At 36.9% G+C, this 144,179-nt stretch overlaps 1 protein-coding gene across 1 annotated transcript; it reads right to left on the bottom strand.

Annotated features, from left to right (window-relative positions):
- Positions 1-41,762: 41,762 nt before the first annotated feature.
- Positions 41,763-93,415, bottom strand: AHR (aryl hydrocarbon receptor). The gene is made up of 11 exons (XM_044246146.1): positions 92,774-93,415; positions 82,814-83,001; positions 65,289-65,392; positions 62,350-62,439; positions 59,726-59,849; positions 58,887-59,017; positions 57,283-57,485; positions 56,455-56,564; positions 55,671-55,812; positions 46,860-48,102; positions 41,763-44,269 (listed from the first exon to the last, which is right to left on the bottom strand). The coding sequence occupies exons 1-11, from the start codon at positions 92,836-92,838 to the stop codon at positions 44,123-44,125; spliced, it is 2,547 nt and encodes an 848-aa protein (XP_044102081.1). The 5' UTR covers positions 92,839-93,415; the 3' UTR covers positions 41,763-44,122.
- Positions 93,416-144,179: the final 50,764 nt, after the last annotated feature.

The following is a 144,179-nucleotide window of genomic DNA, read 5'->3' as shown; positions in this document are numbered from 1 at the left end:
AAATGTGTGGACTAATATTTGCAGATTAAAGCAGCCCATTTGGAGACAGTTAAATTCATCCTCTGTTTTGCCACTAACAGAGATGTATAAAACCAACAAGAGGACAGTTGACAGTGGGAAGGTCTTCAGTTCAATGGGTGTCATCATGAAGGCCCCAGAACAATAGTGAGGCTTACTGATGATCACTTTCCCTCAATGCTGGCTTGATACAAACATGCACATGAAATATTTGTAGTAAGTCCATTTTTACATTAAAAATAGCACCAGCAAGGATTTTTAAACAACAATACTCAGAGATTGGCAAGGGTGTAATAAATGAACACTTTCTTCTATCATTAGCAGGAATGTTGATTGGTTGCATATTTCTGTAGCATAATCTAACACATATTGCCAGAGGCTTTAGAACAACCATACTCTTTAATATAACCGTCCTACTTCTAGGAATTTTCCCTAAGGAAATAATGCCGGATGTGCCCACCAGTGTAGCTATCCAGATGCTTATCACTGAATGACAGAGTGAAAAATTGGATAAGACCAAAATGTCCTGCAACTTCAGAATGACTAAAAATAATTTATGACATGCATATACCTAGAAACACATGGCTACTGGATATAACCATCACATAATAATCCGGGAAAACACTTTCGGACATACAAAAATGTTCAGGGTATGGTTGGTCCCAGTGAACACACAACAAATTCTTTCCTGAAAAACAAAAATGTGCCTGACACTGATTATAGGCTCCAAAGGTAACAGCTGACAGAAAAGTGTGGAGAAATGTAATACAACCACAAATTTGGGGCTACTGTTAACCACTATGGAGAAGGTAGAACAGGGTGATGTGATCGAGACTGGAAGGCTGGGGAAGGGCTACTTTGTCTAGACCAGTGACGGGGGAGGCCTTGCTATGGAGGGGACATTTGAATAGAAACTTGAATGGGACAGGCTCACGTCTACTTGGGGAAGAACATTCTAAGCAGAAAAAAACCAGCAGTGCAAAGGCTGTGGGACAGAATGAACTTCTGTCACCTAGAAACACATGTTTCAGAAGGTTAACTAATAATGTTTCTTTCCTACTGGTGGGTTACAGATTTGTTTTTATTTTATTGTCTTTACTTACCTGTAACATTATTTGTCTATGATTAACATGGATTAATTTTTAATAAGTAATAAAAGGTAACATAATAAAATACCACTTTCATCTTTGTGTATTAGGTGGCAGTTTTCCAACATGACTACTTACAGTAACAAAGGGAAGGTTGATCTGAAAAACAAGTAGGACAGGATTTGTCAACTGTATGATTAAAACAGACAATTTTATAGATCATTCTTATCTTGGCCTGCTGTTTTCTTCGGGAAGTAATTCATTTAACCAAGGTAAGATATTCTATGGAAGCCTAACGATAATTTAAAGTTGCACATTTACTGAAGAAACTAAATCTAGACCCTTCTAATGGCCTGGCAGAGATGGGGGCAAATTTATTTTGGCTCGAAGTTAGGGTAAATGAAAAGCATCCCACTTACCTAGCATTAAAATCAAAGAGAAGTGGGGGCAACAGTCCTTCACACATGACTTCTAAAAACACGAATCTGCATTTAGAAGCGGACATGCTACATGTGATACATACAGCACCAGCTGCCAGGAAGGGAAAAGAGGACATCTGCTTTCTATTGATTGTGCAGGGGAGCAACTCACTGAATCATCACATTTCTTCCTAGTGAAATAAGTACTTTGGTCTTTGGTCCATTTTCTGATAAGAAGAGGTTAATAAATAATCCAGGGGAAGATATACATTTGAAATCACAATATAGAGTTACTCTCAGTTTCTTTTTATTTAAATCAATTTGACTTAACCTCCAAACACTGGTTGTTTGCTGTGGTAGCAGAGAGAATTGTGATTAGAACCACACAGCTGGTTAATTTACTAAAGATGCAGAAGGTCTATGGACAAAGAAGCTATTTCTTTGCAAATAATGTAAAGTCAACAATTGCAAACTTTTTTTGGCAAAAGAAAGAAGAGGCCTTGACCTCTACAGGGCAAATTTTTATGAGCAGTTTTACCCCAAATTAAACTGAAGTGTGTGTGGGATTCAGATTAAGTATACCTTTGGGGATAAGGAAGAAGGAGAGATGGCTGTTTTGAGGGAAGATGGGGGTGTGTGTGGGGGGGGGGGAATCGCTTACTGCAAATTTTCCTTTAGTTTGGCTCTGCCTAAGGGATTTTTAGGATTTATCTGATCCTCTGAAGTTATATCAGACTTTACCTTTTAATGAAAAGCAGGATAGACTTAGTCATAAGGGGCTCACTTAGAAGGAACTTTAAAATTGAAGGGTTGTAAGAACATTTATATTAAACATGTCCACTGAGTTTTCTTTAGATGCATCTGCTGTTTAAAGTGTTTTGACTTCTCTGAACATATTATGAGTTTACAGTTTAAAGCAGTTGATTAAACCTGTGTACTTTTTTCTGTAACACCAAAGACCTGCCAAAGTCTTGGTAGGACAGTAATAAAGAAAACTGTTAGCTTGGATTACATGTAAATCAAGTTAATAAAAAAAAATACATCAGACTAACATCTTGCATGATAGAAGAGACAAACTATTAACTATGATTTTGAAGTACCAAAAATGATCATCGCTGTTAATTTATTATAAAGGGGAAAAGGTTTGCCCTTCAGAGGGCATGATAAAAATACAGTTTTCTTCGAGGAGTGGAAATTTCATAAATCATAGCATCATTAAACAAGTTGCTGATTTGGTTTTAATTTTACAAAGGCTGCCAGGGAAAAGTCACTATTCAAAAAACAACTTTAAGTTATTTATTCAAAAAACTTAAAAGAATTAATCAAAACAGTTGGAAAACATGAACAAAATAAAGTAGTAAATGGAATAAATTAAACATGTAATGTGGGTTTATTATTGTAGATTCTGCCTTGCATGTGAAATTGCTGATGAATTGGTGATTATTGTTTGTATCCAGTAAAACAGACAATCCTGTGGGTGATTTTTGGTTGTTCCCCTCCTCCCCCCCAACTGAAAACCTTCCATCAGTGACTTCACTCAGCAGAGCAGCTCTGGACAGCTGTAGCCTGCATGGAAGGACTGACCACATCTTTTGATGGTCTAGCTGTACTAAAACATATAGACAACATTCTTTTAAGTAAATTAATAAATACACAGAATATGTCTGTGAGCAGGCTCACTTTCTAAATCTCAAGAGTGGAAAGCCCCCTTCAGGACAACCTGAAGTTGTGCGTTACTGACATATTGTTGCAGCAGTTACAAAGGTCTCTTTTTAGGCTTGTCTTAAAATTGAAGTATTTTAAACACACATGCTAAATTGGTTTTTCCTTTAAAGACTCTGAATATGATAAGATGGTCTGCCCCTTGCAAAGTTGTTCGGGCCTTCCTGGGGAGGCGGTACAGTGATATTTTTTTCTTTCAATTGGAACATGATTGACATGGTGTTAAGTCTCCGGTATACAACTTTGATTCAATATTTGTTTTTTGTTTTGTTTTTAAGATTTTATTTATTTATTTGAGAGAGAGTCGGTGAGATAGAGCATGAGAGGGTAGAAGGTCCGAGGGGGAAGTAGACTCCCCATGGAGCTGGGAGCTCAATACGGGACTCAATCCTGGGACTCCAGGATCATGACCTGAGCCAAAAGCAGTTGCTTAACTGACTGAGCCACCCAGGCGCCCATTGATTCAGTATTTGCATATATCGTGAGATGATCACAGTAAGTCTATTTAACATAGTTACGCATAGTTACATAGTTACAATCTTTTTCTTATAAAGAGGACTTTTAAGAACATGTTTAAAGACACAGAAGAGAATCTCAAACTCAAACAAGATACATTTATTTCAAAAGTTGATAAAGTTCAAATACACAATTTTAAACTACAAGTTGTCAACGTATTTTTGGAACCTTTCAATAAAATGAGAAACTATACACTCCTTTTTTAGAACTGTCTTAATGTGTCCTCTTCAGATTTATTAAGGAACAAAGGGAAAATGTAGATAAAATCATTACAATATAAATAAAAGCAGTGAAGTGTATTAGTAAAATCAAGACAAACTATTCTGACATCTAGAATACTGTGACAAAAACATTGATAGGTAACTTGCAGTATGTCTCTAAATTCTAAAAGGCACTGAATGACTCAGGATGCATTTGGGCTGTGGAGAGCTCTCCTGTCCCTGGGAACACTCACGTGCCATCTGTGCCTTGTGACTTCAGAACTGCATTAAGAGCCATGATATCAATGTCAAACAGTGACCCAAATAATAGTAAAGTATAGTTTGTTCTCTATTCATAAAACTACAGCAGCAACAAAAATACTTAAATCTAAGTTCTGGTGTTAACTTCCTGTACCTCATTGGATCCTTCAGTGCATTTCCTGGGGGGAGGGGTGTAGAACAGTGCTTGTCTAATGCTCTTAAGGTATTTCTGTGCCGTAAAATTCGAAGATCTAAGATCAGATCATTCTAACTCTTGAGTCTGTGACTGACTCATTAGGATCTGATTCAAATAATGCTAATAAATTCATCTGGTTGATACCGTGTCTGTGAATAATGATCAACTCTGCCTTAATTTGAATACTTAACATTAACCATTAATATTAATCCTTTCATCTCTAGGAAAGAAAACTAAAATGTTTGGCTATTTTGTATGTAGTTTGCCTAAACCCTTCACTTTTCTCCCCATGTTTAAAATGTTTGGGGGTATATGTACTAACTTATAATTAATGACATTATTAAGAGAAATACACTGCCCATGGAATATTAGCATGTTGAATGCAGCATTGGAAGAAGGTGTTTTGGGAGAAATCTTAGGATTTATCATAAAACCTCTAAACTAAGAGGTACATGATTCAAAAAGAGCAAAACACAGTTCGACAAGCTGCCCAGTGGTTCTCAGAACACTTGGGTCCTTGGTGTCACCACATGGTTGGAGCTGAGGGACTGGTACTCATCCAGTTGAACTTTGTGATTGAACTTAATATGGTTAAATATTGCTAAATAACAGTTAATAATGATAAAGTATGGTTTATTGTATTTCCACTGATTTCCTTTTTGGTTGGTCATGTTAATCATTAAGATAGGAAGTGGTGGATATAGATAGGGATTAGAGAATATATGTGCTCATGTTTGGTAGAGAGACTATGAGAGAGCTTCAGTATTTGGTATCCTTGGGTAACTTTGTTTCAAATTACCTTTTTCAACTTGACAGTTGGTATTACATAGTCTTGTAGGTGCCTATTCCTGGTCTAAATTCCATGATCTTTTAAACCTTAAACGTTATACATTTCTATAGTTGTAACTTTATTGACTTAATGGCCATTAGATAGAATCTTTAGCTTTAAAGGCTTTTCATTTAAGTAAAGTTTCATTGTGAGTCCACTTGAATGCACGGTCCTGTCACCAAGACCAGTTCTCCCACTCGCCCACAGAACTTCTGTTCTGTGAGAGTCCTAGAAAGACTTGGGTGACATGCCGCTACATGTAATGTTTGGTTGTGAAAGAATGAGAATTTTAATTCTTGACATTTAGCAGTTTTCATTCCTAAATGAAAACTTCATTAGTCCATGTTCAAAACCTCATTCAGTTAGTGTTAAATCTACTTGCTAGTTGAAGGAGATCCATTATTTTATGAAGAGAATCCCCTACGTGGAGCATTACTTATTTTATGATTTGAGGCACAATGATCAAGAAATTGAAAGAGAGCCATGACAAGAAAGAATGTTCTCTACCAAGGCTGTTTCGTTACAATATTATTTTCCTTTGGCAAAAATCTAAAGTAGTCCCAGGAATTTAAAAAAAAAAAAAAAAAACCAGCAAATACCAGCTGAAAAACACCTTCTGAACTATATGGCAAATAGAAAAAAATATATAAAAACTGAAGTTACATCAATTCTAGAAATGGCAACCAAGAGAAAGGTATTGCCACATGCTTGCAAGAACAATGCCATGAGGGGGAGAGAAGGAAATGACATTCCATGGGAAAACCCAGGTACATCCACACACACGTAGACATCTATACCCACAAATGCATGATAACCTATTCATGTTCCTCAACATGGGCATGTATTTACATATTTCTGAATGTTCTCATTGCCAAAAATAGCTGTATATTTTATATGGGCCTATTCATTTAGCTATTTTTCTATTTCAACAATTTATACAAGACTCTTCATTGCATCTAAAACTTACAGACTGAAGCTCTAGAACACAGATCACTCGCAGTTAATAGGCCTCATGGACTTGTTTCTACCAGTTGAGTTGTGTCTTGGCTGAGGTTGATTTTATTTGTCCTAAACCTGTAATTATAAATGTTACAAACAAAATCAACATAATAAGGAAGACATTTCCTGGACATATAAAAATTTGGTTAAAACTTTTAAAGTGCTCAGGGGTCTGGGTGGCTTAGTCAGTTAAGAGTCTGCCTTCAGGGACGCCTGGGTGGCTCAGCTGGTTAAGCGGCTGCCTTTGGTTCAGGTCATGATCCCAGAGTCCTGGGATCGAGTCCCACATAGGGCTCCCTGCTGAGTAGGGAGCCTGCTTCTCCCTGTGCCTCTGCCTGCCTCTCTATCTGCCTGTACTCACTCTCTCTGACAAATAAATAAATAAAATCTTAAAAAACAAACAAACAAACAGAAAAGTCTGCCTTCTGCTCAGGTCATGAACCTGGGGTCCTAGGATCAAGCTGCATGGGTGGCAGCCTCCTTGCTCAGTGGAGAGTCTGCTTGTCCCTCTTCCTCTGGCCTCCTGCTCATGTGCTCTAACTTGTTCTCTCTGGCTAGCTCTCTCCCTCTTTCTCTCTCTCTCTCAAATAAATAAACAAAAGCTTAAAAAAAAAGCACCTTTTAAAATGCTTTAAGAAAGGGAGTCATTAAAAAAATACTCTAGGGGCACCTGGGTGGCTCAGTTGGTTAGGCGTCGGACTCTTGGCTCAGGTTTTTGCCTCAGGTTATGGTCTTAGGCTTTTAGGATTGGGCCAGGGCAGGGTAAGGGGGCTCTGTGCTCAGTGCAGATTCTGCTTGTCCTTCTCTCTCTGCCACTCCCCCTACTCGCACTCTGTCTCTCTCAGATAAATAAGATCTTTAAAAAAGATAATTTTTAAAAATTAAAAAAATAAATAAAAAAGATAATTAAAGGGGCCTCTGGGTGGCCTAGTGGGTTAAGCCTCTGCCTTCGGCTCAGATCATGATCTCAGGGTCCTGGGATCAAGCCCTGCATCGGGCTCTCTGCTCAGCAGGGAGCCTGCTTCCTCCTCTCTCTCTGCCTGCCTCTCTGCCTGCTTGTGATCTCTCTCTGTCAAATAAATAAATAAAATCTTTTTAAAAATAATTAAAAAATACTTGAGAGTGGGCAAGCGAGTTGTTAGTAATCAGGGAGGAAAACAGTAACATTTCTAGAGAGATTCTGCACTCTGCTTTCTTTTTAGGTGTCTCCAAGTTCTCATTCCATTTAAAAATGGGTCTAGGGGTGCCTGGGGGGCTCAGTCGATTAAGCCTCTAACTGTTGGTTTCCATTCAGGTCATGATCTCAGGGTTCTGAGATCAAGCTCTGCGTTGGGCTCCGTGCTTGGCGAGGAGTCTGCTTAAGACTCGCTTTACCCCTCCCACTTCCCTGCTTTCTTTCTCTCAAATAAATAAATTTTTAAAAAGTATGATGTGATAGATGTAATTCCCTTTTTGAGAAAGTGCATTTCTATGTCTAAAGACAAGGGCTTGGCTCCATACCAAAAGATCAATTAAAAGATGCAATGTATAAAAAAAAAATGCAACGTATATGTTTTATATTTTAAAAAAAGCCCAAGATATATATATATACACATCAGGTTTCCATGACTTCTTGAATTTTACTGCATTTTTCAGTTAAGCAATTAACCTATTAGTCTGACTCTCATCATAGAAAAGTGCTTCTAACATAATTAACTTAATCTGGTTTCACTGCACAAAGCACTTGAGTCAAAAACAGATGTTGTAGAAATATGTAAAATGTTATATGTGTAAAATGTACATGGATGTTAGGTAAAAGTATAAAGTCAAAGCTCAGATCTCAAGGAAGGGAAAAAAGTGAGGCAACCATAAAGCCAGTTTTATTTAGTTCTGAGATACGGGTCACATTAGTTTCCTAACTACTAAAGCAAAGAGAGAAATTGACAGCAAGATTCATAGTATCCAAACTAAAGTAAAGGAAAAATGGAAGCAGACTAGTTGCTCAGGCAAAGCACAGCTTTTTCTGGTATGGAGAAAAGTCTGATGAACAGTAGGTCAAACTGACACGGCTGTTTGGATACTGCAGTACAGCTGAAATAAATTCATTTATACAGGGCTCGAAAAACCCAAAAGAACTTTATACATGGCATCATTTCAGTGTAAATTTCCAAGATCAATTTCTACCAATAGCAGCTCATTCTGGAGCCCTTAAACATGACCAGGAACAGTGCATGGCTTGTGTGGATTATCTTTTTCTTCACAGCAATCAGAGGGCAGATGGTATCACTAATGCCATTTTGAAGACAAAAGTTGGAGCCCTAGAGACCAACGTTGTAGGACTAGCAAGCAGAAGGCCTGCACCAGGATGCCAGATTCCCTCTCAGCATAAAACTGTAATTGACTTTATCAAATATTTTTAGTCTATACCACTGACTCTAGCCCTTGGACAACTGCCCTGAGCTGCTTTTGCTTGCAATGGTAACCAAGCCTGATGGCATATAGAATCACCTGAGTGGTTTTTAAAAATACTTTTTTGGCTTCACCCCTAGACATCCTGATTTCAGGTTGTCTGGGGGAGGCACTTGGCATCAAGTGTGGTTTAGGATCACTCTAAGTTGAGGACCTATGGTGATGAACCAAACACTTCTTTATTCTTAGCGATAAATGACACTTGGCAAAATAAGTGTCCTTACCCTCCTCTTCTGGGCTATTTTGGAAGGATGTGACCTAATCCTCCTCTCTTCAATCCCCCTCCCCTGCCACCAAAATATAGAAGAGTGAGTGAGCTAATACAAGGGAAGTTTCAGTCTTAGGTCTCCTTTTTCGTAGGCATTGCTAATATCTAGGAGTGGCAGTCTTAGAACCCGCTTTACCAGGCTTGCCTGCACGGGGGAGGACCCATGGGGAGGGACAGAGGGAGGGCAAAAACTACTTGCTACAAAGTATTCATCACAGCCTTTCTCTCTCTCCTCCCCACCCCACATCTCAGTCTTGTCTTTAGATACCCAGGGATTGAGCTCACTAAGGAATGACCTGTTCAGCGGCTGCTTAGCCTGCCCAGATTTTTGGCAGCGCTCTTTAGATCGATAAACTTGTAAGACCTCACTTTTCCAGCTTGATGGCATTAGTCACAATTCCCGGGTAACATAAAGTTTCCTTCACCGTTCTGTTACATTAATTGTTAGCCAACCATAAAGAGTCTTCTGGTAGTCTGCTGCTATGTAACAAGCCTAATGAAAGATTCAAAATTAAAAATAAGATAAAAGGTGGCTAATCCTTTCCCCAAGTGTGTTTATCAGGGGCCAATTTCATGTGTCATAAATGTTGAGCCATCCTAGTACCTCTCAAAAGTGAGTCAACTTCGAAAACTGTTGGTTGCTTCTAAAGGTTGGGGAGTACATTTATTGTATAAAGAAATCAAGGAAGGGGGGAAATGAAAAAAAATTAGTAAGATCAAAAACTGGAAAATGAAAATAATTTTAATACTTTTTTGAGCACAAAGAACTCTTAAATAGATTTGGCCTTATCAACCTCGATGCTCTTTTTTATATGCTGCAGTGATGCCCAGATATGTTACAAAAATAAAGATAAATTGTGGAGAAGTGCCTGAGTCAGTATCTGGCACATGGTAGGTGTACAAGAAATATTAGCTGTGTGTGAATGGAGGCGGTGGCAGCTGTGGGGCGGCAGACGGTACATGGTGGGAGGCGATGGATGCCATCCCCAGTGCAGAGCTCAGAGAGACGGGCGGTCCCTCTTTGTCCAGTAGAGGAGAAGGGGGGGGGGAAAGGGCCCCTCTGTTCTGGCTCTGTGCCAGGGCCTCAAGCTATTAATATTAGCTACCATAAATAACATGGGTTGACACTGACGTGCTTCTAGGCCATCACGTTTTAATAATGTTAGAGAATCTAGGAACATGAAATGAGTTTTTAAGTACTTAATATGTGTTTTACCTCAGAGGTCTTTTAACATTGAGAAAGCAAATCTCCTAATAAGTGGTCACTTTCATAAACCATTGCTGAGCATTCGCCAAAAGGCAAATACCTGATAAATTGCCCTGTCTCTGCCATGCACTTTCTCCTTCCATTTTGTCCAGAGGGTATTAGTAAGAACATTTTTCGCTAATATTGCAGTGAGAAAGCCTCTCTCAAAATCACGTGGAGCATATGGTAAGCTGACCTACTCTCACTGAAAGCAAATACAAACTGCTCTGGAATTTAGCTGGCTAGATGGCTAAGAAGCTCAGAGCGAGGGTTGGGGAATTTATCCTGAAGTGATGCTTGTGCATGCGCACTTGACACACGACTGAAGATGCTTCACAACCCAGTGGCGTGGTCCCTGCTGTGGGCACCTGGTGGAGCCTCCCCATAACTCTCATCTCCCCTTTTCTAAGTTGGTACTGGTGACAGTGGGGAAAACTACTGATTTCTTTCCACACCTCAGCACAGCAGCAAAGACTCAGATAAGGAATCTGAGATTGTACTTAACTGAGGTTTGTGCCATTGAAAAATGGAACACCTTAAATCACCATTTGAGCAGAAGGAATTGTGCCTAATTGTAGTAATGGTCTTCATAACCTAAAGTCAGTGTGTGACCCCAAAATACAGAAGAGTTCCAAGACTCCTTTCCCATCTAAAATTATGTAACTCTATGTTTCAAGTTAGTTGTCTTTTCCAACATGGAATTACTAGTTTTTTAGGCAGTAGTTTTCACCTGGGGGGTGGTTTTGCCTCCTAGGGGACATTTACCAATATCTGAAGACATTTATGGTGGTCACAACTGGTGGTACGCTGCCACAGACATCCAGTGGGTTGCCATGGACCGATTAAGTGTGTCCTGTCAGGATTCATATGTTCACATACCTTACTCATTTGCATTTGATTGATGGTGCTTGGAGATAAGTCCTTTAGGAGGTAATTACGTCATGAAACTCCTATAATGGAATAGGAAGAGAAACAGAGTTAGCTCTTACTCTCTTTCTGTCATGTGATGTTACAATGAGAAGACAGTAGTCTCTAAGCCAGGAAGAGGACCTTTACCAAAAGCGCAACCTTGTTGGCACCCTGATCATGGTCTTCTGGCCTCCTGAACGGTGAGAAATAAATGTGTAGTGTTTAAGCCATCCAGGCTACAATACTAAATACCTTATCCAAGACATGACTAGAGCCGAGAGATGTTGCCAAACATCCTACAATGCATAAAACATCTCCCCACAACAAATGACGTGTCCCAGAATGTCAACAGTGCCGAGGTTGAGAAACCCATGAATGAATGCCGGTCGGAGAGAATGTCGTGGTTCAGGGAAGGGAACTTGTTACAAGAGAAAGCCAGCACTTGTATTTCCTGGGAGCATTTTGCCAGCTGCCTTGCTGCAGTTTTGCAATGTTGATTTTTGACTCAAGAGGAAGCAAAACTCAGACGAGTGGGAGATGCAGATGTGAACTGCCTTAATTATGAGAACGCTCCTCTGCCAAGGACACACGGGAGTCCAGTTCGTGCATTTACACAGAGAGAAGACATTTAAACGATCTATCTTCTTAGTTTTACTTTTTTTCTTAAAGGAGCACTTTACAAGAAATTTCATTCACCTTAACCATAGCCAAAGAATTCTCTAATGGGAGCTCTTTAGCATATCAGGAAAGACTAATTCTCGATGGAAAGTATTGCATACTTTTCTGCTAGAGGCTCCCTTTCACACACACCAGGCCAGGGTGTTGCCTGTAAACACCTGATACTGAGAAGTGTAGGCCAGCAACGTGGGTGCTGCCTGGGAGCTTGTTATAAATGCAGAATCTCGGTCCCAGCCCAGACCTACTGAATCAGACTCTGCATTGTGACGAGGTCTAGGAGTAGGGAGTTATTGCTGTGCATGTTAAAGATCAAGAAGCACGGCCAGGCCATCTTCATTGTATGCTAATGAAGCCCTAATTTTTGTGACTGTGAGTAAAGTGGATTTTACTCTTACGGACTTAGGTGGGCATTTGTTTATGACTGGTTATCTTGTATTAGGCCAGTTGGTTTACCTTTTAAGCTTCAGTGTTCTCATTTGTAAGAAGAAAGAGGGAGGAGGAGAGAATGAGAATCTGTAAGTTCTTTTCCACTTCTGACATTGTAGGAAACGTACATTCTCCAGTGAAAACACAATTTATAATGGAGTTGTCCTGGTGAATGTAAGCTTGAGAAAAAGAGAGCTTCTAGCCATAAATGCACTGTTAATTAATAGTCACTAAATTCTTATGCAAATAGTCTACCTCCAACCTTGAAACTGAGCTTACCTAAGGGGGGTGTGCCTCTTGGTTGGCACTAGGCCGACTCTTCATCGATTCTTTGCCTCCTTGGTTGCATGAACACTGTGGATAAATTAACCGATTCCCAAATACCACCCTTATCTGTACAAGCCGGCTCTGGGGCTCTCTTGCAATGCTTACTTGACCCTCATCCCCCCGACTTGAGTTCCAAAGCAGAAGTAGCCCACCTTCCTTCATCTAGCCAGTGTCATTTGAAAACGGAAAGGCTGGGTACAGGTGTAGAAAGATCTATTGGCACAACTTGAAAAATGAAAAATTTCCGCAGTTCAGCCTCATTTCAGAGCTATCTCTGAAGAGTAATTTGGGGAGATGGTATTTTGCTTTCTTGCATGCACAGTTCAGGCAAGATCACAGCCGTGAGCCAAATCATGGACACACCACATCTCTATTCCTGTGGTGTGCTGTGCGTGGGGGGCCCTTAAAGTTAGTTTTTCTCTGGAAAAGAGGAATTACTGAAAGCAGAAAAATTTATCTTTACTATAAACCAGTTCATACCAAAAAAAACCCCCGGAAGTTCATTGTGAAAGCAGAAAAATTTATCTTTACTATAAACCAGTTCATACCAAAAAAACCCCCGGAAGTTCATTGTGCTGGTAGCGAGGTACAAGCTGCACTGTGATTTGGAGATGGAGGTAATGTCCCATTTCTTCACTTCCCAGATCAAATGAGAACTGGGCTTGGCTGCCACCACTAGATGAGTTCCAATCAAGTATTATTTCCTGTCCCCAGATCGTTGAAGAATGCAGAGGGCTTGTGTCTTGCTTCTGTGGCAGGTGGTGAGGTGGGAGATGCAGGCTGGCATCTGGGTTGGTGCCAACAGCAGCCTTGGAGCTGATGCTCATGCTGGGTTCTGTTCACACACATTCTGGCTGGCCCCGCAGCCTGGATGCATCCAGCTTTCTCCAAGAAGGAGAACATTTATCTTTCATTCCTTACTAATGTGGCTCAGTAGTAGTCTCATCATGCCCCTCTGTGAGCAGGGCACATGCAGAAAAGACAAATGGAGGTTAAGTTCCCGGTAGGGCCATCTGCTCTCTTAGAATATTGATTTCAGACTACTCTCCCACAGGTGAGCAGAGAAACAGCTGTTCTTCTGAGTCAACCAGGGAATTTAGAAAACATAGATCCATCCCCGGGGGAGAAAATCTGTATTTTTTTCCAAAGTTCTGTGAGTGTTTCAGGTGCTCAGCTTGGCTTGGAAATCCCTAAAGGAGGAAGAAAGCTTGAATCAGGGAACCCAACTATCCAACTATTAGGCTCTGTACTTACTATCCCTATAAATCCAGGCAAATAATTCTCCATCTCTGAGGCTGTTTTTGTTTTATTTTTTTGTTGTTGTTTTTACATATTTTAAAAATATGTACCATGTGCTGTGGAGGAAAAAAAAATACATCTCAGTCTGTCTTCTATCATAATGGTAAAAATTACAAAGAATAGTTATTAGTGCTTGATTCATTTTTAAACACTGCAGTAGGATTTGCGCTGCTACAATCTTTGAGAGCAGTTTGGCAATTATCTTTCAATATTTTAAGTCTACATATCCTCTGATGCTGTTATTTCAATACTAAGAATTTATCAAACAGTAATATCTCCAAAAGCATACAGAAATGTACACATAAAGATGATTATTTCCACATTGTCAGTAAAATAGGAAAAATTACAAACCTAAATTCCCACTAATAGGGGACAGATTGGATAATTTGTGGCATATGCATACAATAAATCACTACCCAAATTCCTAGAAAGGAAAAATTGAATTATATGTACAATCATGCAGTTGACAACGCGTTAAGTGAAAATGCTTCACACACACACACACGTGCAATACATGGAAATGGTTGCTTATGAATACAAAGACTTCTATCTTAGAAGAGTGGTTGGAGGAGATGATACTTTTACTTTGTGTTTTATGCATTCCTGTGTCCTGAACGTTTTGCAATAGCAGGTAAAACTTTTACAAACATGATTAATGTTTGGCCTTTGTTGGGCATATGTTTTGTAAGCTAAAGCAAATGATGAAGATGAACAATTTTGATTATATTCCTAATCCTACTGTTTTATTGTTATGTGTAATTCACTGCATCACAGTGTCTCTTTTCGGTCTCTATATGAATAATTTTCTCCCTTTGAACTCACTCTCTCTGTCAGGTGATCTGTTCTAGCCAGGATAGACAGAGCAAAGATCTCTTTACTAATTTCATGGGGGTAGCTGGAAAAGAGACAGATACAGGATTAGGTTGGACCTCCCACACAATTCTACCGTTTAATTCCATTTTCTGGGCCATATCCAACAGTGCGCCTTTCTGAAATGCTCTTCCTTCTATTAATGGTTTTAAGGGCAATTTCCCACCCACCCCCCAACTCCCAGAGGGCATTTGACTTTAACTGGAGGAATCTTTGGCTGTCCTATTTGGAGGTGGGGGGGGTTGTTATTGGCCTCTCTGAGGGAGAGGTCAGGGATGCCTCTAAGCATCTCACTGCACAGACCAGCTGTCCCCACAAGGAAGAAATATCTGTCCCCAAATGCCAGTAATGCCACAAGTGAGAAAACTTGCTCCACATCAAGACAAAGGGGAATTTTTTTTAAGCTGTTGGGGAAACTATGAGCTAGCCTCAAAAAGTCAGCTTCTACCACCGATAACATCTCTTTTTGTCCAGGTTTATTGAGATGTAATTTACCAATAAAACTAAAAGATATTTAAAGTATATAATGTTAGGATTTGACATATGTATAGATTTTGAAAGGATTGCCCCTACTGAGTTAATTAACACATCCATGATCTCATGCATTTACCCTAACCCTCCTTTTTTGGATGAGAGTATTTAAATTCTTTCTTTTTTTTAAAGATTTTATTTATTTATTTGTCAGAGAGAGAGAGGAGTGAGAGTGAGCACAAGCAGACAGAGTGGTAGGCAGAGGCTGAGGGAGAAGCAAGCTCCCTGCCGAGCAAGGAGCCCAATGTGGGACTCAATCCCAGGATGCTGGGATCATGACCTGAGCCGAAGGCAGCCGCTTAACCAGCTGAGCCACGCAGGCGTCCCTAAATTCTACTTTCTTAGCAAATCTCAATTATAGAATACACTATGATCAGCTCTAGTCAACAGGTCATACATTAGATCCTCAGACCTTATTTATCTTATAGCTGAAAATTTAACCCTTTTATCAATCTCTCCCCTTTTTTCAGACACTCCTACCCTTGACAACCACTTTTCTACTCTTAGGTTTTTGAGTTTGACTTTTTTTTTTTTTTAATTAAACATAATGCAGTGTTTTGTTTTGTTTTTTTAAAGATTTTATTTATTTATTTGACAGGCAGAGATCACAAGTAGGCAGAGAGGCAGGCAGAGAGATGGGGGAAGCAGGCTCCCTGCCGAGCAGAGAGCCTGATGCAGGGCCCGATCCCCAATCATGACCCGAGCCGAAGGCAGAGGGTTTAACCTACTGAGCCACCCAGGCACCCCCATAATGCAGTATTTGTCCTTCTCTGTCTGGCTCTTTTCCACCCTCAGCATAATGCTCTTCAGGTCATCCATGTTGTTGCCAATAACAGGATTTCCTTCTTTTTAAAGAGTGAATAATATTCCATTATATTTATATGACACATTTTATTGATCCATTCATCCTTCAACAGATTGCTTTGATACATTAGCTATAGTGATCCATCCATCCTTGACCCCTGAACAAGGGAGTACAGATACCTCTTCAAGATAAGGTTTCATAGCTTCAGAATATATAACCAGAAGTGGGATTTTTGGATTATATGATATTTCTAGTTATAATTTCTTGAGGACCCTCCATACTATCTTCCATACTGGCTGTACAAATTTCTGTTAGCACAATATGTAAAGGTTCCCTTTTTTCTGTTCTTGCCTGTATTTGTTTTCAATTGTCTTTTTGATAATAACTATCATAACAGGTGCAAGGTAGTATCTCATTATGCTTTTGATTTGCATTTCCCTGTTGATTAGGATGTTGAACATCTTTACATATTGGCCAGCAGTATGTATTCTTTGGAAAATTGTGTATTCAGGTCCTTTTCCATTTTTTATTTGGGCTATTTGCTTTTTTTGATATTGAGTTTTATGAGTTCCTTGTGTGTTTTGGATATTAGGTCTTTACTGGATGTGGGGTTTGCAAATATTTTCTCTCATTCTGTAGGTTTTCTTTGCATTTTGCTGATTGTTTCCTTTGCAGAGAAGCAGATTTTTAGTGTAAAATAGTCCCACTTGTTTATTTTTGCTTTTGTTGCCTTTGCTTTTTTTTCTTTCTTTTTTGAACTATTTTATTTACATTCAATTAGTTAACATATAGTGTATCATTACTTTTAGATGTGGAGTTCAATAATTCATCATTTGTTTATAACTCTCAGTGCTTGTTACATCACGTGTCCTCCTTAATGTCCATCACCCAGTTACCCCATCCTTCCCACTCACTTCCCCTCTGGCAAACCTCAGTTTGTTTCCTATAGTTAAGACTCTTATGGTTTGCCTCCCTCTCTCTTTTTATCTTATTTTATTTTCCCTCCTTTCCCCTATGCTCCTCTGTTTTGTTTATTAAATTCCACATATGAGTGAAACCATAAGATAATTATATTTCTCTGATTGACTTATTTCGCTCACCATAATACCCTCTACTTCCATCCACACTGATGTAAATGTTAAGATCTCATCCTTTTTGATGGCTGAGTAATATTCCATTATATATACACACCATGTCTTCTTTATTCATTCATCTCTTGATAGACAACTGAATTCTTGTTGCCTTTGTTTTTGGTGTTAAACCCCAAAAAATCATTGTCAAGACAAAAGCTGAGGAGCTTACTCCCTGTTTTCTTTCAGGAGTTTTAAGGTTTCTGGTCTTTTTCATCTCTAATCCACTTTTAGTTGATTTTTATGTGTGATGTAGGTTACAGGTCCAGTTTCATTCATTTACATGTGGCTATACAGTTGTCCCAACACCATTTATTGAAGACACTATCCTTTCCTAGATACTAGTTGACCATTTATGCATGGGTTTATTTCTGAGCTCTCTATTCTGGTCTATTTAATGTATTTTCTGCTTTGTTTTTTTCTTTTTTTTAACCAATGCCATACTGTTTTGATGACTATAGCTTTGTGATGTAGTTTGGAATCAGGGAGCATGTTTTGTTTTCTTAAGATTTCTTGGCCCTTCAAAAATCTCATGTGTTTCCGTACATATTTTAGGGTTTTATTTGGTCTATTTCTTTGAAAAATGCCATTTGAATTTTGAAGGGGTTGCATTAAACCTGTAGAATATATCGGGTGGTATGGACATTTAAAAATATTCTTTTAACCCATGAACATATATCTCTACATTTATGTCATATTTAATTTCTTTTTTCAATATCTTATAGTTGTTATTACTTAGATCTTTCACCCCTTTGATTAAAATTATTCTTCAACATTTAATTTTTTGATGCAATTAATAATGTTACTGTTTTCTTAATTTCTTTTTTTGATGGTTCATTATTAGTACATAGAATGCAACTGATTTTTGTATCCTGCAACTTTACTCAGTTCATTTATTCTAACAATTTTTGGGTGAAATCTTTAGGTTTTCTATAATGAAATATCTTGTCATCTGCAAATTTTACTTTAGCTTTTCTAACTTGGATGGGTTTTAACTTATTATTCTTGCCTGAATGCTCTGGCTAGGATGTCTCAGTGCTACATTGAATAAAAGTTCAAAGGGTAGGCATCCTTGCCTTGTTCCTGATCTTATAGGAAAAGTTTTAGCTTTTTACCATTGAGTATAATGTTGGTTGTGCGCTTGTCATATATGGCCTTCATTATGTTGAGATATGTTCTGTTTATACACATATTGTTGAATGATTTTTACCATGAAAGGATGTTGTAAAATACTTTTTCTGCATCTATTGAAATGATATGATTTTTATCCTTTGCTTTGTTAATGTGATGTTTGATACTGATTTATGAATGTTAAATTGTCTTTGCATTTCTGGAATAAATGCTACTTGATCATGGCATATGATCCTTTTAATTTATCATTGAATTCATTTTGCTAATATTTTATTGAGGATTTTTTGCCTATATGTTCTTCAGGGATATTGGCTTGCAATATTCTTAGAGTGTTCTTATCTGGCTTGAGAATCAGGATATTGTTATCCTCATAAAATGAGTATGGAAGTTTTCTTTCTTTCTTCTTCTTTTTTTTCGTTTGGAAGAGTTTGAGAAGATTTGATAGTAATTTTTGTTTGCATATTGGGTAGAATTCACCAGTGAAGCCATCTGGTCCTGGATTTTTATTTGTTGGAAAGTTTTTAATTACTGATTCAATCTAGGCATTTAAATTCCTAGGGACCTAGGAATCAAGGAGTTTATCCATTTTTTCTAGGTTGTCTAATTTTTGGACATATAATTTTCATAGTAGTCTCTTGAAAGCTTTAAAAAAAATTTCTGTAGTATCAGTTGCAATGTCTCCTCTTTCACTTCTCATTGTATTTACCTGAATCCCCTTTCTCTCTTTTTCTTGAGTCTGGATAAAGATTTGTCTATTTTGTTTATCTTTTTAAAACCCAGCTCTTAGTTTCATTGATCTTTTCTATTGTCTTTCTAGTCTCTATTTTATTTATTTCCACTCTGATCATTGTTATTTCTTTCCCTCTGTAAGTTTGCCCTGAGTTTGTTCCTCTTTTTCTAGTTCCTTGAGCTGTAAATTTATGTTATTTGAGATCTTTCTTGTTTTGTGCTATAGATGTTTATTGCTATGAGCTTTCTTAGAATTGCTTTTGTTGCATTGCATAAATTTGGTATGCAGTGTCTCCATTTTAATTTGTCTCAAGGTATTTTTCAGTGTCCTTTGATTTCTTCTTTGAACCATTGGTTTTCAGGAGTCTATTGTTTAATTTCTATATATTTGAAAATTTTTGAATTTTCTTCTTTAATTTTTTAATTTTAATTTTTTAAGATTCTATTTATTTGAGAGAAAGAGAGAGATTGAGTGAGTTTGTGAGCAGGATGAAGGGCAGAGGGGGAGAGAGGGAGAGGGAAGGAGTCTCCAGCAAATTCTGTGCTGAGTGTGGAGTCTGACAGAGAACTCAACCACACAACCCTAAGATCATAACCTGAGCCAAAACCAGGTGTCAGATGCTCAACTGACTGAGCTATCCAGGTGCCCCTTCAGTTTTCTTATTTTAATTGGTTTCTAGTTTCTTAACATTGTGATTAGAAAAAAATACTTGAGGGACACCTGCATGGCTCAATCAGTTGGGCATCTGCCTTTGGCTCATGTCATGATCCAGGGGTTCTGGGATTAAGCCCCAAGTTGGGCTTCTTACTCAGCAGGGAGCCTGCTTCTCCCTCTGCCTGCTGCTCCCCCTGCTTATGCTCTCTCTCACTTTTTCTCTGACAAATAAATAAATAAAATCTTTAAAAAAAGGAAAAAGTACTTGATATACTTCAATCTCCTTAAATTTATTAAGACTTATTTAATGGCCTCACATACGATCTGTCCTCGAGAGTGTTCTGTGTACATTTCACAAGAATGTGTCATTTGACATTTGTATATTTGACAAGAATTTGAATGGAATTTTCTATAAATATCTGTCAGATCTAACTGCTCTAATTTGTAGCTTGAGGTTCTTGCTTGCTTGCTTTCTTGCTTGCTTTTACTTACTTGTTTTAGAGAGAGAGGGAGGGTGACCTGAGGGAGGAAGAGAATCAGGAGAGAATCTGAAGCAGACTCCCTGCTGAGCATGGAGCCTCATCTGGGGCTTGATCCCAGGACCCTGAGATAATGATCTGAGCCAAAATCAAGCAACCCAGGTGTCCCAATCTTTATTTTCTATCTGAATGATCTATCTGAAAGTAAGGTATTGAAGTCCCCCACTATTATTGTATTACTGTATATTTTTCCCTTCAGATCTATTACTATTTGCTTTATGTATTTAGGTTTTCCTATATTGAGTGCATAAGTCTTTAATAACGCATATCCTTCAGATGAATGGACCACTTTATCATTGTATAATGATCTTTTTTGACTCTTGTTGCAATGTTTGGCTTAACGCCTGTTTTGTCTGATGTTAAATATAACTACCCTCACTTTCTTTTGGCTTCTATTTGTGTGCTTTATCTTACTTTTCCCTTTAGTTTCAGCTTATGTGTGTCCTTAAAGCTAAAGTTTGTCTCTTGAAGACAGCATAGAGTTGGGCCTTATTTTTATATCCATTCTGCCACTCTGTGTCTTGTAATTGGAGATTTTTAATTCATTTATATTTGAAGTAATTATTGATAAGTAGTCTTACGTTTGGCATTTTATTAACTGTTTTCTAGTTGTTTTTTAGATCATTCATTCCTTTCTTCCTCTCTTGCTCTCTTGCTTTCTAATCTGATAATTTTTTATAGTGGTACACTTAGCTTCCTTTACCTTGCATATTTACTCTAAGTTTTTGCTTTGTGGTTATCATAAGGCTTACATGAAACATATAGTAGTCTATTTTTAAGTTGATAACAACTTAACTTTGAGTGTATACAAAGGCTCTGAATCTTAACTCTCCCTCTGTATGTTTTATGTTTTCATGTCATAATTTATGCATTTTTAACATGAGCATCCATTAACAAATGATTATGGTTATTTTTAATACTTTTTTATCTTTATACGAGCATTATAAATGATTTACCCACCACCTTTATAACATTAGAGTATTCTGAATTTAATTATATATTTACATTTATCAGAGAGTTTTATATTATCATTTGTTTTCTTCTTACTAACTGGCATCCTTTTGCTTCAGCTTGAAGAGCCCTCTTTAACCTTTCTTGTAAGGTCTGTCTAGTGGAGATGAATACCTTCAGATTTTGTTTTTGGGGAAACTCTTTCTCTTCTGAAAGACAGCTTTGCATGGTAAAGGATTCATGTTGACATTTCTTTTCCTTTCAGCATTTTGAATACGTCTTCTCACTCTCTTCTGGCCTGCAAAGTTTCTGCTGAAAAATCTCCTGCTAGTCTTATGAGGGTTTCCTTGCATGTAAAAAGTGGCCTTTTTACTGATGCTTTTAAGATTATTTCCTTGTCCTTAACTTTTGATAATTTAATTATAATGTGTCCTGGTGTAGGTCTCTTTAGAATCTTCTTATTTGGAACTCTATATGGTTCCTGGATTTGCATGTCTGTTTTTTCCCTCAGATTAGGAAAGTTTTTGGTCACCACTTCTTTGAGTAAGCTTGTTGCCTCTTTCTCTCTCTACTTTTTGTAGAGCCTTTGTCATGTGATGTTGATCCACTGGATTGTGTTCTATAAGTGCCATCAGCTATCTTCACTGTTCCTCACTGATTTTTCTTTTTGTTACTGTGGATGAATTCCATGCTCTGTCTTCAAGTTTACTGAGCCTTTCCTTCACTTGATCTAGCCCATTTTTGAACCCTTCTATTGCAATTTTCAGTTCATTTATTATATTCTTCAGCTCTACCATTTCCATTTGGTACTTTTTTTTTAAAGTATTTATTTGTTTGACACAGAGATCACAAGTAGGCAGAGAGGCAGGCAGAGAGATAGGGGGAAGCAGGCTCCCCACTGAGCAGAGAGCCCAATGCAAGACTTGATCCCAGGACCCTGAGATCATGAGTTGGGTTGAAGGCAGGGGCTTAACCCACTGAGCCAGCCAGGCACTTTTCCATTTGGTACTTTTTTAATATTTTCTGTTGCTTTGTTGAAATCCTTTACTCATGTTTGCTCTTCTGATCTTGGTGAACATCTTTATGACTATTATTTTGAACTTTCCATCAAGTAAATTACCTACATCTATTTCATTAAAAATCTGTGGAGATGGATCTTGTTCTTTTATTTGAAACATACTTTTGTTTATTTTGCTAGACTCCCTGTCGGGTTTCTGTGCATTAGGTAAAACAGCCACCTTCTAGGTCTCAACAGCATGATCTCAAGTAGGAGATGAACCTAATCTGTCAGTGTGGCCTGAGCGCCTGATTTTCTTTAATCCTCTGTGATTGTCCAAGTTGCTTTTATTTTTCTTAGTGAATCCCGGTAGTTGAAGGTGTGCCAAGACCCATCAATGTCCAAAAGGAAAGGATTGCCTTCAGTGTCCAGATGTAGATTAAATGGAAGCTGGAACCTCAGGCAGCAACTGAAAATGTATGTAGTTAAGTCTCTTTCAGGGAAAAACCTGGATGGGTGTTTTATCCTGCTGTCTCTACTCTGGGGTCAGGTGTATAGCCACAGGAAGGTGATCCTGACTTGACTGCCTTGTTGGACTTGTAAATGGAAGCCTCATTAGCTAATAGAGCAGGTATTCTAGGGACTCAATCCTTAGGTAGAAGCTGGGTACAGCCATATGTATAAGCTCCTTCCAGGGAGATACTGGTGACTTGGAGTAGGCTGCAGGTAGTGGGAGAGATGTCTGTCAGTTTCCCTGATCTTTAGGGGTGATTGCAGCCAGCTCCTATATGTGTGCTAAATTAAAAGTCTGACTCTTAGGCAGCAGCTTTAAAAGTTTGCATATGGACCTTTTCAGTAAGACTGGGAGATGGGCAATTTTGCCTGCTCTCTCTACACTGAATCCTATCTAGGCGGATAGCTCTACAGAAAATCCTTGCACACTGTTAACAGCTGCTCCTTTGTTTGCTATTGGCTTATGGACATAATCATGGTTGGTTTTTAGATATTTGGGGGGCCTGCCCCTCAGTTGGGAGTCTTAAAATTTGAGTACTAAGTTTTGGCTCCAAACCTGTGCTTCTCAGGGAGAAGCTAGGGATTGGGAGTTCCCTCCCAAATGTGTGGTGCTGTGTCAGGGTTGGGCTTATGGTGAAAGTGTATCTCAGCCTTTTCTACTCATTTTGATGTTGGCATTTTCTCATTTGCCTGATGTGTAGTAGTTGCTTATTCATTTCTAGATATCTTTTATAGGTAATTGCTCCCTACTGTAGATTTGATGTGTCTGTGGGAGAAGGGGAATTCGGGAGCCTCCTGCCAGCTTTGATTGACCGCCCCATTCATAACTGTCAAACTTTTAGACACTCATGAGTTTCTAACTGAAGCAGTTAAGGAAGATGAAAGAATTTGAATCCTCTAATGTGTACACTGGCACCATTATAAAACCAGGGGAAAAAATCAGCTGACATGAACATCACTGACATTTCATTCCAAGTAGAATCATGAATGTTAACTGATCTCCCAGCCTCAGTTTTATCTGGTACCACAGGATGTAGTAATCATGGTCAGAACCAGAATCATTTTTCTTTTTCTACATTCTTTTTAAGAGCAATCATTGCAACAAGTAAAACTTAATTTGATTAAGAATACATAAAATAGTATAGCATGAAAAGAAAAATAAATGCAAAACAACAGCAGTAAAAACATAAATCAGAGTAAGAGGTTAATGCAAGTTAGGGAGAGGTAAAAATGTAACACAAATGTGTAGGCTACGAAGGCATAAATCTTCACTCTAGTTTTTCCCTGATTTGGTTTTAAGCTTCTTGATGTTCAAAATAAAAAGAGAGTCAATTACAGTTTGATGAGGAGAAAACATGCTGTTTTCCTAGTTTTAACACCAAAGAAAGCATATGGATCCCTTTTAAGGGACTTACATACATCCCTTGCAGTAAATGCCATAATATATTTCTGAAAACTGCTTTTCCTAGCACCCCTCAACACAAACTAAGATCAAAATCACCAAAAGAAAATTCAGCAAAACTCTCTCAGCAGATGGTCGAAATAATAGGGCTAAACTACAAAGAGTTCTTTTTTTTTTTTTTTGATGGTCATTCTTGACCAAAAGAAAAATATAGAATATGTTTATATGTGATATAGATAAGAGATCATACAGTGAGTACTTGGAGTGGGAAAGTAGCATTCAGCTCTTCCATGTAGTGAAAAGCTGGATTGGGGAATTTTGTGTACTTAGGCAGAGAAATGGCAGCTAAGTTTAATGTAAATGAGCATGTCATAGGTATGCTAATCTTACCTATAAAATAAGGATTCTGAACCATAAGACAACCCAAGAGAAGAACCTGGGAAATTTTACCATAGCTCTGATTTTCCCCAAACTATTTTCCTTGGAATAACTAGCATGATGTGATGAGTTCTGAATATGGTCCCAGTGTCAAGCAAGTTTGGAAAATATTACACACCAATTCCATCTCTTGGATAATTATGATGTACAGTAAGACATTAGAGACTTGTAATCAAGGAATCTGATTAACTTTTCTTGGCCTAATGTTTCCCAAACTTACTTGATCATCAAATCCACATGTTAACATCTTTTGTGACTAATATTCTATAAAACACACATTGAAAAACATTTCAGGGGCGCCTGGGTGGCTCAGTGGGTTAAAGCCTCTGCCTTTGGCTCAGGTCATGATCCCGGGGTCCTGGGATCGAGCCCTGTTTTGGGCTCTCTGCTCAACAGGGAGCCCACTTCCTCCTCTCGCTCTGCCTGCCTCTCTACCTACTTGTGATCTCTCTCTCTGTCAAATAAATAAATAAACATTAATATATATATATATATATATGTGTGTGTGTGTGTGTGTGTATAACATTTCACAGTTGCGAAAGACATTGACTCAGTGTGCTCTTAAGATTCAAATAGCTTTAAAAATGTCCTTGTGAAGAACATTCTAGGAAATGAAACAATGACCATTAACTCCAAGCTCTTGCATACCTACAGCCAGAATGGGATTCTGGTAAATCTACTTCAAACAAGTGTAAGATGGAAGTATGGTTTCCTCCAAACAGCAAAAGTCTAATGAAAAATTGTATATTTTATATCTAGAACATGGAAAACAGAAGTCAGAGTTCCTTTCTATACTATTAAATCTGTTTGGTTGAATGTTTATCTTTTTTTTTTTTTTTCGGTGAATTCAAGGAAAGTGTGAGTGCCTATGATCTAAAGTATTTGCATACTTTTGTTTTAGACTGAAATGATCTCAAAACATTTTCAGTGTCCCATTTGCAGTTAAAGACTTTGATACACATATGAAAATAAGAATAAATTTTGTAAAGAGCCTTTGTGCAAAGGAACACAGTAATTTTCCAGGAAGGATTAAATTCTGTCAACTTGAACATCCTAGCTAACAAGAATGTTCAGTGGGAGACATCGTAGTTCATATCTCATTTGGACAAATGTGAGAAACCTCCTGAATGATGGGTCAGTTAAATGGTCAAATAATTCTTAAATCTAGTGTTACTTGCTAGACAAATGAGGGGCGCTTGAGGTAGACCAAGCATTAACTGTCGCCCACTGTAGCCTCAGTTTCCCCAACTATAGGGATAATTCTTCAGTAGTAATTCCTTAATAGGTTTCAAAGTAGTAATCTTGCCTTTCTGAGAACTAACCTGGTTTAGCACCTGACCTTCAAGGAACTTGTAGCAGCTTGGTTCTTGTCGTCAAATCCGTGATTCAACTCTTGCTGTATCCTATCAGAGGCCACCCTGAAATTTTTTTTTTTTTCCAAGTTTGAACTTGGGGGAAAAAAAAAAGTCAAAGTTGGAAGTTGGAAGACAGATGTCTTGAGCAGAGTCTTTGATGCCTTCAGTTAGTAGCTGTGTGGCTACCTTTTCAGTTCTTTCTTTGCCATAAAAACTCAGCTTACACTGTAGTAGGCAGAATCAATTTTGAACATGAATGTGAAATTGCTATGCAAATAAGGCATTGAACAAACGTAGGCTGCACCATGTTCAGAAAAAGAGTAGGTTTATTGACAGTTTTGGATGGCTTTAAAAAATTCCATTTCTTGAACACATGCTTCTTGCCCCTTACTCTCTTTTGATGTTCTAGACCATACTATTTGATAACTTCAGGTATAGGTAAAAAAATTTTTTTTCACACATAAGCGCTTTAGATACATAGCTGTAAAAAGCATGCTCAAAATAGTTTTGTTAATTTTAAATGCAGAACAAAATGCTTACGGACATCTATCTGACGCTACTTGTGTAATGTGTAACTTACTAAAGTGAAGCCATTCTTTCTCCTAGGAATTAGGCCAACTTTTAGGGTTATTTGGAAAGACCAGACACATTTATCAGGACCCTTCTTCAGAAACACATGTGGGGCTGTAAGCAATGTATTTCCTGGCTTCTGACATGAGCGAAACATCTGGCAAACCCAAAGCTGTAATGGAACTGTGAGTTGGCTGTGTTCTTGTGCATTTCTTTGCAATGCCAAGGCAAGACTGGAGCCTATCAGGTACCACTATCATCCTCATAAAGTGGAGGTCCTTTTGTAGGCCCAGATGTATCTGAGGGTGGAGAGGAAGGATGGGGAACACTGCCAGATCTTCCTGATCTTACCTACCCACCCCACACACCCTAAAGGCCAAGGAGAGATATGGAGAACAGCTTTTCTTTTCTCCTCTAAATGTGATCACAATGGAGGAGTGAATTTTTTTCCCCCAGTACCTCCCTTGCCTTCTAGAAATTGATAACCACTGTATTAGTTTTCTATTGACTTAAAACAGCACAAATGTATTGCAGTACAGGAGGTCAGAAGTCCTAAAATCAAAGTGTCAGTAGAGCTGCCTTCCATCTGAGGGCCCTAGGGGAGAATTGGTTTCCTTGCCTTCTCTTGCCTCCAGAAGCTTCCTTGGCCTGTGGGCCTCCATCTTCAAGGCAAGCAGCAGAGTTTCCTCAAATTTGTCTCTCTCTCTCTTTCTCTCATTCACCTCTGCTTCTGTCATCACATCTCTTTGACACTGACATTCCCGCCTTCCTCTTATAAGGACTCATGATTACACTGGGTATACCAAAATAACCAAAGATAGTGCCTTCCTTTTCCCAGATCCTGAACTTAATAACATCTAGGAAGACACTTTGGACATCTAGTTTGAGGATTTGAATATGAATGTCTTCAAATGGCTGTTAGAAAATTTTCCACTTTGAAAGTACTCTTAATTCAAAAGTGCAAAGCCTGGATTCTGGATCCATTACTGCCTGTGGGACCTGAGTCAGGCAGCCTTGCTTCTTTCTGTCCGTTTCCTCATCTCTCTGTGTCACTGGAGTTTTCTCAACAGCCTGTGAAGGGGCTGTAATGACTCAAGTTTCAGTAAGACCCCACCAACAAAAGACAAGACTTAGGCCCTCCCCACAGCACCACCTTCTTCTTCTTTATAGGAATATTACAGCATTGTTTCTCATGTCTCCACACAGCAGCTCTCAAATCTTCCCACTGTGCCCTCCTTTTTTTTAGATTATTTATTTATTTGACAGATCACAAGGAGGCAGAGAGGCAGGCAGAGAGAGAGAGGAGGAAGCAGGCTCCCCACTGAGCAGAGAGCCCGATGCGGGGCTCGATCCCAGGACCATGGCATCATGACCCGAGCTGAAGGCAGAGGCTTTAACCCATTGAACCACCCAGGTGCCCCCACTGTGCCCTCTTTTAGTTTACTCTGGTCCAGTAAAGACAACAGATGATCTGTAGGATAGGAAACACTAGAATATGCAAGACACCATGACTGAGAATCTTAGAGGGGCCCCAACCAAACAATTTCATGGACATTGCAAGTAATTTTACATTAGCAATATCAAAGAGAATGACCATGAAGAAAATGTCGTAGCCTCTGGAGAGGCAGACAGGATTGAAGACCTTATTCATAGTTACCATCACTTGATCTTTTTTTTTTTTTTTTCCAATTTACTTATTTTCAGAAAAACAGTATTCATTATTTTTTCACCACACCCAGTGCTCCATGCAAGCTGTGCCCTCTATAATACCCACCACCTGGTACCCCAACCTCCCACCCCCCCGCCACTTCAAACCCCTCAGATTGTTTTTCAGAGTCCATAGTCTCTCATGGTTCATCTCCCCTTCCAATTTACCCAAAAGCACATACCCTCCCCAATGTCCATAACCCTACCCCCCTTCTCCCAACCCCCCTCCCCCCAGCAACCCACAGTTTGTTTCGTGAGATTAAGAGTCACTTATGGTTTGTCTCCCTCCCTATCCCATCTTGTTTCATGGATTCTTCTCCTACCCACTTAAGCCCCCATGTTGCATCACCACTTCCTCATATCAGGGAGATCATATGATAGTTGTCTTTCTCCGCTTGACTTATTTCGCTAAGCATGATACGCTCTAGTTCCATCCATGTTGTCGCAAATGGCAAGATTTCGTTTCTTTTGATGGCTGCATAGTATTCCATTGTGTATATATACCACATCTTCTTGATCCATTCATCTGTTGATGGACATCTAGGTTCTTTCCATAGTTTGGCTATTGTGGACATTGCTGCTATAAACATTCGGGTGCATGTGCCCCTTTGGATCACTACGTTTGTATCTTTAGGGTAAATTCCCAGTAGTGCAATTGCTGGGTCATAGGGCAGTTCTATTTTCAACATTTTGAGGAACCTCCATGCTGTTTTCCAGAGTGGTTGCACCAGCTTGCATTCCCACCAACAGTGTAGGAGGGTTCCCCTTTCTCCGCATCCTCGCCAGCATCTGTCATTTCCTGACTTGTTGATTTTAGCCATTCTGACTGGTGTGAGGTGATATCTCATTGTGGTTTTGATTTGTATTTCCCTGATGCCGAGTGATATGGAGCACTTTTTCATGTGTCTGTTGGCCATCTGGATGTCTTCTTTGCAGAAACGTCTGTTCATGTCCTCTGCCCATTTCTTGATTGGATTATTTGTTCTTTGGGTGTTGAGTTTGTTAAGTTCTTTATAGATTTTGGACACTAGTCCTTTATCTGATATGTCGTTTGCAAATATCTTCTCCCATTCTGTCAGTTGTCTTTTGGTTTTGTTAACTGTTTCCTTTGCTGTGCAAAAGCTTTTGATTTTGATGAAATCCCAAAAGTTCATTTTTGCCCTTGCTTCCCTTGCCTTTGGCGATGTTCCTAGGAAGATGTTGCTGCGGCTGAGGTCGAAGAGGTTGCTGCCTGTGTTCTCCTCAAGGATTTTGATGGATTCCTTTCTCACATTGAGGTCCTTAATCCATTTTGAATCTATTTTTGTGTGTGGTGTAAGGAAATGGTCCAATTTCATTTTTCTGCACGTGGCTGTCCAATTTTCCCAACACCATTTATTGAAGAGGCTGTCTTTTTTCCATTGGACATTCTTTCCTGCTTTGTCGAAGATTAGTTGACCATAGAGTTGAGGGTCTATTTCTGGGCTCTCTATTCTGTTCCATTGGTCTATGTGTCTGTTTTTGTGCCAGTACCATGCTGTCTTGATGATGACAGCTTTGTAATAAAGCTTGAAGTCCGGAATTGTGATGCCACCAACTTTGGCTTTGTTTTTCAATATCCCTTTGGCTATTCGAGGTCTTTTCTGGTTCCATATAAATTTTAAAATTATTTGTTCCATTTCTTTGAAAAAGATGGATGGTACTTTGATAGGAATTGCATTAAATGTGTAGATTGCTTTAGGTAGCATAGACATTTTCACAATATTTATTCTTCCAATCCAGGAGCATGGAACATTTTTCCATTTCTTTGTGTCTTCCTCAATTTCTTTCATGAGTACTTTATAGTTTTCTGAGTATAGATTCTTAGCCTCTTTGGTTAGGTTTATTCCTAGGTATCTTATGGTTTGGGGTGCAATTGTAAATGGGATTGACTCCTTAATTTCTCTTTCTTCTGTCTTGTTGTTGGTGTAGAGAAATGCAACTGATTTCTGTGCATTGATCTTATATCCTGACACTTTACTGAATTCCTGTATAAGTTCTAGCAGTTTTGGAGTGGAGTCTTTTGGGTTTTCCACATAGAGTATCATATCATCTGCAAAGAGTGATAATTTGACTTCTTCTTTGCCGATTTGGATGCCTTTAATTTCCTTTTGTTGTCTGATTGCTGAGGCTAGGACTTCTAGTACTATGTTGAATAGCAGTGGTGATAATGGACATCCCTGCCGTGTTCCTGACCTTAGTGGAAAAGCTTTCAGTTTTTCTCCATTGAGAATGATATTTGCAGTGGGTTTTTCATAGATGGCTTTGATGATATTGAGGTATGTGCCCTCTATCCCTACACTTTGAAGGGTTTTGATCAGGAAGGGATGCTGTACTTTGTCAAATGCTTTTTCAGCATCTATTGAGAGTATCATATGGTTCTTGTTCTTTCTTTTATTGATGTGTTGTATCACATTGACTGATTTGCGGATGTTGAACCAACCTTGCAGCCCTGGGATAAATCCCACTTGGTCGTGGTGAATAATCCTTTTAATGTACTGTTGAATCCTATTGGCTAGTATTTTGGTGAGAATTTTTGCATCTGTGTTCATCAAGGATATTGGTCTATAGCTCTCTTTTTTGATGGGATCCTTGTCTGGTTTTGGGATCAGGTGATGCTGGCCTCATAAAATGAGTTTGGGAGTTTTCCTTCCATTTCTATTTTTTGGAACAGTTTCAGGAGAATAGGAATTAGTTCTTCTTTAAATGTTTGGTAGAATTCCCCCGGGAAGCCATCTGGCCCTGGGCTTTTGTTTGTTTGGAGATTTTTAATGACTGTTTCAATCTCCACCTAAAGGAGCTGGAGAAAGAACAAGAAAGAAACCCTAAGCCCAGCAGGAGAAGAGAAATCATAAAGATCAGAGCAGAAATCAATGAAATAGAAACCAAAAAAACAATAGAACAAATCAACCAAACTAGGAGGTGGTTCTTTGAAAGAATTAATAAAATTGATAAGCCCTTGGCCAGACTTATCAAAAAGAAAAGAGAAAGGACCCAAATAAATAAAATCATGAATGAAAGAGGAGAGATCACAACTAACACCAAAGAAATACAAACTATTATAAGAACATACTATGAGCAACTCTACGCCAACAAATTTGACAATCTGGAAGAAATGGATGCATTCCTAGAAACATATAAACTACCAAAATTGAACCAGGAAGAAATAGAAAGCCTGAACAGACCCATAACCATCACTTGATCTTAAGGCACTACTACTTCTTCTTTTTTTTTTAAGATTTTATTTATTTATTTGACAGAGATCACAAGTAGAGGCAGGCAGAGAGAGAGAAGGAAGCAGGACTTCTGCTGAGCAGAGAGCCTGATGTGGGGCTCAATCCCGGGACCCTGGGATCATGACCTGAGCTGAAGGCAGAAGCTTTAACCCACTGAGCCACCCAGGTGCCCAAAGGCACTACTTCTATGTCAAGCCAGTCTATTTGCTGTCAATGGTCCTGTTTCATTTGCCAACATTTTTTCTTGCCTCATCTCTTGATTTTCTCCATAGAAGAAAGGCCAAGTGGGTGACAGGCGCTGTCCGCCTTCTTCATATATGGGAAATAAATCTGTCAGTGGTGCTGGGCACGAGAGATTTGATTGTTTGCCATTTTTCCCCCCTCTTTCTGTACTGTAAAAGGCAATGACATAGAAAAGTGGCTGGCTTTGCCGACTTAAAGTATCCCAGAATAGTCTGTTCTAAGGTCTATTCAGAGACTGGGGAACAGAGTAGGTGATTTCTGCTTGAGTCTTGTGCTTTATGATGACAATTTTTTCTCTGCTGATATTTTTTTTCCCTTATTTCCCAATAGCTTCAAAATGTTAATGGAAAAAAGAGGTGCTATTTATTTTTTTATTGAATAGTTTATGTTCACCAAAATCTGTTCTTTTTCCATAGAAACGGAACTGTAGCTGGACACATGGTTGCAACCAGGTGTGACCACATAACTAAGTTTATGGATATAGAATGTGGGCAGAAGTGATGTGTGTAATTTCCGAGTTATTTTCTTGAAGGTCCTTGCCCTTTGAGTCTATTTTCGTATGTGGTGTAAGGAAATGGTCCAGTTTCATTCCTCTGCATGTGGCTGTCCAATTTTCCCAACACCATTTATTGAACAGACTGTCTTTTTTCCATTGGACATTCTTTCCTGCTTTGTTGAAGATTAGTTGACCATAGAGTTGAGTGTCTATTTCTGGGCTCTCTATTCTGTTCCATTGATCTATGTGTCTGTTTTTGTGCCAGTACCATACTGTTTTGATGATTCACAGCTTTGTAGTACAGCTTAAAGTCTGGAATTGTGATGCCACCAACTTTGGTTTTCTTTTTCAACATTCCTCTGGCTATTTGGGGTCTTTCCTGGTTCCCTATAATAAATTTTAGGATTATTTGTTCCATTTCTTTGAAAAAATGGATGGTATTTTGATAGGGATTGCATTAAATGTGTAGATTGCTTTAGGTAGCATAGGCATTTTCACAATATTTCTTCTTCCAATCCATTAGCAGGATATTTTTTCCATTTCTCTGTGTCTTCCTCAATTTCTTTCATGAATACTTTATAATCTTCTGAGTACAGGTTCTTTGCCTCTTTGGTTGGGTTTATTTCTAGGTATCTTGTGATTTGGGGAGCAATTGTAAGTGGGATTGACTCCTTAATTTCTCTTTCTTCTGTCTTGCTGTTGGTGTATAGAAATGCAACAGATTTCTGTGCATGGATTTTATGTCCTGACACTTTACTGAATTCACATATGAGTTCTAGCAGTTTTTTTTTTTTTAAGATTTTTTTTATTTATTTATTTGACAGAGAGAGATCACAAGTAGACAGAGAGGTAGGCAGAGAGAGAGGAAGGGAAGCAGGCCCCCTGCTGAGCAGAGAGCCCGATGCAGGACTCGATCCCAGGACCCTGAGATCATGACCTGAGCCGAAGGCAGCGGCTTAACCCACTGAGCCACCCAGGCGCCCGAGTTCTAGCAGTTTTGAAGTGGAGTCTTCTGGGTTTTCCACCAAAATATATTATCTGCATATAGTGAAAGTTTGACTTCTTTGTCGATTCAGATGTCTTTTACTTTTTTGTTGTCTGACTGCTGAGGCTAGAACTTCTAGTACTTTGTTGAATAGCCGTGGTGACAGTGGACAACCCTGCCATGTTCCTGACCTTAGGGGAAAAGCTCTCGGTTTTTTCCCTTTGAGGATGATACTCGCTGTGGGTTTTTCATAGATGACTTTGATGATACTGAGTCCTGTACCTTTTATCTCTACACTGTGAAGAGTTTTGATCAAGAAAGGATGTACTTTCTCAAATGATTTTCAGCATCTATTGAGAGTATCATATGGTTCTTGTTCTTTTATTAATGTATTGTATCACATTGATTTTGTGAATGTTGAGCCAACCTTGCAGCCCAGGAATAAATTCCACTTGGTCATGGTGAATAATTCTTTTAATGTATTGTTGGATCCTATTGGCTAGTATTTTCATGAGAATTTTTCTATCTGTGTTCATCAAGGATATTGGTCTGTGATTCTCCTTTTTGATGGGGTCTTTGTCTAGTTTTGGGATCAAAATAATGCTGGCCTCATAAAATGTGTTTGAAATAATACATTATATGTTAATTAAAAAAAAGAATATGTGAAATGGCCGTACTATGCAACATGAAAAAAATATGTGTTTGAAACTTTTCCTTCCATTTCTATTTTTTGGAACAGTTTCAGGAGAACAGGTATTAATTCTTGTTTAAATGTTTGGTAGAATTCCCTGGAAAGCCATCTGACCCTGAGCTCTTGTTTGTTGGGAGATTTTTGATGACTGCTTCAATCTCCTTACTGGTTAGGCTGTTAAGATTTTCTATTTCTTCCTGGTTCAATTTTGATAATTTATGTGTCTCTAGGAGTGTATCCATTTCTTCTAGATTGTCAAATTTGCTGGTGTATAGTTGCTCATAATATGTTCCTATAATTGTTTGTATGTCCTTGGTGTTGGTTGTGGTCTCTCCTCTTTCATTCATTATTTTATTAATTTGGGTCTTTTCGCTTTTCTTTTTGATAAGTCTGGCCAGGGGTTTATCAATCTTATTAATTCTTTCAAAGAACCAGATCCTAGTTTTGTTGATTGGTTCTACTGTTCTTTTGGTTTCTATTTCCTTGATTTCTGCTCTGATCTTTATTATTTAAAGATAATAATAAATAATATTATTTTCTCCTGCTGGGTTTAGACTTTCTTTGCTGTTCTTTCTCCAGCTCCTTTAGGTGTAGGGTTAGGTTGTGTACTTGAGACCTTTCTTATTTCTTGAGAAAGACTTGTATTGCTATATACTTTCCTCTCAGGACTGCCTTTGTTGTGTCCCACAGATTCTGAACAGTTGTACTTTCATTTTCATTTGTTTCCATGAATCTTTTTAGTTCCTCTTTAATTTCCTGGCTGACCCATTCATTCTTTAGTAGGATGCTCTTTACCTTCCATGTATTTAAGTTCTTTCCAAATTTCCTTTTGTGGTTGAGTTCTAGTTTCAAAACATTGTGGTCTGAAAATGTGCAGGGAATGATCCCAATCTTGTGGTACCAGTTGAGACCTGATTTGCACCCAGGATATGATGTATTCTGGGGAATGTTCCATGTGCACTAGAGAAGAATGTATTCTGTTGCTTTGGAATAGAATGTTCTGAATATATCTGTGATGTCCATCTGGCTCACTGTGTCATTTAAAGCCTTTATTTCCTTGTTGATCTTTGCTTAGATGATCTGTCCATTTCAGTGATGGGGATGTTAAAGTCCCCTATTATTGTTGTATTGTCAATATGTATCTTTGATTTTGTTATTAATTGGTTTATATAATTGCCTGCTCCATGTTAGGGGCATAGATGTTTAAAATTATTAGATCTTTTTGTTGGACAGACCCTTTAAGTATGATATAGTGTCCTTCCTCATCTCTTATCATAGTCTTTGGCTTAGAATCTAATTTATTTTATATAAGGATTGTCACCCCAGCTTTCTTTTGATGTCCCTTAGCATGGTAAATTGTTTTCAATCCCCTCACTTGAAATCTGGAGGTGTCTCTGGGTCTAAAATGAATTTCTTATAGACAGCATATTAATGGGTCTTGTTTTTTTTTTATCCATTCTGATACCCTGTGGCTTTTAATAGGGTCATTTAGCCCATTTACATTCAGAGTAACTATTGAAAGATATGAATTTAGTGTCATTGTATTGCCTGTAAGGTGACTATTACTGTATATTGTCTCTGTTCCTTTCTGGTCTATTACTTTTAGGCTCTCTCCTTGCTTAGAGGACCCCTTTCAGTATTTCCTGTTAGGGCTGGTTTGGTGTCTGCAAATTCTCTTAGTTTTTGTTTGTCCTGGAAGCTTTTCTCTCTTCTTCTATTTTCAATGACAACCTAGCTGGATATAAGATTCTTGGCTGCATATTTTTCTCATTTAGTTCTCTGAATATATCATCCAGTTCTTTCTGGCCTGCTAGGTCTCTGTGAATAGGTCTGCTGTCAATCTAATATTTCTACCATTGTATGTTACAGACCTCTTTTCCTGAGCTGCTTTTAGGATTTTCTCTGACAAACCTCTTTTTTGAAACAATGCATTTTTGGTCTCTTTATTATACTAGTTTGGACTTTACCATAGCTCATACAGATTCCAAATATAATAAATTTATTTATTACTAATAATAAGAGCTAGTAGTTTTTTAACACTTACTATCACATGACAGTGAATATGCCAAGCACTTTACATATATTAATTCAATAGTTCTGCTAAGGATCCTATAAGGTAAAGTCATTCATTGTATTATCTTTTTTTTTTTTTTTTACAGAGAAGGGAACAAAGGCACAGAAAGTTGAAATAATACCCTCATATCATATATCTACACAGTTGAAAATTAATGTACCCTGGCATATTGGCTTGGCATAGGGACTTGGGATGGAGCGTTAAAGTCAGGGTTTCAGAACAATTTCCATGGAACTTTAGAGTAATATTTTTTGATGATGGAGAATATTTCTGGTTTACCATGTTCTCCATCTCAAAACACAGTTGTCTCTGCAATTAAGAATGGGGAGGCTGTCAAGCAAGGAAGGCAGTGTGCTTGAAAGTGCAAGTGGAACCAATCATAAGTGATGGAAACGAGTTTCTGTGAGTCTCTCGTGTTTCTGCACATCTTGAAGAAGGCACTGACTGCTTTTGTTCTGAACAGTCTTTTCAAGTTGTTTGAATAGTGACCAGCCTTAAAAGATACAGGTAGTGTCTCCCTTCTGAGCAAAGGGTGAGGTGTGTGTACCACTACTAAAGATGATTTGGAGTCCCTCCATTCAGGGTTCCTTTCCTGTAAGTGCTTGTGAGGAGGTTTGTTGCTCTTGTGGGGAACCAGCAGACAGAAGGGCTGCTATTGTTGTAAGAAGTAAACTGCCCTTGGCCTCTGATGCAGGTGTCCTAGGTCTTTCTGCCAACATTGATAAGGCTGTGGCGGGCTCACTTGTTAGTTTGAATGTAGGGTTAAATCTCAGCCCACTCACAGTTCATGACATTAATGTAAAACTTCCTTCTTCTAGATACAGTGACTCAGTCAGTATCCAAAGATGTTTAGTCTAGATTTTTTACATATTAGAAGATGTAATGAGGAGGAGGGGAACTGGCTTCAAAGGCAACAGAAATTCATACCCACAAAAATAGATACTCACTTAGAATTGATAGTAACTTCTAATTATGTTAGCCTAATTCTACAGCACAGATTTCAGTTGCAATTATAAATCTTTATGCCAAAGTCCCCAAATTAGATTTTAATACCCTAAAATGTCAATAAAGAGTTTAAAACATTTTCAAGATACAGCATCTTGAGAAAATGGAGTTGAGAATGAATTTATAGACACTCTTCAAACATTGGGATATCCAGTATTACCTGAAACTAAATTCTCAATAAAAGAAAACAAAAAATCTTATATATCAAGGTTAAAAATGTTTTTGAGAATTTTGATTTTTTTAAAAAGATTTTATTTATTTATTTGATAGGGAGACAGCAAGAAAGTGAATATAAGCAAGAGGAGTGGGAGAGGGACAAGCAGGCTTCCCACTGAACAGGGAGCACAATTCAGGCTTGATCCCAGGATCCGGGATCATGACCTGAGCCAAAGGCTGACGTTTAACAACTGAGCCACCCAGGTACACTGAGAATTTTGATTTTCCTAAGTAGAAATAAAGCCAACTTCTTGTGTCAGGGACAGAATACTAGATAAGAATTCAAGATACATGAGGTCATTTTATCACCAACTATGAAATTTGTACAGGATAGTCTCTGGGCCTTTGTTCTTTTCAGATGTAAAACAGATGCCATGAAATACATCATCTCAAAGATCATATCCAACATAGAAATTAAGGAATCAGAGTCTCAGAAGGAATTTTAGTAGTGATAGTTTATATGACATCAGAATTTTGAATTATTTTCTCAGCATAAATTTGAAATTGTCATTTTTAGAGACAGGGAAGATCATTCAATTTCAAACCCATCTATTTTATCTCCATCCATTTTTCCCATCCATCCATCCATTCTTTTCTTTTTCTTCTTTCTCTTTTTCCTTTTCCTTTCCTTTTCTTTTTTTCTTCTCTCCTTCCTTCTGCCAAGGGGCAGGGGGTAGGTGGGGCAAAGGGAGAGGGAGAGAAGAGAATCTTAAACAGGCTCCATGCTTAGTAGGGAGCCCAAAGTGGGGCTTGATCTCATGACCCTGAGATGATAACTTGAGCCAAAATCAAGAGTCAGATACTTAACTGACTGAGCCACCCATGTGCTGCCAAGCATCTTTCAATAATAGTCTTTTTTATATCAAGGTAAAATTTATTAACTTATAACTCTTATCATTGATCCTCGATTAACTTTTATACAATAAAAAACAAAAATATGCTGTCCTCCCATGTTAGCATGTCAGCTATTTGAAGTAGGCAGTCATATCACAGACCATTCTTTTGTCTTCTAATGTCTTAATAGCTGATTCTTATTAATTCTTCAGTATGTGAATTTATGTTCCTTCACGGTTCTAGTTGGTCTTGAAATGTGAGCTGTTTCATGTAGGACTCTATACATCAGATACCATAAATAGAATTCTGTCTTTCCCCCTGTTGAAAAATTTTGCTGGAGGTAGGGGGCATAGTGTCAGAAACTGATCATTAGGGGCTATGGATCCTGTCCAAGATGTTGGTGGTGGCTCTGGAGGTGGGGGGAAGCAAGTAAAAATTGGTTCTGCCTCAGGTGGAGTTTTCAAAGTTTAAGCCTAACAGCACAGGAAAGCTAATTGGGAAGACTTGAATTTTATCCAAAAAAGTATTAATATCCTAAAGATCACATATTAGGAGAGAAGGGCAATACACCTAATGAGGTGATTTTGCTCCTCAGGTGAGAGTCAGAGGGTCAATCAGGATCTTAAAGACCATGTAGCCTATGGCAGCCTCCATAGTCTAATAATTCCATCATAAGACTATGTTGTTTTTTGTTTGCCCTCTGGGGACTGGAGATCACTAGAGACAGAAGGGCGAGGTAATCAAAGAAGACAGGATTGGGAAAGAAGAGAAGATAGTGATTAAAAACTGAAATTTCAAGTTCACGGAGATGAGGCATTCACAAATGTTGCAAGTCTGATTTGTGGCTGTCCTCACCTGGCATGGAAAAGGAGACTATCGTAGTTGATGTGTGGGAGTTTCAGGAATAAGGCTAGGAGGATCATTGGTAAGGATGATGTCAGGAGGTAAACGTGGAAAGGAACACTGGAGACTAAAAACCAAGATAGTCAGCAAAGCATCAGAGAAACAGAATGAGGAGGATTGATGTCATGGGCAAGATTTAACCTCTGAGAAGAGATTGTTTAACTATCACAGGGAAAGAGGAATGGCAGGTAGTTATTGATTGAGGACTTACTATGTGGCAATCAATAAACGATGTGGTTTATTTTAAATAGGAAAATGATTTTTAGATCAACTCTTTTGGCATAATTTTAGATCTACATTAGAGATGCAAAAATCTGGAATTCCTATATGCCCTTCATTCAGGTTCCTCTAACACTAATGTCTCCCACAGCCACGGGACATGGGTGAAACTAGGAGATTCGTTCATAGTCGCGTACCACTGTGAAGCTTTATTGGGATTTCGGTGGTTGTTGCCTCCTTTGTGCAGTTGGACCCTAACTTGTTTGCGGCTGTGTCCTTTGGCTGTGGCAGGATGCAGTCCCAGACACCATACTGTATTAGGTCACCATGCCTGCTTCCTCTCCTCTGGTCTGTGATAGTGTCTCCATCTCTGCTGTCATTGACCTTCACATTTAAAAGAAAACTCCAAGGAGTTCTTGTGGGATGTCTCTCAGTTTGTGTTTTGTCTGATATTCTCTCACAATTAGACTGGGATTATGTGTTTCTGAAGCTATCATAGAGAGGAAGTGTGTGTGTCATAGCGTCCTTTAGAGAGGCTACAATGACTCAACCATTGGTGATGCCAACCTCCATCATTAAGCAGTGCTTGCCAGATTTCTATAAACTCATTATGTCACCCCCTTTTTCTACCCTTGTTCTTGGGAAGCAAGTTCTTGAGTTTAGCCCCTACCCAGGAGGAGGTATTAATCTCCGTTGATTGGAAAGTATCATATCTACAAATATTCGGGCTTCTTCAGGAAGATTTACCCCTTCTTGCTCACTTATTTATTTAATCACTTATATATAGGAGGATGGACTCCTGGATATTTATTCTTTAGGTTTTAATCCAATGCAATTATTTGTTGGTCAAATTGTTCCAGTTTTGGCCATTGGGAACTAAATATTTTTACAGGAATTATTGATTGAATCCTCCAACAATTCAGGGAGGCAGGTATTACCCTTATTTTGTAGAAACTCTGACTCAGTAACAAACCTTCCCAACAATTCATATCATACATGTGGAAAGCCAGGAATGTGACTCCAGGGTCTGTGTGCTTAGCTTTGCTACACTTTCAGAGGAAATGGATGTTCCACAAACGTCAGTCAGTTATGAGGTGTCTTTTATCTCACCCCCTTTTTTAGACGTGGAATAACAGATTTGGAAGCAATCCATAAAGGCAGGAGTTGCAGAATACATGTGCTTCCAAAGGTACAGTATAGAGAGAAACAAAATCACAAATGGTCAGAAGTAAGCCTGTTGCCAGATGGGAAGGGGGGAGAGTAGCACAAAAAAGAAAGGAGAGGAGGTTGGGGAAACTAAGTATCACAGAAACTAAGGAAGGAAAAAAGTTCACTGAGGGTTCAATTTGGCTGCTGGGCCACAGCAAATCAGCTTACAACAAGGAGGGAATGGAGTGAATTTCCACAAAGCAGTGTAAAAGAAGGGTGGAGAATATAACCAAATTTCAGGAGATCAAAAATTGTTTTAGAGTAAAGAAAAAAATAATTTAGTAAGAAAACGTGACAGGGTCAAGTGAGTTATTTCCAGGACATAGGGAGAACCTCACCCAGGGAAGTTTATAGAGAGGGAGAGCCAAGACTGGACAGGGAAATGTAGATGCTCTGTGCACAAGGCTTGGAAAGGAAGGGTATTCACCTTGGAGTTAGGGGAGCCTCTCCTCACATACCAGAGCTGAGCCTCAGAGATCAAGGACAGTGAGAAGATTGAGCTGAAGTTGCAGGCACCCTGGGGATGTGTGAGTGGTTTTGGTGATTGCAATTTTATTAGTAAAACTACCAGCAAGGTCATCTGCAGGCACTGGGGGAAGAATCAGTGAGGTGTATCTACCCAGTCCTGTGAGTAGCTAACTGCCGGGTCAGTGTGTGGTAGGCTTGGAGAAAGGAGGCAAGCTGAAGTCATTCCTGCTAATGGAAGTGATGTGAGTGAAAGCGAAGATGAGAAATATGATTATCTGGATTTGTACTGGATGTTCTCAAGTCAGATGGTTGAAAGTCATTATTTTATGTCACCCTTAGCTAAAAGGCTCAGTCTTTCTAAAATGTTCACAATTAAGTATGGTACTAACTTGTTAGGGATTTCTGTCAACATCTCGATACATGAACCTAATAATTAGAAAGGCTGAACATAAGACTAACGTAAAAAAATGTTAGAATGAAAACTTCATTTTCCCATGCTTTTTTCTTCAAGTAATTCTAACTGCAGAATTTTTGGTGAATGTTTTAACAGTCAGGAACTTAATGCCGAAGTCTTACTGTATCATTTGTGTCTGTTAGAGGATATAGGCTTGATCCATACTTACTCTAATCTAAGCACATGACAAGTTGTTTTAAAAATCTGTCAAATATTCCTAAAATATAAAAATGGAATTTTAAAATTTAATCTGAGCTATTAATATCACTATATCCATAGCACTAATACAAGATTTAAAAGAACATTCTGTTTCAGAAGTACTTTAATCTATGAAGTTATTTGAAGAGTGATTTATAAAAAATATAAATTCAGGTGAAGGCTAAAATATCCAGGGGCAGAAACTAATAAGTTTATAATTTATTGTTTAATGTATTCTTAAGTAGTGTAGATTGCTTTCAGCTAACATAGTTAGAATACTCTAACTAAACATGCTCATTTCCTCTATATGGACCAGAAAGAATTTACATTAAAGCATATTATTTATACTTAGTGATTATTTTATTACCATATATTATTGTATACAATTTTGTTTAATAAGGATGTTATAAATCATATTTTAAACAAAAACGTATGCATGGCATAGGTAAGCAGTAACATTTTGAAGAGAAAAGCTATGAAAACATCTACATAGAACTTGGTAATACTGAGAAAGGAGTTGGTGCATGGTAATTGAAAGCTTCCTAATACACTGGAACACTGACAAATCTTGAGATACTGTAAGAACAACCTGGTATTGGAGAAGTTCAAGTTAGACACATCCATATACTCCGAAGTGCACATCATATAGAAACAAATACCTCGTTAGAGCGGGTACACACAGAGCATCCTCTGTTTGGCACTTAGCAATATAGACAAAAGTGTACTTGGTTTAATGTGATTTTATTAGATACATTTTAGTCATTTTATATGATAAAAATATACACTATTGCTTTAAATTTTTTAACTGTATAAGTGCATAACTGTTATTCTATTCACAATTTAAAATCCTATTTTTCTGCTAAATAATTCAACCAATAACATGTGGAAAAGACTAACAGAAATGGTTACATGAAGACTCTTAATGAAAGGCTTAAATGTAAAAAAAAATATGGAATATTAATGCAGACCCTGCTCTAAATCTTTAATGATACCTCATGCTGAGAACAAATTATGAAATGTTTTAGATAATTTTTGTTTTTTTTAACATTTAAATTGATTCTACAGATTGAAAATTTTGACTGAAGATGCATAGAACTGATGCATTTCATCTGAAGCCACTTTTATATACATTAATTTATTAAAAATGAAAAATATTATATTTTAATACTACATCTCAGCTTGAGATTCCGTAATGTTTTTATATTATACATGCAATCTGTGTCTGCCCTTCAGGTGTCACATTTAAATAAAAGGGTATTTTTTTTAAAAAAATTAACCTGAGGACAGTAAAGTTAGTAGGGTGATTAATTTGCCTTACTGATAATAAAGGTCATTATATCATGTAAACAGCATGTTTGAAGTTTAGACAACTGCATGGTTGTCTTAATACCAAAGTAAAATTCATTACATGATTTCTTAAAAAGACACACCGAGAAAATATGTAAGACCCAAATTAGGTACATATATATGGTATAGACTTTTTAAATGAATGACTGAAAATATTTTACAAATAATTTTGTTCATTATAAACTATAAATGCACCATTCATTTCACTCATAACAATACTTTGCATCAAACATTGCTATATTCAATCTTAACACTCCTCAAATATGAGAAAAACAGTTTCCACTGTACTAAGAAGTGAAATTTATAAAGTCAGTATACTATACTTTAAAGCTCATTCTAGATCTAAAATAGTTTTTAAAGAATTTATACACATTGAAATGGGGATTAATTAAAGAGCTAGAAATAAAGCTACTTCTCCTCATTGCAAGTTAATAAACACCGTTGCATTCAAGCAGATTTTCCACATTGCAACATTCAATGATCATGGAGATTTTAGTAAAAGTAAACGGTAGTATATCTCTTTCATCTGAAAACACTGCTGAAGTTTTAGTGCTGCGGTCTTAATGTTTATAATTTGGAAACACATTTGACTTCCAAAATTTTTCAACATAAGGCACAGAGCAACATTTAGAGTCTAGAAGCAACTAGATTATAAAATAAATACCTTTTTAATCATTATTTGCCCTTTTCCTGAAGAAAGTGGGTGAGTAGTGCAGTTAAAACATGCTTGGAATAATAAAAATGACTAAATTTAAGAAATACAAATAATATTTGTGTGCAGAATGTTATTTAAAAAAGTATATTTTCTATCAAATATACATCCTACAGTGTTACAGGTATAAAAAACTGTGAGGCACTTACATTAACAATGAAGGAGGGAAGCACTGAGATTATCTTTTATAACAGCACCAAACCACTTACTTTAATATCTGAGATACAAGCCGAAGCTAAAGATAAAAGGAAAGTTTAATTTTGTATTTGGTGTATTGACAACTTAGAAGTTGAAAACTCAGAAATTTGTCAGGAGAAAAAGATGAAATACTTTTTAAAGCGTGTCCTCAAGTTCCCCTAAATAAGTTTTGTATTTTCTCTGGTACTCCGAACCATGTGACATAGAGGTGGAATCTCAGCCTCTGTGGCAGCACACTTTCTATTTTAATGACTATAGGATATGTATTTTTGATAATTTTTCTTAACTCTTAAAAACATTGAAGGTTGATTTGGAAAAAGAGCATGAACAACACACAACAATGCCTCCATGTAAACTTGCCGATGACCAACACTGACAGTTTTATTATTCTGTAATCTTCTGCAAACTCCTCCAGAAACCAAGGTGCTTAAAATGGACTTGCAATTACAGGAATCCACTGGATGTCAAATCAGGGAAAGGTCTGGCTTGTGATGGGTGATGAAGGGGCTGAAGATGTGTGGGAGTCTGAGTGTTGTTCATATTACTTAATTCAGCTGGGTAGGTTTCACTTAAAACTCCTCCATTCTGAAACTGTAAAACAAAAATAGCAATGCAATCAATTAGACTAGATCTTTCAAGCATCTTAAGCCACTAAATGGTACAGTGAAATGCATTTTTAAAATAATTGCCTTGCATAGTTAAACTTCAAACTCTTTACCGTTGCTACATTTTAAGTCATTCAGTGAAGACCAACCGAGCCCATACTATGTGTTACATTTATAACCTTTGGCTTCTCCATTAGATGGTACAGATGTGTGATACACTGGTCTCAGCTCAGATGTGGCATTCCATACATCAGAAGACTGTTTGATGAACTAACTGACTTTGGTTTGGATAGGAACTGACGGATCAGAGAATACCAGTTATGACTCACAGTTAGATTTTTCTGATATAAATAGGTTTGCTTTACCCAGCTTTCATCACAGTCAAGTTCTGGGTACCAATGAATGAACTGCATTCAAAATTAAGGAACTAGGACTTTCCCGTTAAGAGGTCAGCTCTGATGGAGATGTCTTAATATTCTTAAAATATTATAGAAAGGGGTAGGATTTCTGAAACCAATTTTTTGTTACATGCTTTTAACAAGTACTATTAAAATGGTCCTAATTACAGATTAAGTTACCAAATAAAAATTGCGCTCTCATCCTCTTACAATAAAATTAGTCAAATTAGTTTATAATGCTCTTGGGGGTGGGGGGAGAGTTCAGCAGGGCTATATAGATTCTAGAACCTTTGTATTCTAGAACATCATGAAAGTTGTGGAAACTTTCAAATAGGTTGAAATCGTACCTTCAGTTGCTTCAAATAAAGCCTATGTAACATTAGGCTTGATGTTAACATTAGACTTAAAATATCCTCCAGAACATATATTAAATATACAGTAAAAGTCCCATTGTCTAGGTCTTCAATGAATGGTAGCCATGTGGCGTCTTCAAATGGAAGCCACTACTGTTCAGAGAATGGTAAGCTTTGAATGAATGACTCTTATCAGTCATAACACGAAGCATGTCAGCAATTCTCTTTAAATATGTTGTCATAAGAAGTGCTGTCCAATAGAAACATAATGTGAACAACATAGGGAAGTTTAAAACTTTCTACAGGTCCAGAGATTGCCTATTACCTTACTATTCATCAAGAAGTACTACAAAGTAGAGGGAGAAAATGAAGAACTTGTGGTAATGAAATTTTAAACTATGATTAACTAAAAATTAAACTCAATGATCAGGTTGTCAACAGTTTACTCCAGTTACCCACCTATGCCACATCACAGCAAGGTTGTGAGGTAGATTGTAACCAAAATCTAAATTTTGAGGTAATTGAAGGATGTTGGGAAGGAGGATACACTGGACATATATCAAAGGAAAAACTTCCACTGCTGTTTCCTACTACAAAGCTTGTCTACAGACCAAATGTCTGAAAGATGTCATAAAAAAAATGATTACAAATATGAACTTGAATCTTTGTTGCCAATCTATAACTTTAATACATAGTAAATAGAGACCAGTGAATTTGGATCAGGATTTTCTTCAGAAGCCTACTTAATTAAACTTTAAAATGAACTAAATATTTTCTAACGGAAAAGCATGAATGTAAACCTACATTCCGAGGGAGCCATAGAGAGCAGCTATATCATTGTTAACTTTTTTTTTAGTGATTACTTTTAAATTTAAAGTGTGATTGCCGGTAGAGTTTAATGACACTTTAAAAAAAATACAGGGGTGTCTGGGTGGCTCAGTGGAGTATGTAACTCTTGATCTTGGGGTTGTTTGAGTTCAAGCCCCAGGTTGAGTATAGAGTTTATTAAAAAAAAAAAAAGTAAAAATTTAAAAAATAAAATGAAAATACAATTTCAAGTTTGACCACATAAGAGAAAACCAATGAGTTAAGCTTTTTTAAAAAATGTCAGAAGAAAACATTCCATCTTAAAGGATAAACTGAGGGTCTGGCAGATAACATGGGCATACTGCCAGAGAATACTGAGGAAATGAGGACTGAATTCAGGGATCACCAAGGACAAAAGCATTTGAAGAAAGCACAACTATACTGATGATAACCCATTTAAAAAAACTGAGCTTAAAAAAAATTTTTTTTTTGAGAGAGGGTATGAGTGTAAGGGGGTGGGGAGGGGCAGAGGGAGAGAAAGCATCTTAAGCAGGCTCTACACCCAGCATGGAGTGGAACTCCGGGCTCAATCTCGTGACCCTGAGACCATGATCTGAGTCAAGATCAAGAGCTGGAGTCACCCAGGTGCCCCTAAAGAAATTACTTTGAAAAATGCAAATATATTTTTGAACTCTGTTTTTAAAGGACATATAGTTAAAAAGAAGAAAGAGAAACCCAAGGATCCTAAACAAAAACTTTTCACTAACTTCACCTGGTAACTTATGGACATATTCATGTTGCCTTAGCCCTTGACTTGTTTCACCTTTACAATTTGGGTAAAAAAAAAAAAAAAAAAAAAAAAAAAAAAAATCTATTAGTATTAGTAACATGGCAATACTGGAAAAGTCCTGGCTTATATAAAAGTAGTCACAGACATAAAAAGTTTATAACTCATATGTATTTCTAATGTGAGAAGAAACCCAGAAAGGGTTTATTCAGAATCTGCTAAAACCCTTACCTTGTTTAAAAATGCCTGTGGAGCCGGCATTGCTGGGTTGTAGGGCATATGAGCCCCATGGCTGGGCTGCGGTTCTGGCTGGCACTGGTACATGGACATGGCTCCGGCATAACAGGACCGAGGACTTACTACGGTTGACTCTGGATTTAGTCCATGTGTTTGATTTTCGGGAACTTGTAAACATGTGACAAGATCTTCTAAATTAGTAGTAGGGTATGGGGATGGGTCAAAGTTCCCTGTGGGGAAGTCTAACTGTGTCCCCTTGGAATGCTGTGGTAACACAGACTGATGACAGGGAATCAAGTTCTGTGTGTATGGCCCAGGATCGATCTCCGGTTTGTAGGGAAACTCGTGACTGGTCCCAGTTAAGTCCGGAAAGACACTGTACTGTTGTAGATCTTGCTGAGGACAACTCAAAGGCACGGGCGGGTTAGAGCTCCATTGGGTAAACATGCCGTTCACTTGCATGTGCTTCATTTTCTGACAGAGCTGCTGCTGCTGCTCCACTGCTCTGTGGCTTTGGTGGGGCTGGAGCTGCTGCTGCTGTTCCAGCCGCAGGTGCTCTTGTACCACACAGCTCGAGTTCAGGGCCCCGGACTGCTGCTGCTGGTAATCCGAGCACCCAAAGGTAGGCTTACTTAAAGAATCCTGGACGTATGTCAGGATTTCATCTGTTAGGTCTATGTCTCTGAAGTCATCCTCAACCGACAAGTCACTTCTGAAAAACTCCTCATTCTGTTGCATGTGTTTGATATCTTCAAAATCAATGCCTAGCTGTTTCATAATGCTGTACAAGTCACTATTTCTGTTGTCTGGAAAGAGCCCTGACTGACCTCCAGAGAGTGCTGGGTTCATTTCTTGAGAATGACCTATTTCCTCATGTTTCAGGATACTATCACTTCCCATTGGTGTGACAGTGTCTTGCCAATTACTGCATACGTTCACAGGTTCATTAAAAAGATTTCGTTCAAACGGTGTGCTACTTGAGGCAGGATAGAGATAAATGGACTCATCCTGTTGCATGATGGCAGCCAGGAGGGAACTGGGATTGAGAGAATCCTTACTGAGAGTTGATTTGGTAGCAGAATCTCTGCCACTTGTACCATTTTTAGTCCTTATTGATAAGGGATCCATCATAGGAGGGAAAGCGCTGGTTATCTCATATAACACAGCTTCTCCAGTAGTAAACATAAAAGGGAACTTCGTATTTCGCTTTCGTAAATGTTCTGTTCCTTCTTCCTCTCTAAAATTGGGTATAAAGAAATTGGTATATATTAGGAAGAGTTTTTAACATAAAAAATTTAAAAGAAAAACAGCAAGCAAAATCCACTCTAATTGAGTTTGCTAGTAGGGAGCATGAACTTAATATTGACATACATTTTTCCTAATGACCAGTGCTATAAAACTTTTTAGACAAATTGAAGTGATTTAGAATTTGCTCCCAAACTTAGTACAGTCATTATTTCCACACTCAAGTGTTCATCCCTGACATCCTGCAGAAAAAATAAATTGAATGGAATAAAGATCCAAATATAAAAACAAACTAAGAATTAACCATCCTGGCCAGGGTGGCCCCTGTACAGAGCAACCCAGGATTCTGCACCCACTACAGCAGCGGTCACTCTGTGGAAGGTGCCAGAGACATGCAATCCACACAGGAGAGGTACCTACAGGTTACTCCTTCATGACTGGGAGAGGAGCTGTTTTATCTAATTAGAAAGTCAAAAATGAGAAAGCAGAGGAATATGCTCCAAATAAAAGAGTAGGGCAAAAGCAGTAACTAAATAGTCTGCTAAAGACTTCAAGGTGATTGGGAGAATGGACGAACTCAGTGAGAAGTTCAACAAAGAGATAAGAGTAGAATACAATAACTAAAATGAAAAATAGACGAGATCAGCAACATAGTAGGAGATGCAAAAGAATAGATCACTGGCCTGGAAGACAGGGCAATGGAAAGCACCCAAGTCAAACAGCAAAAAGAAAAAGATGATGAGTTAAGGGCATTCTGCAACCACATCAAGCACACAAATGTTCACAATATAGGGATCCCAGTAGAAGAGAGAGAGGAAAGGGGCAGAGAACATATGTAAAGTAATAATAGCTGAAAAATTCCTTAAGCTGGGGAAGGAAACAGCATCAAGGACAGTCTCAAAAACAATAAACCCAAGGAGCTCCACACCAAGCCCTATCAAAGTTAAAAGCAGCAAGAGTAGCAGCAGCTACTTATATACAAAGGAAACCCCATAAAGGCTGTCAGCCGCTTTTTCAGCACAAATTTTGCAGGCCAGAAGGGAGCATCATGGGATATTCAAAATGCTAAAAAGAAAAAAAACCTATAAGCAAGAATACCCAACAAGGTTATCACTCATAATTGAAGAAGAGAGGAAGAATTTCCCAAACAAAAGTTAGAGAATTCATCATGACTAAGCAAGTCTTACAAGAAATATTAAAGGGAGTGCTTTAAGCAAAAAAGAATAAAGCATAACCAGAAGAAAATTTTGTAAGGAAAAAATTTCACTGAGAAACCTATAGTAGAGGTTGATCATTCAATCATTTGTAAATTATTGATTTAACCTTATGATTGTTAAAAGACAAAAGTGGTAAAATCAATTATCTATAAAATTGGGAATTGCAAAACATCGAAGAATGGGAGGGGTAGTACAAACTGTGCTTATATGACATGTTCAAACTTCATATAGACTGGTATATACTTGGGGTGTTATATGTGAATCTGAAGGTCCTCACAAACTAAGAATGTATATTAGATACATACACATGAAAAAGAGAAAGGAATCCAAGTGTAACACTAAAAAAAGGTATCAATCACAAGGGAAGAAAGCAAGAAAATAAGGAAGAGGGCACAACTACAGAAACAATAAGAAAAAAAATGAACAAATGGCAATAAGTACATCCCTATTGATTACCGAATGGCCTAAATGCTCCATTCAAAAGATTGGGGACTGAAGGGATTAAAAAAAAAAATCCTTTAATATGCTGCCTACAAGAGATTAGCTTCAGACCTAAACGCAAAGTCAGACTAAAAGTAAAGGGATGGAAAAAAAAAAAAATACTCCATGCAAATGAAAGGGAAAAAGGGGGGATGGGTAACAATACTTATCAGACAAAATAGATTTTAAAACAAAGACTAGAGCAAGATATAAGGGCATTACATAATGATAAAGGGACCAATCTAAAGAAAAGATACAATAACTGTAATCATCTATGTACCTAGCATAAGAGCACTAAAATATATAAAGTAAACATTAATAGACCTAAAAGAAGAAATTGTCAGTAATAAAATAGTAGTGGGGTTTTAGCACTGTACTTACATCAGTGGATAGATCATTAGGGCAGAAAATCAATGAGGAAACTCTGGCTTTGTATGATACCTCAGACCAGATGGACTTCTTATATATACACAGCATTCCATCCAAAAGAAGCAAAACACACACATGAAACTTTCTCCAAGTTCATGTTAGGTCACAAAGAAGACTCAATAAATTTAAGACAGAAACCAAGCATTTTTTTTTTTTAATAAATCTAGAAATCAGTTATAAGGGAAAAGACTAGAAAAATCACAAACACATTGAGACTAATCACCATTCTATTAAACAACCAGTGGGTCAACCAAGAAAACAAAAGGAAAAAGGAAATTATCTACAGACAAATGAAAATGGAAACACAATGCTGGGACATAGCAAAAGTAGTTCTAAGAAGATTATGCCAATATAGGCCTAGTTCAAGAAAACCTTTCACTTAAAGCAACTAGAAAAAGAAAAGATGAAACCCAAGTTAGTAGAAGGAAGGAAATTAATAAAGATCAGAGGAGACATAAATGAAATAGAGATTATAAAAATAATAAAAAGGATTATTGAACCAAGAGCTGGTTCTCTGAAAAGATAAAATTGATAAGCCTTTAGCCAGGAACAAGAAAAAAAAAAAATCAGAAACAAACAACAAACATTACAGAAATAAAAGTAACTGCAGACAATACAGAAATACATATGATTATAAGAGGCTAGTAGAAGAAATTAGAAAACAAAAGCAAAAATGAACAATTTGGACTATACCAAAACAAAACAAAACAAAAAAACCTTGTGCACAGTGAAGAAAACCACCAACAAAAGGAAAAGGCAGCCTACTGAATTTGAGACAATACCTGCAAATGATATAACCAATAAGGGGTTAATATCCAAACTATATAAAGAATTTGTGCAAGCAAGCAGAAACTTAGGAATAAACTTAACCAAGGAGGTAAGAAATCTGTACATTGAAAACTATAAAGTCCAGCTGCTGATGGCCTAGTCTCAATAGACTGTTGCCTTCCTTTTTTCAGATATTTCACTGTTAGTGAACAGAAACACAGTTAAATTCTTTGTGTTAATTTTGTATCCCGTAACTTTACTGAATTTTTTTTTCTTTCTTTAAAGATTTTATTTATTCATTTGACAGAGAAAGAGAGATCACAAGTAGGCAGGCAGGGGGGAGGGAAGCAGGATCCCCGCTGAGCAGAGAGCCTGATGCAGGGCTCAATCCCAAGACCCTGATATCACTACCCGAGCCAATGGCAGAGGCTCAACACACTGAGCCACCTAGATGCCCCTTTACTGAATTTTTCATTGGTTTTAACAGTTTTGGGGTGGAGTCTTTAGGATTTTCTACATATCATATGCAAGCACATACAATTTTATTTCTTCCTTTCTTATCTGAATACCTTTTGTTTCCTTTTCTTACCTGCTGTTCTGGCTAGGACTTCCAGTATTCTGTTTAATAGGAGTAGTGAGAGTGAGCACCCTTGTCTTGTTGCTCCTCTTAGAGAAAAAGACTTCAACCTTATACCATTGCATGATATTAGCTCTGGACTTGTCATACCATGGCCTTTCTTATGCTGAGGTATGTTACTTCTAAACCCAAATTGCTAAGTTTTATCCATTAAAGGATGCTGCATTATGTCAAATGCTTTTTCTGCATCTACTGAAATGATTATACAATTTTTATCTTTCATTCTATCAGTAAGATGTATCAAATTTATTAGTTTGATAATGTTAAATCATTCTTTCGCCCCTTGATATGATCCTTTAAAAGTGCTGTTAAATTCAGGTTGCTAATATTTTGTTGAGAAGTTTTGCATCTGTATTCTTCAGGGATATTGTCTTTGGTTCTCTTTTCCTTTAGTGTCCTTATCTGGCTTGGGTATCAGGGTATTACTGGCCTCATAAAAAAAGTATGGAGACTATGGACTCTGAAAAACAATCTGAGGGGTTTGAAGTGGGGGGGGGGGTGGGAGGTTGGGGTACCAGGTGGTGGGTATTATAGAGGGCACGGCTTGCATGGAGCACTGGGTGTGGTGAAAAAATAATCAATACTGTTTTTCTGAAAATAAATAAATTGGAAAAAAAAAAGTAAAAAAAAAAAAAGAATTTGTGCAACTCAGCATCAAAAACAATCTGATTAAAAAGAGGAGGTGAAGAGACATTTTTCTAAGGAAAACCTACAGATGGCTAACAGACACATGAAAAGATTATCAGCATAACATCATCAGGGAGGTACAAATCAAAACTACCATGCCGTATCACCTCACATCTGTTGGAATGGCTAAAATCAGCAATACCAGAAGTAATAAGTGTTGACGATGTGGAGAAAAGGGAACCCTTGTGAACTGTTGATGGGACTGTAAATTGGTACAGCCACTGTGGAAAACTGTGGGGGTTCCTCAAAAAATTAAAAACAGAAATACCATACACTTCAGTAATTCCACTGCTGGGTATTTACCGAAAGAAAATGAAAACACTAATTTGAAAAGATAAATGCACCCCTATGTTTGCTGCAGGATTATTTATCATAACTGAATTATGGAAGCAACCTAATGTGCATCACTACATGAAAGGACACAGAAGATACAGTATCTTCTTAAAAAAGCTCAGCCTTAAAAAAGAATGAAATCTTGCCATTTGTGAAAACATGGGTGGACCTAGAGGAAATTATGCTAAATGAAATAAGTCAGAGAAAGATAAATACATGATTTCACTTATGTGGAGTCTAGAAAACAAAATTAACACATACAGGCACATACAGTCTCAAATACAGAAAATAAACTGGTCGTTGTCAGAAGGAAAGAGGTAGGAGGATGGGTGAAACAGATGAATGGGATTAAGAGGTATAAACTCCCAGGTATAATAAATCATGGGGATGAAAAGTACAACATGGGGAATACAGTCAATAATACTGTAATAACTTTATATGCTGTCAGGTGGTAAGTACACTTACAGTGAGAATTGCACAATGTATAACATTGTTGAATCACTATGTTGTACACCTGAAACTAACCTAACATTGCATGTTAATTATACTTACATTTTTAGAAATCTGAGTGGGCAGAGTCATATCTAAATAAAAAACTTAGTAGGCTCTCTAAAGGAAAACAGTGGTATAATTGACCTAAAAATTAAAAATCTTGCATGGCAAAAGAATTCATAAATCAAGTTCAATGCATGGAGAAGATATGCCATATTTATAATTTCATATATTTATACTATAGTGTGTGTATAAATATATACAATTTAATATCCATATTATTAAGTAAACAGCTCTAATGACATCCAAGAGAGAGCCAAACAACCCAGTACAAAACAGGCAAATGATTGGAACTGAAAATTGATGGAAGGAAAATGCCCTAGAAAGAGATAAAAAGATGTCCTGCCTCATTAGTAATGAGAAAATGCAACAAATAACTACTTAATAACTAATAACTAACAGAACAAGCAAATACAAAACTCAAATAATAAAAATATGAACAGCACAAACTAGACCACTGAAATATGAAGAACACCGTCCATGCAACAGAACATACATTCTTTACGAAAGCACATGGGATTTTTACCAACAATACCATATGTTAGATCATAAATAAGCTACCACAGATTTCAAGGAAATGAAATCAGAGAATGTTGTCTAACTTCAGTGAAATTGGCCTAAAATTTAGTAACAAAAAGACTAGAAAATCCCCAACATATAAAGTACATACCACTCTATATTTCTAAACAAATCATGAATGGAAAAAACAAGACCTATCAAAACATTAAGACTATAGTTGAAGTTGTACTTAAAGGGAAATCAATACCTTAAAGAAAAGGTTGGAAAAATAGCAAATGATACTCAAAGAGAGAAGGAAGGAAATAAGAAGAAGACCTAACTGAAGTAGAAAACAAACATAAAATAGGAAAAATCAGCAAATTTGGATGCTTGAGAAGACTAAAAACAAAGGCCTTCTAGCAATATTAAGAGAGAAAGCACAAATTTCTAGTATCAGGAAATGTTTCCTAATCACTATTGGTCTTAACTAAAAAGAAAACAGAGTACAAAAGAGAAAAATCATCATCATGACAATGAATCCAGAGGAAGTATTTGACAAAATTCAATAATACCCTTTCATGATGATAATATTTAGTAAACTTGAGAGAAGGAAAACTTTTAAATTAAAAAAAATGTATGTATGTATAAATAGCAAAAGGAAACATTGCCACACACATCATCCTCAACAGTAAAATATTAAAGGGTTTCTCTCTTAGGCTTGGAAGAAGACAAAAATGAAACCTGGTATCATTATTTCTTTTACATTTTACTAAGGGCCTAACCAGTGCAATAAAGGAATTTTAAGAAATAACAAATGTCTGAAGATTAAAAAGAAAAAAATTACATACATAATATGTGTTAGAAAATCTGGAATAATCCATACAAATTAGGAGGAAAAAGTGGATTTTACGAAGGTCACTGAATACAAGCCAATATTTAAAAAAATCAACAATTGGGGATTGTTATACACATAGAGCATTTAGAATACTGTCACAAGAGACCAAATATCTAGAAGTAAAATTAAGAAAAATATGGAAGACTCGGGTAGGAAAAATACAACCCATTACTGAAACAAAGATAGGTACATACTCATGTGCCCATATGCCTATATACATACATATACATTCACCATCTTCAGAGGTTGGAAAAATACTATGACACTGTTAACTCTCCCAAAATAAGCTATAGTTTCAATGTAATTCCATTCAAAATCTCAACAGATACTCTGGTGAAAAGTGACAACTGATTTCTAAAATATATATGGAAATAAAAAGGATAAAGAACAGAGAGGACAATCTTGAAGGAGAACAATCAAAAATCCTCAACAAACATGATGGAGAGCATACACTGAGAGATCAAGATTTACTATAAAGGCAGAGCAATGAAAACCATGTGCTGTTGGTGTGAAAAAAGATAACTAGGCTCCTGGAACCCAGAAACAGAACCACAGACAGAATCCCCTAATTAAAATACAGTATAGCAGGTAAAAGATGGCCTTTTCAAAAAACTTATCAATGTTGATACTTACCTCAAGGAAATACAAACATCAGCTCTCTAGAGTGGAGAAAATATTTGCAATATGGTATTTGACAAAACACTCAATTTACAGAATATGTAAGAAACTCAGAAACTACTGTTTGCTTAGAAAACATATAATAGACACAGCATTCTTTCTCACTTGGCACTACCTTTTTATCCTTCTTTCATAGAGTAAAACCCTAGAGTTTTCATTGTTTATTTCTATAATTCTATATATTTAGTTGTTCAGTAAAGTTTGTCAATTCTATCTTGTCAATGTCCTTCATTATGCCTTCTTTCTATACAGATTATCTTTTCAGTTTTTACTTGCTAGAAAATTCTCATAGAATTTATTTGGAAGTTTACATGTAAGAGAATTTATAAACCAAAGTATTATTAAAAATTAAATGAAGATGTGAAACATTCTGTCTGCATACTTACGTTAAAGGTCTCTGAGTTGCAATGATATAATCCGGTCTTCCATTTTTATACACTAAGCGTGCATTAGACTGAACCCAGGCCCATCGATTATCTTTGGTAAGAAGCCTGAATACTATCATGCCACTCTCTCCAGTCTTAATCACTAAAATCAAATACAAAAATTATCAAACCCAAAATCAACATATTAAAGAAAATCTCTGAAGCAAACCCTCTCTAACATATTTTTGAATATATTTCATTTATCACCAAAGATAAATGTCTTGACAACTTTTAAACATATTAAAATGCATGGAAACAGTTCTTCAGAACTGTTTTTTTCTGTTTCAGACTAAATTTATTATTCAGTAGGTTAAAGGGATGATTAGGTCAGAAAATTCTAACACATGAAACTAGAGAGAGAGAGTATCTAGTTTGGGGAAACTAAAAAGATAAAAATTATTTTCATTTAAAAAGGGAACATTTCTGTCACCGATGCTTTAAAATTGTGTAATAAAATATTAATATATACTATCAGATTTATAAATTAGTGATACCATTAAAATACTATTAAAATGGAGAAAAACACTGGATAAAATGGTCATTTTCATAGTAGTTAAGCTACTGTATACTCTTGTGTGGCAGATGTACAGCAGTTAATAACGAGTGTAATTCAGATTAATCATAATGGTATGACACTGAGTCTAAGTTTATTCAAATAGTTGCCTGAAACACTGTGTAATACTCTGAAGTATGTACAAGAATGTATGCCAGTCTTCAGGCATGTTTATAAGGAAATACAACTTACTCCGTATATGGTACTCAGCACAATAAAGCATATCAGCAGCATGAATAAATTGGTATCCTGATCCTCTCATGCACAACTCTGCTTCAGTATAGCCTAAAACAAGTTTTCCTCTGTTTAAAAAAAATAGAAGAAATTGGTTATATACAATTTACTGCACTATGTTTTCCTTGACATTCAGAATTTTACATTAGCAAGTACAAGGAGTCAATCTCATTCATGTAACTACTTTCTTTTGTTTTTGCTGCTAACTTCAGTTTTAGATGATCTTCTTCTGGATAAAGAAAATGAAAATTAGCACGGCCAAAGATGAATCTAACAGAACAAATTACGTAGATAAAACAAAATTTTTAATAAAAATGGATAATGCTAATACTCCATTTTGAGGGGCAAAATTTTTAAAACTTGTCTGTAATCCCGTATTAGAAGAAAAACAATGACACATTTTTGATATAACATGAAGGCTACTATCACAGTCCACTTCATAATTTTCTGGAAGTTACTAAACTTCTAGGGCTAAAAATCAAATAAAGTTTGTATGTTTTAAAAATGTAAAGCAAACCAACAGTAAAAGTCATGAGGATACTGAATCTCACCAATATAACCAAATCATCTCTATGATACAGAAATTGTGATATTATAAAAAATTGTAAGATGATTGGTGAGCCTGATGAAATTACTTTAAAAGCCTATACTGAGAGAGTAAGAAGGAACAGTTCACATAATAACAAACAAACATTATAAGCTACACTCTGTGTCATACATGCTAAGAGAGATTTACTGCAACAAAATATACATTTAGTGAAATGAAACTACAAGAGTTCTACTTACTTGGCATCACAAGCAGTGGGCGTAAAGTCTAGTTTGTGTTTGGTTCTAAAGATGAAATTTTTGGTCCGAATCTCAAGGATGGACGGTGGCTGAAGGGGAGTTGCTATTGCGAACAAAGCCAGCTGCGGGGGAAGTAGCGATCCATCTTTCCCTTTCTTGTTCTGTCCATGAAGATACTTTAACCTCCCTTGGAAATTCATTGCCTTAAAAAACCAAAACCAGTTCATTACAATGAACACTTGAAAACTGCTCATTTCAAAAGGTACAATCATGGCCATTTCCAGTATTCTTGGTGATTCCGTAGAAGTTCCTGAGGCTGACTAATGCTGTCATAAATGACTTTCTCCACACGAAGCCCATTACAACTATCCTCAAAGGTAGTCCGAACTCTATCCTAAAAGGGCCGATGAGGGAACTGCCACAACAAAATCCCCTGTCATTTTCCGAGCTCACAACCACCCTGCCCTTTACACTTAGCCCAGTCCCCACACACTTGGCATTCGGTACGTTGTTCCTCGATGAATGAACGGTGATAAAGTCATCAAGTACACACTAATTTTCAAAGTCAGATAAGCTATAGTCCAGAGCTCATTGTCTATTTCATAACGCATGGTAAACTTTTATGTAGAGATAAAAATGTAATTTTATTAAAACACTACAATGAATAATAAAAAAATCACACCAAGAATCCAGAACTCTATTGACAGTAAAGAGCACTTTTAGAAGACAGAGGAAACAAAAATAATTTAAATGCGAACATGATCTGTTTAGTTGCTTAAAAATGTATTAACCAGGCTAAGGGATGATTCTGACTCTGTATACGATAGCAACACAAAGAAGACAAGACCCGATGCTACAAATTCCATCTGAGAAGATCTAGTAACTGATCTAGGAAAACCATCTCCAGGCATAACTGTACTTTTGGGTCAGCCACATTATCTTCAGAAATAAACACCTCACCAAAATCACTTTTTGCTAATGTTTAAGATTTTACTATGGATCTCAAATTCCTGATAATTCACAAAAGTAATATGCATCATGCTTGCTGTTGTCTTCTCTTGTACCCAGTGGAGAGCACTGTCTTAAAGACAAAGACCACTCCCACTGCCAGTGTCCTGCTGCAGCGGCTCCCTGATGACGCGGTTCAGGCTGCGCGCCGGCAGCTTGCACCGTATGGCGATCCTGCAATCACGAATATGCAACCATTTTTCTAGATGCCAGTTACTGCAGCTGTGTAGAGAAGGCCACAGTGATTTTTCTGTCTGGCAAGGGCTAAATCCAAAGAGAGTAAGCACCTGCTGCTCAACAGGGCTACAAACTTCTTGGTCTTCTACAAAAAAAGTCTTAAAAATAGGCAAAATACAAGGTTCTACATTATTTCACTTGTCTTTGTTACTACATCCCCAAAGATTGAGATTTTGAGATATGGAAGACACTAGAAATCTGAAAAAAGTAATCTAAGTTGCTTTCCATTATGAAATTATTTTATAAAGGAGTTTTAAAAAACCAAACTCAAATCTAACCAAAGAAAATGGTTTCAGTTTCCTTTTTTGCTTTCGGAAACTTAATAGTAATTGCCAGTATCATAAGATTTTGTACCTTACCAGAAAACCAGATGAATTGTCCAGCAGACATCTTAGTCGGCACACGAAGCTCCTTTCCATAAAGGAAGAGTTTTCTGGAGGAAGCTGGTCTGGGGTATAACAGCCTACTGTTTGTGGCAGGCCATTAGCCTCTGTAGAAATAATACCAACACAAATTTACATGTCATTTTGCTGTATAATCAAGTGTTTGGATAGTTGAAATCTGTGTTAATTTCTAAACTGGATTCTATTCTGAACACAAAAACGAATAATCACTAATTTTCAGAAGAGTAGCCAATGAAAAGAAACCAAAATGTACGGAGAATCGCTTTTACTGCATAGAACTTTATTCAGTTTTGTTTTTATTTCTATTGTCAACAGTATCCGTATTTTCCAATGCCTTTCATCTTAAGACTTTCAGAGACTTCTAAAAGCATTGTATGTATGGTAATTATACTTCAATAAAAAATTAAAGTAAAAGCATTGCACTGAGAAAAGTTTTTGTATACTTGCACATTCTAGTTTGCTTTTGTATTTGGTCCATTTTGCAGACAGAACAATTTATACATACTTGAGTGTCAACCTTATACATTTCTTCCGATCTCTCTCAATAGTATAAGTGATTTTATAAAATATTCTACTCAGAGGGGCGCCTGCATGACTCAGTCCCGTTAAGTGGCCGGCTCTTGATTTCGGCTCAGGTCGTGGTCTCAGGGTGTGAGATCAAGCCCTGTGACCTCCTGCTCAGCAGGGAGTCTACTCTCTCTCTCTGCTGTCTGCCTCTCCCCCAACTGGCACGCTGTCTCTAAAAAAAATAAATAAATCTTTTAAAATCACCACACTTTCCTTTGCATTCTTACCATCAATTCTTTGTCCAGAGTCTGTACATGGTGAAGGGTTTAATGTCCAGTGTAGCTGACGCTGAAACTCACCTCGGTCTTCAGTGTGAATAAGTTCATATACGCTCTGATGTATGACATCAGACTAAAGAAAAAAAGATACCAGGAAACTTTTTTAAAGTACTGATTAAAACAATGTAGGTTACTAAATTAATTTCAAAATGTAGCTAGATCACTGGGTGCTTGTCAGTGGTGAGGAACGCACATCAAATGGTCACAAAGCTCTCCAGACATCCTGATGGGAGCAGCCAGAGAGAGGGGAGCACTGTGATTGGTCAGCCAAAAGTTATCTGCTATCACTTCCCTACCTGAATGCTTTTCAGTCAAGCAGGTCACCTCCTTATTCCTTACTTGCAACACATTAACTTCTCATTTTTTATCCATTTATTGATAAAATATATATATTAAAAAATATCTTATTTTTAAAATTTAAATTCAATTAGGTAGCATATAGTACATCATTAGTTTCAGATGTCGAGTTTAATAATTCATCACATGCATACAACGTCCAGTGCTCATCACGTGCCCTCCTTAATGTTCATCATCCAGTTACCCCATCCCTCTACCCACCACCCCTCCAGCAACCCTCCAGAAACCCCTCAGTTTGTTTCCTATGATTAAGAGTTTCTCATGGTTTGTCTCCCTCTCTGATGACTTCCCATTCAGTTTTTCCTCCCTTCCCTTATGATCCTTTGCACTGTTTCTTATGTTCCATGTATGAGTAAAACATATGATAAATTGTCTTTCTCTGATTGACTTATTTCCCACAGCATGATATGCTCCAGTTCCAACCATGTCAATGTCAATCTAAGTATTCATCCTTTCTGATGGCTGAGTACTATTCCTTTGTATATATATACCACATCTTCTTTATCCATTCATCTGTCAATGGACATCTGGGCTCTTTACACCATGGGGCTACTGTGGACATTGCTGCTATAAACATTGGGGTGCATGTGGCCCTTTGGACACTATATTTCTATCTTTGGGGTAAATACCCAGTAGTGCAACTGCTCGGTTGAAGGGCAGCTCTATTTTTTTTTTTTTTTAAAGATTTTATTTATTTATATGAGAGAGAGAGAAAGAGCATGTAGGAGTGGGGGGAGATAGGGAGAAGCAGGTTTCCCACTGAGCAGAGAGCCCAATGTGGGGCTCGATCCCAGGACCTGGAGATCATGACCCGAGCCGAAGGCAGAGGCCCAACCAATTAAGCCACCTGGGCGCCCCGGGCAGCTCTATTTTTAACTTCTTCTAAATCCTATTTCTTTCACAAAACCTTGTCTGAAAATCCAGTCATCTTACACTTCTCTGAAGCTTAGAAGTATTATGTATTTCTTTAACTGTCCTCTAATGATTTTCTTTATATTAAATTTTTACTTCTGGTAGACTCCAGAGAGTGATGGATTATGCCTTGACAAGCTCAAAAACCCTCCTCCCCCTCTTGCCTCTCAGCAAGTCAGGCTTTGTAGCAGGCCAGGTTCCACTATCTATCTAGTTTAGCCATCTAGACTCAAACCTCCCCGTGAACTTAATCTAGCATTAAACCATCTCGATGCCACCCATTACCCAATTGCCAGAGTCCTCATCTAAAACACAGACTGCAGCACACACATTCCCTTACCAAAGACTCTTGGAGGTTTCTACTGTGTATATCACATAGTTTATAAACATAAATCATAGTAGACACTGCTATTTAAACCAGCAGCTTTGGCATGACCTGTGAGCTTGTTAGAAATATAAAATCATAGGCCCCACTCCGATGTACCAAATCAGAATATCTGGAAGGGAGGCCCAAAGATTTTAGAGTTTTATATGAACTTCTTCAAGTGAGTCTTACACACATTAGAATTTAAAAAAAAAAAAAACCTGATATGTAAGAATAGCTAGCATTCAGGTACACTTACAAAAACTGTTCTCAGATTAGATGTTCTTGTCCTTTAAATATGATACATACCTTACCACTCCATATATGCACCATTTATTCAATAACATTAAACAAACCAAACACATTCATCTCTTCAAGTTTTCTAGTCTACTGTTTACAGTACTTAACTTACATCCTTTCTTTCCTGTTGTTCCCTTTACAACTGTCTACCCATCTGAATCTTATGCTTTTCAACTGGTTAGCTTAAATACCACTTCCTTCAGGAAAGCTTCCCTAATCAGCTTAAGTCAGAATGAAAGGTATGAGCCATGATATTTTTACCTGCACCTTTACATATGACCTCACTCATTTCATTGAGGCCACATGCCCTCTGGTATCCGTAACCAGTGTGACAGCAAATATTCTCTTGTCTGCCAGCCTTCCCCCCTGCCCTGACCATCCAGAGCCTATCTGCCCCTAACATGAAAGTTTCTTATATATATGAAACACAATATCCATGAATCTCATAAATATTTAAGAAAATTATTAATAATATAAGAATTATCAGCTACAAATATATAATTTTATTCTATAGCATATTTTAATAGATATTTTATATATATAAATTATCATTTATATCTGTAAAACATATGATACAAATAAGGAGAGTTAATTTTATGGAAAAATTTTTTTTCACATGGCTTGAGAAAAATACGCTTACCTGCTGAAACCCTAAGTAATCTTGTATGGTAGAAGAAGCATAGAAGACCAAAGCATCTGTGGTTACAACCAGCACAAAGCCATTCAGAGCCTACAAGGAAAAAAACTGTAAAATTAGTGATGTGACTAAATAACAATGTTGCTACTCATAAATATTGACTTCAGTTAAGGCTATTATTTTTACTGCTGGAAACTCTGCTCTTCAAAATGGTTAAAATGATTACATCTCATAAACACAGACATACCCATCTACTGTGGAATGAGAGGGATCTATTCATACCTTTTGATTTAGATAAGGAAAAGCGTACAGCTCAACTTCATGCTCAATCACAGTAACTTCAATAAAAAATTGGTTTCTTCTTCCTCCTGCCTTGGATTTTCAGCAGTTATAAATGTAGTACAGGATGAATGGTCGTGGCACCCACCGGAAACTTAAGTGTTTAATAATTAACACCTTCACAATGAAATTGTCTTAAATTTCAGTTGGCAGTAATAGTTACACCCATTTTTGTATTTTTTCCTTCTGAAAATATATTCTTTGTAGAGAAGAGTAGCCACTGATTGTATGCATTTTGTTTTATTATTAATTTTAAATTTTATTTATCTATTTGACAGAGAGAGAGCGAGACAGGGAACACAAGCAGGGGGAGTGGGAGAGGGAAAAGCAGGCCTCCCACAAAGCAGGGAGCCCGAAGCGGGGCTCGATCTCAGGACCCTGGGATCATGACCTGAGCCAAAGGCAGATGCTGAACGACTGAGCCAGCCAGGTGTCCCTGCATTTTATTTTGTAAAGTGTGATTCTTGTTCAAAGAGTCAAATAAATTTAGTACTCTCCTATAAGTTCATCATGCCAGAAAGCACAAAGATAATTTAAGGTACAATACTGCACACTTTTAGACAAATGTTAATTGTCAGAAATTAATCAAAAAGCCTTTAAAAAGAATATACATACACCAATTTTATGTATATCTCAAATGATCTTAAACACCATATGGAACAAGGTTATTACTTATATTGAATTATTAGTAAATGAACAGAAAGAATATGGTCATTACATATTAAAGAGATTATCATTCTTTAGTCTTAGTCAAAAAGATGTGCCCTACTTAGCTGAACGTCATAATGAGGCTCACTTACTATTTAATATAAGAGAAATAAGCTGCAACTGATAGTGTTATTTACAGTTTCAACTGCTGCTAACTCAAAAACGAAGCTGTGGATTCTGCTAGGCACAGTAGTAAACAGCACTGGGCAGAACATGGTTAAATAAATGAAAATGACTAAAATAAATAGTGGATAATGAAAAGATACAAAAGTCTTTTTATTTTCATTTTTATTCTTTATAGAACAGCAATAAATTTAAGCTAAGCTTGAAAGTATTTTAAGTTCTTAATAAAACTCTAACATTTTCTTCATGTACCTCCTCTGTTAAAACTAAAGGAAATGATTTGTCATTTAAAGTTTAATGCAAGTGGTATACTGTATCTCTGGAAACATTCTCTAAGTATCAGGGATACTCAGTTGATAATCGTGAGTTGAAAGTATGAAGTTAGATGCCATTACGGCAACTGCATATAATGAAATATGCCATTTTCATATGTCTACAGTGTTTTTGATCATCTCTTCCAGAAGAGATCCAGCCAACCATGGTCCTAGCAAATCACATAATATGCGATGCTTCCTATTGGAAACCAACTTACAAGTGATAACCAATATAATTCATAACAGATGCATTTATTTTAAATACCTAGATGTTTCCAATTTTTAGATAATTAAAAAGACACTAGTCTTGCATTAGCATTATTTTTATTCTCTGTCCTTGACATAGAATATGTTTATAATTTGCCTAAATATTCTAGGAGGGAAAAAAATCATTGGCCCATAATTTAAACAGCTTTACCAAATGTTTAGCATTCCATATTTGTTTATTTTCACTTGAAATAAAGGACTTCCTTATTACTTTATAACCCAAGGTGTGTGTTTAATCACATAAAGCAGCTATTATAAAAATGTTTTCCTATGACCTGAATAAGAGTCTTTACGTTTCAAGCTATTATATGCTTAAAAATCCTCAGCCAGGGATAGAAAGAAGACTCATGCTTGAATATATTTAATTTGTTTAACTTAATGAGGACAAGAGTTAATTTTCATGATTACAAAAATAATAAAAAAACGTTACAAATTTTTGGGTTACACATAAGCATTTTCAGAATGCATCAATGGAGTTACTAAAAGTTGTGGCTACTTTTGTCATGATGGCAAATTAGGTTCTTCACTCCATTCACTGCGTGGAACCAAAAATGATCACGTAAGAGTAACAGAATATATCACAGCACAAATCTCCATTCCATCTTTTTTCAACAAAATAAATACCTGAGAATTTTAGTTCAGAATCAAGCATCATATTAGTTTCAAGAAATAGAGCATAAAAATTAAAATATATTTTTAAAAATTAAAAAATTAAAATATTCTCTGAGTTCTAAAACAAAAATTAGGGCTTCTAGTTATTGAGAAAATCTTTAGCATGTTGATAAGACAGACCCCATAGCTAAGAGACAATACAGTTACAAAACGCATTGAAAAATAAAATTGAGGTTAAGAACAATTTTGAACTATTAAATACAATTAACTCTTTTAATAAAGCTTTATTCCTGAAAAAGCATAGATAAATTCAATGTCTTAAATGAGAACCTTTAAAATAATGTAGGAGATCTTGCTAGTTAAAGAAATACAATAGGAAAATTGCTAAGTAGACTTCTAATCTATTTGGTACAATTACATTTTTTCATATACTAGCATTACACCACTATTGCAGTTAGGATAAAAGTGATATAAAACACTGGGTGAGTTCTAAATAAACTGGAGTAACTAAAAGACTGATTCATTAATCTTTCATTTACCATGTCTTTATTATGAGAAACTCTATTTACCAGAATTTACCTGTAGTAAGAACTCTCCTTCTTGCAAGTGCAGGCCTTCTCTGAATTTTGTTCGGCAGTTTTCCTGGACTTCATTTCTGTCAGCTGGGGAGGACTGTAATGCAACTATGGAGAAAAGGGAAAAGCAATGATAATTGTAAGTAGTTACCCAAATAACTGATTTCAAAGGACTATCATGGAAAATCTCTACATACCTCACAAAGACACAATCTAAAATATCGTTGCCCATTAGTACTAAGTAAATAATCCTTTGTCAATGAGTGGTTTCCAAATCAGTGGACAGATTGCTAAAAATAATTACAAATAATTAATTTATAAAAAATAATAAAATAATTTATTAAAAATCATTGGTGAGGAGTTCATTATGATTTCTGGCATATAACTTAAGAGTTTTAAAGACCTGCATGGTGACACTATAAAAACTCTTCCCAGGGAGGAGTCAAGATGGCGGAGAAGTAGCAGGCTGAGACTACATCAGGTAGCAGGAGATCAGCTAGACAGCTTATCTAAAGATTGCAAACACCTACAAATCCAACGGGAGATTGAAGAGAAGAAGAACAGCAATTCTAGAAACAGAAAATCAACCACTTTCTGAAAGAGCATAAGGAATAACATAGAGGACTTTGGGAGATGAAGAGAAGTGAGTTGGGAGAAGTCGGAGGGGGAGACAAACCATGAGAGACTGTGGACTCTGAGAAACAAACTGAGGGTTTTGGAGGGGAGGGGGTGGAATTTAGGTGAGTCTGGTGGTGGGTATTAAGGAGGGCATGTATTGCATGGAGCACTGGGTGTGGTGCATAAATAATGAATTTTGGAACACTGAAAAAAAATTTTAAAAAATGTGAATCCAATAAGTCACTCAAATTCCAAATAAATAAATTTATAAATTCACTATGTTCTAGAATAAATGGAAGTAATTATGATTGCATTAGTGCAGCATTAATTAACATTGTTAATTTTTTGTATATAATTATGTCAAATAATAACATTAATAAAATGTAAATATTTAAAAAAAAAACAAACTCTTTCTGCTCCTATTCCTTTACTTATGAGAATAAGGTTCCTCAGAACATAAACTGTAAAAAAGATTTAAGTATCTAAATATAGATCTAAACAGTGACCTTGTAGTGGTGAGGAGAAAGAATCAACCATCAGACTTATTATGAAATAAATTTCCTTTAAGTTTAGAATCCTCCTGTCTAGCTTAGAGTACAAAGCAGTTAGTATTGTTACTAGAAGCTTGTTAAATTTATAAATCAACTCATGGAGAATTTTTTTTTCCAAAGTGTTCGTATCACTTTTCTTTTTAAAGGTGGAGTTATTTTGTTTTTTGTTTGTTTGTTTTTGTTTTTATATTTATTTATTTATTTATATAACTACTGGTGTCAGGTTTACAGGTCTGTGATTCATCAGTCTTATATAATATCCATTGCTTACTGCATCACGTCCCCTCCTAATGTCCATCACCCAGTCACCCCTTTCCCTCCAGCAACTCTCAGTTTGTTTCCTATGATTAAAAGTTTCTTTGGTTTGTCTCCTTCTCTACTTTTATCTTGTTTTATTTTTTCCTCTCTTCCCCTATGATCCTGTTTTGTTTCTTAAATTTCACGTAACAATAAGATCATCTGATAATTGTTTGTCTTCGATTGACTTATTTCACTTAACATAATACCCTTTAGTTCCATCAATGTCATTGCAAATGAAAAGATTTCATTTCCTTTGATGGCTGCAACTCATGCAGAATTAACATATTTATGATTTTGAATCATTCTATCCAAGAACACGTATGTGTTTCCTTTTGTTCAGATCTGCATTTTTTGTTTCACCAGAGTATTTTAAAGTTGTTCTCAAGACAGATTTGAACATTAATTTTTTTTAAATTTTTTTTTAAAGATTTTATTTATTTATTTGACAGACAGAGATCACAAGTAGGCAGAGAGGCAGGCAGAGAGAGAGGAAGGGAAGCAGGCTCCCCGCTGAGCAGAGAGCCCGATGCAGGGCTCGATCCCAGGACCCTGAGATCATGACCTGAGCCGAAGGCAGTGGCTTAACCCACTGAGCCACCCAGGTGCCCCTGAACATTAATTTTTATGATTATTCCTACATATTCCATCTTCTAAAGTGGTTTATTCTTCATTATTATCTTCTAAGTGCTTGTGGGTTGTGTATGTAAGGGAAAGTCTGATGTCCTGGCGGGATGCCTCTGGAGGTAGCAGGTTGTAAGACTTTCTCTCCTCCCCTCCCATCTCTCTTCTTCATTGCACATGGGTGTGGATGTGTGTACCTGCTTGTGCGTGTCTAGTCTAGGAGGCAACATCTCTGAAGAGTAATAACAGCCACTGTGTACTTACTTAGAATTTTCCTAAGCACTCTCAAATATCATTTCATTTAATATTGGTAAACGACAGAATTAAGTTCGAATCTTAGTTCTGTAACTTACTAAATGTGTAGGCTCTCTGAGCCTATGTCCCAATATTTGAACTGGTAACTGAAAACAAACAGCAAAAAACCATCTTGCCAGGTTATAGTGAAAAATAATGAGAATATATGTGAAGTTCCTGGCATACAGCAGTTCGGCAGTAGTTCAATAAATGGTAACTTTTTAATTATTAGCAGTATTTCCCAGATCCTGTAGACTATCTTGTTATAAAGTATAACCTTTTCAACACAATTACAATATATTTCCAGTTTTCTTATCTATTTTTTAACCTTCACTATTTAAATAAGAGAAATCATTAAACGAAATGGACTTTGACATTCCTTTTAAGACTTATTTCATTAGATTTTTATTGTGCCAAAGATAATCTGGCTCGGTGAAAAACGAGATTTACTAATAACCAGATTTTCTCTCAGTTTGAGCAAAGCCTCACATATAACACATGTTCATGCTGAAGTCTGTTTTCTGGTAAATCAGTGCATGTGTCACACTGTAATCTTATGCCAAGTTCTTGCCTTTGCAGAACCTGAAACACCGTTTTTAAAGAAGAGGCCAAAAGTTTGGCCTCTGAATGTAACAATTTCAAAAGGCCAGAGAACATATTTCCTTAGGCCAAAAAAATAGTTTGAAGTACATAAATTGATCTAACAGTTAATCAAGACCAAAGGAAATGCTTAATATTTCTCTCTGAAAAGAAGACAAAAAGAGCTTTTCTCCCTTCCTGTTCTGCTGCTGCTTGCTCTCTAATGGGCAAATTTCATTGACTCCATTAAAACCTCACAATGTTGGGGTTAACTACACTGTTACTTTTCCAAAAGCTCCAGTATGAGGCAACATTTAGGTGTTATAGCAAATACCAGAAAGATTTATCATTAAAAAGAAAACAACAAAACCCACTCCCTCACACTGCAAAAAGCAGCAAAATAATTGTAAAAATGGATAGATGTTACTAGTATCAAATTTTAAAATGTCAAAATTATCTTATCAGGAATCATTTAAAATTAATCTTTAGTTAATAGAATTGATGTCAGTTCCAACTAGAGTTACAGAACCACTAAGACCATTCATTTCAGAGTAATTAATGATTTCTTTCTGGCCTTGTATTGGGGATATTGGTCAACATAATAAGACATCAGACAGACTCTGCCTTTAGTTGGGAATATAAGTTAGGAAATAAAGAACTAGAAAAGAAAGTCAGAAACATTAAGTAGCACAATGGGATTTAATTAAAGTATCACAGGAACCTGAATGAAAAAATAAAGAGAAGTGCTTACAGGTGTAAATGTTGGGAGGTTAAATATGTTAAGCAGGAGAAGTGACAAGTGCGTACTCAGGAAGGATCACTACGGAGTTCTTCTAAAAATATTTCTGTTGTTCTTATGTTCAAGGTTAATAATTAGTAAAGGATTTAGGTAAACCCTGTACAAAGATGAGTCCAGGAAAGATGAATTCCCTTTGTATTCTCATCTTAAAAATACACTAATGTGACTTTTATGTAATCTTATTTTACATTGGGGCCTCTTGACCCAAACTATGCAATTTTTGCCCTTCCTTGAAGTTTTCCTCTATTTCTTGACCTTCTTCAAATTGTTAAAACCACCTTAATACTAGCCACTTTCATGTATACATTTCTTGTCTTGATTAGAAAGGAAAAGAAGAGTAAGATGACATAGGATACTGTCACCAGTATCCTTCCTACCATCTAAGTGACTTTAAATAATTTCTTTAGTGATAATATGTGATACTTACTAGGCACATACTATATGCCAGCAAGTTTCCATATATTAGAGCTTATTAATCTTTATAATAATACTTTATGAGACTGGTATTATTTTGTCCTTTCAGTGAAACTGAGACTTGGGTTATGAAACTGGCTCCAGGTCACAGAGTTTGAAGTAACAGAGCCTAGATTAAACCCAGGTAGCCTGATCCTACATGTTCACGCAGTTACTAACCAACTACTGGACCTCTTCCCTATGCCAACCACCTGTGACCTGTAGTGTCTTCATCTGAATGTGACGACAATGATACCAAATTCTTGTTAGAGCTAAAATAAGATGTACAGTACCTAAGTAATGCCTGGAAGCCACAATTTACAGCTCAGAATAGAGATAATGGGCTATATGCTGAGTTGATATACCCTCAAATCTTTAAGAAAAGCTGACACTAGGATATAAAATCAAAGCTCAGAAATCAGTTGCATTTCTATACACCAACAGCAAGACAGAAGAAAGAGAAATTAAGGAGTCAATCCCATTTACAATTGCACCCAAAACCATAAGATACCTAGGAATAAACCTAACCAGAGAGGCAAAGAACCTGTACTCAGAAGACTAGTACTCATGAAAAAAATTGAGGAAGACACAAAGAAACGGAAAAAATTTCCATGCTCATTGATTGGAAGAACAAATATTGTGAAAATGCCTATGCTACCTAAAGCAATCCACACAATTTAATGCAATCCCTATCAAAATACCATTTTTTTTTCAAAGAAATGGAACAAATAATCCTAAAATTTATTATATGGAACCAGGAAAGACCCCAAATAGCAGAGGAATGTTGAAAAAGAAAACCAAAGTTGGTGGCATCACAATTCCAGACTTCAAGCTCTACTACAAAGCTGTAAATCATCAAAACAGTATATAGATCATCAAAACTGGCACAAAAACAGACACATAGATCAATGGAACAGAATAGAGAGCCCAGAAATAGACCCTCAACTCTATGCTCAACTAATCTTCGACAAAGCAGGAAAGAATGTCCAATGGAAAAAAGACAGTCTCTTCAACAAATGGTGTTGGGAAAATTGGACAGCCACATGCAGAAAAATGAAACTGGGCCATTTCCTTACACCATACACAAAAAATAGACTCAAAGTGGATGAAAGAACTCAATGTGAGAAAAGAATCCATCAAAATCCTTGAGGAGAACACAAGCAGCAACTTCTTCGACCTCAGCCATAGCAACCTCTTCCTAGAAACATCACCACAGGTAAGGAAAGCAAGGGCAAAAACGAACTATTGGGACTTCATCAAGATCAAAAGCTTTTGCACAGCAAAGGAAACAGTCTACAAAACCAAAAGACAACTGACAGAATGGGAGAAGATATTCGCAAATGACATAGCAGATAAAGGGCTAGTATCCAGAATCTATAAAGAATGTATCAAACTCAACCCCCAAAGGACAAATAATCCAATCAAGAAATGGGCAGAAGACATGAACAGACAGTTCCACAAAGAAGACCTCCATAGGGCCAACAGACACATGAAAAAGTGCTCAACATCACTCAGCATCAGGGAAATACAAATCAAAACCACAATGAGATACCACCTCATACCAGTCAGAATGGCTAAAGTTAACAAGTCAAGAAACGACAGAAGTTGGTGAGGATGTGGAAAGGGGAACCCTCCTATGCTGTTAGTGGGAATGCAAGCTGGTGCAGCCACTCTGGAAAATAGCATGGAGGTTCATCAAAAAGTTGAAAATACAGATACCCTATGACCCAGCAATTGCACTATTGGGTATTTACCCTAAAGATACAAATGTAGAGATCCAAAGGGGCATGTGCACCTGAATGTTTATAGCAGCAATGTCCACAATAGCCAAACTATGGAAAGAACCTAGATGTCATCAACAGATGAATGGATAAAGAAGATGTGGTGTATATATGTCATGGAATACTATGCAGCCATAAAAGAAATGAAATCTTGCTGTTTGCAATGACATGGATAGAACTAGAGGGTATTATGCTGAGCGAAATAAGTCAATCAGAGAAAGATAATTATCTTATGGTCTCCCTGATATGAGGAATTTGAGAGGCAGGGTAGGGGATTGTTGCGGGTAGGGAAGGAAAAAATGAAACAAGATGGGATCTGGAAGGAGACAAACCATGAGAGACTCTTAATCTCAGGAAACAAACTGAGAGCTGCTGGGGGAAAGGGGGTAGGGATAGGGTGGTTGGGTTATGGACATTGGGGAGGGTATGTGCTATGGTGAATGCTGTGAAATGTGTAAGCCTGATGATTCACAGACCTGTACCCCTCGGGCAAATAATACATTATATGTTAATAAAAATAATTTTTAAAAAAAGAAAGAAAAGCTGACACTAAAAATGAGAATCTATTAGGACTGCTATGATGACTATACAACATAGATTTGAAAGTACTTCACAATTGTAAGTTATTATAAAAATTATATGCATAATCATATTGCACAGGATACTTTAAACATTACATCACTATAATTAAATTCACATTTGATAGGAAAAAAATGTAGTATCTGAAAATAAGTCACAGCCAATTCTGCTACTTGAGAAGCATTTGCTATAACAAACAGACATATGATAAAATCCTCCCCATCTGCAAGAATACTATACCTTCCAAAATATGAAGATCTGACTTTAGACAGCCTGTGGAATATTAAGATAATAAAGCACTGAAATATTTCAACTATTTCCCCTCTTTGAAAGATCAGTGAAGCAACTATACAAGAATTTGATCTAACCGATGAAGGAATTTAGAATGTAAATATTATGACAGCATTATCAAATGGTCATTTTACCGACTGATTCAAGTTTTTCTCCCACAAGTATTTAACCATATCCATTTGCTATATGGCATTTTCCTTCCTTATACATCTAAGCTTGGATTTCCACTTCTCCCTACAAGCCAACTATTTCCTCTTTGAAAAACATGCTCTGAATCGTTCAACAGAGAAATTCGTAAGGGAGAAATACTGGCATGTGGTAAACTATATTTTGAATGTTACTATAGTTTTCAATTAAACAGAAAGATGACATGGTAAATATCTTGTGCCAGGAAAAAGCATAAGACTTTTAAATCTCTTTGTGTTGATACAAATTAAATTTATTTTATAATAATGTTTATCATCTCCTTTATTACTTCTGGCAGAAAAAGTTAAATTCCATTCCCTCAGTGATAGAAGCATAAAGGAAAGCAAAGCTATCACTATAAAATTCAACCACATAAACCTCTATAAATTAGAAAAAGTTAAGTAATACAGTATTTCTCAAAAATAAAGAAAACAGTCCTAGCTTAGTCCAGGATGAATTAGTATTTAAATAATATATTAAGTGTACCTAAGGAGAGGTTTTTCTATGTGCTTTGGGGTAAGAGAGAGATATTTCATTTCAACACAAAGTTTTTATTTATTTGTAAATATAGTGTTCTTTTGAGGGGAAGAAGGAAGAGTCTGAAACTAAAGAAGACTACACTGTAGCCTAAGTTTTCTAAAACACAAAGATTAGATCTACACAGTTTACACAATAGTTTCTGATGATATTAAGAGGTTTTTTTTTTTTTTTCCTACCTAGAAATTTCTAATCACCAAGGCAGAATGAAACTAGATTCAGGCTTTTAAAAATGCAAATGTTTGTTTATATCTTTATGATTGAATATAGGTTGCATAACCATAGTTTACAGTCTTTTTAGCAAATCTAAAAAAACATCATCTTAAAGCTGAGTAAGTCCTTAAAAGTTAGACCTATTCCAGCTCTCAATTAAGTGGAAACCAACTTCCAAAGACGTTTAACATTTTCCCACTTTCAAATTTCATTATACACAATTCCACGCAACTGTGTTAGGTCACTGAATTAACAGAACCAACAAGAGCAGTTAGTTTACCTTTTCAGTGGGGAAGGAGTTGCACTGAGCTTTCCACATATACAAGAGTGGAATTCAAACTGCATTCTGCAGCAGACTTTAATCAAGTAGAGCAGTGGCTCTCAAAATTTCAGACATTAGAATCAACAGGAAGGCTATGGCTATTAAAACACATGGCTGCACTTCACTCTAAAATTTCTGCTTTACCTAGAAAATAATCATATGGTTTCACTTATTTGTGGAACATAAGGAATAGCATGGAGGACATTAGAGCAGGAAGGGAAAAATGAAGGGGGAGTCGGAATCAAAGTGGGAGACTAACCATGAGAGACTGTGGACTTGTGGACTCCAGGAAACAAACTGAGGGTTTTAGAGGGGATGGGGGTAGGGGGATGGGTTAGCCCAGTGGTGGGTATTAAGGGGGACACGTATTGCATGGAGCACTGGGTGTTATACACAAACAATGAATCATGGAACACTACATCAAAAACTAATGATGTACCGTATGGTGACTAACATGACACAATAAAATAAAAAACATATAAATAAATAAAATTTCTGATTTAGGAGGTTTAGGGTGGGGTTTTATGGTTTGCATTGCTAAGAAGTTCCCAAGTGATGCTGAGGACCAGGTGCCATGTTTTAAGAATCAGTGACATCAGAAATTCATGACCTTGGAAATTCACAGTTTTGGATATAACTTAGAAATGTTACAGATCTCACTGCTTTATTATTTTCTAAAATTATCATTCTTCTACTTAAAGAGCGCTCTTATTAATATGAATGTCTTCAGGAAATAACTAAATGCCAATTTTACAAAGATCAAAAGAGAAGCACAAAATTTAAGACTGACACAAAGAATCAGAATTTTGTATGTGTTCAAATACAGCAAGTAGGCACTCTGCCCAGCGTTTATAGCCTCACCAAAGCAAGCCATGTCACCTCTCCCTGAATAAATTGTCTAGATTTAAGTGTGTGCCACTTCTGAAAAAGGAAACAATATGGGGGAATAAGTTATTACATATTATGCTAAAAGGCTAAAACGTTTATTAGCAAAGTTTCCATCTCTAAATCAAAATACAAAATTAATTCAAGAGATTTTCAGATGATATGACGACCAGGTCTGAATGGCCTCTAAGCATATTCCACAATGACCACAAAATTATCCATTAAAACAAGTAAAATATCAGTATTCCACAAGAAATAATTACAATTTATATAATAATTTTAAATTATAAAATTGATTTCACACATCTTATTTTTTAGGATAAATCCACCACAAACTTAAAGCATGGGGCACACAAGCATTCTTACTGTCCATGCTGATAAGATGAAGACCCTGGGCAACAGTGAGGTTAAAGGTCATCTCTAGGGCCACAGGATTAGCCTCCACGTCTCCTGCTTGTCAGTGCTTTTGTTCTATGACAATCTCCCTCCACCATGCTAAGTTAAAGAGAAGGAATGCTGCCTCCGTAACATATAGACCAAGACATATGACACCAGGCACTACCAACAATCAGCTGACAAAAGTATATCTATAAAACTGACCATAATAGGCACCCCCACTGAATAAGAGAAAATTTGAGGCTAGAAGAAACCAGACTAATCCAATACAATTTTAGGCTAAATTGATTTGATGTGACGCTTGTTTCCTTTCTCAACTTCCCACTGCAAATACCTATCCTAAATGGTTTTCTGGCTTCTATGGACAATCAAGGACCATAATAACTACTCCTGTAGTATTAAGATTTTTTTGTATGGACTTTAATCTCATTTTAGTTTATACTTTCAAGTGCAATTTTTTTTGACCCCCTAATTTAAGAACTTGAAACACCAAATGAAGGCATCTTTATGCAAACTATCACCTCAGAACAGTTTTATATTCTATATACACACAGATTTGCTTTCCTCAACTTCTGTTCATACTTAAAACATCTCATCTCTGATATCTTTCCTGTTATTCTATTTGCTCTCCTCTGGAATATTTTATTCACTTCCATAATTTAGAGTATTCTTCCCACTATATTACAATGACTCCAAAATCTAAATCTCCACCTATGAATAAATGAATTTCAGTTACTGATTTAAAATGGTTGATCAAGAAGTAGAAAAGCTGTGTAAGAGCATGATTTAAAAATAAGACATAAACATGACTACTACATAAAATGTTTAGTGGTAACATAACTGCATTTCATCACAGGCTCTAAAGTGATCAACTTTGTGCTCTATGTGAATACAGTTTCTAAAACACTGTAACAGGAAGATGTTGTAGATTTCTACTAACCAGATCACAAAGCCACATTAAAAAAATCAAACAAATTCACTACTTGTTTTTTGGAAATACTTGTCAAAGCAAATGAATACTCAGTGATGAAAATATCCTATATAAAATACTAAATTTATTCATAGAATCTGGGACACCTGGGTGGCTCAGTTGGTTTAGCATCTGACTCTTGATTTCAGCTCAGGTCATGATCTCAGGGTCATGAGATCAACCCCACAGCATCCCAGCTCTGTGTTGAGCACATGGCCTACTTGAGATTCTCTCTCTCCCCCTCCCTCTGCCCCTTCACCCCTGCTCATGCTCGCTCTAAAAGTTAATTTTAAAAAAATTCATAGAACCTAATGAATCTATGTTAGAATATTTGAAGAAAAGAGAAATTAAATTCCTTATCCAAAAAGATCATATTATTAAATGTAAGAGCCAGGATTTAAATACAACTTCAACTAGACTCAATAAGAATATTCTACTATTCTTTTTATTCAACCATGTTTCAATTTGCAGAGATTTGAGAATAAAGGCCATGCATTAAAATTTAAAAGAATTTATAAATTTTATAGCTTTAGTTATGGAAGCTATCATGAATGTTATAATTAGTTACATGCTTTAGAAAATGAATTCTGGGGGAAAAAAGTCTCAATTATAAAAAAGTAGATAATACCAGAGATAAAAGAAACAATACTATATGATGATTTTGAATGTGCTCATCTTTTAGGCAAACCACCACAGATATTTCTAGAATTAAGAAATCATATTTGCTGTAATACTTTGATACCAAAATTTTTGTAAACAACTTGGTATACAGTGACTTTAAAGTATAGCAATGCAGATAAAAGCAGCATACAAATCCCATGAATGAAAAGCATATATATAAAACCACCAAACTTTAAAAAGCTTCAACTTCACAAGTGCTTTTTATATAATTCATTTCTCTGCTTTTCAAACTCATTTTTCACATGTATGTTTCTCAAGATAATGTTCTGGGTTACACAGCAAAACAGGATTGAAATCCAGAGAAACACACAAGCTGAAGATGAATAAAGACAATAGCTCTCTTTTGAAAACCTAATGAACTGGAAATGAACTGTTAAATAACTGAAAAAAGGAAGATGAAGAAAAGAGCACAGATAATTTTTAAATTTAAAATAAAGTCAACAAAGATCCCTGGTAAACAATGAGATCGAATAAATGTGAGCTCATCACATCATGTAAATTACCTGTTGTCATCGTCCCCTCTCAGAGCATTTTTTTGACTTTGTGAATTTAGAACATTCCAATATGTAAATATTACTACGCTTTATAAAATGATTGTTTTAAGTATGTGTAATGATTCAAGAATCGGATGTCGTTCTCCTCTGTCACCTAGTTCTTAAACTAACCAGAAACTGTTCCCTATAAAGGCAGGAGCTGGGAATTAGAAACTCAGGTCCCCAAACTCACTTCTGTCAGGCTTCCTAAAACCTAGACAAAATTAACTCTTTCTTGTTTCTAAGTTTCCTTACCACAGATTAAATTTATAGACCTCGGTTCTAAAGATGCCACAGAGAATAACCCATGACTAAGACATAATGGAGGAAGTAAAAAAACCTCACAGGTAACAATTAAATTTTAGTGGTGTGATATGTACTATGAATATTTTACTGAAATAACAAATATTACATGCCACTGATCCCTACTATTGCCTCACTAAAAGAAAACTTTTTTGCCTTTTCTACCTCATTAGATACTTGGGTCTCAGCAGAGATAAGAATTAACCATACCCATGTTTTTAATTTTGGGGATGCTGTCCAAAGGTAAAATAATTTAAACACAAACACTTATATAATGATGCATATTTTAAAAAGTGATAATGAAATTTAACCCAAATTTTTTTATGTGCTGCAAGTGCTCTTTCTAAGAATAAAATTACCATACTGATTCCAATTGGTCAACAAGTCCAATGTCCGCTGTTTGACCTGGCACTAAGAGACACAATACAGGAGGAAACAAGCCTTTCCCTTTGTATCAACCAATTTCAGAGGCTGGGCTATAACCACCCAAATCCTAGACTCCCCAAATAAATTATTATTGATCATAGTCATTAAGTTATTTAAACTTATTAGATATCTTCCCTCTCAGAAGTAACATGGTATTTGAGTTTAATACTCATTTTGTGCAAAAAAAAATAAAAAAAAAACAACCCAAAACCAAAAACAAAATCTATTTTGTGACTTTAAGGCTCCACTTTTCTTTTTATAACAAAGCATGGTTTAATCTTAACATTCTAGAATTTGGTGAAAAAGTCTGAAAAAAATTTTAAAGATTTTAGGTTTTCAGCCCGTATTTCCAGGACCCAAGTCCACACTGACTTGTCAGATCACAGCTCCATTTGGTCATTTAACTGTCTTCAGGTCTGCACTGACTTAATCCGTCTTGAAAGTAAAAATGGCCCTTTACCATGTTTAATTACTAACATCAGAAAACATTTTGGATTTGGGGTATTTATTTTCTAAAAAAACACTAAAGGCTCTATGGAGAAACCTCAAAGATACGTAATTTCGAGAAGTCTTCCAGGGAAAAAAGTAGGTAACACAGAAAAGCAGTGTTACTGTGGAAACTGAATAGAACTTAAACAGCTTTTGCTATTTTAATTAGTCTCTCCTTATTAATATATTGAGGTTATTAATCCTTAAAACATGTCTACATGTGTCCACTATGCAGAAACTAGAAATAAAGTATCACCTTATTCTGGAATTTTTAACCTATCAAATTTACAAAGGGAGTGATTTTTTTAAAAAACACTGAGTCTATTTGCACATTCCATCTATGCTGACAAAAATTTTAAAAGTACCAAGATTGCCAGACTGCTGGGAGGTACAAAAGGAGCATCCAACGAAGAAGAAAACAACCAGTGAACCACGAACAAGATAATACCCGTAAAGAGAAGGCAAAGGAGCAAAGGGATAGCTAACGAATGCAAAGGGGAATACTGATTTGAGAACAGTAACTGTTGATACTAATTTGTCCTAAAAAGATGTATGTAGCTTTCACATTTGCATCCTTAAATCCTTATACACGTTTCACTGTATGAGCCAGCCAATCAGAGGCCATGTACAAAATTCTACTGCTATAATTCCACAAAATATTTCTCACATCTGTTTATTTATAAATAGAGACGAAGATAACTGATGGAATGAATAACTATAATTGGCTACTAACAGATTATCTGGAAAGAACAAAATATTAATGTCTTACAGTAAGTTCTAGACCTATATTTTTAAGTACATAATCTAGAATTTCAATTTTTGCATTTTACATTGTCTTTCAGATGTAAATTAGTGATACTGAGATAATATTTACTGACCGCCTACCATGGGTCAGACATTGCTCTAAGTGCTTAAGATACAGCAGTACACATAATATCCCTAAGAAGCTTCCATTATATTTAGTGAAACAGGCGCAGTACTTTTAAGTACACCAGAAAAACCACAGCATGATAATATAAAAATGAAAAATTTTATAATGATTAGCTCATCTGCAGCTTAAACAGAGTATGAAGTAAAAAATAATTCCCTGAAGAGTCTCTTCATTATCTAGAAGATACACAGTTCTAGAGTTTTCAAGGATTAAACATCCAAAGATTTTCTCAATTAGTTCTTCAGCTCAAACCAAAACCAGTATCTAACAAAACTTCAGATCTTCTTACTTCCCTTGAAAATGCTACCTAAGTATTGCATTAATAATATTGAATAGGTACATTTCTAAAGGGTCTCCCATACTCTATTTGTCACAGTTGCTGAGACACTTTTAGAACTATTAGAGAACAGAAATCTTTTTCTCCCTTTTTCTTTTTTGTGAATTCAGCACCCACACCGTTTAGAATAAAGTGTAATATCAAGTTACGAAGAAATTGCTTCTTACTTTACCATAACTGAAAAATACCTAAATCTTGTTCAAGTACTTCAAAGTTATATCTCACAATGTTTTGACTAATTAGAAATGGATAGATATTATTGTACTTAAACTAGAACTGCTCTTTTCAGACCATCAGAGCAGTAAGGTCACGGCTCCAGAGTTTAAGAAGATCCACCCAACCTGGATTATTTAAACTCGCAATAAATAGATGTATTTTCTTGGAAAAATATCTATTGTTACAGTAAAACTTGAGTTTCCTTTCTAACAAGATTGTATGATTACTCGTTTATATTGTTCTTTCCGCAGGAATTCACACACCCCCTGTTTGCATCCTGTTATTCACTTAGAGCTTCCCTTCACTTCGCTATACTGTTTCCCTAATAGTGGGAGACTGGCTTTAACTACACATAAAAATCCTCATCAGTCAACATGCTCCAAGTCTCCTTGTTTGCACCACTTAGTATATGTGCAGGTCTTAGGAATTATCTTGAAAAATTTGTTGTCTTTGTCCTTACAAACTACCGCACTGCCTTCCTACATCATGGAGGTCTGGAGAAGACTATGGGATCTTTTCTCACCTTCCACCTAATTCTGTACCTGTATTGAACAACCTAGGAAACTACTTAGGGTATGTACTCCACTGAAACCTAAGCAAACACATTTACAGTCTTCCCAAAATTTTATACATTTCAGTTTGTCTTTCTGAAGGCAAAGAAAAAAAATTTTAAGACATAATTTCAGACATAATCAAATAAATATTCAGACATAATCAAAGCCAAGTTAAATCAGTGCCTCAGACTCACCTAGGATGCACATGAAAAATACAGATTCCCTGGTTCTACATAGGAACTACACAGAATCAGCATAAGAGGAACATGCCCTAGAATCTGTTAATTTTTATAGGCTTTCCATGTTATTCTCATACATAATGGAAGTTAAAACATCAGTAATGCAAAGGACCTAAAATTAAAGGTAATATAATTATGTATGTGTCATACATACATACAGGGTAATAAGATCCTTCTGTTAAATACACTGAACCAGAATAAAAAATAAACTCATTAATGAAAAGTTAAGGAAATAATTTTTAACACCTAAGAACTCCGTAATGAGCCCTGTAAGCTATTGCATTCTTTATAAGGTAGGCTTAGAATGTCCTTTACTTGAGGTACTGAACAGGACAGACATGTCTAACCATGAAAAAAATATACATACATATATATGCATATATATATAAATTTATACAATAAATATGCATATATTATCTTAATTAGCGCAAGCACGCACGCACACATACACACACACACACACAGCCTAGAAAACAGTAATGATTTTAATACTTAAATGGCAGCTGGCTACTCGCTAAGCTGCTTCAATCCTGATCCATCACTTTTAAACAGAGCACAAAAAATACGTTTTTTTTTTTTTCACTTTTTAACACTTATACTTTGATTACCCATTACAGAGGAGCAGAAAAAGAAAAAGGCAAAATGACTAACATCAATTCATCTTTACCAGAGTCAAGGAATAACATCTCTCTGGCTTCTAGGCTGTAAAATCTCTAAGGGCAGGGACCACATCCTACATGTCATGGAACCCCTCCACCCAAAGATCAAGCCATGAGCACCGCACATGAAAAAACGCTGAGGGTTAGGATAGCATTCCACAAAGCCAGGAGTGCCTCGGGGTTACAGTCTACAATAGGGGCTCCCAAACTGCCACATGCATCTAACCCACCACTCGACCAGAGTTTGACTCTGCAGGTCTAGGGTGGTGCCCAAGACCTGGCATTTCTAACAAGTTCCCAGGTGACACTACTGCTGCTTGTTTGGGGACGGCATTTTGAGAGCCACAGATCAGGGGAAAGTCTTCAGGACTGCACTATATAAATGATTCCTAGAAAAGAGAAGTAACTGTCCTATGGTTCGGAAAAACAACACAGGACATCTAGAAACCAGGGTTCTAATCCCAGCGCTATCACAAAATGACTAGTTGATAAACATACACACGCACACCACTGAATACCACATAATCCATCTCCAAAATGAAGGATCTGGTGTAGATGAAAACGGAAAACTCAAAGACTTGATAGGTCAGAAAAAAATTAAGTGTCACTATAAAACCCTGAACCGCATAATCTTCCCTGAAAGGATCATCCTCATATCAATGTATATTGCCCAAACCACAACTGTTAAACAACATGGCTTTGATCCAAGATAAAGAACATACACAGCAAACAGAGGAAAAAAAATGTCCAGACTAAGCACTCAAACCATTTAAATATAAACCTAAAGGGAATTAACTGTTTTGCAATATTCTAAACACAAATTATAAATTCAAGCATCTGTAAATGTGTCTAGGGCAACAGTAGCAGCAGCATCTGAGAGCTTGTTAGAAATGCAAAATTTCTGGCTACCACCAGAAATTACCTACAGAATTAGAACTTTCATCTTAACAAGATCCCTATGTGATTTGTAAGCACATTAAAGTTTGAGAAGCCCTGACAGGCCACTGAGATTTCTACCATTAATTCTTTACTGCTGTTTGTAAAATAACATGATATATTTAAAAGACTGAACATTTCCTGAAAGAAAAAAAAAATCTATGTCTTACTTATAAACAGATAAAAGGAGAAACTGAGGAATTATTTTACATGAGAAGATACACTGAAATATTGCCTTCAAACAAAAACTTCCATTTAAATTACTATGAAATAACATATGGTTAAAAGGTAACCACCTAGCTCAAATTACTAACTTCAGGGCTAAGTAAAATGAGGTATAGGGAAGCTAAGTGGTTTGATTAAAATTGAATAGTTTGAATTTGAATAGTTTGTCAATGGAAAGTGAAATCCAATTCTACTGACTCCTATAATAACATATTCTTTCTGGTGGAAAAAAATTTAAGGACATTTTCCTGGAGTAAATTACACAGTTAACATAAAGTAGAAGTATACCTAATTTTTAAAGAATGAAATATCTACACAAAACATATTGAAGGAAATCAGCAAAAATATGTCATAGTACATGTGTTTTGGTCCATTAAAAAAAAAGAGAGAAAAAAAAAAGAGAGAGACACTTTCAAAATTTGAACTGGAAGAAAGAGAACTGGAATCTGACAAATTAATAGGGGCATAACATTCAAACATACGAGTTTCAAAGGATGATACCACATGTCCTTTAAGTGGCAGCATCTTTTTGATGAATGAATCTGGAACACTTATTTTTAGAAATACTAAAAGTTTGGCTTTGTTACTTAAATTTTACCATACATTAATAAACAAAACTTCTTACCATCAAAGAAGCTCTTGGCTCTTAGGTAACTGACACTAAGCCTGAGAACTGAAAGTTTGTCCAACTTATTAATAACATCTTGGGGAAAAGGGAGCAGACTGGCCAAACGGTCCAACTCTGTATTAAGTCGGTCTCTATGTCGCTTGGAAGGATTTGACTTGATTCCTTCAGCTGGGATTGGCTTGACACTGAAAAACAAACAAAATACCACAAAATACTTTAAACTACATAGAGCAAAAATTTCTGTTGTATTATAGCTCCTAAATATTTCTCTAATAAAACAAACACCTAAAATCTACTTCAAGTTAACATAAATCCTCTCAAAATACTCCTTTCATATCTTAATTAAGAAAAACAAGGGGGTGGGTAAAATTCTTCATAATGTTTTATTAAAAGCTTACGGAATCTTAAGAAAATGCTGAGTATATCTTATGTACCTTATACTTCCTCTACTTCATACATTTGTGGTATCATGATTCCCAATAACAAATCCTAGTGTATTTTTCTTCAAACCCAGCCATTGTTATGGAAAGAAAAAAAAAGAAATCTGTAATAAATTATGTAAAAATTATGCTTCTTTTGCTATCTTCTACAAGAAGCATCTTGAAACAATTTGTGATGTAGATAGATAAGAGCTTCCCTAAATAAAAAGCTTATCTTTATCACCCCCAACTTCCTCTATTTAACACTTTCATCAGTGTCAAGTGACAAGTATTCAAAGCCCTCTGGTACCTCCAGATGGTTGTCCAGCATCTAATGGGGTCCTCCAACATTAAAAAAAAAAAAAAAAAAAAAAAATTGACTTTGTTTATTTATACTCATTGATCAACAGATATCAGATGTTAACTGTGATTACTCACAAATTTTGCTTTTAGGACTGGTCAATAATTACAAATAAATATTAGCTCTCATAGTTAATATCTCAATTAGAAAATTCAATGAAACTCCAACACTTAGCATGATTTTCATAAGAGAGAAAAGATATTTATGGTTAGCAGTAGAACTTGAGTTTAGAAATGAGAAACTGGATAACTTCACACAAAGGGCTTAGCCAGGTTTTCACAGCAGATATCCACTATTTAAAACGAATTTACAGATCATCAGACATCCATACTGAAATATAGAGAAGATATTATAAAGCAAAGTAGATCATGCTTCTGCACCTTTCCATTTGCCATAAAATAAAAACGTATGCAGGGTATTCTTACAACAAAGACTTCCCCACCCTAGTTTTTATTGAGAAAACAAAGACATTTTCAACAATTCAAATTATAGTACCTTGAAAATAGAAACTGGCTTGAATATAGTGCTATTAATTTGATTTAATCACAAATATTTCTAGATACTTTGTTTTCAATGTCATATATGGTCAATACTTTATATATTAATTAACAAGTCAATATAAAATTTAAATGTTTTAATATTGTCCCTAACAAATAATTTCTAGAACTTATCTGTTTCTATTTTTATTACCATTTATGTTATTTCCACAAAAATAAGAGTTAAAAAATTGATAGAGTATATGGCATAAATACAAAATAAATCAGGTACTTTTTCCAGACTGTTTGTATAACTGCAAAATTAACAGAAATTAGTGACTATTTCTCTAGGTGTTTTCCCCTAATCATACTACATTTATACTCAAATTCAAATTATCTTAAACTTCTTCAATTAATTTCAACTGAATTCCAAATGTTACCTATAATGAATGCCGACCTCACTGAGTAATTCTCTACTGATTGATCACTTGTTAATACAAATATTTCCTTGTACTTATCATGTCCTACGTAGTCAAGGAAGACATTCTCCTACATATTCAAAAATTATGATAGGAGCAAAGTATGTGAGCAAAGGTTTGAAAAAAGATTTTTATAGACAAGGTGATATCTGAGATGGGCCTTTAAAGATGAAGGAAGTTTCAGGAGGAGGGAGGACCGAGAAACGATGAACTGTGATAAGTCCCCTGCGTGGAGTGTGAAGCCTAGAGAGCAAGAGAGAGGAGAAGGGGGAAGCTAGTTAGGCCACATTCTGGCAGTGACCGCCTACCGTGGGCCAATCACAGACGGCTCAGCAGTGAACAATGCATACTAAAGTTCCTGTTCTCATGAAGCTTACATTTCAGTGGAAGACACAAATGAATGAATGAATGAACAAACATAAGACTTTGGGGGCTCGTAAGTGTTAAGAAGAAAAATAAGAAGCAAGAGAAGGAATTAAGGAGTGACAAGGGTGCTGGTTTTGAGAGCTGGGAGGGGTCTCTGGTGTTCTGCTGCAGCGCTGACATAGCTACGGCCAAAGAGTGAGCCCTGTGGGTGTCTGATGAAAAAATGTTGAAGACGGAGCAAACAGCAAATTTCCTCCCAGAAATGGTATAAAGTTAGACTTTGGTATCTAGGACTCATCTTTCAGCTGGGATTTACATGACCAGTCTTGTATTTTACTAAGCTGACTCTGGCGATGGAGAGAACGAAATGCAGGGCAGCTCTCACCGAAGCTAGCACCGCTTTCTGAAATACAAATCCATGTCACTCCTCAATTCAAATCCATGTCAGTGGCTCTGCACAGTCCATGTTCCTTAGTCTAGCAAAAAAAAAAAAATGCTTCTGGATCTTTTACCGTCCACTGTCGTCTGGCCTCATTCCTCCAACCAAATCCTTTCCTGTCCATTACACGCCAGAGGGAAGAAATTACTTTGTTACCAATATATACTTTGGTTCTTCATACATGCTACTCTCCAGAATTCTCCTGTTCTCTTCCATCAGCTTCAAAGCCCTGCTCAATTCGATCACTTTTGTGAAGTCGTCCCTGCCCTACTCACAACGCATCCCTCCTGTACTACTTCTGTACCTTAGGCATCAGATGCAAATGTCTTACACAACCACTCCATTAAGGAACATCCTGTGCAGATAGCATTTCCAACAAGCTGAAACTGAAATCTTGCACTCCTGGTAGCTTTCCAGCAATGATTATAAAACATCAGGGAGAAGACAGTAACAAACCTCGAGGCAAGACAAACTGATAGGACACAGAGAAGAAAAAGAGCACTCAAGATATTCCTCCACGTGGTACTGCTGCCTATCTTGTGCTGGCTCCCAGCAGACTTCAACCCTGAGCTAGGGCAAAACACTTCTCTGAAAGATGTCAAACTGCCCACAGCTCCCGTGTGTTATTATGCACATTATGGAAGGTTTAGCATGCGATCAAATTTCCTAAGTTACATAACCAGTGTTACATATACTTGTTTGTTGTTCTTATTACTATGTAGCTTTTATCATTTTTGTATCTCTGTTGCTCAGCACAGTACTTGACATAGAGTGAACTTTCAATTAATGTCTGCTGATCAGAAGCATCCAGAAAAAAAGTAATCAGAGCCTCACCAAAGGCAGTGAAAGTACACATAGTAAGGCCTGGCATGAGACGTTTAAACATAGCACTTTGTGCCCACCACGAAGTTTGCTGTATACCAAGACACAAACGTTTGCTGATGGGGCACAGAAAGTATGGAAGAGGAAAACACTGAATGAGGGAGAGGTTACTAAACTGAAATTTGTAGCTTGAGGTAATAACTATATTCCTAAGGGATGGTACACCAAAGAGAAAGAGACCTGAGGACAGACCTTGATGATACCAAATTTAGGTATAAGGCTGAGGATGAGGCACAGGCAAAGACAACAGAGGATGAATTATAAGAAAATGGGAAAATATCCAGGACAAAATATTTTAAAAGTTACACAACAAAATCAAATGTACAGAAAAAGAAGTAAGGTCAGAGCTGAGAAGTATCCAGAGGGCATGGCATTTCAAATACACTGTTGTAAAAGCTAAAGTAACAGACACGACATGCTTTTTCACTGATTTTGTAAGAAATATTCAGAACTATTTTGTGAAACTATTTCATCCTTATCTATATATTTTAAAGATGCATTTAATAAATATAGAGAGTAAACTTACATCCATTACACTAGACTTTGGTTACACAAGTACTTTTACTTTTGTTACTGCCTTTAAATCTATGCCAAAATACAGTGCCAGGCATCTATTTAAATAAAAAGCCACATCTGAAATACAAACAAACATCCCTGTAAGATTAGATTTGAAAGATCTGAAGTAGATATCTCTTGAAATAAAGACCACTGATGTTGATATAGCAAAGGAGCTATTTATTATGTTTTTTTAAACTTCACCTCAGAAACCTTGTCCCAACCTGCAAATCAGAACTGTTGTGAAATCAAGTCTCTAGCTGACTGCCTGCCCTGCTTCTGTTTTAAAGCCCTGTGTACTGTTAGTACTGCTGTTAACAAGCCCAACAGCAAGCACATCCAATGCCAGTCTGAGCGCCATCTTTAAAGCCTTTTTCATATCCCAGTGTAGAATGTCTTAGGGGCATCTCTAGTGCCCAGTGCAGAAAGCAAAGTTAAAATTTTAACCCAGTTTAGTCATAAAAATTACCTTAACTGGAAATGTTTGTTTTTATACATTTATCATAAAACCTCAAATGACATGCAAAGATATAGCTTCAGTAATCCTTTGAGATTAAAGCAACATTTTCTAATAGAGATTACCTACTGCAGTACTGAGTCTGCTCTATCAGCATTTTCCCCTCAGTGATTTAATCTACTCCCAAATGTCTTATTCCATATACTAATAAATTGTTTGTCTTTACTTCCAGTGTCTCTCAATCATATTTTCCAGAACTTGGGCAGCCCCTTCTCTCCATGTGATATGGTAATACTCTTCACTCAAGCCAACAGCCAACTGAAATATTCTTCAGTAAATCTCTGTACCCTAGTGACTATACTCAAGCCATTCATTCATCATTTCCACCCCATGGCTTCAGTGTGCACTTATTTATCTCTGGCTTCAGTGTGCACTTATTTATCTCTGAATGTAAATGTTAATGTGTAATGTCTTAAATTATATGATTAATGTAATGTTGGAGAAGTGATCTTTAACACAAATGAAGTAAAATTTCACTGGCAAGCTGAATACAGATGAATATTTTACTTCCCTAGATGGGGAGAAAAACATCTATAAAAACTTTGGAGAATTCTAGCTGGAAGCCACTTTTAATGAGTCATATTTCTTCAGTCACTCTCTTACTGTCACTCTATAGTTGTGATAAGTCCTTTCTTCTGAGGCAAGAGGCAATAACGTACAAATACTTTACAGTCTCTAGGACCTTATAGGTGAAAATCAGACCATGAAATATGCCCTAGCAATCGTGGTTACTCCCAAAATCCTGAAAAAACTTACTGCAAATATTGCCCTTTACCTCTTCTTACGTTCATATACTTTTTTAAGGGGCGCTTGGGTGGCTCAGTGGGTTAAAGCCTCTGCCTTCGGCTCAGGTCATGATCCCAGGGTCCTGGGATCCAGCCCCACATCAGGCTCTCTGCTTAGCGGGGAGCCTGCTTCCTCCTCTCTCTCTGTCTGCTTCTCTGCCTATTTGTGATCTCTGTCTGTCAAATAAATAAATAAATAAATATTAAATAAATATATATATATTAAAAATTTTTTTCCATTGGAACACACATAAAATATATCTACCATACCTAAAGCACTAAAAAAAAAATTGTAAGTGGTCAGTCATTAAGTTAGTAAACAATGCCTAAATACCCATATGCATGATACTAGGAAGCTCTTGTTGTCACAAGGACAAATAAAAGACTGACCTAACCTTAAAGAATTTATCTTTTTTACTAGGAGGAGATGCACTGTAATACGGCAAAATCAACACAATGTATCATACAATAATCCAGTTGCCACAAAAGTGATGTCCAAGAGTTGAGAAAAGTAAGAGCAGGTAGAGTAATGAGGGCAGGTTTCATGAAGATGTGACATGTAAATCAGATCTTAAAAGACAGGTAACTCAGGGCACCTGGGTGGTTCAGTCGGTTAAGCAACTGCCTTCGGTTCAGGTCATGATCCCGGAGTTCCAGGATCAAGTCCCGCATCAGGTTCCCAGCCCCGTGGGGAGTCTGCTTTTCCCTCTGATCTTCTGCCTTCTCATGCTCTCTCGCTCTCAAATAAATAAAAATCTTTAAAAAAAAAAAAAGACGGGTAACTCACTTCCAGCTTCATGACCGCAAAGCATATAGCCCTCTACAAAGACCCTTCTCTTCAAACAAGTCATGCCAGACAAGGAAAACATGAGACAGAAACAATAAACCTAAAAGAGAACTAAAACCCAGATATTAATAAGAAGATGAAAAATAGGTAGAAACAAAATCAATGATAACATAGAACAGGAGGAAGGAAAATGTAATCATAGCATATTACTTAGCTCAGCAGTAAACAATATTTACAGTCAAAAAATAATGAAGCATCAAAAGTGTATTTAAAATAGTGATAAAGTTATATTGGGAGGGTGAAGAAAGATGAGGGCAAAGGAGAAATGAAAGAACACTAATTAATAACTATCACAATAAAAGATCAACAGATAATACCTGATAAGCTAAAAAGAAGAAAACATTATACACAATTTACTGACTTTTTTTTTTAATTTACTTTCTTAACCGTGCATGTGTTAATAGGAATACACTGCCAAAAAAAATTCAATCAAAAAAAGGGGGGAAAGCCAACAAACAACTGAAAAATATAAGACAAAGCAAAGCAATAGGTAAAGGATACCTCAAGAAGAAAAATATAAAAAGTATTATATAAATGAGGTTCATTGGACTTAAACAGAACAGCAATTTAGCAAATATTGCAGAAAAGACCATTCTTTTGTATTATATAACATTTTTATGTTAATAAAGGAAAAAGAATCATCCAAGACTAAGAAGTTATTACCAGTTCTGACATTTCATGATGGCTATTTTGACCACCATTACTGTGATTATCATTTTTAAGCGTAGATAGTATTTACTCAACACACATTATTTACCAACGATCAGTAATACCTTTCTAGAAATACAGTAAATTGAAGTTCCACTAAAACTTTCTCTGTAGTAATAAAATTTTTAAAACTATAAAAATATATAAAGTTATTATTAAGAAAAAAGATTCGGTTTAACTCAATAGTGTGCTTTTAACCTACTTTGATGAGACAAATTAAGAAAGTTAACTAAGCAAAGTAAGCAAATGAAAATACTTTCATCTCCAAAGAAAATAAAACAGGAAAAAATTTGAGTTAAAAAAAAAAAAAAAACCCAACTGTCTGCCTTCCAAGCAGGGTTATTACATATAGAGCAACACTTTAAGGAAAGTTACAAAAGAATCCATTGCTAAGGGTATCTTATGAAAATGCTTTTAGAACATGTTGCAAGGTTGGTTCATATGCTTTAATTTCCTAATTTAATTTCTCCAAAAAGAAAGGAAACATTTACTGAGTATCCACTATGTACAAGATACTTTAGTGGGATTAAATTGAACACACAGAAGTTATATTTCCTATCAATTAGATAATTTTCAATGTGAGATTTGCCACTAGAGGGAGTTTATCTTGTTTGATCAATTCAACTGAAGATGGACTGGAAGAACTTAGGTTAAAGTTATCACTTACCTAATTCCAAAATTTTTGGAACTGTATATTAAAATCACTGTCTAAGTAACAGTCCTATAATTATAAAAGCACATTTTTTTCATTAAAATAAAATGACTCTCACTTAAGGGATTAAAATTAAATAGATCTCAATAGCATTTTCAGCTCAGACTGGATCTATTTTTCTGACAATGTTGGCCTATTTTAGACCTCTTTAGCTAACAACTAGTAACTAAAAATTAATATTAAATTTAGTATTAGGTTTAATGGCTACATTCCTAAAATGAACTTTGATTAATTGCCTTCTAGAGTGAACCATTTTTTCATTCAGTTAAAAAGGGTTGAGCCGCTGCCTTCGGCTCAGGTCATGATCTCAGGGTCCTGGGATCCGTCCCGCATCTTTGGGCTCTCTGCTCAGCAGGGAGCCTGCTTCCCTTCCCCTCTCTCTGCCTGCCTCTCTGCCTAATGTGATCTCTCTGTCAAATAAATAAATACAATCTTTAAAAAAAAAAAAAAAGTTATAATCAATTTCACCTGATTCTGTAAATGCCAGTAGTAGGCTTTTCTTAGGAAGCAATGTAGTGACATTTTGATGTATTTATATGACTAGAAGCAATGCATGGTGCTCAACAAAGATCTGATAAACATCTACACTAACTAAAATAAAATGAAGGTGAATGTGGAAAATGCTTTAGTTACACTGTATTATGAGAGATTATTAAATACAAATATATTAAAAGGTTTTAGGAAGTCTATTAAAACGTTAAGATAAAATAATGAAAGGTACATCTTATACAAATAAAAAATGTAATATATTTGAAGGGAAGATCTTTAATAAAATGTTAATTAAAGCCAAAGTTGTTAAGCTTTATAATGAATACAGTACTAAGGCTTTTGATTTTTTTTAAAGTCATCTAGATACTTTGTTACAACAATGACTGAAACCTAAAAATTCACCAGGGAGATGAAGTTCAAGTTTTCTAACCATACACATAAAACCCATGATGTCTCTATTTTATATTATGCTAAGTGTACTACTGTATTAATAAATACATAGAACAGGCATTTGGGATACCTCTCAATTTTAAATAACCATCAAAGACAAGGTTAAGTTAGTCGAATACATTTTTATATAAGAAACCACTCCACAAAATGCATGTCACAGAACTGCCAAGACACAAAACTGCTGACTAGGCAGTATTCCTAATGTCAGCCCCACCAGGAAAAGACTTTGAATTTTAATCAGTATATTTATAGGTTAATGTCCTCTGTTAATGCCAACCCTAAATCTGAAGAACTATGATAACTGAAATTCTAAAAGGAAATCAAAACTCCAGAATAATGACACATAATGAAAATAACGAAAAATCCAGTTACTGGTTCCAAATCAAAATTTTAAACTGTTACTTTTCTGAGCTGGATTAATAACCTAAATTAAGTTTTAAGCAAAATGCACACTTCTGATTTGTGCTGAGTAAACGTTTGTGTTCTTAAAATGGTTTATGAAAACTTGAAAAAGTTAAGTAACTCAAAGATCATCATTAATAATAAACACGTGAATACAGCCAACTCACAGCAGTCAATCTGTGTCAAGCACAGATTTTTTTTCTGAAACGTTATCTTAAAGTATTTACCATCTTACACAAATATCTCACCAAAACAAACAAAATATCTAAGTTTCTAATAGTTCAATTAGAATTGACAAAACTTGGAAGCAGGAGGAAAAGGTAATTAAAAAAAGATGTTAGGAATGCAAACGTCTGTCTCAATAATTCCAGCTCCAAATCTTTCAATTCACACACCCTAAAATCACCTCTAAAGTGTAAGGAAGTTCCCCCAAAGGGTGGCTGAACATACAACTCCCCCACTATATCCTGTCCACCACAGTCACTCATCCCCTCTACCACCTCTATATATTTTACCGATAGATCACGTTGAGCGCTACAAAATTACTGCCAAATAAGTATATAGAAGCGCAGCAGAAACCCAGTTGCAGGGACCGAAAAATATCTTCACAGGAACTCAGAGCCTTTCTTACAGACGGCACGTGTTTAGCTCTTTAAAACATCTGGCCCTACCAAGGAATGGGAATAATAACCGTACTTTAACCTAACCCATGAGGATATTAAAAGTGGAAGGGGATTTCAAGGCGGTTTTATGTTAACTAATCCACCAGCCCCATAGGGCAGGCTAGACCTGTCAACAAATTAGGAACACAGAAAAGAGAACAAGGGTGCAGAAGGATGGGGGTGCGAGAGGGTGCGTGCGCGTCGGGGACGGGGGGAGGCGCGCAATTTTTTAAATGCAGTAATTAAAAATTGAAAAACCCAAGGCCTGGGTCTCTCCGTTGGCCTCCAAATCTCGATTCCACAGACTGTATCAGGAATGAACCTAATCTCTAGACGGCGAGGATTTGGGGGCGGGGTAGCGCCCCCCACCTCCCGCACCAGCACAGGGGACGCGCTCCGGACACTCACGTTTTCTGCACCGGCTTCCGCCGCTTGCGACTGGCATAGGTGATGTGGGCGCTGCTACTGTTCATGGTGCCCAGCCGGCAGCGGCTCCTTCCCGGGAGCGGGCGACACTGCCCAGTGCCCGAGATCCGGCAGCAACCGGGACGACTGCAGCAGCCGGCGCCGGCTTCCACGAAGTCACGCCCGCTCCACCTGCGTCCTCCCCAGGCGGTGGCTCAGACGCCGCGCGCCCGGAACCGGGGCTCCAGCAGCCCCGCGCGGCCAGGTGCGTTACCCGGGTCTGTAGCGGAGGGCGAGGGGCGGAGACCCGTGAGCGAAGCGGCGCAGGTGCCGTCTGCACGGGAGGAGGCGGCGCTGCGCTGTCCGCAGGTGAGGCGGCCCGGGGGGAGGAGGAGCCTGGCCCGCTTGTTTGGAGTCCTGGCCTGGGTCGCGCGCTCTGGCGCCGCGCCCCGTGACCGTCGCCGCGGCCCCTTGGGTAAGGGAGGCGCCGCCGCGCTGCTCCTGGGGCTTCCCCTATGCCGGGTGCTTCCCGCCTGCCGAACTCGGACTCTGGCCGCACTCTGGTGCCACCAGCTTCCGCTCGGCTACGCGGCTGTCTCTGGTCCTGGTCACGTTCTCGGGACCGAGCGTCGAGTGGACTCCCCCTGCGACGCCTCTCGCCGCGGCACACACCGGCTGAATAGCAGACGCGCCCCCGACCCCTCTCGGGCTCCGCCCAGCACATCGTAGCCCCGCCCCATCCTATTGGCCCCACCCCTCTAGTCCATTCCCTTGAGGGCCCCACCCTCCCTGCGTGTGATGACGGAAGACGTAACGACGCGCCCCCGCCCTCCCTTCCAGTAGCCATCTTCTTGAGGTCGAGGGGGTGGGCTCTGTGGAAACATTTGCAGTCCAGAAAAGAGGTGTGACAACCGATTATGTCGTAGCCAAACTCTTTGTAGCTTGAGTAGCGTAACACAGACATACCAAAGAGTGAGCTTAACTTCACCTACGTGAGAGTGACTCAGCAAACTTTTGGCTAAGAATTAGAGCGAGTTGGCAGATAACCAATGGGACTCTAAATATTTTCCTAGAGGGGAAGACTTCATTCAGGAGGCCACATACCAGTTGAACTTGAAGGCTGAGAGTTTCCCTGGCCTTTAGTTTTGTTTTGCCCCCATGCTAGACACTATAGTATCTTTTCCCCAGCCAGAAAAACTTCATTATTCTACAGTCAGATTTCAGTGGGATGGAAAGGAAGCCGGGAAGAAGGACATCACGCAGCATTTGGAGATAATAAGTAATCTGGTAGATTGGAGAGAGGAGCTGGAAGTGAAGTTCAGGAATTCTGGAACCAAATCACAAAGCCTTAATGAAGACTCTAGATTTTGTCCTGTAGTCAGTGGAAGCCTTTTAAAGATACTCAGCAGGAAGTGACCGTGGGGTGTCTCGCCAAGTCACTCCGGGAGGAACGTGCAAACTCAATTACAGGAGAGCAAGCCTGGACGCAGGGGGAGTAGTAAGAGAGTTGCTGAAACAGTCCAGGTCAAAGTCCAGGGAAGTGGCAGTAGGACAGAAAGAAGAAAGAACAAATAGATGATGATGGGAAGTGGCCGTAGGACAGAAAGAAGAAGGAACAAATACAGGATGATAGAAAGGGATAAGGAAATAGAAGACATCGATCTCAAATGTCTCCAAGATTTCTGAGCCTGTGCTGATGACCAGGATAGTGAACACAAAGAGAGAAATATGTTTACCTGTCAGGGACAGAGGATATCCAGACTAAAATGTCTAGATGATATCTTCCACCATAACCATTCCGACAGTTTGTATGTCCTCAAGCCTTTTCCACCTGGTGAGTTTGTAACCTCAAATTCGGTGCATCAATAAACTGAACTTATTGTTTGGTTTAGTTGAAACTCCTTTATCCTTGGCTCTGCCATTCTGTAGATCACCTATGAAATATCGCCAACTTCCCTTCCAGTTCTAATTATTACAACAAATGCTATTATGTTTTATTCTTTGCAATATCCCTAATTCATCTCCCTCCACTTAATTCTGCAGAAATAGAGTGCCCAACTCAAATGGAATACTATTTGGGATTCTTAAACTGATACTAATCTCTCCACACCTTAATTCATCAAGAGCTATTTTGAGGGCAACAAATTTGTGTCAGGAATTGTGCTAGTACTGGGGACATAATGGTGAACAAAAACAGAAATGTAGGGGCGCCTGGGTGTCTCATGGGTAAAGCCTCTGCCTTCAGCTCAGGTCATGATCTCGGGGACCTGGGATCGAGTCCCACATCGGGCTCTCTGCTCCCACTCTCTCTGCTTGCCTCTCTGCCCACTTGTGATCTCTCTCTCTCTCTGTCAAATAAATAAATAAAATCTTTAAAAAAAACAAAACCAAAAAACCAGAAATGTACCATGCTTTCCCAGAATATTGTAATATTGTAATCTTTTAGGGAATTTGATCTATTCATTAAGGCAAAGATAGGCTTTTCCAAAAAATGGTAATTAAATTGAGGTCTGAAGGAGAAACAGGGTTACCTAGGAGAAAATAGGGCAAGAGCATTCCAAGCCAATGCAACAGTACAAGCAACATCCCTTTAGTCAGAAGGAGCTTAGCAAGTGTGAGGGACTAATAAAATATCAGGGCATCAATGGTGAAATTTGTGTTTAAAAAGAAGTGGAGATGCAACATGGGGGGGTTAAGGAGATAGGAGAAGAATAAATGAAACAAGATGGGATTGGGAGGGAGACAAACCGTAAGTGACTCTTAATCTCACAAAACAAACTGAGGGTTGCTGTGGCGGGGGGTGGGGGGGGCGGGTTATGGACATTGGGGAGGGTATGTGCTATGGTGAGTGCTGTGAAGTGTGTAAACCTGATGATTCACAGACCTGTACCCCTGGGGATAAAAATACATTATATGTTTATTTTAAAAAAATAATTTTTTAAAGTATCATCATATCTACAGGGTGTAGAACAGATTAAAGAGGGAGGAGCAGAGTAGCATGGATGAAAGTAATACTCCGTAACCATTTGCTGTAGACTACCCCGGAGATGACAATTATTGACACTAGGGGAGAGGATGGTGGAGATGAAGAAAATTGAATAGATTCCATAGATATTTGGGAGGTCTTGGAGGATAGAATGGGCATATGACAGTGAGGGAAGAGGAAATATCAAAAACTTAATAGTTTTCTGGACTATGTATCTGGCTATGTTACATGGCATGTATTTTTGGGAAATTATTAATTTAGCATGGAACTCTCATGTTTGAGGTACCTTTGAGATATCTAAGGGAAGAGGTCAGGTAGGCCATAGAATATACAAGTTTGTGACTCAAAGCAGTCATTTAAGCTGGAGACATAAATTTAGAAGTTATTTGCATTTAGTTGACAGAGCATGGAGGTTTTAGGATACAAATATATGCTAGGAAAGAAGGACTAGTCTCTAAAGAATTTCTATTTAATATCTTATAGCTAAATAGAAGATGATGGACCTAAAAAACCAACTGAAAGAATCACTGGAATGGTAACAGGAAAATAAGCAGATCACCATGTCATGGAGAACAAAGTGGAAAAATGTCAGGAGTGGTTCACAGTATTGAATGATGTTGATAGGGTCACATAAGATGAGAACCGAAAATGTCTGTTGGCTTCTTTCTCAGTATGGAGTCATTGATGACTTTAGTGAACATTATGTTGGTAGTGAGCATTATGTTGGTGGACACAGAATTGGATTTGTGATGAAAAAAGGCATAAGCAAACACAGACAGTTTTTTTTTTCTTTTAAGTTTGGCTGTGAAAGGGAGAGACCTAGGATGGAAGCTAGGACAGGAGTAAAATGTGTGTGTGTGTGTGTGTGCGTGTGTGTGTGTGTGTGTGTGTGTGTGTTAGTTAATGGGAGATATTCAAGTGATTGAGAGAGAGGAGAGATTGAGATTGACTGTATAAGAAAGATAAGGAGCGATGGAAGATATTAAAAATAGTAAAGACAGGGACGCCCGAGTGGCTCAGTTGGTTAAGCGTCTGCCTTCCGCTCAGGTCATGATCCCAGCGTCCTGGGATCGAGTCCCACCTCGGGCTCCTTGCTCAGCCGGGAGCCCACTTCTCCCTCTGCCTCTGCCTGTGCTCTCTCTCTCTAACAAATAAATAAAATCTTTAAAAAAAAAATAGTAAAGACAGAAAGGAATGAGTGCCACAGCAGAATAGGGGAATTAGGAGTATATAGAAGATTAGGTAATAGTGGAAATAGCTCCTCCAGTGCTTTACTCTTCCTAATAAAGTTCACAGCTTGTTAGAGAGTTATAAGAAAGGCAGACTCTCTGGCTGTCCTTATTGTCCTTACTGAGTCTGAATCTGAATTGAACAAGTTCTTTCAGGTAATTTAAGTGTACATAAAATTTGAGAACCACTACTCCACAGAAGCTGGGGGAAAGGAGGACAGTGGGGGAAATGTAGTAGGCTGGTAATTTGTGATCAGAAAGCTGAAGGAGATGTGATGAGGCTGGTATTCTAGCAGGATCTACAAACAAGCCAGGTATGTTGTGTGGTTGATAGTTTTTGTTTTAATTTTATAAGTCTAGGAAGTAAAAGTAATTTGGAAAATGGCAACAGGGAACTAGGTGGACATCAACCCCATATCCTGAATGTGTGATGAAAGAAAATAATTAGGCACCATTCTGAAGATAATAGCCTCAGTGATAGCTAACTTTCAGTTTAAGGCAAAGGAGGGAACCAAAGATGACAGTGCATACAGGGAACTTTGATGTCTCTATTTTACCTTCTCTTTTTTTCCTTCATCCCTGTATTCCTGTCCATCACCATTCTATCTAAAATGTATAAAGTGTGAATAAATAATTTCCTCCTAGCATAAGAACCTCAGGGGTAAAAATGCATATTGAAACTTAATTTATTTATTGTGTAGCTTAAAACTTCTTTTAGAAAAGAGGTAAATGAAATGTACTAAATCCCATGAACTGATATTAATTTAGTGTTTTTACAAAATGTCTACTTTTTAAAGTAATTAGTTGCTTGGCATAATCATTCTCTTATTCTGTCCTACTTCCATACTGTAATTATCTGCTTGACTTCAGGACTATTTTCATTATGCAGAAATTCTGTGATGCTATACATATTACAGTCTTAGTTTAGTAACTGATCTTTGTATAATAGATCATAAGAATAAGATTATCAGAATTTATTTCACTTTAATAGTAACACCATTCATAGCTTTGACAATTTTTGCTTAGTATGTCAATGAAATCAGTCTTTGTAGTATGATTCAATTTAAAAAAAAAAGAGTAGCCATTTTCTAGAAACTATCACTTTCTACCTCTAACATGACCATTGTTGAACATATTTCTCAAAGTTTGTTTTGTAGCCATTAGTCAGATTTTAAAATTTTCTCTGAGCAATTTTTATGAAATAACATGATTTCTTTCTTATAATAAATAATTTGCCTGGAAGAGTTTATGAATATTTTACTGCTTCAATTGAAGTGACATTAGCCTTTTACTTAGTTTATGTGAGATTACTTTCTGAGGTTTCAGGTGCAGCTATAGGTCTATGAGTTCCTTCTTCCTGCTAAGTATTATAAGAAAACAAACTAAGTTTTAGGAATGGTATTATAAATAGCAGCTGTTTTAGAATAAAGGAAAATAACTAAGTTGAATGCTAACCCTATTCTGTCACAGTACATGTATTCATTCATTTCATTTTGCCAACACAATGACATCGGTTGGACACCATGCAAGCCGCTAGTACCCATGTAGTTCAGTACCTCTTTCACTCAATGACATCATATCTTTGTGATGCTGGGTTTTTGTAAGTTGTAGTTATAAAACACAAGGACCTCAAGAAAATGACTGTGAAATAGGAAATGAAGGTAGTGGCTACCAGCCCAGTTCCAAGGTTTAAGAATGTGTAACATGTCTGATACATGTGCACATCTCATTAAGAATGAAATAAAATTAAGGAGGGCACATATTGCATGAAGCACTGGGTGAGGTGCATAAACAATGAATTTTGGAACACTGAAAAAAGATAAATTTTTTTTAAAAGAATGAAATAAAAATTTTAAAAAGTATGGGCATTATTTTTTTAAAAGAGCTACTAAGAGGTTAGGATAGACATACATAATAAGTTTGGACATACTGCTTAATAAATGGAATTATAAGGTATTTCTTTTACCCAGTGATGCTGTGAAAAAATTACTGACACACTAAGAATACCATGAACTGGGAAAGTCTGGGAATCTGTAACAGAGCTAAACCCGTCATTTAACAGAGGAGAAACCTCAGGCCCAGAGAGATAAAGTTATATCTTGCTTATCATATCCTAGAATGCAAGTCTTGTGACTTCTATTCCAATAAAAAATATTTAAGTCGCTGTGAACCAGTTTGATTCATTTCTAAAAATAATCTGTATATATATCAAGTGTTTTGATTCTAACACCAGAAAGCAGACATAAATATCTAATGGCTATTTCTAAATGTTTTATGCCTTCTTTCCTTGCTTGGTTATTCCACAACAATGTCATAAGTCGAAGCCAAAAACAAAAAAGTAATTAACAGATATTAAAGAATTTTTGAAATACTTTTTGGACCACTACCAATCTTAACACCAACAAGAAAATGTAGGAATAATTTGTTACGAGTGAAAATTATTTTTGTTTACTTAGGGATAATGTTTTATTGTAAGAAACAATAAGAGTTTTGGTATATGAAAGAACATTCTTAAAACATTGACATGTATTTTATTTATTTATTTATTTATTTATTTATTTAATTTTATTTATTTATTTGAGAGAGAGAAAGAGATCACAAGTAGGCAGAGAGGCAGACAGAGAGAGAGGGAGAAGCAGACTCCCTGCCTGGCAGAGAGCCCGATTCGGGGCTCGATCCCAGGACCCTGAGATCATGACCTGGGCCAAAGGCAGAGGCTTAATCCACTGAGCCACCAAGGCGCCCCTCTATTTTTTTATTTTTAACAAACATTCCATTTAGATTTTGACTTTTGCTTGTTGGAACTTTACAAATGTGAAATTTGACTACAGGATAGGTTAAGAAGTTTTATATTTCATATGCTAAGATTTGTATCTGATTTATAATATTTGTTAAATAACATACAAATATATAAATATTTTTTGTTTAAAGTCATTTAAATTTACAGATAAATATATTTTGGATTCCTACAATGATATGTATTTTATGTATTTTAAATGATCATATAGAAGAAATTGAAATGAAGATCAAATACATTTATATTAAAGAGATATTTTTATTTACTTTTTAGTTTTTAAGACATTTTTAAAGTTATATTAAACATGCTAAGAAAAACTTAAGGAAATATAAATTATTGTACCAATCTTATCTAATATCGATAATTTAGACCTGCTGAACTTGAAAGACTAGCTTATACTTATGCATAATTAAAAAGAAAAAAAACTGTTTTCTTTCTGGAAAATGTTTAACTTGGATTTACTCATCTGTAGACAGTGGTTCTAACCTTATGTTATGCATCATAATTACCTGGAAACTTTAAAAAAATTCTAATGTTTAGAGTTTCTTTACACAGATTTTGATTTCATGGTGTAGGTTGTGGCATGGGTATCAAGATTTGGGGCGATAATCGTTGTATTGTATGTAAGAGAAGATCCTTATTCTCAGGAAATGCATGCTGTAACATTTAAGTGTGAAATATCCTGTCTGTAACTTATCCAAGAATGATCTATCAAAAAAAAAAAGAAAGAAAATTACACACACACACAAACACACACACACACACGCAGATACACGTATTTAGACATACACATATACAACTGTGAAGGGTATATAGTTATTTGTGGTATTATTCTTTCAACTTTCCCATATGTTAGAAATTTTCACAATAAAAAGAAAAAGGACAAAAACAACCTTTTACTCTCAAGTTTAGAATTCAGAAACAAAATAATTATTTGAAGCCTAATAATAGTTTCAGTGAGAGATGAAGCCAAGACTCATATATTAATCACTCAGCTCTTCCTAAGATAAAGCTTTAGATTTTGTTCTAACCCTTGATAGTCCAGGAAACAGATGGAAGATAAGTGAAAAAAGACTCATGAAATTTCTGCACTTCAGTGTGAGAACAAACCTCGAAGACTAAGATCCCCATTCTGTAGCATCTGTGGCCTGAGGCATATATGTTATTAGTTGTGCTTTCCAAGAATTTAGCTGGTTTATGCTAACTACAAATCATTTTACTGTATTTGTTAGTTATACATACTAAAATGCTAATAATTTCATTTCTATCCTAATCCTAGTCTATTCTAAATTTCTAATACCTCACAAATATTGTTTTACTTATACTATACTGTATACTATCTTATACTATAAATTTGAAATTTTTTATCAATTATCTAGCATATACTCCCTGAATATGACTTTATAATGCATCAATAGTCACGATTTATATCTATAAGTCTTATATGCTAAAATAATAGGTTTTAAAAAAATCTTTGGGGAAAAATGTTAGCTTGCACACCAAGCTAAATCTTTTCACATTAAAGCTAGCAGAACAAGAATGAGAAGTAAGGCTCTTAGGACTACTCGTCTCAGTCAAACCTTATACCAAGCATAGTAAAAATCTGCCATCACCTGACTGGTAAGTTGACAATGATAAAGGAGATCTGGTTACATAATGAATCAAGGGGCTATTGCTAAGGGTGGAGAGTTTCGTATAATAGCAGGCTCTCCACCCTTCCCTTCTAAGGCAGGGCGAAAGAATTTCTCTTGTAAAACTTTAGTTGAGTTTCTTTCCTGTCTGAACATAGATGGATTTCCCATATGCCTTTACAAGAGGTAAGGAGTCCTGATGGAAACCGATTGGAAGGTTTCAGTTCATTCCCAGTTTTGAACAGATCTCTTCAATTCCTTTAGTCCCTGCTTTGGGTTGAATCCTTTCGGAGATTATCTAAATCAACAAATAGAGAATCACAGAAAGCAAATCTGTTTCTAAAAAAGAGCATGGATATCAAAAAATTATTTTGGAATTGGTCAGTATTTAAAGAAATGCCAACTAGATTATTTTGCAATGCAAACAATCCTTATCTTCAGAAACCAGGATTTTCAAATATTTAATTTATTAGATGTTGTGTCTTTCCATATTGCTTAAACTAAGATTTCATGAGCGCTCAGATTTCTGCCAATTTTTCACACGATTCTTTGAAACAAATCGCCACCACTGCCATCACCAAAAAAATAAAGTCAACACACGCCCATATTAGTAAAAATGGTCATCTGAATCCTGATAAAGAACTTTCACTATAGACAGAAAGTAGACAAAAGATATAAAATGAAAACTTTGACTTTTTAGTTATCCTTGAATATTTCTGAGTTACATGTTAACTTTGCAAGAACTGAATTTTTTACATAGTAACATGAATTTAACCTCTTCTTTTCATTTTAACGTTGTGTTGTTAGTTCTAAACAGACCCATATCTAGCAATTTATATTTTTTTAATGTATAGGTAAGAAATTTCTGTACTTAGATCATTAAGTGTGTAAATAAAAATATGTTCCCAAAGTTCCTTTAAAAAGCTTTTGGCATGAAAGTTACAATTTAATTGATACTACTGAGCTATTACTGATGCATTATAAATTTTCCACTTATTCCAAATGTTTTATTTACATGTTCTCTATTTTTAATTTTAATATTGAAGTACAAGCTTAGGAAGATTTCTTTAAGAGGATTTTCATTTTTCTGTTTTTCTTTTATGTATGATTAAAATTCAAGAGGATTTGATACCCCAGGTCTTTTCCTTTTAAACATTTTTCTTACATGGACAGCAGAAAACACAAATTAAAATAAAGATAAGGAACAAATATTGCCATACTGGTGAGTTTTACCCCGCAGAAAGAAAATCACTGATGTAGTCTCTAATAATGTCCTTTCTCCCATTTTAATAAGAAGGTCTGTGTTGTTCTGACATTAAATGGATTAAGCAGCAAGCCTGCTGAGAAAAATACTCAAAGGTATTAAACCCTTGCAGTGTTGGTTTAACTGTAAGTACTGTAAAATAAGATTAAGTCTGAGTCTGGAAGAAGAAAGAGATTTGACATAAGACTAAAAGGTAACAGTATTCACAGATGCCTGAATTAATGCTTCAGTGAAAAATATAATTAGCACAAGATTTGAAAATATGTCTCCTTTGGCAAATGTCTTCAGAGAGTAATCAGTGCTGTAGACTGATGTAGTGGAAAGAGCACTGGGCAAGTCGCCAGAATCTTTGAATTCAAGTTTGTTGCTCTAACACTTGCTAGTTCTATGACCTTGGATGAGAAATTTCTGAAGTCTTTGAATCACAGTATTGTGGATGGGGCCAACTGGCAACTCTTCTCCACTTTATAGTGTGCATTTTTGCACTTCAGAGTCCCCAGATTCCTATGCAATTGAAGCTGCAGATGCAAATTAGGTTCAGCCAATTAGATGCACTGGTTGAGATTTGAAAGGCAGAAGTCAAGTGGAGGTCATCTTCCTGCTGCTGTGTTGTTTTCTGCCAATAATCGAGATTCTGAAGACACGATTTTTGCATGATAGTTTCCAGCATCCAAGTTCTTGTTTTGTGGGATTTGAGAGGTTATTTGCGGTGGCCACACACTGGTGGTTTCTTGATTCCTTACTGGTAGCTACAGTACTGTGTCTCTGAACTCAATAAATTCTGAGGTGACATGTGGATTCTTCACCTTTCTGACTGAAGAAGGAGTAGTAGTTCTGCTACTAAATTCTGGAAATGTTCCTCAATGCCCAGCCTAGAGCTTCTATCTCTAGCCTTTCCAATTACTTTGTAAGCTTTTCATTTTCTCGAGTAAATTTCTGTCTACTTAAAGAACCTCGACCTTATTCTGTTTCTTGAACTGAACCCTAGTTAATACATGTCAACAAATTTCATTCATATCGTGTGGGCGGTTGAAAAGACCAAATTGTACCACCTAAGTATATTCTATACTGTTTCCTCTTTTTTAAAAGATGGGTAGACATGATATGACCAACAGCTCTTAACATCGTCTCATCGTATTTTCCTGTCATTAATTTTACTCATATAATACAATATTTTGTGACGTATCAGTCTTGTTTGGCAAATAACACAGAAAAAAATCAATTGTGTATTTAGATAGCTAGATATGAGAAATCTCTAATTCCTAAGAATGTCTCTGAGTTTGAATGATACCTTTCTTGTAACTGAAATGAATAGTTTTCACTTCAATTTTATAGTTTCCTGTTAATGTTAAAATTTTCTGATGGTAATATTTAGAAGCACTATGGCTAATTCCATAAATGGAAATGTATTGACAGATATCAATCCAAGTCTGTCAAGATTTTGAACAGATAAGAAAAAATTTTGCATTGTGTTCTCATACTTTCTAAAGGAATAAAATAAAATATAAATAAAATCTTTTTCAACATTTTTTGGGAAACATTTTCTGTTGTGAATGTGGCACCAAGACATATTTTATCTTTAAATCCACTCATATGCCTAACCACCATTAAGGCATCAGTTCTCTCCAAACCAATTTCCTGATTTGACTTCACTGCTCTCCAGTTTCAGCCTGGCCCCTAATTCTTGTGTCCGTTTCTATTGGTGTCTTTTTCTGCACCCTTTAGACTTGCAATGAGGTTTTTTTGGTTGTTGTTTTGTTGTTTTAATTTTGCCTCTTCTAAAAGGACTTATTCCATTTACTTTTTGACCCCCTTGAGACTTTCTTAGAGTATGTACATCATATATATCTCATGATATATACAGGGAGAATCTTATTACATTGGTCTTATTATATTGACCTTGGTCCCTCAGGACCTAAATTCATTTGGACCTCATTGTGATAAAGACCTTCTAGTTCTCCTCAAATAGGTGAATTCAAAGAACAAGAGAATGACACTGAGTACTCATTACTTTCTTACATAATTTTAACTATTAGAAAGAATAAACTAGATTGAATTTTCTAGTGCTCTGTGAACAAAAGCTTATTTATTTCCATATATAACCCCTTTTAAGCTTATTTATTTCCACCATCTAACCCTATATTCAAGATTAAATCTATCATTTTTTAATAGCCAGTTCTAAGCTTAATTAGTTCCCATTTTTACCCTTAATTAACTCCTAAGTTTTATATTTATCTAAGAAACCCCCATTTCATCTTTTAAAAATTTTTTTTTATTTTTTTATAAACATATAATATATTTTTATCCCCAGGGGTACAGGTCTGTGAATCGCCAGGTCTACACACTTCACAGCACTCACTATAGCACATACCGTCCCCAAAGCCCACAACCCCACCCGCCTCTCCTGACCCCCCTCCCCCCAGCAACCCTCAGTTTTGTTTTGTGAGATTGAGAGTCACTGGGTATTTACCCTAAAGATACAAACGTAGTATTCTGAAGGGGCACGTGCACCCGAATGTTTATAGCAGCAATGTCTACAATAGCCAAACTATGGAAAGAACCTAGATGTCCATCAACAGACGAATGGATAAAGAAGATGTGGTACATATACACAATGGAATACTATGCAGCCATCCAAAGAAATGAAATCTTGCCATTTGCGACGACGTGGATGGAACTAGAGGGTATCATGCTTAGTGAAATAAGTCAATCGGAGAAAGACAACTATCATATGATCTCCCTGATATGAAGAAGTGAAGATGCAACATGGGGGGGTTGGGGGGTAGGAAAAGAATAAATGAAACAAGATGGGATCGGGAGGGAGACAACCCCCATTTCTTAAATACTACCACAAACTTTCTTCTGAAAATAGTTTGGTCTGAATACATATTCCACATCCCTTCTTAAGAACCTATAATTTTTCCTTTTCTGTCAAAACAATTTTAAATAGCCATCTTAAGAAACCTCAACTAATCTAACTTTACTTTCTTATCTAATTGTATCTCCCACATTCCCTAACACATGCCCTCCACTTCAATCAGACCAATTTTCTTGTGATTCCCTAAATATGACAAATTAAGACTTCTCTCCTTAGCATTGTATTTAGTTGGAAAACCTACTCTCCACTTACTCAATCTGAACCCATTAATTTCATAAAGTACTGGCTTGTGCCATGTGTTCTTCACATTAGCTTATATTGTATCTTGTATTATTTATGATTTTTGTTGTTAACACTCCATCTTTTCCACGTGATTGAATAATGTGCTGGTGAAATGTTAAGTGCTTAATCAATATGTACTTAATTGAGTTCAATTTATACACTTACTATAACATTAGCCTGTATGTTATTCTTTAAGATTTTATTAATTTATTTTAGAGAGAGTGAGAGCAGGGGAGGAGCAGAGGGAGAGAGAATCTGAAGCAGACTCTGCACTTAGTGTGTGGAGCCCGAAGTGGGGCTCGATCCCATGACTGTTGAGATTGTGACGTGAACTGAAACCAAGAGTCCAATGGTTAACCGACTGAGCCACCCAGGTGCCACTACCCTGGACACTTTATTGACATTAAACATTCTAAAAATTACGTTCATGATTTTTTATCTGGGTGTAATCAGTTGCAAGTTTTCTCAGCTATCGTGCCTCTTATTCTCAGATGTCAGTGACCAGTTTGGTATATTACTTGTAATTCAAGATGATCTATGAGATAGTTTATAGGCTGAAACCAGATAATTTCATTAATTGTACAGTATAGTATTCATTCAATAGTTATAAAGGATGCATTCATTCAACAAATATTCAAGTATCTGCAATGTGCTGAGCAATGAGGTTAGCATAAAGAATAAGACATGGTCCTTGCCTTACTTTCAGAAAATGTCCCAGGCAGGCAGGGCTAACAGAGTGACCAGACTATCACCATGGAGTGTGATGAGCTGAAGATAACAGTAAGTACAATGTACTCTGAAAGCACATGAAAAGGACACCTAACCTCAGGCACTCTGAAATGACAAGCTAAACCCTGAAAAGTAGGCATTATTCCAGCAAAGAGGGCTTGAGGAAGGCAGGGGAAACCTGGGCCAAGGTCTAATGGCTGGGAAAGAAAGAAATTCTTACTTGGCATGTGAAGGTTAAAGATATAGGAAAAAGTACTTAATGAAATTTTCCTGCTGGTATATTTATTTCTGATTCAGATTTCATATGATTCCAGGTCATTTCTTAAAACTTAACAAAATTACCTCATACGAAAAGAACATTCTGGGAATAATACATTTTCAAAATAATATTTTATAAGTAATTATTATTTCCAAAATGTTTGCAAGGGAAAATTCTTTCCCTTCTGTTTCAGCTCACATTTCCAAAGAGCTTTTGCAGAGGGAGTGTTCTCAGGAAAAGGGAATGTGGGAAGTAGGATATGGTAGGAGAAGGAGCTAAGTAGGCACACCAAACACCGGGAGCCCAGCTTTAGCTTTGCTCTTCTGGGCAACTGAGGGGCATGAACTGCGTCCAGAGTTGGTCCCACCTTGAGGCAAGAGGTCTGGCTTGGGTTAAGGAAAAGGGAAGGAAGGATAACCCCCTGGATGCAGAATGCGGTGACTTCCATAGAGCAGAAGGAAATGTTAAGGAAAAAGGGAAATCAGTGAGCCTGGTCAGCCAACACTCAGAGCATTTACGGGATGGGTGCAGCCGGGGGCAGTGGTTGGGGAATTGGGTGGGGAACCATCAGGACACTCTAAACCATAGTTATTCCATTTTAGGAATTTTGAATTCCAAACAAAAAATGCTTATTCAGACGTCTACTGTAGTTTCATGGATCACGAAACTTAATTGGCTTTGTTGATTTTTAGATATGTAAATCGTCTGGAGAATAATGAAGTTATGTACTATGCATTTAACCTATGACACATCTGTATGACATGATGAATTCGGTCTTAGTGAGATTATAGTCATTTCTTCTAAGTTTTATTATATACTAGAAAACTGCACCAAGAGACATTAGCCATTAATTTGGAAAGTAACAGTCACACTGTGATGCTGTTTTATTGTTTCATTTTGTTTTAGGCAAAACCTCTGTTTCTTTCCTGTAGTTTTTCTTCCTATGACTTTTCTTTCTTTTTCTTAGTTCTTCTATTTTTCCCTTTTACTTTCATTTCTCTCTCTTTCCCTCCCTCTTCTGCCTTCTTTATCTCTCTCCTTTACTCCTATCTTTCCTCCTTTTTTTCCTTTCTTTTGCCAGTGTTGTAAACTGCCTGTCACAGGATAACTAAAGCTCAATTTAGAAACTCAGAAGAAACACATTCTTTCAGGAAATTAGATGTGCTTGTTTTTGTTTGTTTTTCATTCTTAATTCACTTAAAACTGTGAATCACTTCCTGACTGTGGTCTTCTCTGAATTTTAATGTTTGGCACTCACTTTCAAAATCTGAAATAAAATTGAATAACATTTATTCTGTTTCTTTGTCATTAAACTTCAGTGAATTTAGAGAAGGTTCTTTGAAATGACATTCTTATGAAAGAAATTCTTTATAGACCTCACAACCCAAGGAACAAGGATTTCCTAAAATCATTGTACTTGGCTAGGTTATTTATCTATTTTTGTATGAAGTCAACTTATCATCAAAACAAAATTAATATTGCATTATTTTTTGGTCAAGGACACATTAAACATTTAAAGCAGCATGCACAACTTTCAGGAAGATAGACCCATTAGCAATTAGTTGCATACGCTTCTCATGACATAAGGTGACTTTCAAATGTAAAATGCTACTGTTTAAAATTAAAAGCTCACCACTACATATTACACCCAGGTAAAGATTATAGCCCGACTTACTTTAATTCTAATAATTTAAAATGCTTTTTGTTCCCAAATAGTGGTTCTGTTAATGATTATATGAAACTCTGACATAATTGTGATTACACTGTATTTTTTTAAGTATCTGTTGGGTAGATATTGAGGTAGAAATGAAAATACTAATTACAATGGCAGTTCAGTAATTCGTTCACTCAGTTGTTGGATGGGGTGCTGTGTCCATCCCGAGGCTAATGACTTATCCTAGTTATTGTGGTAATACTTATTAGAAGCACAAACACCTCAGTGAATTCACATTAGCACAAAGTGCACTAGTCAGGATAATGTAGATAAAATGACCCATTGTCTTTCGATATGTAAAGCTGTAACAAGTATTTTGATAGTTTTAACACATTTGCATTTACTTCCCATACAGCTTACATAAATTGCATATTATTTATGTAAATTTTCAATTCTCAAAAATGCATAATGTCTATCTTTTCCATTCAGTCCTTTTAAAAAAATGAAAATTAAGTGTTTATCAAATATAGGCCCTGTGCATTTTATATACATTCTTTTACTTAACCTTACAACAACCCTATGAAACAGGTTCTTTCTAAAAAAAAGAAATAAAATTCACATACCATAAAGTTCACCATTTTAAAAGTGTACAATTGAATGTTTTTCAGTGTATCCATGAGGTTATGAAACCATCAATATTATTTAATTCTAGGACATTAGCAGCACTCTTCCCCCCGCCCCCCAAAAAAATACCGGTAGTCATTCATTGTCACTCTCTAGTCCCCTCCTACCAGCTCTTAGAAAACCACTAATTTACTTTCCATCACTAGGGCTTTGTCTGTTCTGGACATTTCATATAAATGAAATAGTATAATATATAGTCTTTTGGATTAGCTACTTTCACTTCCCATAATGTTTTCAAGTTTTAGCCATGTGGAGTATGTATCTATATTTCTTTCTTTTTTATGGCTGAAAGACATATTGCCTTATTGATAGATTACATTTTGTCTACCCGTTCATAGTTGATGGACAATTGGATTGTTTCCACTTTTGGGCTATTTTGAATAATGCTACGATGAGCATTCATGTCCAAGTTTTTGTGTGGACATGTGTTTTCATGTCTCTTGGGTATACATCTAGAAGTAAAATTGCTGGGACATATGGCAACTGTACAGTCAACTTTTTGAGGAACTGCCAAACTGTCTCCCCAGTGGCTGCAACATGTTACATTGTCATCAGCAAGGTCTGGGAGGCTTCCACTGTATCCAGGTCACACTTGTTCTTCCTCTTCTTTTTATGATAGCTATCTTAGTAGCCACTTGATTATGGTTTTTGATTTTCATTTCTCTACTAATGATCTTGTGTATCTTTTCATGTGTTTATTGGGCATTGTCTATCTTCTTGAGAAATATCTATTCAAATCTTTTCCCAATTTTTAATTAGGTTATTTTGTTGTGTTGTACAAGTATATATTGTGACTTCTAGACTTTTATCAGGTATATGAGTTGCAAGTATTCTCTTGTACTCTGTGGGGTTATCTTTTTTTCCTGATAGTGACTTTTGATGCAAAAAGCTTTTAATTTTAATGAAGTCCAATTAGTGTGTATATATATATATATATATATATATATATATTTAGGTAAGGTAAATGCCTTACCTAAAGGCACGATAAAGGAAAGAACAGGATGGATTTGACAAATATTTCATAGGTAAATAGTACTTGATGCTTGACAGATGTGGAGGAATAAGTTTTATAGGAGTTTTAGTCATTGTGTAGATAGTGATACCATCAATGGAAGAGGGAATTAAAGAGTATATGGTGGGAGGCAGCTGGATTTGGTGTTGGACATCCTGAGTAAAAACTGCAGGCTGACCATAAAGACAGATATCTGATAGGCCATTGGAAAATGCTTCTGAAGGCTAAAGGAAAGAGGAATATGCCAGAGACACATACTTGGGGTCATTAGACTATAGCTACCATGTTTTGCAGAAGAGATATACTCAGGAAGCTAACTAGTCACCTGGGCAAAGATTTAAAGAGTGGCTTTACTTCGCATTCACCATCACAGGTCACCATTTGATTTTTAACTATGAAGAACCAGAAAATTTGTCATTGCTTCACAGTTTTTTAGATCCCCAAGAATAAATAATTTATATAAATAAAATAATTGCATCCTATCTTCAATGATTATTTTTCCCTGTTAAAGTTTCCATTATAAGCAAAAAATTTTTCATCAAAAATTGATTTTTTAATGTTCAAAAAGACTTATTTATAAGTTGAGCATGTTATTTCAATTCATAGCACATAGAAAAAGCTAAATATTTTAGAGATATAAATTTGGCTGGATGATTCACCAACAGTATTTTCAGAGAGAATGCCTTCTATACAGACTGTACACAGTTGGGAATGGCTAGTAAAATCCCAGCTCCTAGGAGGGAATGAGCACCACAGTAGAGCCCTGGTCCTTAGAGGCGCCCTAGAGCTATTTGGAGTTGGCTTTGTCTTTGGACCCCAGCAAAGCATTTGATGTTCTGGGATGCAGAAGGGCCAGGTAAGGTTTTGGCTCTGCTCTGGTTGAGGCCATGGTCACAGTGTCAGGCTTTTAGTGGTGCACATGGTTTTGGCAAGACTGCACAAATTCAGCATGGGAAATGTATGGTGTGTGTGTGTGTGTGTGTGTGTGTGGTGGAAGGAGGCATCAATTCACCCTACAATATGTTCAAGAATGATGTCTTCTGATGCCAGTCCTCAATTCCCTTTCTGGGTGGGGCTTGGTCACACTGAATAGGAAAATTCAGTGACAGTCCCTCAGAGTCCTCCAAATCAACCCCTTCACCCTCCCACTCTTCCCAAAACACCATGCATGTCGTTTTACTCCGCGAAATGAACAGGAGGATGGAGGAAAGGGAATTCAGAAGATAGAGGACTGCATGCTGTGCCTTAACAACACAGTCTGAGGGAGCCTGGGCAGGGGCTGCTGTCAAGTCCTGGGGTCTTCCATGGCAAAATGGATGGACAGTGCACTGGAGAGACAGGATTGGGTAAACATACAGGTTCCTCTTCCTACCGGAGACCCTCAGGGTGGCCCGAGACTGGGCCCCTGGTTCTCTGTCTTTCTCAAGGGCCCATGTCAGGCTTTGGCTCACCTGGGTTCATACTTAACCCATATAGCAGCTCCAGCAGCTCCGAGGTATTTAGAAGTAAATATCCTTTCCAGGAAGGGCTACCTTCTACATGCATGAATGCCGTAAACACAGTCTGGGGAAGCTGGGGCAGCTTCTGGTCTTGCCCCAAGTATTACAATTTTTCTCTCCTTTTTTAGGACAATACTTCCATGATTTATTCATTCATATATACTTGGACAGTCTGCCAGTTGCAAACTCAGCTTTGTGGGGTACCAAACCTGAACTTGGGATGATGAGCAAATAGTTTTTTTTAAAAATTGCACAATGAGGAGTGCCTGGGTGTTTCAGTGGGTCAAAGCCTCTGCCTTCGGCTCAGGTCATGATCCTGGGGTCCTGGGATTGACCCCAGCATCGGGCTACCTACTCAGCAGGGAGCCTGCTTCCCCCTCTCTCTCTGCCTACTTGTGATCTATGTCTGTCAAATAAATAAATAAAACCTTTAAAAAAAATTGCACAATGAGCACTACATTTTAGGAAGGTTCTTACAATGTAAAACAACAAAAAAATAAGAACCTGTGGTTCTTAGAACGTTTTTAGACAAAACATAAGACAGATAAAAATGGAGCTGTTCTGGCTGATTTAAGGCTGACTGTCCAGGGTGACTAACAAGTGGTCTTCTATAAACATTTGGGTTTTACTAGAACATATTTTGGAAACGATGACCTATGGAGGTGCACCAGGCCCATCCTATTGCCAAGAACATCTTTCTCATTACTGAAGTGCTCAGGCCTTCACACTTCAGTATTTCCTCCTCCAGGGGTGCACTAGGACTGCCTTGGACCGACCTCTGTGAGTTGATTATATACCACTTCCCAATTTCATATTCAGTTATGTCACATCTATAGCTTGAAATCAGCTAAAGCTGGGGTGTTTATATCATAGAAATCAGCAAGCATTACAAATAAGAGCTCTCTTATCCCCAGAGCTGTTAACCAATTACCAACACATTTCTTCCCCTCCTTCTCTCTCTCTCTTTCTCTCTTTCCCCACCCACCACTTCTTGATTCTGGAAACATGGCATAAAGTAGCAAATTTTTATCTCTGCGTCCCTCTTTGACCAAATACTTCATTTTTTTCCCCCTTGGATTCATTTTTTCCCCCTTGGATAGTACTACCACCAGTTAGATTATAGTAATGTCTTACTCTTTCTGCTTTTGACTCGGGAGAAATTCTGTCTTTTTGAGTGAGTTCTGCACATTTCCTTCATTGTGTGTGTGTGTGTGAGTGTGTATATACAGAAACTTTTTTTCCTCACATCTACTGTTCCCATGAAGAAAGAGCACTGTCCATCTGAGCAATACTCCCGGCTTCTTGCTCTGCCTCTTAAAAACTTTTATTTAAATTTGATTCATTAACATATAATGTATTAATAGTTTCAGAGGTAGAGTTAAGTGGTCATCAGTCTTATCTAACACACAGTTCTCATTACATCCTGTGCCCTCTTTAATGTCCATTAGCCAATTACCCCATCCTTCCCACTACTCCCCTCCAGCAGCCCTCAGTTTGTTTCCTATGATTAAGAGTCTCTTATGATTTGTCTCCCTCTCTGATATTGTCTTATTTTTCCCTCCCTTCCCCTATGCCCCTCTGCCTTGTTTCTTAAATTCCACATATGAATGAAATCACATGATATGCTCTGCTTCTTTCTCTTAGTGAAAGATGGAAAATTAGTTACATGATGACGTAACCTCTATTGGCCTGTGTTCCTCAAGAGGCGAAGTATTAGGAAACCTCACCCTTTTTTCCTTACTCTCTGCCCTGGACCAATGAGAGGAAGCATGTGTGGGGCAGTCTATTCTATATACCCAAAATTGAGCATCTTGGGGTGTCCCAAAACCAAACTAGGGAAGAGAATTGGAGGAAATTGAGTTGGCAAGCTGTTTTGCTGGAGATGTACAACCATGTTCTCTAAGGATTTAACAAGCACATAACTGACATTCCGACGTTTATTTGTCTGTCTCCTATGTCTTCATTCTCAATTAGTTTTGAACACAAGGAGGAAAGAATTTAAAATTTTAAATAATCCCCTAAAAGCCCAACAACTTTTTCACACTATGAGTCCTCTCAAATATCACTTCCTCAGTGTAGACTTCCCTAGGCAAACCAGTCAAATCTTTTCTCTCTTCCTGTTCAACTATTAAAGCACTTATTTTGAATCACTCACCTAGCACTCATCATATGTTACTTTATTCATGCATGCATCTTATCCCCTAAGTAGAAATGCACCCAATGTTTCCTCTCATGCTTCTAAAAAGGAACATGAGTAACTGGTAAGATGGCTGTGTCAAGAGAGGCTAAAGAACGGTGTGGGCAAAGAGTCTTAGTTTCCATATGCCTTTTGAAGATGCTGGAGTTTGTGTCATTATCTTTTCCAAAATAAATACATTAATAGAACAAACCTTCAAACTAATAAAAAATAATATAAAATAAAACTGTATTACAATTAATCCTCTAGGTCTATAAGATACTGTGTGATCACTAGAAACCACATACCTCTATCACGTCAGTCCAGTCCCATTTGGAATCGTCTTATGGGACCACACTTTAATTGTTATGCTTTGGACTTCTACTGGGAAACAATTTTAGAAATAACCATGTTTTATATGCTTCTGTATTTTTCTAAAGCACTACTATTTTTTTAATAGTCTATAGCTTAAAAATTACTCCCAGAATTCTGAACCAGAAAAAAGAAATCTCCTTTTGAACAATATGATTCCTCCAGTTATATGAGTTATTTATCACATCTAATTTAAAAAAGAGAAAAAGTTATACAGACTGTAGTCAATCTAAAACCTGTGCCTTAGCCCAATATGGAACACAGATGAATGTGGTGCTGCTCTAATTGACTCACAGTTGAAAGGTCCAGGCCCTGACAACTTGTATTTAACCTTCCTCAGGGAGCACTAATTTGAGAGTCATTGTTGCAAATGACTAAAGTGAAGTAATTGTCGTGTTTCTTTGTTTCCCCAGTTGTAAAGTGGGAAGCTCAGAACCAAGGTGTGTGTCTTTTCATATACATTTCCTAGTGCGAGATCTCTTAATACACCATTTCTCCTCTCTCCTTTGTTTTCTGTAATTATTTCAAGTTAGTTTATCTGTGCTTAGAGTGAAACTACCTCACATCCGTTAGGTTGATTGTACACATATATTAATCTGGTTATTCATTGTCTCGACCTGAGGGAAATAGACTGAATTGGTTTCTCCAACAGTGAGAGGCTTTCTCATCCTCCATTGGAGGTTTCCACAAAATACATGCTAGGAGATAACCAGGTCAGAATTTAGGGCAAACAGGCCTCTCTACATCTCCAGTAGTCTCAGTTGGACTTTAAGACACAAAATGAAAATATAATAATGTGGTGGATCATATAGTTAAAATACAAAATTGTCTATGAATTCTGTATGTGTGGAACAAAAATGAATCAGTAATTGTGTGTTTAAAAAATATATATGTTTTGAGGAAAACATCTGCCCACACCACTTACTCTACTCAAAACCAACAGATGACTCATACAACCTGAAGCTCATAAAACTGACAACAGATATACCTATTTAAGACTATGGATTCTGCTCCTAGACAGCTGGAGAATGACTTTGCGCAACAGTTGCTAAACACAGTAGCTGCTTTTTGCATATCAACATTATAACAATTGGCAGTAACTGGGTTCACAGTGAAGCATGAGCTCAGGAAATCAGCAATGTCATGTCCCAAAGCTAGATTTGTTAAGGGCTCCTAAGTGATATTAGAGCAAATTAATGCCAACCTGAAAATTCATCAGTATGACAACCAACTCTGGAACTTTCCAATTCTCTATAAATTGACAATAAGTATTGACTTGAAGGGAGAAAAAAAATAGAATATCAAAAAAAAAATCTCCCAGCCTTAATGAAAATTCAATTCAATAATTTTTGGGTTTTGAGAACCCAAGAAATGCCAGACATCATATTAAGACCTTCAAGGTTTACAGGATGAGCAGGGTGTTTAGATAATATGGAGACCTTCCACTGGAAGAAAAAGAAAAAAAATAAAATAAAGGAAAAAAAATAGCAGAATGCCAGAATTCAGGCACTATTTTTAGCATTTTTTTTCATCTTCCTACTATGGGGCTGGGGCTCTGAGCACATGCCTAGGGATCAGGCCTGTGGTCTCCGTCTCCATTTCGACACTACTCAGCTGCAGGAACTGTTACTTAAGCAATTGTTAAAGCATAGATGCTAAATTTTGACCTTTCAAATCCATTTTAGGAAATAGAATCAGAAGGTCATATACTTAACCAGACTTAAAAGCAGTTCTCCCTGGTAACCAGCTCAGGTGCACTTGAGGAACCATTCCTTACTCCCTGGCTTTCTGCTGTGGGACCCAGAAAACCCCGAAGCACTGTTAACCAAACAAAATTCAAGAACTAAAATTCAAGAACCTCCGGGGCCCCGACTCAGAGTTATCACCAGCCTTGATTCCTCACTGCTCCATCACCGGTCCATGCAATTTAGTTGATAGAAACCAGGATTAGTCACTCCTCCTGTGGGGTAACAGTGTCATGGAAACGGGATGGTCTGCCACACACTACTATTTGCATATATGAATTCAGATTAGTGTACCCAACTGTCCCTTTTAGCCTGGGACTGTCCCATTAGCGCTTAAAGTCCTGTGTCAGAGGAAACTACATCCCTGGCAAACCAGGAAAGCTGGGCACCCGAAATCCTACCCCAAATGGCCTCAAATAATTCATTTTTCTTTGAACTGAGCCAAATCCTGTAGCTGACATGTCATCACAGTGTTGTTGGGTTCTCGGTACGTGCCCCGTTCTAACCATTTAAGGAAGATAACGATTATTAGCTCCACTTCACTAAGGAAGAAACAAGGTATTGAGGACTTAAGGTACTGATCCAGGTCTCCCAAATAAGACAGATTCCTGTACTCACATCTTTTAGTACTTCTAGCGCCTCGAAACAAATTAAATAACAAAGCAGTATATTCCTTGTGTTGCCTCCTTTGCTCATTGGCCAAACATGTACGCTGTACACTGCACCGTTAGAGTGAAATAGAATGTGCATTTCTAAGGTTAACAGAGCAGTTAGCATAGGTCACATTCTAAAGAAAATGACCATATTTAAATTTTCATTATTTGTATACTGTAGCCTGTTTCTAAACTGTAATAAATGGTGTTTTTGCCAGCTATCTCATAGAGCAAGGAAACAGAAGATTATTGGAAACATAATATTCTTGATTTCAACATTAATCTTGGCTTATTTTAGGATCTAGAACTCTAGAAGGAAGCACCATTTCCATGATATTAGGACTAGTTTGTTCTAATTTCATAGCTTAAATTTGTTTCTTTTTGTTTTGTTTTGGTTTTGTCTGCTCAAAGACCATTAACTTTTATCCTTAAATGTACTTACGCACCTACTGAGACAGCTGGCCATCCTTACTTCTTCAAGGGATGATCTGTTCATCACCAATCTGTCTGAGGAGGAGACTGTAAGCTCCCTCAGGGAAAGAATCCTGCTTGTTGTGCTCAGTATGTTGTTATCGGTGTCTGGCACACAGTCCGGTTCAGACTGGGCACCCAATAAATACTTTTGAATAAAGGAATGGCCTGAGAAAAGGACTGAATGGTCAAACAGATAGAAGCTTTAGAAACTTTGAGTCAGAAATGAAAAATATGGCTGCCGAACATTGATGGGGGGGGGAATTTTAAGTTGTTGAAATAAAAGTGAACACAGTAAAATAGTGTTGTAACATAAAATTAACGTTATTTTATTATGGCAGTTAACATTTATTGGGTGCTTAGTAGGTGCCAAACACTGTACTAAGTACTTAAAAAAAATTAATCCTCATAACAAATCTGTGAAGCAGCTGTTATTTTTGGCCACAATTTTACCTATGAGGAAATGAGCCTTTGAGAGTTTAACTTTATTTTGATCTCACTGCCAACAGGTAGCAGAGCTGAGGTGGTAAAATTAATACCACCTGCTTTCACAGAGCTCTGTACTTCCCTCATCATGATACTCCTCAAATTTCTTCCTAACTGCATGTATATTATCTGTCTTCCCCACTCCACCAAGGCAGGGTCTGGTCTATCAAACTCATCATTTTATTCTCAGAACCAAAGTACCAGAAGCCCAGTAGTGGTGGCTCAACATTTGTCAAATGAATATCACCGCAGTTGAACAACCAGCAAACTTATGAAACTGTAGGACTTAAAAATTATAGAGACAAATCATAGATTATTAATGTTCTTCAAGGGTTACCATGTAGATGCCTATTCCCTGTGACGGTTTCCTACACTTGACTTTTATTTTTTGTTTTCTTCAAAATTTATTTATTTGTTTGACAGAGAGAGAGCACAAGTGGGGCGAGCAGCAGGCAGAGGGAGAAGGAGAAGCAGGCTCTCTGCTGAGCGGGGAGCCCAATGTGGGACTCAATCCCAGGACCCTGGGATCTTGATCTGAGCTGAAGGAAGACATTTAAGTGACTGAGTCACAGGCGCCCCTCACAGTGGCTTTTAAAAAAGACTGCCGCTGGAAAATCCACAGAATGATACATATATAAGGCACAGAAACTGGCCTTGCTAAGTAGAGTCTCCAAGTTTATGCTCTGGGACACTGTGTGGCATGAAGGGAAGTAACTGGCATGATCTCGAAATGATAGAACTAGAGTTTATGAATGAGAAGTTCTTAAAATCGAGGGTGACCTCAACATCGGAACATTATTAAATAAACCATCATTATGGGGGTGTGTATGTCTCCACCTTCTCTATTCCCCACGTAGCTGCTCCCAAACCAAATAAGAACAAACCATAGGCTGATTTCTGCTGTACGGATCCCACCCTTTTTGTAAGATAGAAGTTAAGTGCATAGTGTTTAAACTAGAGAGAAGCCAGGTTAAAGGCAGGTGAAGACTAGCGGTTCTACCAATTAGAACTGCTTGAAGTACTCAGGAACACTTAATACATATAATTCAGTGAAAATTGACACTGAGAGTTTTTTTGTACAGACAATTTAAAAGTCGGTTTGTCTGGAAGAAGATTCACCAGGGGGTGATGGTGAGGAGAGGGATGGATGGATTCCGGTGATGACAGCAAGCAAAGAACTGAAAGCAGTCACTAAGAAAACACAATTAAAAAAAAAAAAAAAATCACAGCAACGTCATAGTTCTTCAAATATGTTTTTAAAGTAGGAGCAAAAACAACTATTTTTGAAGAGCAAAAGCTGAGACTTTTTTAGTTTGTTTTTTTGTTTGTTTTTTGTTTGTTTGATTTTAATGGTATATTGGAAATTGCTACGATTTGGCTAGGTGAATGATGAGTTTGGTTTTAGATATATTAATTTAGGGTATGGCACCGTCTACGAGAAGAACAGCTGGAATCATGAGATTAGAATGCTCCTTAGGACCGAGATTTGAGGGTCATCGCATGGACATGATCATGAGGCCATCCACTAGGTAAACTGGTCTTAAGAGGAGAGTGGGAAAACCAGTGAGCCTCAGGATTACCCAGAGAAAAGGGACCTAAGGGTGAAATGTAATTAGAGGGGTGGTCAGGAAGTTTGTTGTTTTAGGATTATGGAATTCAAGTGATGAAAGAGTTTTAAGACAGACAATAGTCCCACTTGTTTAAAATGACAAAGGAATCAAGAAGGAGAAGATTAAGAAAGAACATCTGAATTCTAGAAGCAAAGTTCCAGAAGCGCAGAATATTTATGGGTTTATGGAAAGCAACCAAAAAAACAAATGAGAGAGGTAAAGACAGATGGTGCACACACACCCCTCCTGTAAGGGCTCTGGATATAAAAGGAAGGAAAGAAGTATAATGGTGGGAAATGTTAGGGGCATTAGGTTAACAAAATGAAAGGGCACTGATATAATAAAGACGAATCTAATCTTCCTGAATTCTAAGCTACTCCCTCAAAGTAAATTAGTAGCCTTGGGAGGCTCATTAACTCTGGGAGGGCACCAGGGTATTGTTCCTGCTTTGTACTGCAGGGCCTGACAAAGGAGAGAGGCTATTATTCATAGCTTTAGGAAAAGCACTTCCTGTCACAATGGAGAGACTCCGCAGGAAATAAAGATACCATTATAAGAAGCGGCAGCAGCAGGGTCTGTTTTTCTAAAGGGAAGATAAATTTATGGATAATTGTCAAATCCTTCAGCAAACAGTTAATGTACCACAATCAGATTTTAAACCACTGAACTCCTCCTGTATCTTCATATCTCAGTTTCTTCACCTGTAAAAGAAGGAGTTTAGAGTTGATAATCTATTAAAAACAAAAACAAAACAAAACAAAAAACCGTTTAGCTTTCAAATTCGATGTTCTTTGATTCTTTTCCTTCTCGGACACTGTTACCTTAAAGAGAAAAAGGGTATCCATAACACAAGATGCCAAGACGTAATGAAGAATGAACATAGGGAGCTTCTCTCTTCTTTTTCTCTTTCTTCCTTATCTCTTCAATCTTATCCAAGTTTACCCCTTTGACTTAAAAAATGCCTATTGAAAACTTCATTGCCTTTTAGAGCTGATGACTGCTGAAAGGTATGAACGTTTCTACAAAGTGGTCCTCAACTTCTTATATCTTTTATCTATCATGTGGCTCCTAGGACTCATTTTTTTTTCTTTAAAAATTTATTTTTTTATTTGACAGAGAGAGATCACAAGTAGACAGAGAGGCAGGTAGAGAGAGAGGAGGAAGCAGGCTCCCTGGAGAGCAGAGCCCGATATGGGGCTCGATCCCAGAACCCTGAGACCATGACCTGAGCTGAAGGCAGAGGCTTAACCCACTGAGCCACCCAGGTGCCCCAGAGCTCTTTTTTTTTTTTTTTTAAGATTTTATTTGAGAGAGAGAGACCACAAACAGGGGGGAGGGACAAAAGGAGGGGGAGAAGCAGACTTCCTGCTGAGCAGATTTGAGCTTAATCCTAGGACCCTGAGATCATGACCTGAGCTGAAGGTAGATGCTTAACCGACTCAGCCACCCAGATATCCCTAGGATTCTTGTAAATAGTATTACTATCAGCCATAATATCAGAAAAATTGGAGTAATAAAACTTGCCATTGTGATGTTAATTTCTTTGACATAATTAAATTTTGAAAACCAAGTATATATTACATATCTGATATATACTATATAATATATAGTATACTATAATACATAGTATATATATTATTAAAATAGATTTTCTCCTCTGTAGGCTTCTGACTTTCAGATTTACTTGGAAGAGTGGGAGAATTCTACTGCCCCCCCATCCCTATATTGCATAAACTTTTAAGGATACTTACTATAAATGTTTGAACCTAAAATGTGCAGTGTTTTAGCTCAAAACACACTTGCTGAAAGCCTATCACCGTGAGATTTTGGAGATATCAAAATGAAGTTGGGGTAGCTATCTATAAGGAGCTGCTGTGTATCTAACAGGAAAGAATGGCCCTATTTATAACTTTCATCCAGATGCCAACGTACAGCTTAAAATGTTGCTTCCACCATCATTCTCATTTGACCCTGACCCTCTCCCTGGAACGTGAGCATCTGTCATAGTTTCCTATCTTACAGATGATGCCATCAAGGAAAAGAAAGGCAAAGGGACCTGTCCCAAATCAAAGATATTAGTAAGTGATGGGTTGAGACCTGAATCTTTCAAATATCAAGCTCTTTCTAGATCTGTGGAAGCAGTTAGATATAAGAAATGTGTGGACACTTACAATTGGTCTAGATGTATTGGGGGTAAAGCAGCAGGAAAGCAGTATTGCAGGAGATAATGCCTGAAAGCTAGGTAGGAACCCCCATTAGAGGAGTTTACATCTCAATCCTAAGAAGCTAGGTGTTATTTTTTATGTCCTGGGAGTTAATTGAAGGCTTTTGAGCAAGGGAAAGACAAGGTCAGATCTGTGTTTAGAAAAAGAGGAGGTCAAGGGAAAGAGGTCAAGGAGGCGGTGACCAGCTCGGAGACAGGGGTACTGAAAAGGAGGGTGAGGATTTTACACATGATTTAACAGGACACATACCGAACTTTGGATTTAGGGATGTTATCAGGCCTAGGTTCAGGCTGCATGTCATAGTACCTACTTTCCAGTCTCTAAAAAAAATATTTAATCTTTCAAAATATTTACTGTACAGGTAGGGGATTTATAGACCACTTTCTATTGTTAGCATCTACCTGATGATTTCAAGTAATTCACTTGGTCAGCAAGCTTTAGTAAGAATGCATTCCTCATGTTCTTTTTCCTAACAATCTCCTGAGCTCTCTGTATTCCGGGTCAGGGTATGAAACGAGCCCTTAGGTTTGATTTCTTTCATTTCGGACTCATCCCGGTATGGGTTCCCTCAAAGCACAATTGATGTTTGAGAATCCACATCCATTTGATGTCCTCTATACCTATCAGGACAACATTCCAAACAATCCCTGCCAGGGCACCTGGGTGCTCAGTTGGTTAAGTGTCCAACTCTTGATTTCGGCTCAAGTCATTATCTCAAAGTCATGAGCTGGAGCCCTGCATCGGACTCCATGTGGGGAGTAGAGCCTGCTTAAGATTCTCTCTCTGCCTCTGCCCCTCCCCACACCCCGACTCCACCCCTGCTCACATGCATGCTCTGTCTCTAAACAAACACACACAGATTCCATTCCAGAGTTTGTAATAAGGATGTACACTCTACTAGGCATAGTAACCCTCTGTGTCTCCAACAATACAACCAATGTCTACACTTTACTACACTGTGGACCACAAAATACATTTAGATTTTCTTTTTTTTTAATTTTTAATTTTTATTGACATATAATGTATTATTAGCCCCAGGGGTACAGGTCTGTGAATCGCCAGGTTTACACACTTCACACTACTCACCATAGCACACACCCTCCCCAGTGTCCATAACCCAACCACCCTCTCCCTACCCCTCTCCCCCCAGCAACCCTCAGGTTGTTTTGTTAGATTAAGAGTCTCTTATGTCTCCTTCCCGATCCCATCTTCTTTCATTTTTTCCTTCCCTACCCCTATAGCCCCCATGTTGCCTCTCAAATTCTTCATATCAGGGAAATCATATGATAATTGTCTTTCTCTGATTGACTTATTTTGCTCAGCATAATACCCTCTAGTTCCATCCATATCGTTGCAAATGGCAAGATTTCATTTCTTTTGATGGCTGCATAGTATTCCATTGTATATATATACCTCTCTTCTTTATCCATTCATTTCTTGATGGACATCTAGGTTTCTTTCCATAGTTCCATAGTTTGGCTATTGTGGACATAGCTGCTATAAATCTTCAGGTGCACGTGCCCCTTCCGATCACTATGTTTGTATCTTTAGGGTAAATACCCAGTAGTGCAATTGCTGGGTCATAGGGTAGTTCTATTTTCAATTTTTTGAGGAATATTCATGCTGTTTTCCAGAGTGTCTGCACCAGCTTGCATTCCCACCAACAGGGTAGGAGGGTTCCCCTTTCTCCACATCCTTGTCAGCATCTGTCATTTCTTGACTTGTTAATTTTAGCCATTCTGACTGATGTGAGGTGGTATCTCATATTGTGCTTTTGATTTGCATTTCCCTGATGGCGAGTGATGTGGAGTACTTTTTCATGTGTCTGTTGGCCACCAGGATGTCTTCTTTGCAGAAATGTCTGTTCATGTCCTCTGCCCATTTCTTGATTGAATTATTTGTTCTTTGGGTGTTGAGCTTGATACGTCCTTTATAGATTTTGGATACTAACCCTTTGTCAGATATGTCATTTGCAAATATCTTCTCCCATTCTGTCAGTTGTCTTTTGGTTTTGTTGACTATTTCCTTTGCTGTGCAAAAGCTTTTGATCTTGATGACGTCCCAATAGGTCATTTTTGCCCTTGCTTCCCTTGTCTTTGGCAATGTTTCTAGGAAGAAGTTGCTGTGGCTGAGGTCAAACAGGTTGTTGCCTGTGTTCTTCCCAAGGATTTTGATGGATTCCTTTCTCACATTGAGGTTCTTCACCCATTTTGAGTCTATTTTTGTGTGTGATGTAAGGAAATGGCCCAGTTTCATTCCTGTGCATATGGCTGTCCAATTTTCCCAACACCATTTGTTGAAGAGGCTGTCTTTTTTCCACTGGACATTCTTTCCTGCTTTGTCGAAGATTAGTTGACCATAGAACTGAGGGTCTATTTCTGGGCTCTCTATTCTGTTCCATTGATCTATGCGTCTGTTTTTGTGCCAGTACCATGCTGACTTGATGATGACAGCTTTGTAATAAAGCTTGAAGTCCGGAATTGTGATGCCACCAACTTTGGCTTTCTTTTTCAATATTCCTTTGGCTATTTGAGGTCTTTTCTGGTTCCATATAAATTTTAGGATTATTTGTTCCATTTCTTTGAAAAAAATGGATGGGATTTTGATAAGGATTGCTTTACATGTGTAGATTGCTTTAGGTAACATAGACATTTTCACAATATTTATTCTTCCAACCCAGGAGCATGGAACATTTCCTTTTGTCTTTCTCAATTTCTTTCATGAGTACTTTATAGTTTTCTGAGTATAGACTCTTTGTCTCTTTGGTTAGGTTTATTCCTAGGTATCTTATGGTTTTGGGAGCAATTGTAAATGGGATTGACTCCTTAATTTCTCTTTCTTTTGTCTTGCTGTTGGTGTATAGAAATGGAACTGATTTCTGTGCATTGATTTTATATCCTGACACTTTACTGAATTACTAATACAAGTTCTAGCAGATTTGGAGTGGAGTCTTTTCAGTTTTCCACTAGATCTTCTTTAAATATCTGAATTAGAGTTACTTAAATCTCCACAGTTTGAATGAGGGAAATTAGCCCTCCAACCCTGATACCCTAGTCCCAAGTATTCCTCCGACCCTTAAGGATACATTTATACGTACTAAAAAATGGATCCTTCGTCTCTCCCACCCCGACCTTTCTCCTAGTGAAATCGGACTTCACTGGTCATAGCTACCATTGCTCTGACCTTATATGGTACTCTCCTTTTGGCTTTCTGTGAAGATGTCCAGACTGGTCTTCTTCTGATTCTCTACACCTAACACTAGATTGTAATATTGAACAAAAGGAATCAGAGATGATAGGAGAGAAATATGTATGCTTTATAACTGTAGCTTCTAGGGGCACCTGGGTGGCTCAGTGGGCTAAAGCCTCTGCCTTCGGCTTGGGTCATGATCCCAGGGTCCTGGGATCGAGCCCCACATTGAGTTCTCTGCTCAGCAAGGAGCCTGCTTCCTCATCTCTCTCTGCCTGCTTCTCTGCCTACTTGTGATCTCTGTCAAATAAATAAATAAAATCTTAAAAAAAAACAAAACAAAACTGTAGCTTCTAAACACAGCCTCACTCAAATATGCATCAGGCCTAGACTCCTCTATAGACTGAGCTCACCTCGCTTCTAAGAAGGTCTCAGATGAATTTCACTAACGACTGGGACAAATACCAACTGACAGATGTTGAGAATAGAAACAGGGACAGAGAGTGTGAATTTATCTTTCAAGAAGTTTGGCTTTCACCCTATGACTTGTAGAGCATCCAAGGGTCTCCTATGTTTCTGTTGTGTGCCAAAGCATGCCTCACCCTGAGTTTTCTCAGTCACTTCAGAACATTTGTCAGTGAAAGCCAAGACAGAGTCCAATAACTAAGCAAAAGTCTGTTAAACTGGAAGGAAATTGAGGGGGAATTTTCTGCTTTCTTGGCTCCAGAGAATGTGGCCCAAGAGAGTTATGTCATTATCATGAACTTCTTTTGTTTAGTTTTGTTTCTTTGTGTGTGAGTGTGGAGGGGGGAGTGTTAGTGTACTAATTTTCTACTGCTGCTATATCAAATTTCCACAATATAATAATGTAGACCATGTAAAAGTATTGTCTTATAGTACTACAGGTTAAAAATGCAGCATAGGTTTCACTGGCTAGAAATCAAGGCATCAACAGGCCTGTATTCACTGGTGGAGCTTCTAGAGGCTGCTCCCATCCTTTGGTTCATGGCCTTCTTCCTCCATCATTAAAGCAAGCAATGGCAGATTGAACTCTTTAGAAGTATGATCTTTCTGGCACTTCTTTCATCATTTTTCTCTTTCTGACTTATATCCAGAAAGGATCTCTGCTAAGGACTAGGAGATTGTGCCCACCCAAATAATCCAAAATAATCTCCCCATTTCAAAATTGCTGAGAATTGACCTTAATCCCAACTGCAAATTTAATTCCCTTCTGCTTTGTAACATATATTCATAACTTCTAGAAATTAGGACTAGGACATTTTGAGAGGTCACTGTTCCATCTACTATGGTTGGTTAAATACAAAGAACTAGCTAAAAAAGAATTAGGGAGACATAGACATTATACTGAAAACTGGACATCCCACCCCCCCCAAAAAAAAAACCCACAAAGAAAAGGCAATAGGTTCTTGAGACAATTCATCAGAAGGCAAGTTGAGAGAATGTTAAAGAGAAGAGGGTAAAATGTTAAAGAGGAGAGGGTAAAATGCCTTCCCAAATGAGAGCATGTTTGTTTATTTTTCAGTATTTTACTTAAGTATAGTTCAGGAAAAAAAAAATAATGTGCCTTAATTGTCCACAGTTTCTGGTACTTTTGTGTGTCTCCTGGGGCAGTCCAGATGAGCTTGTTCCTGTCTCAATACCTTGTCTGCTCAAGAGATACTCTAATGGGAGAATAAACTTTGGCCTTTGCAAATGGTGAGCCAAGTTATCAGCACTGCTTATTCTTCTGTGGGGCAGATCTCTCCCTAGCATTATGCACAGTGAAATATTTCCTAAAGTCAGCACAAACATTCAGGTTGAAGATTTTTCTACTCTCTGTTGCTTCATGGATGTGAAAAATAGAGCATAAACCATGGGATTTGTATGTGGTAGATTAATGCCATGGGCACAAGGGGCTGCTTTCTGGGGGCAGGGAGCTCTAAAGCATGACAGCAGTTATGGCTGAATAAAAAGGTAATGGAATCCCTCTAGTGGAGCACCTGAGTTGTGAGAGGTGGAGCTGTACCTTAAGAATGGGTCTGGGGGCGGGGCGCCTGGGTGGCTCAGTGGGTTAAAGCCTCTGTCTTCGGCTCAGGTCATGATCCCAGGGTCCTGGGATGGAGCCCCGCATCGCATCGGGCTCTCTGCTCAGCAGGGAGCCTGCTTCCTCCTCTCCCTCTGCCTGCTTCTCTGCCTACTTGTGATCTCTGTCTGTCAAATAAATAAATAAAATCTTAAAAAAAAAAAAAAAAAAGAATAGGTCTGGGCATAGTGACTGGTACTTGGTCCTCTGCTCTGCCTGTTATCGTGGGTCCTGCTGGCCCCTCATTCAGGTTTTCCATAAAGGGAACTCCAGTGCATCATGTCTCACAGGCCTAAACTCAAGAGAACCTGGCAGGTGATGCTGTATGAACTCAGGTGAATCAGGACAGAAGCAGACCCTAACAGCCAGGAAGGATCCTGGAGATCATTTATGAGGTACTGGTTTGGTTGTAAGGAGGACTGCTGTTTCTGGAAGGGAGCAGGGCAAATAAATCAGGGAGGAAGCTATATACCAACAAGTACAGATATATTTATAATTTAACAACTGATAAGGGACCTAGCATCTGAATAGTAGCTCTGATTGGGGTTCAGCCAAAGCACTGGGTAGTTTTCTTTTCAATTCTCAAAACCCAGGAGATACTCTCATATTCCTCCCTAGGCAAATAGGAACTTCTGGTATTTATCCTTCTTAAGGATGCCACCCTTGGTAATACTAAAAGAATATTCTGTTTTTATACCAGGAAGAATTATCCCTTTTCTCAATAAAGAAAAAATACATACAAGTAATTTTGGTAGGTTCTATTTTCACTATACCTCCTTTTATATTATGTTTATCAAAATATCTCATAAGAAGCTTACAGGATTCACAGTATATTTACCAGTTGATTTTAAAACCTTTTGAAGATTGGGACCCAAAGGAATGTATGTGATAAAATTAACATCCAATTTTCCAAACTTCCATTTTAATTGTTATGACCCCCCACAAAGAGATTTATTCATGCTAAAATGATTGATATTCCTAAAGATACTTTCCCAAGTAATATCCTGCAATTAAACTTGATTTTCCTATAAAACAAAAAAATCTGTTAACACTAATATTTATATGATCATTCATAGCTATAGTCATACCTGCTAGTTGGTAGAATAGGAGAACACTGAAAATCAGTGAAGAATTTCTAGATGCTGTTAAGAAATCCTTAGGGAAGAGACCGAGAAGACAAAGAGTTGGATAAGAGCATCAGAGGTGCATATTTTGCAATGGGCTTTCCTATAAGTCAGGATTCATTCACTTAATAGATTTTTACTGAAGCTACTAAGGCAGACTGGAAATACAAATAGGACAGGAAGAGATTATTCTACAGATATGAGGTTTCCTGATGAACAGTTGTTGATACAAGTGATAATAAATGGAAATGGCAGGGATGGAAAGATTTAGCAGAAGAAATGACTAGTCAAGATTTTGTGGGTTTAAGAATATAATATTTGTATTTACACAGAATCATTTTACACCTACATCCTCTTTGTAAGGATACATTATCTTATGCCAACACTGGCATATCAATCATTAAGGGTGAAATGTCTAGACTAGACTGATATTCTCAAGGTTCTTGGTAGAATGACTCACTTGGGTATGAAACCACATACACACAAAACAATCACGCTTTAAAGTCCAAGGTGATAGTCTGGCATTTCTCGACATTTATAGTGTTAGAAGTGAGTAACCACAGAATGGCAAGTTGCTATACATGGCAATCTGATAAAATACTCAAGGAAGATGCACAGAAATGAAAATGAGTTTATGTCTGTACCCTTCTAGTCCTTTCCCACTGATATGACTGGTACTTGTGGTCAAAATAGTGTCTACCACTTTTTCAATGATTAAATCACACCCTTGAATTTTTGATTCACTTCCTTTGAAGCTTGCAGTGTATAACCTCAAATTTAACTTTTTTTGGTCAAAAATACGTCTATAGTTTAGTGTTTAAAAACAACTAGAATAGAGCTACCAACTCTACTAAAAGTTCAGAAAAATGAAACATACATTTCTCTACACATTCATGGAGTCTGTCTCACACTGGAAAAGTCAATATGTCAGCATAATCAAACACCATCAGGAAAATAAAAAGAATCTTTTTGAAGTTGGTAGTGTTCTTTGAACACTTTGAACACCCAGCAGTGTTCTTTGAAGAAGTAGGGTAGACGATAGTGCTGGTGCATTTGGTTCAGAACTTACACAAACTCAATTAGGTTTTATCTTTGAGATGCAGAAATTAATATGAATTAATAAGTAAATGTAAACATTGTGGTTTTAGAACATTAGGAAACTAGGAAACGTAACAATAGTTACCAAGAAAGAAAAAATATACATAAACATGGAAAAAATACTTTTTAGGAAAGACATTTTTAGAGCATTGGAAATTCTCCTTAACATTATAATGGTAATACAGGTCATAATACATTTGTCAAACCCTTAGAATATACAACACCAAGTCTGAATCCTAAAGTAAATTATGGACTTTCGGAACTGTGATTCATTCTTGGTAGAAAACTCACCATTCTGGTGAGTGATGCTGATAATGGGGGAGACCATGCATGTGTGGGATCAGGGAATATTTGGAAAATTTCTGGATCTCCCTTTCAGTTTCATGTACAGCTAAAACTGCTTTAAAAATAAATTCTTCAAAAAAAAAAAAAAAGAGAGAGAGAAGGCATTAGAAGTTCAGAAATGAAACATACTTCATTTTTTTCTTCAGGAAAATTTCATAGAGCACAGAAGTATCATTTAAGTATTCTCCTGTAAGAGAAAGAATAGTGTCATAGGAGAGTAAAGATAACAAATATAATTTTTTAAAAAATGTAATATGCTTATGTCTTTGCATTTCCCTGCGAAATTGTTGTTTTCTTAGACAGACTTAGGAACTTGAGGGAGATTATGAGAGCTGCCTCAGGGAGGATTTTCTAAATTCCTTCATTTCTCCCTTTAAAGTTTCTAGAATTTCATTTCTCCCTTTAAAATTTCTAGAACCTGGCCTAGCCAGATGGATCATATAGTTTTGAAATAAAAAGTTTCTAGCCAGAAAGAAAGAAAAAGAAAGAGAATCTTACCCTTGTGGCCCCAAGGGTTGATGGGAAGAGAAAAGGAGGGGCAGGTAGAGGAACGTAGAGACACACATGGCTACATGTCCCCTTTCCAGGTTCAAGTCTTACTAGAAAAACTGTGTGACATGAGAGGAGATGCTCCCAGAGTCTCTCATTAATCTGGGCCAGATGTAGCAAGTGAACTTGGTGGCAGAGAGGCGAGGTGAGTCTGGCTTCCTCTTACATCAGCTTCTTCTGTGTCACAGATAGGATCTCCAGTGCCTGCGTTCCGTGAGGAGGACATGTGCAAGTAAGGTGAGAGTTAGGCTGGGGCCCGAGCCAGGGAGCTCCGGAGTCAAGGCTCAGCTGAGTAATCAAGTGCCTATGAAGACTATAGTGGGGCTGAGTAGGCAGGAAGATGACTGTGGCCTGACCCAATCCAGGGTGTTCATGCCCGAGTTCCACTAGCTCACACTTCCACAGCAGATGCCTGAACACTCTGCAGATGCTCGAGGAGCTCTTCCATTGTCACTTGGCTGAGGCCAAACCAGCCATCACACATCAGACACCTGAGAGGTTCCAGAGGTGACCCCTTCCCACAGCCTCTACAGTGGTAAAAAAAAAAAAAAAACAAAAAACAAAACAAAAACAAAAAAAAAACAAAAAAACAACACCCACTCCCAAAGTGCAGAAACCCTGTGAGGAAAAGCTCAGAAGAGAGCCTGATCTAAGATACCGTTCATCTTACCAGAGATTCCTATTACAGTGGATTTAGTTTGGGGATGAGACTAAACTGTTTCTTTTTCTTGTAGTTCTTCCTACCTCGTGGGTGCATATGATGGAGACCGTCTGATATGGTCTTCAGATGAGAAGGTGGCTATGATTTCTTTTCAAATCTGAGGATGTGAGTAAATTTACAACTCCATAACAACCACCTTGTGATTACTTATTTTTCAGAGCTTTCTAATCTTTTCCTGGAGGCCTAGATTATCCTTGTCCAGTTTTCAAATAAGAATCTTCTTCCTTGGCTCCCATGACATTGATCTTCTTTGTCTTTCCTATGCCACCCAGGATGTCTTGTTCCACCTGTCTTTACTTGCAGGTCTTTGAACTCAACCACTTCTCAAGGCTCATATTTGAGGACGGCATATTGATTCATTCTGTTTGATGTTTTGGTCCATAGGAAATAGTTTCAGATATAGCATGGAAGAAAGTATTTTAAAAATAATTGTGCTAGGGCGCCTGGGTGGCTCAGTGGGTTAAGCTGCTGCTTTCAGCTCAGGTCATGATCTCAGAGTCCTGGGATCGAGTCCCGCATCGGGCTCTCTGCTCAGCAGGGAGCCTGCTTCCTCCTCTCTCTCTCTCTGCCTGCCTCTCTGCCTACTTGTGATCTCTCTCTGTCAAATAAATAAATAAAATCTTTAAAAAAAAAATAATAATTGTGCTATGACCAATTTCTTCTATCATCTACAATTTTGTATTGGATCATTGTTTCACCATTGTCTTTAAATGAGTTCATGTGTATATGATTGATCTATACTGACCATATCTCAGTCTTCCAACAACAGTGACTGTCATCAACAGGATGTCGGGCAATGCTTTATAACACAGGTAGTTATTAGAAAACTAAACTTCTCTGGTTATAATGACTAGACCAAGGAGGCATAGAAGAGAAGTCAAAAAACATTTTTTGTTTTAAAAGAGAAAGAAACAAAACAAATGGCTAGCAACTGATTTCAAAGTAAAGCAATAAATGTGTGCTCCTTAAAGAGAATGTGCCAGAAAAAAAAAAAAAAAGAGAGAGAGAGAGAGAATGTGCCGACAAATATGTGTTTCGACTCAAGTTTCATAGGACCTCAGGAAAGTAGCCAGGGCCAATATCAAGTTTCTATGTCCACTTTCTTTCTTTCAAATGGAAGAAGCCTTCGAGAAAAAACTACAGTGAAACAATGGCTTGCAAAATCCAATGAGCAAGAGCATCAGTTTTAATTAATTCAACTCAGAGAGTTTCAACAGAACCAGCATTGACTGGGCATGTAGTATATGACTGATAAATACAAAGAGGAAGAAAGGATGATCCTGGCCTTAAAGAACTTCAAGTTTAGCAGGGGGAACAAGGCAGAACCTAATGCTATACAGAGGTACCAAAAAAGGGGAACCTATTATTACACAACGGGGAATCCTCTATAAGAAAATGGTCAATGAGTTGGATTCTGCTGATGGGCAGACCTTGAGAAGGGCTCTAAGCAGATAGAGTCACATGTACAATGGCATTCCCACAAAGCTCATTTCCTGCCTCTTTGCTTTTATGAGTAATAATTAATATTAGAATAATCCTTTTAATTGTAGTACACATGTATCAACACAGTCTACCAACACATGTATATTTATAGGAAAAATACAATCCCAGTACAAAGTTAAAGAAAGTTTCCATCATTATAGCATTTTTCTTTAATGCATTAAAATTAGCATGTAATTGTTCACTATGAAGTGTACCATTTAGCGGCACACAGTGCTGTTCACTACGCTTGTAGCCATCGGTGCCGTTTCTCATTTTAAAGCCATTATTAGAAAAGACTAAAATGATCTGAATGATCGTGTACTTTATAAAGTTTAAACTCATTATCATTCTGTTTCTCCTAATAATTAACCCAAGCTAAAGAAAGTTCCAATTTTGTTAGAAATTAAGTTAGCATTTTTATCTAAGTAAAATCTGTAGTTTTAGGACTTGTACATTCAAATTGTTTCACACAACTCAACAATTCAATTTTCAGTTTGTTTGTTTTTTAAGATTTTATTTATTTATTTATTTGAGAGAAAGCATATGCACCTGAGCACACGCATGAGCCTGGGGAGCCTTTAAGCAGACTCTCCGCTGAGCGCTGAACCCCAGGCTGTGCTAGATTGCCAGACCATATGATCGTGATCTGAGCTGAAGGTAGACACCTAACCAACTGAGGCACCTAGGTGCCCCAAGTCCCAGTTTTTAATGCTGTTTTTAGGTATTAAGTCCATTTATCTATAGTTATAAGGAGCACATTATTTGTGGCATATGCATATAATGGAATATCATTCAAACTTAAAATGGGAGGACTTCTGACACATCATGTAACACTGTTGAAACTTTGAAGATATTACACTAAGTGAAATAAGTCAGTCACAAATAGATGAATATTGTCTGACTCTACATATATAAGGTACTTGGAGTCAAATTCATAGAGATAGAAAGTAAAAGGGTGGTTGTCAAGGTCTGGGAGGCTGGGAGGAGGGCAGTTTTTGTTTAATAGGTACACAGTTTCTGTTGGGGAAGATAAAAAAAGTTCTAGAGATGCATGATAGTGATGGTTGTACAAGAATATAAATGTACTTAATGAGACTGAACTGTACATATAAAAATGGTTGAAATGGCCAATTCTGTGTTATATGTATTTTACCACAATTTAGAAAATGTAAGTTAAAAAAAAAGCTTATCTAGATGATCAGAGATAAGAAGCACTGAATAAACAAACATTCCTACTGCCATGAGAAAGGACTAGGGTAGATGTTCTTGTTGTGCTACGGACACACCATCTTCATGGTTCTATTCACAGTTCCAGGTCATTCCAAGCACAGAAAAATCCATGCAATTTCTTTAATCATCAGGAACACATTATCTTTGTGATGAGGGTTGGCTCACATGGAGAAAACCAGCTTCTCTTATGAGGGTTAAGCCTTCCATTTCCTGAGACCTTCACTTTTAAAACTGGCCCCATGAGCAAGAGATCAGCACATCCTATCCTGTTTTATCATTCTCTGCCAGTGTGGGGGAAAAAAAAAAAAAAAGAATAATTGTAACAAAAACATTGGAAACAGAAGAACATTTCTTACAGCATCTTATGAGTCAGGAGGTTATTCTGAATGTGCACCACTCCTGAAAAAGAGAGCTCAACTCTTTTTGTTTTTATTTATTTCTTTTTAAAGATTTTATTTATTTATTTGACAGAGATCACAAGTAGTCAGAGAGGCAGGCAGAGAGAGAGAAGGAAGCAGGCTCTCTGCTGGGCAGAGATCCTGATGCAGGGCTCAGATCCTGATGCGGGGCTCGATCCCAAGACCCTGGGATCATGACCTGAGATGAAGGCAGACGCTTTAACCCACTGAGCTACGCAGGTGCCCCTCTTTCTGCTTTTAAAAACGAAAGTGACAACAAACATTTATGTATCTGACACATTCCATCTGTTATCTTAATGACTTTTATTTCTGTTAGATTTTAGTTATTGGAATACAAGCAGTCTCAAGAACCATATTATAAATTTGGGCATTTATAATGTAGCTAAGCATCTGGAGAATTAACTTATTTAGAAGACATCCATCGGTAAGGCAAGAAGCTGAGGATGTACCATAAGATCAAGTAAAATAGTCTTTTTTTTTTTTTAAGATTTTATTTATTTATTTGACAGACAGTGACCACAAGTAGGTAGTAGGTAGAGAGGCAGGCAGAGAGAGAGGGGGAAGCAGGCTCCCCGCAGAGCAGAGAGCCCAATGCGGGACTTGACCCCAGGACCCTGAGATCATGAGTTGGGTTGAAGGCAGAGGCTTAACCCACTGAGCCACCCAGGGACCCCAAAATAAAATAGTCTTTCAAACATTATGTTTACATTACAGTAGCTCAAAGGAAAAATTATTTTTTGACACAGATTTTTATTTGTAACATGGTACTATCAAATAGTGTGCCATACACAGGCATACAAATTACCTGAGTCAGGACTATTTTTTTTTTAAATGGGTGTCTACTTTAAAGTAGCTTTAAATTTTTTTTTTTAAGATTTTTTGGGAAAGATGATGTGTTGAGCCTAAGTCCAGTTGAAAATTCTCAAATAAAAATATAAGATTAAATGAAAGGTTTTTTTGCTTGTTTGTTTGTTGTTCTTTGTTTTTTGTTTTTTGGTGATGGTGGTGGTAAAAGTTGGGGAAGAAACAATACCTTGTGTCAGGAGAAACTCAGCTGTTCATAAATTTTATTTTGTGGAGTTTCTGACTGTTCTTAGGTTTCCTAGGGCTGCCACACCAGGATGCTTCTCTATACTGACAAAGAAGCTCTGAGGGGAATATTTCCAAGCTCTCCCTTACCCCACCTTTCCCTTTCCAAAGTAGGACTTTGTCAGAATTTTCCCTTTTCCAGTAAGTTCATACCACTTTCTTTGGAAGGGACTGAAGATTGGTCTTTTACGCCTTCCTTTGGTCTGACTCCTCCTATACTACCTAGAGAAACTTTCTTAAAGGAAGCCTAACTTGTTTCCCAGGACACATAAGGTTAGAACCTGGAATATCATTTCTCCCTTACCTTTGACTCTGACTAAGGGAATAAGCTTAGATCTCTCTGTTCTTTCAAAGGAAGAAAAAAAATATCTTCCACTTGCATTTTACCCCTTGTGATTACAGTATTTCTTTCTCTACACCATAAGGCCAAGTGAAAGATTGGCTCCTGTTACTCATTGCCAGTCACACCATGCTGCTGAAATCTACCAGCCCACCTTAGCCATGATCTCTTAATTTGTAAAATAAATGAAGACTTTAAGATGCTTATCTTATCCTATGTCTCCGCATCACCTGATGAAACTATGGACAAATCATTCCTCTTTGAACTCTTTCCTCCTTTGGCCTTTCTTTCTTTCTTTCTATCTTTCCCTCCATCCCATAAATTTTGGTGCACCCAAGGTTGTTTTCCTCACCTCTTTATACTTACATATAGTGGGTTTTCTCTCCCCATTTCTGTAGCTCCTTGAGGCACCAATATGCTTTTGACACAGATCTGCAATTTTAGCCTGGGTTTCTCCCCAATACCACCATATCCACAGTCTCGAGTCCTCCCTGAGCACTCCAATTAAAGTCCCCAAAGCCCCTCACACTCAAACTTTTCAAATCTGAACTCCCCTTCTCTTTTCTCACATCTTCTTTCCTACCTTACACTCCAAATCAGGAGTTAGGAGTTACTATAAATGAGCTAAAGATGAGAAAGTCAACAGAAGTTACCTATACATAAATAAACATGTATTTTTTTTTGTCACGAGCATGTATTGTTTCTATAATAAATTAAACATGTCCTTGATAAACTCATATTTCTCAGCACTCAACTTCATATCCTGATAAAATAAGACCTTTAAATTTTCATTTGGTATCCTGCCTGCAAGTTCCAGATTAGGGTAATTGATTTATATGTTTTTCTAAGCATAAGCATTTTGCATTTCAATGAGACTATGATAGGAAATAATTCAATAAATATGGTCTATGCATGAGTTTTCCTATCTGTGTGTTGACAATAAACTGAAGTCATGGTCGGGCACTGACATGTGGACATTGGTGGAAAGTTTAGATATGAATCAGTCTCAGGAAAATGTTTTTATGCCTGAATTTTAAGTAGCAGAACCTTATGTCTGGAAGTTATTTTGTTTCATGGAAACAGCACCAAATAGAATTGGGCAAAGTGGTGAATATTGATTATTTATCCTCATGGTGCTGCATAGGTCATGACTATTTTATGTTTTATCAACCTTTTTCTTTACATGTTAGGCAAATGTTTACCAGAATGTGAACAGCACACCAAAACACCCAAAACAGATATTTTGACCTGTGAAAAAAAGTACTTAATTCTGTAAGGTCTCACGTATAAGTATGAAACTATGAGTTGACCCTTGGTCTGTGAAAAAAGTGAATTTTTCAGAATCTTCATCTTAATTCTCTTTTTACAGAGCCTGAACTGGCATTGGAAAGGAAAGGTCAGATTAATACACAGTTCAAGGCCAACTGGTACATTAATGCTAAGGTCTCTCTCATTATTACATTTTCAATTTCTTTTGCATTTGTGTTTTGGAAGCTGCCTTTAGACTCTGAACTTACTATGATCTGGGTGTGAACAGTGGATATGTTCAACAAGGAATGTTGAAAAAATTCTCACCAAACAAGTGTAGCAGTTTTATTCAGAATTAGCTAAAGGGCATAACACTGTGAAAGAGAAAATGAACCACTCATGTGCTGTCATCAACAATGAGGAAAATGGCTCCAGGCAATAGTTGAATAGTCCTTTTGAACTTGAGAAGCTCAGAGTTTGGCAGTGAGGAGGATCTCGTTTGTCCTGCTAGTTCTAAAGAACTACTCATTGTCAAATAATTGAGTAAGTAAGGCACAAAGAAAAATTAATCAATCTCGTTCTTTTCCTTAATATCTCTGCTTATTCTATCTTATATCACATCCAAAATATACATTGTTTTTTAAATAGATCTTGATATGTGCTATATCTTCCTATTTAAAATAGATTATCTTTGTAGCCTAATACTGCAAATAAGGCAGTACATGCTATGAAGTTAAAGTTGTTTTGAAAAATGATACATCTGTTGTCATAAGAAATTAAGAAGAAAATTTAACAGGGTTGCAAAATTCTTATTTTTATTTTTGCAGTCCTACCAGCAATGTATGGGTTATTCCACATCCTCACCAGAATTTAATATTATTAGTAATTTTTATTTTAGCCATTTTAACCTGTGTCCAGTAGTAACTCACTATGGTTTTAACTTGCATTTCTCCAATGGTTAATGACGTTGAACATTTTTTTTTCATGTATTTCTTTGCCTTCCAAATACTCTCTCTGCTGAAGGGTCTGGTTGTTTAGGGCTTTTTTTTTTTTTTTTTTTTTTTTTTAAGCCATGTTTTAATAGGGTTGTTTTCTTACTGTGGTATTTTGAGAGTTCCTTTTTTTATTCTGGGGTGAGTCCTTGTCAAATATGTGATTTTTCAAATATTTTCTGTTGGGAGCTTGTTCCTTCACTCTCTTCGATAACTGATTTGTGACAAAGATACAAATATAATGTAGTAAAAAAAAGACCATCTTCTTAACAGATAGTCCCGGAACAAGTGGACATCCATATATAAAAATGAGCTTAGATTCCCGTAAACAAAAGTTAACTCAAGAGACACCACAGACCTAACTGCTAAATTGAAACTACAAATATCCTGAGGACAATAATGAAGAAAATGTGTGTGATCTCATATTAGGCCAAGATTTCTTAGGTGAGACACTGAAAGCATATTCCCTAAAAAAACACTTGACAAACTGGATCTAATCAAAATTTTACAAGTCTGCTCTTCTAAAGACAAACACTATTTTTAAAAATAAAAATATGAGCGGCTGAGAAGAGAAGGAATCAGTCAAGCAATCTACAAACAAATGGCTAATGCGATAGAAAAACTGAGAACAGGGTCCTGGATACAAAGTAAAGAGATGGTATTAAGAAGGAAGGAGCCATTTACTGGGTCAAATCTGCTAAGGGACAGTAACTATTTTAGTTTGAATCAAGGAGTAAACAGGGACAAATGTCCCCAGACTCGACCAGCTCTGGCCAGTTTTTGTCCTAGTCATGATTTAGCCATTCCACCAAAGGAAGAGCCTCCTGGCATCACTGACCCATTATCTGGTGAGATGGACTTATGCTTGGTGCCGTCAGTTTTGTGGCTGGTACACAAGGGTTGAATTCAGGCTTATAGGCACTTGAACTTTAGTCATTATTATATCTGCATTCCGTCAGTCACTCCTTCAGTAGTTACTGAGCGCCTTCTCTGTGCTCAACATTGAGCACGCACCAATGATGGGTATACACTAGTGATTTACAGCAGGCCCAGTGTCTGAAATGACAGAATTTATAGAATGGAGGAGATGACAAGCATGAATCAAAGAGGCACAGTTGCGTGAAACTAGGATGTTTCTTTCCACTGCACGATAACAGTGTCAAGTTCATTATTGATCCTACTATTGTGAGACATTATTAATTGTGGCTTTATGAGGACTGTGTTCAGAATAACTCTTTGGCCATCAGGGACTTGTTTGTATCTATTAGCACCTCATACTATAGAAGTGACCCTGGGTAGGGCCGGGGTGTTTTAACTCCTCTTTATGTTTCTAACAGATTTCTTCATCCTTCCCCAAATTGAAGTTGCCATCTACCTTAATTCCATTCTCATACCTAAATATCTCCCCTCTTTTTACTGGATTTCTTTTTAAAATTAATAAGCCAAATGTAAATGGAAGGACTAGAAAAACATTAATCACGATTAACAGGGATGAATCTGAAACATATGTCGAATACACATATTCATAGGTTTTATCACTTGGTAAATTGGTGATTAAAACAATATTGGCAATAGACCTAGAAAATAAAGACACATTATAAAAAATAACATATTCTATTTCTGCAAGTCTATCCTCATAGAGCTATGTTTTTATTATTAGAAATTGCATTTTTTTTTTTTACTATGAGCCTTTTTTTGCAGATGAAAGAGAATATAGCATAGAGGTTAAGAATGGAGATTCTGGAACTAAATGCTTAGGCTTCTAGTTTGTCTACCTTCCAGTTGTGTTGACATGAGCAAGTTAACCACCCTAGGCCTTAGTTTTCTTATCTATGTACTTTAAAACTTATTATGAAGATTAAATCAGTTAATGCATATAGAGTATTAGAAGAGTTGCTAGCAGATATTAAGTTCATTATATATATATATATAGAGAGAGAGAGAATCAAAGAGAGAGAGAGAGATGAGGCTTGGGGTTAGACAAGTAGATTCAAGGCCTGTTTTTACTACTTAATATTTATATGACATTGGGTAGTTTATTAACCTCTTCATGCTTATTAGCAAAAACAGGACTCATAATTATAGCATTCATTCCTCACAGACTTGCCATGAAAGAGTACATATGAAGCAGTTAGCACACGCAATTAAAACTAGCTCTTCTTTTAGGATTGATGGTGATGTATCTCCAAAAATGGAACACAATTAAATTATTTATGATCTATTACAAAATAAAATAAGAAAAATAAGGGAGGGGGAAGAAAGATACAAACTAAATTTGCCTGGATTCTAGCAACTCTGAGTGAGTTTGATCACTCAGGGAATTTCCCAAGGATAGTAACTTAAATCCAAAAAGAACATAGAACAAAAGAGTTAACTGAATGATTTTAAAGTTATGAGAGTGAATGGCTTGTCATTATTAATTGGTCTATTCCATGATGTACTTGCTGAGAAGAAGACAGATTTATCAATGAAAGAAAGCTAACTACTTCACCACTTTTGATGGAGTGCCTACAAGTAATAATTTCATGTGAACAGGCTGTCCAGACAGTTCACTGAACTCCAGAGGAATAGTCGTTAAGTATGGAGATAGAAAAAAATACACGTTTTGATGCTCCGGGGGGAGCTTGTGAGAGAAATGTAGATAACCGAGAAACCACCGCAGCCTACATACCAGCTGGCAGGCAGCCATAGGAAAAGAGCCAAGACTGGGGTCAGTGAGCATTTCCAGGAGTGGGTTACAAGGAGCTACAGGCATCACCAATAACAACACAACAACAATCAAAGAACAATCTACATGCACACAGAGCACAGAAAGGGCTGTTATGACCACATCCATCTTTCCTGTGACACCTGCTTGCGTAGATGACATTCATCAACCGTATCACCTTTTCAACTGACACAGCACTTTCTTCCTAGGGAGACTTCAAAATTTTTTAACCAAAGTAATTGAACTACTTTCCATATGTAAACCTAATTTCATTACGCCAGGGAAGGAAATTTAGGATTTTTCATACTTTATCTTCTATGGTGGGTATTTTGGTTTTTTTTTAAAATATCTGTTATAAAACTAGCAAGTGAAGGGAAGATCAGATGGGCTAACATTTTAATTATAAAGCCATTTTTGAAAAATACCACCTCTATTAATAAGTTGACAATGGAAAAATACGAGGACGTATTTAAATTAAGGAAGTTAAGACTTTTTAATTTACACTTAGAAATTTCCTGAGATACCACAGCAACCTCTCTCCTCAAAGCAAGGCAAATTTTACCATGATAAAAGGATGTGAATGTGCTTAAGATAATCTGCTTTCACACTGAAAATTCCCCCTGAAGAAAAAGAAGATCAACTACTCTGATTTGGACCAAATGACGACAAAAACTGTATTTGAATTTTGATCTTTGGTCATGCATTGACTATAATTTAAGTGAGCAAAATGTTTTACGTAAGTGGAAATAAAAAACCTATTTAAGTTAATATTCTATAATGTTTACTAATTAAGAATCAAAGAAGTTTCTTTTTTTCTCATAAAAGAATAACAGTAGATACAAACATAGAACTTTCAGTAAGAATTCTTACACAACTCTTTCCTTAGAACTCTTAGTATTTCATTGTCAGGACTTTATTATTTGGCAGATGATGGCTATTACTTCTTATCTAGAATTCACTCTTAAAAACAAAGTCTTTTTTTGTGTGTGTAATAACTATTAAAGTTTACAAATTAAACCTGCTTAATTCTTATAAGCCAGCACACCACCAAACAGTCAAGGGTTAAGTAGAGAGCTTAGTAATTTTCCAGTTAAAATCAGTAAATATAGAGAAGTGAGTTGGGGGAAATCAGAGGGGAAGATGAAGCATGAGAGACTGTGGACTCTGAGAATCAAACTCTGAGGGTTTTGGAGGGGAATCGGGGTGGGGTATTGGGTTAGCATGGTGGTGGGTATTAAGGAGGGCATGTATTACATAGAGCACTGGGTGTGGTGCATAAACAATGAGTTTTGGACATTTAAAAAATTTTTTTAAAAATCAGTAAATGTTGTTACAATCTACTTCTACCACCAGGGACCCAAAACATTCTTTACAGGCTTGGTGAGTTATTTGTGAAGTATTCTCTTTCTCTTTAGTTAGGGACAATGTCACATCAACAACTCAAGTGTCACATTTACTTTCTCAATTCTTTTATAAGATGCAAGAATCAGTAAATTCTAAGTGGGAAATAACCAGACCAATGTAACTTTATAGCTAAGGTTAAAAAGTCAGTGTCCAACTAAAATATGAAAGTTTCTGGACTCTCACAAACTTCTGAACTTCCTCAGCTTGCCAAATTTAGTTAAATTTTAATTGAAGTGTAAATATTATTTATCTTAAAATGAAAAGGAGAATTAGTCTGAATTGTTTAAGGCTGGTAAAAAGTATTCTACGTAATGTTTGTTAGATCCATATCAATGGGGAACAAATACTGTTCTGCCTGAGAACTTCATACACCCCATGACTTTTACTTCCTAATGATACTATGCCTGCCATGGTCTAACAGGTAGTTCTTAAAAGTTGGTGGTGAAAAGGTCATGGTGCTAACAAGATTAGATTCATAGCCAATCATCTTCAAAAATGTGTATGAGCAGTAAGGGAAACAGAAAGTCTATGCACTGCAAAAAAAGAGTTTCTAGGTCTCTAAAACCTTGTGAGCTGAAAGGTGATAATCAAAGGATCAAAAAATAAAATGTCTGCAAAACTGGGTTTTGTGTGAAACACTTCCTTAGTCAGTTATGTTAGTAGAATCCTGTGTAAGAAGAGGATATGAGTGTGCACAATGGTTTTGTTAGAAATAGCATAACCTACCAGAGATATGAATCCCACGGTTGAATTTCACACCATCTAACCAAGTCTTCCTTTCCCAGGCACTGAGAAATACTTCCTATTGGTCCAGTAGACTTCCTTACCAATTTAGGGCTTTGATTTCATTCATGGCAATGCAAAGGAACCATCAACCTAAAGTAAATGAATAAATGAATGAATGAATGAATAGAATCTATGAAATGGATGAAATTGGATTTTAGCATACTTAGAAGCAGCCTTTTTCTAAAGCCTAGAAATGAAAATAATAATAATAATGTGACCTTGCTAAGTGCTGCCCTTTGAATTCAGTTCCAGTCTCAACTGCCCCTTGTTCTTCTTTCTCAAAGGAGTGTTTGGTCTTTCAGGGAAAATAAAGACCATTAAATGTATAATATTTGTTCCAGGGAGCAAGTTAAGGGTTCATATTCATAAATATTGTGTATCATTCTATCTCTAGTCATTGTGTGATTGCTCTAGTCTGCAGGGTTTTTCTATTTTCAGGGAATAAGTATTCTACCTGAGTATCAGAGTAATAAAAAGTTTTCCTAATCAGTAGCATATTAAATAAGAGACGAAAATGGAAGTTAATAATAGCAGAGACTGAAAAAAGTATGTTTAGAACTGATTCAAAATAAGAGCATAACATATCAAAATTTGTGACATGTTGACAAAGCTATACTTAGAGAAAAGTTCGTCATCTGAAATGTCTTTATTAAAAAATTAGATTTAAAATAAAAGTACCAAGCAATGAATCCAACAATCTAAAACAAGAACAAAAATAAATCCAAGAAAGGAATCAAGTAAGATAAATATAACAATTAATAAATGAAGCAAATTAAATGATTGATGAATTGACATGGTTCAAAAATTTTAAAAATCATTAAAAGGTCATATGAAATGGATAAACCTTTGAAAATTGTGATTAAGAAAAATAAGGCACAGATTTTAAAAATCAGACTATATAACATCATAGTTATACAGGATTTAAAAATTACTAAAATTAGCAAATGGAGACCTGGAAAATCTAAGAAGACAAAAAAGTACTAACAGACATTGAAATGGTAATGAATGATGACTTGCCCTCTCTTAGTCCTCACCAATAGCTATAGACCCAGGTTATTTTATGAGCAAACATTAACAAATCCTCTCATTTCTATTTTAAAAAGGCAGACTGTAGACTCAAAATCATAAAATGCTAACACATTACATCCAGCAATGTATTATATGGGGAAAAAAAAGAAGCATAACCAAGTAGGGCTTTATCTTGGGACTGTAAAAATGGCCTCACATTATAAATCTTTCAATGGAATGTACTATATTAATGTATTATAGATTGAAAAACCATTTGATCATCTTACTTGATTTGAAAAAAGCATTCTAAATGAATTCAAGATGTTTATAACAATTTTTAAAAGCTTTTGGTAAAGTAAAAAATATGAGTAATTTCCTCAACTTTATAAAAGGATCTACCAGAGTCCCGCATCAAGAATTATCCTCAGTGATAAACTGTTAGAAGCAGGCCCATATGGACAAAGAAGAAAAGTGTTCACCTTCAACTTGAGGTCCAAGCCAATGTAATACAACAAGGAAAAAAACTCAAATATTAGAAAGGAAGTTATAAAACTCTGGCAATATAGAGTATCAACATTTGTATGAAAGCCTCAATGAGGTAAATAAGGGAATTTAATCAAGATGGCCAAATACAAGCCCAAACATATAATAACCTGTAGCTTTTATCCACATTTTATTCATATGCATATTTTATTCATATCCATAAGCCAATTATAATACAAAATAGAACAAGAGGCCTATTCATAATAGTAATAATCATATCAAACACTTAACAATAATCCTAATTAGACTTCACTGGAAGGTATAAAAAAAAACCTAAATAAATGGGGAAAATACTTTGTTCATAAATGAGAAGGTTTAATATTTTAATGATGTCTGTTACCTACAAAATAACCTATTATTTTAGTATAATACTAGTAAAAAATTATTTTTGTGGGAATTTAAAACCTTTT

The sequence above is a fragment of the Neovison vison genome, chromosome 4, assembly GCF_020171115.1.
Source record: "Neovison vison isolate M4711 chromosome 4, ASM_NN_V1, whole genome shotgun sequence".
NCBI lineage: Eukaryota > Metazoa > Chordata > Mammalia > Carnivora > Mustelidae > Neogale > Neogale vison.
Note: the sequence above shows the minus strand (reverse complement) of the source record. Positions and strands in the feature narration are given on the sequence as shown.

Bases quoted from the DNA above. Each gene is read 5' to 3' on its own strand.
- AHR (XM_044246146.1), bottom strand. From the start codon at position 92,838: ATGAACAGTAGCAGCGCCCACATCACCTATGCCAGTCGCAAGCGGCGG. The intron at 59,018-59,725 runs GTAAGAATGCAA...TTATTTCTACAG, and splicing joins CTCTGGACAAAGAATTGATG to AGGCTAATGGCCTGCCACAA. The intron at 48,103-55,670 runs GTAAGTATGCAG...ACCCAATTTTAG, and splicing joins GCAACTCAGAGACCTTTAAC to AGAGGAAGAAGGAACAGAAC.